The following is a 115,341-nucleotide window of genomic DNA, read 5'->3' as shown; positions in this document are numbered from 1 at the left end:
TTCAGCAGCTGAGCTGAGCTGGGCAAGAGTGACGGACGCAGTGGGTTTTGACCGCCCCATGTCATGGTCATTGAAGCAGCGGAGTTACTGCTCGTAGCAGTACCGGACTTGACTTGCCCCCCTGCTGCGGCGTTTTTTGACTTGAATACGGATCTCTTGTCACCCAGTAGGATCAGGAATTCAGGATCCAGAAAGTGAATTCATTGGAGTGGTTACTGGTTGCAGCAGTAGTAGGTAAAAACCGCAGCAGGTTCCACACTGACGAACGAAGGAAGAACGATCCGTCCCTGTCTGAACGAACAAAACATTAGTTTCTAGCGGCGGCCGGCGGGTTACGGAGCCAAATCCGGCCACATGTGTAATTCCCAAAAGAAATCGAAGCCCTACGAATGCCCATGGTCCATGTCCATCCAGGGCGTGCGCGAGATGGACGGATCGATCGATCCTCTCCACGGGACTGGACAGGACTGGAGCGGAACTGTTCCTGTCGACGAACAGCTGAGGACGGAACGGAACGGAAGCATCCGCCGGCACCACCACCTGGCGGCTGGCGAGCGGCGAGACCGATCGACCGCCGTCGCCATCGCGTACGCGTACGCGTACGCGAAGACGTCGACCCCGGCCGTAGCGGTTGCGCCAGATACGGTACGAGGAGGACCCGGGCGTCTGCGTCGGCGTCGGCGACGGCTCCAGTCCTGCGCCTCTCGTTGTCCGGCGGCAGGCAGGCACCGAAGGATCCACCGCCGCTTGCGCGTGATGGGGATGGCTCGAGCCGGGGAATGGAATCTGGTTGAACACATCTTATTTTATTTTATTTTATTTTATTTTTGTATGTGTGATCGATCGAAATAATATTGAGAGAAAAAGAAAGCAAATATGAAATATGCAACCCGTGTGGTGGTGGAGGTGGTGGATGGAGATACGATGCCACGTGGGGCTCCCCCGCCCTCTGCGACTGTCAGTCAGGCTTGCGGTTCCTTGTGTCATGCTATTTCTAGCATGTGTCAGGAATCGTTGACTTGACCAGGTTTTTCCCCCGTTGAACGAAAGGCTTTGAACAAGTTATTTTTATTTCAAACAAAAATATAAAACAGCACCTTGCCTATCGAGTGGTCGTACAGTACGTCCGGCATTGTTTTTGTACGTCGCCATCTCGGTGAAAGTTTCCAGTCGACGGCGACGTCGCTGCTCGTCCTGCTGCGCAGGCTCCAGTCGCGCCGCGTCGGCAGACGAGAAAGAAAAAAAAAGTTGCCAGCCGGTAGCGTCGGCGCGCGGCTGCGGCCCGGCCGACGCGCGGGGGCGCGCACGGGCACGCCCCATGCACCCGTGCGCGCGGGCGGTTTGTGCAGGAAGCAACAGCCGCGGCTCACGCGTCCCGCGCTGTCGACAAGCGGCGGCGGTGGTGACGGCAGCGGCGCACGTTCCCGCTTGCCTGAAACAGTCGCCCAAGCAGGTTGCCGTTTCGAGGTGGGAATCTCATCTCCTCCCCGCACGGCGCTGGGGCCTGGTGCTGGTGCCGGGCGAGCTTCATTTCAGATGGGGAAGGAAACGCCGCGAGCCAACTCGGCACGCCGGCACGCCGCGGCATGAACGGTTGAACCCGCGGAATGCTCTGTGTGGCGATCTGCGCACGGGGCCGACAATGATGGCTCCGGCGCCGACGATCTCCGGTGCGCAGCTGCAGCAGAGGAGATCGCTGCCGCGAGTCGAACATCGATCGGCCTACAGGCAGCCCTCGCGCCGACGGAGGGGTGTGGGATTTTGCCATGCCAGTGAGTCAGGGTACGGCCGTCTCGCCGAGCGCCCCGGCCGGCCGGCCCCATCCTCCGGCGGCGCGGCCGTGGCGCCCACCACGACATCGACCGGCACGGCGTGGGGGCCGGCCGTGGCGACGGGGACCAGCCTGCGCCCTGCCTACTGGCGCGGTACGCAGGGGCGCGGCCAGGTCGATCAGGTCCGTCCAAGCAACATGTGGCGACTGGCAATGGCAACCGTGGCCGGCCGGGACGCTCGCTCTTCCGCGAGCCTGATCGATCCGTCGCCGGATGGTGCGTGTACGCATGTACGGCGAGCGGTGGACGGGCGGCGTGCCGTGAGGAAGCGTCGGCGTCGGGGCGGACGGACAGAGGTTGGTCGTGGACGGACGGGGGCTGGCTGACGTGTGCGTTTGACTGGATGATCCGGCTCTCGGGGTCGGTCGTCTTGGGGTGTTTATGAGCTCGAGCTGGAGGACTGATGAAGGTGAGGGGCGTCGGGCAAGCGTTTTTTTGTTGTTTTCAGCGCAGCAACGTCCATGACTCCATGAGTGGAAGACTGGAAGTGAATGTCGTCTAGGATCATACTAGGTCGGCAGTATATAAGTTTCTGTGTACTGGCAACGGCGCCGACGGGGACGGATCGTCGTCGTGAGACATGGTACCGTATACCTGACATCACCTCACCTGTTTCAAAAACATCTCTTACGTCACCTCATCGTGCGCTTAAGAGAGTAGTGAGCTCCGCCGTCATACAGCGACATTAATTAGTACGGGGACTAAAAACTTATTTCACATCGAATATTCGGACGTTAATTAGTAGGACTAAACATGACTTAATTATAAAACTAATTATATAGATGGAGGTTAATTCACGATACGAATCTATTAAGCCTAATTAATCCATCATTAGCACATGTTTACTGTAGCACCATGTTGTCAAATCATTGACTAATTAGGCTTAGTAGATTCGTCTTGCAAATTAGTCTCCATCTCAGCAATTGGTTTTATAATTAGTCTATATTTAATACTCCTAATTAATATCCAAACATTTGATGTGACATGAATTTTAGAATGTCCTAGAGAACCAAATACCCCTAAGTTGTGCTCTGCCCAATCTAAAATATTATGTTTGTTCGATTTTTAAGGCTAGTATAATTGTTCGATTTTTAATTTTAAACCTAAACTACAAAATCGGACATCACGCGCTACCCCAACCGCTTGGTTCTACATTGGTATCGTCTAATAGGCGGTCTCATATATTAACACGTAATCTTCAAACGACACAACAAACAACCCTTAAGTTATCTTTAGAACTATATAACTCCTTAATTTGTGCATATGAAAAAAAGAAATATTGAATTGCATGACGATAACAACTCGTACAATGTTTGTTGAGTTGTCTCGTAGTCCTAAAATTTAGCTCAGTTGAGTTTCGCAAATAACAACCCCTTTCTCTCTCCTCCACATCATCAAAAATCCTACGTGGTATTGTATGAGACGACCTATGAGACCGCTAACGTCTAGAAATGTACTTTCTCTAATGATGGTTTTGAAGGTTGCATTCTAGGGTAATATATATTGTCCTTTTTCTCTATCTAAACAAACATCCTGTAACCAACCATTAGTGCTCATGCACAAGAGCGCGGTCGGTCGTGGCGTTGCCGACTGCGTTCACTTGCAACCACCCATGAGGGCTACCTTCTTTCCTCTATGGCATCAAACAATCGAGCACTATTAAATCCCTCATGGGCCCACCCGCCAGCGCCTATACGCTTTCCTAAGGCCCCGTTTGGATGATGGGAGATTTTATTTGGATAACTAGAGGTTTTGAGAATCCAAAATCTGACCGGCTTCCAAACAGGACAGATTTTGCCTTAAATTTTATGAAGCCAGATTATGAATTCTCAGAATTCCGAATTCCGGAGCGGACTAGCTTCCACAAAATCCAGATTCTCATAATCTGATTTTGCATCCAAACGGGCCTAAATATCGCAAGCGTTGCCTCGATCCATGCCTGGATAGCTCGCGCTCTCCGCTGCGCAACAGTGAAAGGGTTCGCGCCATGACGCGGCGCGCGCGTGCGGGCGGGCGGGCGCGCCGCTGCTGCCCCGATCGGCTCGCCCGCCGCCGCCCCCACACGGATCGGAGCTCCGGCGCAGAGATTGGAGCAGAGGCGCAGGAGGACCATGGGCCATGGCCCCCTCCCCTCCTCCGTCCTCATCATCATCCCCGCGCTCTGCTCTGGGACCCCTCGCCCATGGATGGTCCACCACTGTGGTGTGTACCACGCGCCGGGGAAAGGACGGCGGCTTTTAGTGCGCCCCCGCGAGCCCGAGGGTCAAACGCGTCGCCTCTTTTCCCCTCACCCCGCGTCGGCAATGGTGAAAGAGGGATGGATGGCCGCTGGACCTCACCTTGATGGGCGGTTGCTTCTTGCCCTAGGCCTCGGAGACCCCAGACACGGCCTTGGGATTAGGATTAATACACAAGTAGTGGGACAGGTACTGCTGCTACCAGCAGTGGAAATTGGAGTTGGAGTGGAGTGCGGCCATGGCCAACCAACCGCTCAGAAACGGTAGGTGCCCTAGGAACTGCGAGCTTTTCTTTTGGGCATCCCTGATCTCCCCTGCCTGGCAGCCAGCCGGTGAGGATTCACACCGTCCTTGGCAAGTTCTTGCCGCCCCCTGCTCTACTGTCAGATTCCCATTGACATCTTCACAAACAGACTCCCTCCCAGTTTTCAGAGATACAAGTTATGGCTGACAGAAATGTTTATGCATGGAGCTCTTTTATTTTTGTCGTCCATGGATACAACTATACAAGTTATGTCCTAGTCACCTAGCACAAAAATGAAACTGAAGGATGGCACCCTGATTCCATCCGCATTCCGCAACCTCATCCACATCCACAATGCCGGTCTGAAAACGATCCAGCTGCGACGGGAATGAAAATGAACCACCGGCGATCGACGAGCTCTAAAGCTGCTTTTGGCATTATTCTAAGCCACAGCATGTGCCGTGAGGACCCCAAAACAGAGAAGGGTCCGCCCGCGCGTGTGGGGCTCGCCGCTTCCAAGTCTCTGATCACCAGCACAAAAAACAAAGGCATTGTTTTTTTTATATGTATAAGTATATATAATTGTATGTGCATTTAGATCAGAAGAGGCGAAAGCGGTGCAAACCAGGCCCTAGAAACCCCAAAAGAATGCATATCAAGTACCAAAGCAGGGTGCTTGTTTATTTGTACTATCTGTATTTTAACTTTGCATCCCTTGTTCCCAAGCAGCTATCTCTTTGAAGTTTGAAGTTTCCAGTCACCCTTTTCTTTTCTTTTTTTTTTTCTATAATATCACCATCCTCCAGTGCTCCTCTTCTGTGCATTGCAATTTGCAAGCCTGCTTTCCTTTTGTGTCTAGCTTTTTTGGAGCCGGCGATGGAAAGAAAACGAAGGGCTGGCCGGCTGTGCGCGTCCATGGCAAAGATTGCAAGTTTTCAATTCGCCAGGGTATGATGGTTCGAAGGAAAAAAAAAAAGGAATTCGTCAGGCCCACGTACTACCCTTGGGAGAAAGGGAATGATAGTGCCAGTATTTGCTACAGCTAGGGTTCTTTCTGGTCACTAGAGCCATAGTGGTGGTAGTGATGGCTGTCAACTCCATCACAGGAAAAAGCCCCTTCCTTCTCGATTCTTGCTTATCTCTAAGCTTCATATCTCCAGATTTCTTCCTTACCAGTGAAGCCAATATCTCACCCATAGAGTTTTTTTTTAAAAAAATTGATTGAGCTCTTTTTAACCGGTAGTACTAGTGCATCAATAGCGATGACTCACTGGTAGCTAACATGTAAACATATGTCTTTATTTTGGATAAATTACCATGTTTATTTTCTAACAGATACGGAGTATATATGTGTATCCGTTACTACGAAAGCTTCACCTACTCCATGAATCGTGAGGTTTTTTATCCACGTGACACTATATTGCCATCGTACCTAACAGATAGTTTTAGGTCAATGCTACCTTAGATCATTTCTATCCCACTTTTCTTCTTTTGACATCTAAACTACTCCAGTTCATTTGACTGAGTTTTGGTTCGTATACCCATGACACGAAATTTGCATTCCTATCCCTTATCCTTCCATGAACGCGTCAGTACATCACATGGAAGGGAACGGAAGGTGGTCGGAACGGAAGCAGTGGAGTAGTTTAAAGCTTTGGCAATGGCATGCATGGCTTTTTGCGACGCTAGATCCTAGGGCTTTCTTCTCTGAGGGTTTGTCCAATTGTACCTTTCTCAGCTTTAACTCACATCACTCCATGGAACTGTGTGTGTGATGGTGGCTCCTCCTCCTCACCCTTTCTCTCTCCTTCCCTTTCCATCCTCTCTCTCTCCTCAGTCTCTTCTCCCCAGTCGCGTCAAAGAAACAGTACGATTGTTCCTGATGTGACCGGTGACCATAGGGGCTGTACAATTGTCACCTATTGGATCTGAGCAAAAAACAATAAATGGATACCAACTAATCCCCCCAAAGGTGGCACTGTTCACATAACCTTCCATCAACAGACAATCCAAGCAGAATTCTGTTGTTATGAAACCAAACAAGTGCTCAAGGTCTCAGTAGCACCCTGCATAAACGAAATCAAGTGTAAAGGGAAAAAAAAAGGAAAAAGAAAAAGGATACTAGCTCTATTGCATGCATCTCGATGATTGGGCACTGCTGCAGCAGCATGAGGCTTCTTTTTGATCCTCCTAGGAATCTCCCGAAATGATGTGCAAGCAATGTCCTCCTGGTACTGGTAGCTGCTGTAGCTTTTTTATATTTGCAACTGTGTTGCCCCGACCATGCACAGGCCCCGGTTGCAGTAAACAGACTGCAGTGACTGTGAAAAGGGCATGAGTGAGTGATGCTTCTTCATCACTCCTCAGTACTCAGTAGTACTGTGTATCTTCCATGACTTTACACGGCCTGGGAGCGTTTATTTGTTACGGTGTGATTGGTTCCACTTATTAAAGTTTAGTCCCTATCATATCGTAGGAGGATTAAATATGAGTTAATTATAAAATTAATTGTACAGATGGAGGCTAATTCGCAAGACAAATCTATTAAGCCTAATTAGTTTATAACCTGACCACCGTCAGCATCAAATATCAATGAGCCTGACTTGCTGGATGCAGAGGCCCAGCTGCCAACTGGACACGTCCAGCTTTCTCTCTCTACCGACTGTATTTACAACAGGAGAGCTACCGTCCAATTTCTGCAAAATTCTTGTGAAATGTCTTGTTTGAAATTTGAAAACATGGCCTAAAGCCCTTTTTGGAACAAACGTATTAGACATAAGGAAATTTGAAGGATTCTGATGCTAGGAAAGTTTTCTACATGCCACTTTGAAACCAAAGGATTTCATTTGCATCCTATGATATTGTTTGGGATGCAGGAATCCATGAGATTTTAGAGAAAAAAAATGACATGAAGGTTGGAACTTACAAAACTTTTCTTTGTGCCTACTATATTTCTCTTTGAACTCTCGTGTGTTTTCCTTGTTCTATCCAAAGTCTCCATTGGGAGCCCTTTTTTCTCTGCTTTTCTTGACGGATTGCAAGTTCTACGACCCTGCTTTTTTCAACTCCTAGGTTTTAAAGATGTTCTAAGTACCATGACAAGCAATGTTTTAACCTGGAGAAATTAGGCATACTGTCTGTAAATTTAGAAAGCAACTGAATCGAATCAAGTACGCACACAACACGCAACATCACAGAGTTTCAGGAAAAAGATTCGGCACATGATCCCGTGATCAAACCCAATAGCATCCAAAGACGCCTCTTTCCGACCGATCTTGTCAAAGATGGAATAGTCGGGGTGCTCAAGAAATTAACGTTGTACAGGACTGGTGTCGATGCATGCATACATACCACACATACACACATGCAGTGGCAACAAAAACAGTGTTCATGAAGGGAACCCTTCACCCGCACCAGTCCTCCTCCTGATCCATGGGTGGGCCCCCGTGGCAAAGGGGCCGGGCCCACCAGCGCTGTCGTTGGGGGCAATCAAATCCTAGATGTGAGAGCAGCAGGGGGCGGAGGAGTGCATCATGCATGTGGTGGTGGAAAAAAAGCATGACATGACCATTTTTCAGTGATGGGAAAATGAGCTGAAAAGGAGAGGGAGGAACAGTGTTCAAAAGGAGTCAAGAAAGGCATCCAATGATCCCAAGATGGCGTTGCTATTTCTCCCCCGTCAATTTATAGCGGAAGGATAACCTTTTTCCCCAAATGCGACTGAACAAAATAAACAAAGATAACATTGTGAGATTAGGTATCATGATTTGGGGGTATAAAGCATGGGGGCAGTAGCCTGAAATAGCTACTCTAACTAGCAGACTATTTGTTTAATTAGGCCTAGGTGGTCTCGATGGCACTTGCATCCATCATTACCAAATTCAGCATGAGATGCAACCACTTTATGTCAATGCTTGTTTGCTCTTAACACAAAAGCAGCATCCATCAAGTTCCTTTGTTTTTTCTCGATCCCTAAAACAAATATGGTGAGGTGCCAACACTGATTTTCTCTCTCCAAACGCATGGCATTTGGATCGGAGCAAAGCAATTGATACACAAACATCGGAGAGTGACATGACCACATGCAGTGTTAAGCAGATAAGAAAAATGTAACAATGCACTAAGATCGTTACCAAGATTCATCCCACCTGATTGTGGAAAAGCTCTGGAATATACAGCCACATGCTTGCACACTTGCAGCACGGGAAGCTTCACTTCACTTCACTTCACTTCACCTGTCTGAATAGAGAAGTTCAGATCTGGTCAACAAAACAAATAGCCCAGCCAGCACCTCAAATTCTCTCTCTGAAAGAGCAGCTGGCTCCATCATCATTGCAAGCTACAAAACAAACATGTGCATGGGCCATTGGCCAATAAACGCTTTAGCCAATAATCAATCCAGCAGCAAGCACATTTACATGCATTGCATGTTCCTGTCCCTGAACAGTAATCCCAGTCCCATTCCAGGTTAGGCTCAACAACAATCATTTGTTATATCCTTATGTGGCTAATCAGCCACAGTGCTTGCATCCAGGACAGAGTGCCACTTAATGAGATACCTAATCCTCTGAAAGCAACAAAAGTGGGTCAAACGGGTTGATCAAATATGCATACTATATTGCAGTGCAGGACATTCCGAAACAACAGCTTGTGGAGCACTGCTCCACACCCTTGCAATGGAACCCTAATTCTCAGGCATGAACAGTGCAGGGGTCTCCCAACTAATCATGGTGTAATCTGAGGTGACACCACAGCTTAATTCTATTATATTACATATCACAAAAAGGCTAACCTCGATTTGGACCACTCTGTCTCAGGAATGGAATTAAGCTGATAACAACAACCACATGAAGGACACCCCAAAATAAAATAAACAAATAAAAGCAGCAAATGCAAAAGCAAGCATAGATTAGCCAGCATTTGCATGACAGGGACAGTGCCCTAATACCATAAACCAGGTGGGCCCGGGCCATAGCTTGGTGGTGATAAACACCAGGGCACAGGTGCATCATACAAGCTGCAGGAATGCCCCTGTTTTGGAGTGGTCTAGAGACAGTGATGATGATTAGGAGGGAATCAGTGCCCCCCATGGGGGGTATTAAGTATGGGAGAGCCTCATGCCGATAAAAGAGCTAGCAAATTAAAAGCTAGCTAGCCCTGCATGGCATGGGCATGCAGACGCGAGAGGCAATCGCCCCATGCCACTGTCTGCCTGCTTCCTGACGCCACTCCAGGAGGCAAACACGCAGCCTGTCCAAAGCCAAAGCTTATTCTATGTTGCATCCCTGCACGCTCGGCTCAGATCAGTGCAGTGGCCAGCCTCGTTCTCCAAATTAAGTACACTCAGGCGTTGGCAATGGTTTCATCCATTGTCTAATGGAGAGAACTTAACAGTAATTGAAACCAGATGTTTCTGACAGATAGGAAGGGATGAACGACAACTCACAGGGAGATCGGACATGCAGGTGTTGTTGGCGTTCTTATCCTTGGGTAGGAGGAGTAGTGTCTATCATGAGTTCATGACCTAGCAAGCACTAGCGTAAACCGATCGCCACCACCAGCGAGTTGGACATGTGATTAGAAGTAGCAGAGCGATCGTAATGGAGCGTTTGAAGGTGATCACTGATCAGAGAGGCGAAATCGGATCGTCTGACCTGACGGATTTGTCAAAGCGGGAAATGGCCAATTAGAGCAAAGGAAGCAAGTCAAGCGTGCGCATCTGATGGTAAAAGGGGCAGGAGATCCAAGGCCGTATCCGCTGATGGACAAGCACGCGATCGAGCGAGCGCATTACACCCATGACCCGTCGTCGATCCAGGAGTCAAAAGGGCGTTGAAAAGATGGCGGCGGCGATCACCTTTTCTCTCTCTCTCTCTCTCGTCGCGATTCTCTGAATAATCTTTCTTGCCAAACATCTCACCGGCATCGATCGATCGACCTGCATACCCTGATCGAGCGACACACGACGACACGAGGCGACAGTTCACGGGCGGCTATGCATGTGGCCTACGTTTCTCGCCGGCAATTCCACGGCGGGTCCGCTCGGTTTCTCACCATGTGTCCCCGTCGTGTCCCCGTGCGCGGCCAGCGGCGGCGCCACCGTACCGGCCGGCAGCAGCCGGCGTGCGAGTGAGCAAGCATGGCCCAGGCGCATGTCGGCTTCAGCCTGGCCCGCTTGCCCTTGGCCTCTGACCCCCCGTGTGAAGTGTGTTCTTAGCTGCTGCAGGATTGAAACCCATCTTGCTCGTGCATGGCGGCAGCATGTGGCATTGTCCCTGCGCACACACGCTGCGTTCACATATCCTCGTGGATCATGTTCCAGCAACGCCGCTCTCTGCATCTCTGAAACGAAAGGTGAACGAAAAGATGGATTGCCAAGATTCTCACCTCGTGCTGGTACATGCCCTAACACGAGCATGGATCGATCACGACCGGACAGCAAGAACTGAACAGCGGGCAAGGAAACAAAACAAGCACTCGAGCCCGCCCGGCCGGCCGGCCGGCAATGGCTGACGACGACGCAGCATCGGCAGCTTGACCACCACCGTACCTAACACACACGAGGAAGGATCACCAGCGAGCTGAGGCTTGGCCGCTGGCAGACAAGCGGCCACGCAGGCGCTTAGAAAAAAGAAGAAAAAACCACTTGAAACCCCAAAGCGAGTGGAGGACTGGAGGGAATGCTCGAGGAAATCCGGACACATGCCCGGATCCCGGGCAGGGCCCCGCTGTCCATTGCTTAACACCTCAGCAGTGTCAGCTTGCAACCATGCAGAGCTACACAGACAGCAGGCCAAAAGGGCTTTCTTTTCTCATTCATTCTGCCCAAGAACCAGGCATTGATCAGGACATCTTTTCTCCCATCTCCTTTTTTCCTATATATCCTGTTCTTTGCCCTACCGACTGGCTGATTATTTATTTCATTATGTGCTGTGTGATTGCGTGTGCCCCATGCCATGAATACACAATGGCCATGGCATGCATGGACGCATCTTGTTGTTGCCACTGCCGGTGGTGCTTCAAACTGCAGGCTGGACCCGGGAGATGATCCTGTTCGCACTGTTCATCTTCAGCTCGCGATGCTCTGGGCTGGGCTCTGAGTGAGAGCTCTGACTGTCATCAGCTCGATGCTGCACTGCAATGCCATGGACACATGTGCAGAAACAGTGCAGCCGAGACTGTTGCTCCATAAAGATGGAGATGCACTGGGGTTAAGTACTTGAGTTCGCGAACGGAGGCAGCAGGCATGGACGCGGCAGGCTAGGAAGCGTGCGCACAGCGGGGGGCATGGAGCCATGGCCCATGGACATGTCTGGCGCTCTGGGCCGGTCGCCGCCGTGTCGTGTGCGCCCATGCGGTCGAGCTGAAGAACTGCGGGAGTGGTCGATCGATGAGATGGTGGCAGTGTCATCAGCTAGCTACCTGCTCGCCAGGTTCAGCCAAAGATTCCCTTCAGATTCGGGTGAGTGGGTTTAATGTCCTGGATAGGTCAAAGCTGCAAGCCTGCAATGCAGGTGCGAAGGGATACCTCCCAGCTACTCCATCTCCATCCGTGGCGGCATGGCGCCAGCTTATGCTCGACGTGTCGACCACCTCTTAGCCATGCTGTTCCATGGCCATGGCATTTTTTGGCTCGGAAATTTGCTTGCTGTAGACACAAAAGTTGTGCAGGCCAGTATCGGCCGAAATTTTTGACGGCTTCATCTAGCTGACGGCTGGATCGACCAGAACACCGAACCGATTTTGTTACCATGATTTAGACGTCTGTCATGAAGCCGTTGGTGATTTGCGTCGCGAACGAACGAGCCCAAGCCCGCTTCACCGCTTTCATGAATCTCAGGCCCAGAAATACATGTGGGCTTTTCGCATATTTGGCCCAATCTAAACGCGCCAATTTTGACGACTGCCTTTCTTTGTGCTTGACGGCGTGTATTGAGGAAAAACCAGCCCAACAGATCTTTACAGCGTAATAAATCAGCCCAATAGAGAATCCAAATCCGTTCCAAAGGATTACGGCCCAGTAAACCATTGGCATGGCCCATTCTTCACCTGATGTCACGTAGCATAAATCGGTGCATACAAAATTATGAATGAACAAGGCATTCAATTATCTATGTGAATGCAAAGTTTAATTATAAACTTCTATCAAAAAAAATTTAAGTATAAAAAAATTATAAAAAGAGAAAAAAAAAGAGGTGCAATTGTTCGAGCCACAAACCTATAACTATTTATGTGTTGATTTCTCCTTTTATTTTTCTTTGCACATAGATGATTTGTATGATTTATGCATCTATACTTTAGCTGGATTTTTTTCGCACATCGTTTAGGTGCTACTCTCTCGATTTGCACATGGTTCCATGGTTTTCAGCATAGCCTACTAACCATTAAATATTGCATGTTTCATCTTGGTCTTGCCAATGCATGAATTTTACAAAGTTCACATGACCCAGGCCTTACAACTCTGGTTCACCTTTACACATACACCACTAAAGAAGATAAAGCTACAAACTTCACGAAGGCATCTTGCCCCAAAAAGCCTTAAAAGGCAAAAGGTGCCGTTTGGATCTCTCACTTCCTGCGGTCATTTGGACGACCTATCGCTTTCTTACTACTTCCATCTTGAACCAAATGGCAATACTAACCTCACCAGATTGCGTCACAACACAAAGGCATGACCAATATTTGGAGGAAAGGTGAAGGTAACACGAAACCATCACAAAGTTTTATATCCTTGCATTGTCTTGCATGAATTCTTCGATAACTGCCAACTCCAACTGTATGACGACGAGCCGCTCCCATTTTGTTCTGCCAGAGCCGCCTATCCTTTTATGATGAGTGTGTGTGTAGAAAGAGGGAAATAAAGGGAGAAAGGTGTGATTTGGTCTCATGTACATGTGTGTAAAGCTGAGGTCTTGCTTCTTTTAAAGCCTGGAAAGCTTTGCAATTTGCAGGCATTGTTTGGTCTAGTCCGGTCTGTTCACCCCTCTGCTCTGAACATTGCCGTTGGACGGTGGTCCACATGTATGCTTGCAATGGTGGTATCAGAAGCTCAAAAGCCATGGTGTTCCATTCCTCTGCCACTATTGTATGCTCCTAATTCGTGGTGCATCATCATGAGCTTGTCTCTCAAAGCTGCATAACCCGCATGTCGATTTGTTCGACATGTTCTCCAAGGATCACTAATAACCTACTACTACTACTACAAAAGCTAAATCCCAATTCGATCGGCAGGCATATTCAGTGTCTCACCTGGATATCGATGCACCTGAAATTTCAAATGAAAAAAAAAATCACCTTTTAGTTAGTTTACTCCTCCATTGGCTTCATGACGCCCCCACAAATTGCAGCGCTTATCGGTGATCATGGCGCTTTGCGTAGATTGCTCTCCTGCTCATGATCTTTACGCTTCTTTTCAGAATTGGCTTTTGCGTCTTCAGAACTTGCCCGGGGCAAACAATAAAGCCCCAGCGGCTGCGGCGCTGCTCCTCCTTTGCTCGCAGAAATGTTGGCGCCGCGAGCTTTTGCCGCCGGCGCGGGGGACAGCGGCGAATCATGCGCATCACCGCGGCTCCCGCCCCGATCGCTTCGTGCTGCGTCTTTGCATGGCCTGCCCGCGCCTTGTGGGACACTGAATCATTCGGATCCTTCCGCCTGTCTGCTGCCTCGAATCGATCTCGAGCTCACGCCCAGCGAGGAGCTGCCTGGCAGAGCTACGCCGGCCGCCATTGTTCTTGCTGCAACCTTACCTACCTGAATCTGAAAGAATCAAGCATTTCTACCAGATCAGTATTTTATTTCATTTTAACTGGTTTTTTTTTATGCTTTTTTAGATGATACAAGTATGGCAAAGCTCATCTGATAGAGGAAGGGAACTAATCTCAAAGCCAAATCGGAGGTGGTGTTAGTACAAGCGGGAACATCATTTTTTTTCACTCTGAAAAGTCATTTTGTTCCCAAGAAAAAAAAGAAGAATCTGAAAAGTGCACCATGCGTATGGAGTCAAGCTCGACATTTGACTTGGATTCATGATAGCCAATGAATGGAGAGACATACCTGATCTGCATGCTCTGCATTTGTGACTGACTGACTGATCATAGGAAGAATAAGGGGTCCAGCAGCAAAAAAAAGATGTCCTTTTGACATGGAAAGAGCTCAGTTTTATGCCAGAAATAAGATGATACACTTGCATGCCTACTTTGCATATTTTCTGATGCAGATAGCTGTTAGATAGATGCTGGGCTGCAGAATTTTATGATCTCCATAGATCACACAGATGGGCACAGTTGGATGTGGATCTTGGAATGCTTCTCTGGGCAGTAAACTAAACATCCATGTGATTGTGGCCAAGATTTTGTTGGAGTTGTTAAACATGAAAGATGTATAGTGGCATCTGCAGTCACAACTTGCAGTTCACTTTTAGTACCCTAGCTTACAGCTTTAAGCACACTCCACATGATTTGCAGCCTGATCATGAGCTGCTCCTGAGTTGTAGTGCCTCCAAGTTGCTAATGTTGTTTAAACTCGAGGCTTACATTGTGAGGTTGATGTTTGGTCTAAAAAAAAGTATTTCCTTGATCCTAGTTAGCCACTTTGATCTGTCCCTGCCTGGTAGCTTTTCCATGAACACTGGATTGGTCCTGGACTGTTAAGCTTTCTAATGGGTAATTATTTGATACCACACTTAAAATTCTAATCCTAGTGATCACATAGTTGAGTGCAACAATCCAAAGCACCAAAATTAAAAAAACAATAAAAAACAAAAAGGAAACAAAAGGGTTAGTAGCGTGAAGTGGAAAAGCAGTGTGTATTTTTTTTCTTAATATGAGAAGAGTGAGGAGTTGGAAGAATGAGGCCATGGATCAACCACCATGATGCTGTGTCTGCAAAGAGGGTGGCACAACACAATCATCCCATATCACATGCCTCCTCCCCTCCAAAAAGGCATTACCAATCAATCCATTGGTTACTCCCCCTGTTGCATACATCATTCATTCATCTAACTATCCTATCCCATACCACATCAACAGCTAAGCAACAGAAAACTAAGCCTGTCAATTTACCTGATAGCCACACAGTGTTGTAACAACTCTAAAGCCTGTATGAACGGTGTTATATATACTGAATCAGCAGCAGCTTCTTCATGTGCTAGGATTAGCAAGCTGTTGCGTATGATTGTGGTGAGTTGAGTGCTTAATCATGAAGGCTTGCAAAAGTTTTTAATGACCGGCAACATTTGGCCATGTTTAATTTACATCTATAAACCATTGGGAAATACTGATACTTCACCAGAGGCAAAAACACTAGTTTCAGAATCAGTTTAACTTAATTCTAAACAGCAAAATTAGTTGGAGATCGATCTGCAATAATCTGCAATTTGATAGATGCCAACAGTACTTGTTCGTACTGTTTCTGTACCTGCAAGCAGCGATACAGTCTGAATGAGCTAGTATATATACACATGCATCCGACGAGCCAAAAGCATCAAGCTTTCCCTGCCTGGCCTCGATCACCTTTGTATAAAGATCACCATCTCTCCTCTCACAGCAAGACGCACAAAGCTCTCACGCATAAGCCAGAGGCATCAGCGAGAGAGGATGGACGAGTCGTGGAGGTGCACGATGGGCTCGGTGTTGCCGCGGCAGCGGTCGTCGGAGCAGCAGCACGCCGGCGGCGGCGGACACCAGAGCCTGGCGCCGGACGACTTCCGGGACGTCTACGGCGGGCCGCCGCGCACCGTGCTCCTCCGCAGCTTCGGTGGCGAGGCGGCCGACTACCACTCCCCGACGGGCCACCACCAGTACATGAACTACGGCGGCGCCGAGGCCTTCTGCCGCCGGCCGTACGCCGACGGGCGCGCGGCGGCCGTGCCCACGGAGCAGGGCTTCTTTGACGACATCTTCGGCGCCCGTCGTCACACGAGGTCGAGGTCGAGGTCCAAGTCGAAGTCGTCGTCGGCGGTCAGCTCCGACGAGTTCCCCGCTGGCTTCTGCCGGCCGGTGGCCACCGGCAGCCGCGCCGACGCCACGTTCTCCTCGTTCACTTCTAGGCTCAGGTAGGAGCTCATCGACTGACAGTCGTGCCTACCTAGAGAAGCACGTGAAAAATGCGTCATGTGCATATGCATTGTGATCACTGGCGCTAACATGATCTTGTCGTTTTTTGACAGGCCGGTGACGATCCCTTCGCGGCGGTACGACTCGTCGCCGCCGTCCTCGACGTCGACGATAGGGGAGTACCAGAGCAGCTTCACGTGCTCGACGGCCGCGTACCCGGCGGCTCGATACTACTACGGCGACGCCAAGGCCGCCGGCAGATCGTCGAACCACAGCAGAGGCGGCGACGGCTCGGCGGCGGCGCACCGCCGGCGGCACCAGCGCGGGAGCAGCAACTTCTGCTGCTTCACGTCGAACCCGGAGACCAGCAGCAACGCGCCCAGCTTCCGGCAGACGCGCGGCGCGCGGTCGCCGGCGGCCGAGACCACCATCACCGACTACTCAGGCGCCGACTACGGGTACTACTACTCGCCGCCGTCGGCCACGTCGTCGTCGCTCTTCACCAACCCGCTGGCGAGGACGCCGCGGAGGCTGGAGGAGGTGGTGATGGAGGTGAGGGAGCGGGCGCCGCTGCTGATGGACGACGGCGACGACATCGACAGCGTCGGCGCCGCCGCGGTGGACGAGGCGATCGCATGGGCCAAAGAGAGGTTCTGGAGCCAAGCCAGGTAATTGGACGGTCAGGATCGAATCCTCAAGATGATCAGGATCTCAAAAACGTCCAATTCGTTGATGGCCCGTCAATCCATGCCGTCCATGGTGTGCCGATGTAGAAATCACGCAACATTCTAGGAGATCAGTGACCATGATCAAAATGTTTTGTAATGCTTCATTCATTATGGAAGATTGAATACATTCATTCAGCTTGCACACTACATCAAACAAACATAAGATGCCAGAATGTGCAAGCAATCGCTCCTAGCGGGTGGATTTCCCTCCGTTACTCTTTTAAGGAAAAAAAAAAAGAGAAATCAAAATTTGCAGAGGTAATGGTTAACAGATCCTAGTGTGGTACTGTCTGAGGCTTGACAGGAGTCAACAATCCATTCTTCTCGTATATTGGGTCCAGTGCTCCCAATTATGTGTCTACATAATATCTGGTGACCATTGCAATCAGTGATATACATATTTTGCTGCCACTTGCAGCAAAAAGCACTATAGCTCTGAGAAATGCAGGTCCTAAACTTTCAGCAATGTTACACAAAACTTGGGCTGTGAAAAGAATGCAATGAACCAAAGTATACAAAATCTTCCAAGTGGAATACTAGGCCTGTGGCCAGGTTCAGCTTTCTGTTCACCTTGTGAATGCCAAGACACCTTTGCTATTTTGTCCTGGTGATGACTCTCTCTGTTATATCAATAAGAGCGCGCCTCGAAGTCAGAACATCCTCGTCGTCGCTGTCTGGGAGGGCTTCTACAGCTTTGATTGCACGGTTAGCGTGTTCCCGTGCTAGCTCTTTCGTCCTTTCAATTCCACGGCTCTTCTGGAGATAGTCAAGGGCCTGCAATTTGCACAAATGTAGACCATTAAGTTTACAACTTCTCCGTCCTTGTTTATTGTCGGATTACAGAGTACAGGCGCTTTAAGTGTGCAGGGATGTGATGTAAAATGCAACAATCAATTGCTCAGATGTGACTATGATTATCAATAACATCCGGAGAAGGCAACAATTGGAGCTTGAAGTCTGTAATGAGCTATATGGTCCTCAGTATCATCCTAAACTAGTCAAGTTGGTATGAACACCTGTTACCCACTACGAATCAAGATTGCATAGCACACCTAAATTGTAAACCATGGAAATACAGTTTTATTTTCTCAAATGCTGCAGGAGAGTTGCATGCCATTTCATGAAATAGTTTTATCTTTATTATTTAACTTGTATAAGTGAGTATTCTTCATTATCAGCTTGGTCTGCATGCAAATATCATCGTAAGAAATGTATACATGTGCATTGAATATTACGCCCTAATGTTTGTCTGTACCGTTATAGGTAAATGAACAATGCAGCTAGCCTGTTCTCAAACTAATACAATTACTCACAAGTTCAACATTTGCAGGATCCTCGAAGCCGCTGTCAACAACTTCATGTAGTTGAGGGAATTCCTCCATTGCATATAGAATTGGGGCCGTAATGATTCCCTGCATCATGAATACCATCACTTGATAGAAAACATAAACATGATAATGAATGAGAGAATCACTATGCATGTGGTCCATGTTAAATATCACAGTTGTAACTTAGTGTTGAAACAACAACTCTTGCTTAACCATTACATGTAATTTCAGTAGCTTTACCACAAAGACATACACCATTATTCAAGGCTCACCATATCCTTCTTATGCAGTATAACAATAATTATCTCTACTCAGTTCTGAATGTGAAATTGGCATGTCTAAGAAAATACAGTCACCAAATATTCTTGCCCTACCAAAAGCAATAATCCTGTTGACATCCAAATTCTGGTATTTCCTGCTAGAGGTCTGTCATGTGTGGCATGTCCAGAGATAGCAGCATAAAAAGTTTCAGCAAAATGGATCATGTAGGGTAGAATGCAGCGTATACCAAAAATCCACTAATAAAGCATTATAAACAATAACACCAGACAGCAAAAGCTTCTATAAATTTCCCTTATCCAAAATATTACGACACATAATATGACTACGTAAAAGATAAATGAATAATCCTATTTCAGAAGATAGAAAGGGGGAACGTTATCATTGCAGAGGAAACCAAATATAACAAGAACTGGGAGCAGTTGCTATTACATGGCGAATATCAGATAATGAACCCTTCCCAAGGGATGCAGAGGTGCCAGTGAAATCTAGAACATCATCAATCAACTGGAACGCTAAACCCTGCATGGATTTCAAATTAGCTAAGCTGCTGATATTTTCAGAATTAGCTTAGAAGGAAATTATTTCAGGAAAAAATGAAGGGAAATGTAAAATGTTACAAACCAAGTTTCGTCCATATTCGTATGCAAGCATCGAGACCTCAGCAGTGTGCCCTGCAAGAATAGCAACAGCCTTGCAGCTATTTGATATCAGTGATGCTGTTTTGTAGTACGTCTTCTGCAAGTAGTATTCCATGCTGCAAATATTTTGGAATCCATGCCACAACTAATTAGCAAAGACCAAAGATCGAACAGAGAATATAAAGTAAATAAGCAATTGAACATTTCAAGAATTTCACTCCACAACTGTTTGAACTTTGAATACAGTATATATTACATCTGACAAGAGCAACTAAGTGCATGGTAGAGAGAAAAATATTAAACCTTCGTCGTTGCTCTCTGCTTGTTGAGATCTGCATAGTTTCACCGGTAACTAGATGTTCTACAGCAGTTGCCATTAGGGATACCACCTGCACAAAGATGATAGACCGGTTGGTATTATAGACAGCATGCAAGAAAAGAGCAAAGTGACCACTGCAGTCACAAGGGTTAAGCTAAGCACGGTAATGCTGTTATGGATACCAAAGAGGGCAAGGAATTGCAACTTAAGATCAGCAATAATGAGAGTTATAGACATGCGAATGAATGGGTCAAAGGACTAAACATCCATGGTAGCAAGCAGCAACTGATCCATGGTAGCAAGCAGCAACTGATACAATGAGTCACATGAACTTTGCATAACACCTATCTTGAGATTGCTAAAACCAAATGAATGAAACCATGTATTTACCTCTGTATTCCCAAGTGCTGCAAGTGCCACACATGCTCTAGACAGGAGGAAGTCACCTGCCAGTACAGAAAGCTGCAGGCAAAACAAGTGAGGAATACTGATGTCACATATCTCAAATGTTGAAGATTCTACATTTTAGAAGTAGAGTAACACAAAGGAAGCAGTTCCAAGAACAAATATCAATTTTGCTACCCTGTAAGGCTGTAACATCAGAACAGTGCTTGTGGTACCAGCTAATTGAGGACACAATACCAGCTATTTTAATACTTTTTATTCCTCAAATGTCCAAGTCCGACATAATTCATATTGATCTGAAATAAAATGAAAAAGTCTTTTTTTGTCTGGACCCTGGAGCAATGGCAGGTTAAGCTTACATAGGTTTGCACTCTGAACTATGAACTATTTTAGTGACTTGTAGTTCTCAGTGCAGAGATAAGCTTGAGATTCACTAAATATACTACATATGTGATTACTAAGAAGAACAAATTACAATACCTTGTTCCCCATAACAAGATTCAACGAACTGACACCACGCCTAGTATCAGCATCATCTAGAACATCATCATGCAGAAGGCTTGCGACCTGCGATAGGTAACAGATTGAGAAATAAAAGAAATATAGCAAATGTGTCTGCTCTGAAGGATAGCTATAACACTATACTAACATGAATCATCTCTGTTATCTCTGCAATGTTCAGATGGGGTGTGCGGAGTTTATCTGCTAACATACTGAGAACTCCGCCTTCTGTTGATTCTGATAGGGGGAATCTGAGAGCTGATGCCATCAGCAACAAAACCTGCCAATACAGATGCAACATTAAAAACAACAAAGATTAATGAAATGATATTGTAGCCATGGTTCAAGAAATGCAGAAATTAAGATGTTACCGTAGGTCGGAATTTTTTCCCTTCAGCTCCCACCTTGAAAAAGTATTCAGCTGCTGATGCCAGTTTGGGGACCTACAAATGAAAAATTAGTGCTCACTCTTAAGCAAGTTTGGGATGGCAGAAAAAGACAATTTTGGTGATCACTAGATCAATGAAGCATCAAATCATCCTGCTATTACAGCTCGGAGATATACAAAAATAAGTTTCTACGAGCAGGACCAATTTGTTACTGACCTCAGCAGCCACCATGGATCGTAACCTATCTGCAACAAGTGATAGATCATCGGCGACTAATTCAAATGGATCTCTGTGTTCCTGAGAGGTTGAGCAAGTTTAGACTCTTCAGACTATCTTATAATCAAGAAATAAGAAGCATATTATGTTTTGCGGTAATAGCTTTCCCATGCACAACACAAAAAAGGCTGAGTGATGATGATACATGATAGAACTATTTTATTGTTTATTCCTGGAAATATAAAGCAAAAGTGACCAGAATGCTACCGACCACAAGCTGTAAGAATAACAAAATGCAAAACATTTGACACCTACTGAAGCAAAACGAGGAGCAGCCAAGCTAGCATGATATCATGTGGAATTAGAATATGTTTCGTGGTGGCCCAGCAAGCCCAGTATTTGTGTCCTTGTTTGGTTGGTAGACATGTTTTGGTTATGATACTAATCCGTGCATTTTTTGAAGTCCAATCATTACTGAGCAAATATTTGACAAAAAACAGTGTCTTATCCATTGACTTGACAGAGAAAAAGGTACTCACAGATCATTCGGACTCAACAAGGCACACAAAACAAATATTTGGGGGCAATAAGGTGGTTTCAAGTACCTGAGCCCTTGAATCCCCGTCCTGGCGAACCTGGTACTGAGCATCATGTAGCCATCTGGAGCTCATGAAAGCAGCTCCTCTGTAACCCACCACCTACTAAACCATACCAAAGGCACAGAGCTTGTCAGTATGGCATAAAAGGCAAATCCTTCGAAAGGTACAGCAACATACGGCACCTAATCAACCGGTTTTATTGTTACAAGAAAACAGACCAGACGGTCAGCTAGTACTATCCATGCTGATGAACAGAAACTAATCAGCTTAGCAAAAACCGATCAGTGCGAGTTGGTACGAATGAGATCACAAGCACTCCGCAACTTCTCGTGGGGGCGCCGCGTGGGTCGGCATAAACACAAACACATCGCGGGCAGTGGCAACTCAGCCGCCACCAGGCACCCCCGCGCCGACACAACCGAACAGGTAAAGGATTGGGAGGGGGAGTGGACCTTGCTCCGAATCTGGGAGGCGAGGGGCAGGTGCTGCCGCCCGAGGAGGGCGGCGCCCGCGCCGGACGAGGTCGTCAGGAGCCTCTGCGCCTGGGCCGCGCAGCCGGCACCGGTCCCGGCGGCCAGCGCGGCAGCGCGGCGCGCGAGAGCCCACCGCCAGGACATGCTCCCCTGTGTTCTCTCGCTCGCTCCCGAGATCGGGGGGAGGGAGGGAGGGAGATGAGCTTGGAGAAAAAGTCAGAGACGGAAAGCAAAGGGAAGGGAAGGCGGCGGCGGCGGGCTCTCGGTCTGGTTCGTTTGGGGGGTGTTGGAGAACGGAGGCGGCACCCGGGGCGCGGAGGGCGGTCGCGTGGATGCGCCCCTTCCGCCACGTCTGGCCGTGGAACGCACGCGCGTTGGCCGATGGATGGGGGTGTTTGGTTTTAGACGGCTCAGTTTTTGGCTATTTTGATTTGACTTTGTTGTGCGTGGAGAGCTGTTATGGCAGTATATTTTTATTTAGGCATGTTAAACTTCTTTTTGTTAAAATATGCTAACTTTAGGTGCAAAGTGAACGAAAAGTGCAAACCATTGAGCCCTTCTAATATAGTTTTGAGATAATTGAGCCCTTCTAATATCTTTTTGATATAATTGAGCCCTTCTATATTAGAAGTAGACTAACACAAACATGGGCATATATTTTTTTTGTTCAAAAAGCAAACTTAAACCCTTTATGTTTAACATCATTTTATGGCATGTGAATAAATCGTAGTGCAGAACTTAAAATGTCGAATATACATGAGGGAACACGCACGCACGTAAGTATGAACCAGTGGGGAAAGAATGTAATTAGAAGGAATGGTTCGTCGAAATTGGATATGTCATATGCGTTCGGATTGAAATCAGCGTAATGCAAAACGCTTGGAACTTGGTTGCACCCGGTGGACCAGGTCTACGCGGAGATCCTTGGAGGGGTGGGTCTTGTTGCCAGATCCTGGGCCACTCAAATAGAAATTGTCACTTTTCCCCCAACGGAGAAGATCAATCACACAACCAAGTGGTGGGTTCAGTTTCCTGTCGTCAATAATTTAGCTTAAAAGCCCGATAATCTAAATATGGGCTGGCCTAGCCCATATTAAATTATCGGGAGCTATCAGTCCGCGCAAAGCCCAACAATAATTTGGAACGGGCGGATGGGAGATGTGGGCCAAATGATCACCGAAAGCGGGCCGATCTCGTCCCAAATTAGACCCGCGAAGTCCCCTGGCCCCCAATCCCACGGCCCGCGTCGCGAAACATCGAGAGGTTGAACCCGACCGAGCCGCGCACGTGAGCTTCACGCGCGCCAGGCGTCGTTTCCACGAGTCCATCGCCCATCGACACCCAACCATCACTCCGAGCCCGACGGCCGGCACGCGCCGGTGCCTGTGATTGTTTCCGGCGGCCGCCGCCTCCCGACGGCCGGAGTCCACACAGCTGCACGGCTCGCACCTTCTCATCAGCATCATTATCCGCTTCGCCTGACCACGACGTCGCCCGGCGGATCGGACGCCGTGCGCGGCAGGGCACGCGCGATGCAAGCCGACGTGCGGCGTCTTTTCACCCGCGACGGCGACGCCGCCCTCCGCCAGCCATCACACTGTTGTAACTGCGACCAAGCCATCACGCCCGTCAGGGTCTCGACGCCGAGCACGACCGGAAAGCCACACGCATTGATTCGCGTACGTTCATCAGCAGCAGAGAGACAGATGCGCACGGCACGGCGGCAGCGCGCTGACACCTGACAGGCGTAGCTCGGCGAGCGGTGCCCTGGTGGACGCGGCACCTGCGAAAGGTACTCGCCGGCCGGCCGGACGCGCCGGCCCTTCCGCAACCGACTCCGGCCTTTGCTTGTCAGCGAGCACCACCGTTAAAAAACTCACCTTCCATCCACCACTTTTATCCCGGTTTAAATTTAGTCCGGTTCATTTACCAGGAATAAAACTCAGCCATTGGCGGGGCTCACCAAATCCCTCTAGACCACTGACCTTTACAACCGGGACTGAAGGCTCAAGGTTGAAATACCAACCAGTTGGAATTACCAACCGGGACTAAAGTGAGACCGTCCCTTATCTCGGTTGGTGTTTCCAACCGGGACAAAAGGGTCCCTACCCTCATTTTCCGTGCGCCCCCCTCCACCTCCTCTCTCTCACGCGCGTTACGTTATCTCCTTGTCTTCCGCCGGCCTCCCACTCTCACGTGCCAAAGTCCTTATCTCTCTACGCGCCCTCCCCCTCCCACACTCCTACCACCGCCCCTTCCCCTCCCTCCCGGCGCCGCCGCCGCCACCCCCCTCCCCCCAGTGCCGCCCCCCTCCCCTCCCTACTCCCGCCGTTGCCCCCTCCCCCTCCCTCCCTCTCCTGGCGCCGCCGCCGCCCCCTCCTCCCCCTCCCTCTCGGTGCCACCGCCCCCTCCCCCTCTGCTGCCCTCCCCTTCCCCCTCTGCTCGCCCCTCACTAGCAGTGAGGAGCGGCAGCGGGGCGAGGTGCAGGGTAGCGCAATAAGAGATGAGTCAGCTGGTGAGGTGCGGCGGCGGCGAGCTCGGTGGCCAAGACGAAGTCAGTGTTGTTGTGGTGTTTGAGTTCTTGCTTTGGCTTTGTATCTTTTTTTAGGCGGCGGCGGGAGAGGGAGGGAGGTGGCCAAGAGGAAGTCAGTGAGTTCTTGCAGTCAGTGTTGCTTTGGTGTTTGAGTTCTTACTGTGGCGGCGCCCGCCGGCCGGCTGGCCAGCGGCAGGGTGAGCAGGTCTTTTTTTTATTTTTTTGAAACGCTTTAGTCCCGGTTGGTAAAGGGTCTTTAGTCCCGAATCTTCACTCAGGATTAAAGACCCCCTTTTGTCTCGAACAGTTTATCCCAGATGATTTTTCGGTAGATTTAGCCACTACCAACCGGGATAAAAGACGAGTTTTCTACCCGTGCACCCACTATATTTATCTCGATCCTTACTGGCCAGCAGAGTGCTGTCATCGTATAACTCTGATAGATCCGACTGCTGCAAACCACCGCCACGTATTAATCGTCTCCCGAGAATGCCCTCGGCGATGCCGTCTCCTGCGGCGGAGTCGCCGGCCGGGCGTTCTCGGGAGCGCGCGCGGCTATAAAACGCCCGGCAGGTTGCTCCACTGTTGGCATGGCAGCCAGCAAGCTAATCTACTTACTAGCATGCATTGGTTTGTGTCCCATAGCTGTAGCCTGTAGAGTTCACTCGCTACGACGATCGGAGTCAGTCATCAGTCAAGCAGGATGGCGAGCGTCCAGAGGGCGTCGTTCTTGCTCCAGGTCGTCCGGACCTCGTCGCGCTCGCGCTCGCGCAAGCGCGAGGAAGCAGGCGCCTTCTCCGCCGTCGCGCCGTGGCGGCATCCCGTCTACGGCGGCGGCGGCAGGTTCCAGCCGCCGCGGCCGGCCAAGCTGCTGGACACCATCGTCGAGGAGGACAGCTCCAGCGTCGTCAGCAGCATGGCGGCGCACGACGCCGGCGGCGGCGGCGGGTACTTCCTGCAGGGCGGGGCTTCCTCTTCGTCATCATCAAGCTCGGTTCCTAAGGCCTTCCGCTTCGCCTCGGCGGCGGCCGGCGGCGGCGCGCAGCAGAGCCGTTGAGGTGATTTGATCTTGGGAATATATGTCCTTGATCCCACATATATATGAAGTCATGTTGTGTCCTTCGCCATAATATATGTATGCGATGCTCTTCGTATATTGTTATCGAAGGGTTTCCCATGAGTTCTTCGTGTATTGTTCAACTAATAAAAATCTTTATGGTCGCGTATGTACTTGTAACATTGTCACAACTCTAATGATATATGTGATGTACTCTAATTACTAAAAATCAGCAGATAGGAGCGACAATTGACTGAAATGAAAATTTATAAGCTCCTTGGACACCGCATAGCCGTGAACATGCCTCAATTTTTTGTTGATTCACCGGAAGGTTATCGTTAATTAGTTCATGCACCTTGAGAAAATACTAACTATATATATAGTCCATGTACAAAGTAAATGAATCAAGTGTGAAAATATGTGCAAATGTGGCGTTGGATCTGGTATCAGAAAACAAAATCCGACAGATACGGATTATCCAATAATTAGAAATGGATTATTACACAAGTCATATAATAGGATTTTCCAACTATATGTATTAGTCCTCAAGATTTGGAGGCTTAGCTTTAATTTGCAAATGTTACTTGTTCGCTTTTTATGTAGTTGTGAGTTTCCCCCTTTTCTAGAGAGGACTTAGGTGTGCTTTGGGTACAGTGTTACATTCGCCTTGAATTTATTAGCTATAAGTTTGTAATATGCGAATTGTATTTTAAATTATCAGCTAGCTTAACGAACCATGAATATGAGTATTTGTTGGCCATGTTAGTACCACTTTAGTATTCCAAACTTCCTGCTGGACACGTTCGCCAAAGATTGTAACCTTGCTGCTATATCAATATAAGCTCTTGTGACTTGCCCTAAAAAGTTTGTAAAATACCGATCAGCTCAAATCCTATATATAAGTGTATATTTTCTGACTACCTATATCTGCATCTGATCTGACTCGAAACCCTTCCAACATGCAAAATAATTTGCATCCATATCCGCATCTATGTAATATTCACCCCAACGCAAATCCGACTAAAGAATGCGGATTAAGATATAAATGAAAGTTGAAAACTCTAACGCGTGGAATGGTATCACTTGGGCCATCTTTATTTCTTGCCCGCCTATTTCTTCCATTTGCTCCCTCGCAGGCGACCGGACCCGTGGTGTTATTCTGCTTATCCTTTTTAGATCCGTTGGATATATTCTTTATTTACGCTTGTAACTTAAAATTTTTAAGTTTTCGCGAACCCTTGGCTAACCGATAGATGGTAGCCAATTGGGTAGTAGCTTGAATTTGTTCCCCACGTTTTGGAAGTTGTTACTTCAAATTTCACATGTTTAGGTTACTAAGATTCAGATTTTGAGTTGATATATTTTTTTAAAAAAAATGCAAGTTATCGTGTGATCTTACGATCAAATTAACCTAGCTAGCGGCGGGTTTGATGTAATCATCTTGATAATTTAGGCTTTCGGCTTGGGTCCTCCTAGGTTATGCATATTTAGCGAAACTGATTGAGGTGGTCAAATTGTATGCCCATGCATGTACAATGGTTTTAAAGTCATAGCGCTATACCCAGCAGGCCAGCAGCCACAATCTGAGTCTGATCTGAGAGATTCCACGCTCTCTTCTCTTCCACAAGATCCCGCACTGTTTCTTCCACATGAACAATGGCGGAGCCATGAACTAGACAACGAGTAGTAGAAGGCAGTTCGAACATTTAGTACCCATGCAAAAGTGAAACAACTTCTGATCAATCGTTGCAATTGTTACACAGGGACAACACGAAACCAACTGACGAGAAGCTCGTGAAGCCATCTAATTAATTGAGCTGACACATGCATGCACAACGCGATTAGTTGGATGAGGAGGTGGAGGAGGAGCTCTCGAGGCGCCGGCGGCGGCGATTTGCGGCAGACGACGTCGCCTTGTTCTTCCGGCCTTCCAGGAAGCACTCGAGCGACCTCTTCAACGACGGTATCCCTGCGGCGGCGCTGCCGTCCCCGCTGATCTTGGCTTCCTCCTCCACCGCCCTCTTCGCCATGGAGATGATCGTCCTCGCCTGCTCCTCGGTGGCCTCGACGCCACGGCGGCCGCCCACTACCGCCGCCGCAGCGCCGCTGCCGCTCTGCACGCCCTGCTTCGTCATGGTCGATCGGTGGTGGCTGATCTCTGCCTAGTTTCTCGATCTGATGGTCTCTCTTCTCCTCTCTCTCCGGACAGGGTTAGATTCGAGCGGCTAGAGAAAGAGAAGCAAGGAATGCGAAGATGATGTGAGACGAAGAGGATAGCCGGCGCGGCGTGCTTTTAAACCCGGCGGCTAGCTCCTGCTTGGGCAGGCACGCACGTGTGTGTTTTGCTCCCGCACGTGCGCGGCATGGCGCCTCGTTTTGCTGCGTGTTGTTTGTTGTGCGAGTTGCCGAGTTCCCTTCCGTTTTTGTATGGTTAGTTGGTTACAGCACTTACCAGTTCAGGGAAGTCGCGTCGCTGTCAGCCTGTCAGCAGCTAGCGCATGTGCGAAAAAAGGAATTCAAGGTCGTGCGAGGTGGTCTGCTGCCGTTTAACTCGTTTGGCGCTGTATGGCAGATATTAGAATGTACTTAGTCCATGAGTCAACAATCATTCTTAAAATTAAGCTATTTCAAAAACGAAAATCTTACACTGCTGGGGAATGCGCCTTCAGTACCGGATCCAAACCCCTCTTTAGTACCGGTTGTGCAACCGGTATTGCTATTTCGGTACTAAAGGAGGACCTTTAGTACGGGTCAAATAACCGGTACTAAAGGCACCCCTTTAGTACCGGTTGTTTATACCACTGCTCCAGCTTCCAAAAGCACCTGCTTCTCCAAGAATCACAATCACAAATTCCTTGCGCGCATACGTATTTCACCAGAATTAAAAAAATTCACAATCACATGAATCACAGTAAGAATCATAATCACATATTTCACAAGAATCACAGCACGAATCTCAAGAATACATTTCACAAGAATTACAGAAAGAATTAAAATCACAGAGTTCACACGAGAGCTTTGTCTGCGCCATCGGGTCTCCCAGTATGCCTCCTCACCCACTTGCCAGCAAGCGCCGCCGGGCCTCCTCACCCGCAACCTGCGGTGGTCGGCAGCCAGCGTCCCTGAGGGCCGGCCAGGAAGGCCCCCTGCGCCCGCGGTGGCCAGCGGCCCGCGCGTCGGCGGTGGCCAAGGTGGCCCCCTGCGCCCTGGCCGGCGGCCCGCGCACCGGTGGCGGTCGGGGGAGGGGGGCGGCGCTGCGCCCGCGGCGGCCGAGGAGGCCTCCTGCGCTTGCGGCAGTGAGAGAGGAGAGGGAGGAGAGAGGAGGCTGTGTGGAGGGAGGAGTGGCCGGTGGGGAGAGGAGGGTGGGGAGATAAGGCCGGTGGTGTGGGTGGGGAGATAAAAGGATAAGGTTGAGTGGGTGGGGGAGATAAGGGAGAGAGAGGGGAGTTGGTGAGAGCTTCCTCCACCCGGTACTAAAGGCCCTTAGTACCGGTTGGATTGGGTGGAGGCTCCTCGTCGACTAGCCGTTAGATCTGGTACTAATGCTCACATTAGTATAGGGTTAAATCCAACCGGTACTAAGACTGAGGACGAATGCTCAGTTTTCTAATAGTGTTAAAATTAAGGGACGCAGGCTATGCATCTGGACACGTAGTTGTCCATGTATATAACTAGATTTTTTTATATTTCAGGACATAGGTAGTATGATATTAACATGATTTTTTTTTCGCCAACTAATATTCCAAATATACTTAGCGCTAGGAAAAATACTCATCTTTTATCAAAATTTTAATAAAAATATTAGGGTAATAGTGCAATAGATCTCTCATCAAATTAATTGTGTCTTTCGAAGGACTATCGAGAACTTAATCCACGAGCGTGTTAGATTTATCGTCCTTTTATTTTCTTGCGCACACCTCAACTTACCATTTAAACTTTCTGCTCTCTTGTATGCGACCACTATTATTGATGATTTTGTTGCTCATTTTGACTCAATTTATTAGGTACTTTTCCTTTATTTTGCATTTATTTTTACTTCTAAGCTTTAGATTCAAAACCCATTGCTTGGCTCAAATTTATTTGGTCTCCCCTTTATTTTTGGTATTTGGTACTTCAATGTTTGCACATTTTAATTAAAGAGCTTTACAATTGAGTTTGATATTTTTGGTTGAGAGCTAGATCCAACTTCAAAGGTGGCATATTTGAATTGCGAGCAACTTAGTTGGTTTCGATCTGCTTTTGAGTTGATTTTTTTTAAATACAAAGTTCATCGTAACCTTTACAAAGTTCATATAATCATCTTGATAATTTGGGTTTTTAGCTCAGGTTCTCCTAGGTTGTGCATATATGCACAGAGAATGATAAACGTGGTCAATTTGTGTGCCCATGTGTAATAGTTTTAAATCAATAGCAACCCACCAGGCACAACGAGAGATTCCACCTCTCTTCTCTTCCACAAAGATCCCACACTATTTTTTTTCTACATGAACAATGTCGGAGCCATGAACAAGACGAGTAGAAGGGTAGGTGCTTTCCCTGATTTGTCACAGCTTTTCTGCAAGTCTCATCGCGTTGACCTTACACACCCACACCCACACCCAAGAACTCTTATCGACGGAGTCGTTTGCCACCTCGATGTGGACTCGTGACAACCTAATTAGGTTTAACGATTCTAGCGGTAATCATGCTCACTCTACGCAAAATTAGATCTTTTCTAGATGCCCCATTAATCACTCTTGACACGTGTCATGATCCATATGAGTGTCCAACCTGTACCATGCTCACTGAGTAATTTCTCTAGACCGTCGACACATCACAACCTGATTAGGTTTAGCGATTCAGATGGTAAGAATGTTCGCTTTGTGCAAATTAGATCTTTTCTAGGTACCCCATTAATCACTCTTGACATGTGCCACGACCCGCATGAGCGTCCAGCCTATACTACGCCCACTGAGTAATTTCTCTGGACCGTCGACTCATCACAACCTGATTAGGTTTAGCAATTCTAGCGGTAAGCGTGTTCGCTCTGTGCAAATTATACCTCATTAATCACTCTTGACACGTGTCACGATCCACTTAAGCGTCCAACCACACGCTTACTGAGTAATTTCTCTGGTCCTAATTGAAGCCAAACATCTTAAAGTTAGATGGCTCAAAATTGGGATTGTCTATCCAGTACCCGAGTGCTTCTTGGGTACCCAGCACCCGAATTTTGTGGCCGTAAGATGGGGCATCCTATGGCTGTGTCATTGTCTTCAACCTTCGTCCGTGGAGCCTGCTTTTACTTCTTCCGAGATCCTAGTCCACCGTAGTTGTTATTGTTGCCTCCCCCATCCCAACACCGTCCACCCGACGTCCTCCACCTCCCGACACAGTGGCACCACCTCATTACCGCGTGCTCGCCACCTGTAGCCGCTGCATCTCTAGACCAGAAACCCCACCTTCAATGGAGAGCCGCCGGAGTTGAAGATGCTGGAGAGCGCCAATCCTATGCGAATAAAAAAAAAAGTATGTCGAGAGGAAGAGATGGAGATGCTGGAGAGCTCCAATACTATGCCAATAAAAAAATAAATATGGCGAGAGAAGAACACTTGTAATGTAATTTAGCAATTCCTCAATACTACAACTGTTACAGAAACACACGAAACGAACAGACGAGAAGCGACAAGCGAGCCATCTATCCTATCCAGCTAATCAAGCTGCCAAATGCACAGCGCATTGATTTGCAACTACTCCGGAGTCTGGCCATCTATCAGTTAGACGACGAGGAGGAGGCGGCGGGGGAGCTTTCGAGGCGGCGGCGACTTGCGGCAGACGACGTCGCCTTGTTGTTACGGCCTTCCAGGAAGCACTGGAGCGACCTCTTCAACGACGGCTCCCCGGCGGCGGCGGCGCCGTCACCTCGGATCTTGGCCTTGGTCGCCGCCTCCTCCACCGCCCTCCTGGCCATGCAGATGATCGCCCTCGCCTGCTCCTCGATAGTGTCCTCGACGCCATGGCTGCCCGCTGCTGCCTTCTCCGCCATCGGCGCGCCGAAGGCCGCCGCCGCCGCAGCGCCGCTCTGCTTCGTCATGGTCGGTTGATCGTTCGGTGGCGGCTGATCTCTGTCTCTCGCTAGCTTCTCTGATGGCCTCTCTTGTTCTCTCCGGGACACGATTAGGAATCTCAGAGATAAGAGAGAGAACCAAAGGAATGTGAAATGGCCACGGGAGGCGATGGGGAGACTGGCGTGCTGTGCTTATAAACCCGCCAGCTCCTGCTTGGGCAGGGTTGGCGCGCACGTGCGTTTTGCTCGCACACGTGCGCTCATGGCCTCGTTTTGCGGCACGTGCGTTTATGTTTGTCGTGCTCGCCTCGTTTCTGTGGATGGTTAATTACCGGACTAACCACACTGAACAGTTCGGGAAAGTCGCGTCGCTGCCAGCTCCGGACACCACATGCTAACCTGGGAAAAGAGTGGCCGTATCAAGTATGAACATGAGGAGCCCGTGCTGAGAAAGATGTGTGTGCATCACACTCGATCAGTGGTGTTTTTCTTAAGGATCAATCGGATTAGATTTAGTGACTGCATCGAGGCATCGACCAAACGTGTATTTGGACGCGAGCAGCACGATTATTGTAGCAAAAGGGTGCGCGCGCGCGCGCTAAAAAGGAATTAAAATCGTGCGAGATATCATTTGTCTTCTTTTTTTTGCGAACAAGATATTAAAAATACACTTAGCTAGAAACGCTAGTTCATTTTCCAACATTTTTTATAGACGGAAATACCTTCCACCAAAAAACGGAGATGCCAGTGCAATATGGCCTCTCGTCAAATTGATCATGTCTTTTAAAGGAAATATATAGATATATCTAACTTATGCGCACTTACTTTATCACACAGGTGTAGCAAAAGGATGTGTGCGTGCAAAGATTTCGATCTTTGTTGCTTTGGAGGCTCTTGCTTGGCTCGAAATTCTTTTGATCTCCCACCTATTTGGAATTCAGCAACTCAAGGTCGGCATATTCGAATTAGAAACCTTCGAAGTTTGATCTAGTATTTTTGGTTAAGCATCTGATACGACCTGTCAATATAAAACTTAATTTCTATGGCGTGATCTAAATAATATAGGCCCTTAACTTAGTCCTCCTAGGGCGACATGTGCAAGAATGTTTGTTCCTAGACTATTGATCGAGGATAGGCATGAATCTACCCATTGATCAAAATTAGAACAGTCTGACTTAAAGTAAACCAAAATATCTTTTATATTTTAGTGGACCAAAATATCCTTTCACTAGTCTATCAACCCGTACTCCCGCACGAGCTAATAATTTTAAGAGGTATTGTATTAGAAAGTTATTTTAAAATTAGACTCCAAGCTTATAATTAAAATTGTTTACCTATGTCTATTCTACACAATATGTGTACTTACCGTTTTTCACTTGTGATTGACTTTTTAATTAGTAGTTACTCTATACTTTTTTTCATTCACATTCATACTTTCTTCTTTTTTTCATCGCACCCCTAAACATTATATTTAACATGAAAATTAATATTTTTTATCACTTCCTCTCATACATGTATAAATGGTCTACATGGTGACACCCATCATGCATATATACCTTAACTTATTATCTTTATATTAATAATGACATAAATAGGTATTTAGATATTCATGTATAATGAACATACAAGACATACATGGGTGAGTTAGATAGAAATTTAAAAGGATATTTTAAGTTATTTTTTATAATGACATGTATGGTTAATTTATATGGAGATATGGAGCTTACTTTCCATTATTTTATAATGGCAAAGTGAGTAATTTAGATATAGATTTAGGGGTTTACTTCAGAATATTTTCATCATGATAACGGTAGGTAATTTTTTAGAAACATAATAGATCAATGTCCATGATTATTAGAGTCTACGTGATTGCTACCGAGATATTTCTGATTTTTGTAAGAATTTATTGGATTTGTTTTTGTTTCGAGCATTAATGCATTATTGCTTTTCCCCGCCAGCTTATCCCCTACCCGAAATGGCAGGTGCGGCGCTGGGCAGAATCAAACAATCAACAGATTCGCAACCAGCTGTGCTCGGCTCGTGCTGAAATCTGGCACCAGGAGTAGGCCTGTTTTCCATGTGCGTGTGGATGTGACGGAGATTCCTCAAGCAGCAGGAGTTCGGCACAACGGAGGTCGGTAGATTCAGAGCAATGGTAGAGTAGGAGCACAAGGCTTTAGTTCCGTGCCGACCGCGCCAAACCTCATCACCCATCAGGCAAAACGCTGTATGTGCAGTTGTGCACACCTTTCCTTTTTTTTAAAAAAAAAAAGATATGCGTGCGCATGACTAATGTGAGCCGATTGACATCATACGGTCATACCCAGTTAACCAAAAATGATTCGGACATGCAGGACGTCTTGATCGATCGGTACTTCGATAGATGAACGAGTGTAGAGGGCTAGTCTGGACAAGCATGTATAGATGCATTTCCAGTTGGTGCAATACTTCATTTAGCGAAAAAAAAAACCCCGGAAAAGTTTCCACGGCCATTTGATAAATTGCGACAGATCACTGGAATAATATAATACATACTACATACAAGAGATCCCTACATACAAAGATAGGTTGTTGCAGGGAGTGTACCCTCTACACAAACAACTTTAGTGGAGTGCTACCCTTTGTAACATTGTGTAGGCTGGAGAAGTAAAGATGGTTTGCGTCTACCCTAAAGTCAATTATGGATCTAGTGCCAACCAGTGCTCAGCGTGTTAGTTCGATGCAGTCAGATTGAGGGTCAAGGGCCATCACCAGCTGAATATCTTGATAATTCTTATTCCTGAATGTCAGCTTTATGTATTGTTCTTGAAAGACAAAACTGTGTTTTATTATGTGCAGACTACACTGTCGACAGTAGTTTGCTGGTAATGACCTGCATAGAGTTTCAAGGAAATTCAGCGCTTATTATTGTCAGACAAAAAGAATCTACAGTAGTTTGCTAAAGCCAAAATATCACAGACCTCACTAAGAATTTAGCTAGCCTGTATAATTAGTTACACTCATGCTTGACTCGTAGGTTCGTGTCCTGGGTCGTAATGTGTCCATTTCCTATCTCTATTCTGTAAGTCCATGTGGCTTTCAATCTACTCGGGGACATCCTACTGGACAGCCAAAGGCGGCAGCGTTTGGTTACTACAATCTTAACTTTTAGTTGCTCCAGATAAAACAGCCAATGCGATCTGACCTACATTGAAAACAGTGGGGCAGTTAATTTCACGGGTGTAGAGATATTGAGATGAACACAGGACTAGTTCTACAAGGCATTGAAACATAACAATGTGAATTGAATGAACATAAGTATGGTGTAAGAAATATACAATAAGAAGCATGAAAAAAGGGCCCCTGTAGTTCAAAAAAGAAAAGAAAATAGAGAGAAGGAACTCTTAACGCACCTTATGTTTATAGCATGAAGCTTATGATTTTTCTTTTGGTGGACTTATTGCTGCCAGAAGTACATGATGACTTAACCAGTTGTGGAGGGCTTTATTCTATTTCGTTGCATGCTCCCCCTTCGAAGGAGAGGAGTTTCTATTGAGAACACTAGCAAGCTACCATCCTTGGTTCCTGCTAGGATGCACTCCTCAGGGGTCACAGCTAGAGAAGTTATTGTCTTCCCAGCTCCATCATACCTCCAAACAGTATCAAGAGAATGCATAGAACGTAGCACTATGTGTCCCTTCTCGCCAGCGCAAGCAATGAACTCACCACAACAACTAAGTTCCATGCAATTGAGACGTCCACTAGTTGCTGAAGAAGCAATATGTCTTCCATTGATGGAGTACATGTGCAAGGAGAGGTCATTCTCAGAATACAATACCACTCTCCCATGCTGTGATGCAACCAATTTCGACAAACCAACACCAGAAGGATGCTGAATCGACCGAACGTATCTCCCTTCACGCAGTGTATGAAAAATACAAGTCCCATCTTTTGAACCACTAATTACAATGTCCAGTTCTGTGCTAACAAATAAGCATGTTATGATGTCATCATGACCACATAAGATATGAACAGGCCTTTCCACTATAACATGTTCCTTTTCTGAAAGTTCAAAATTGGCAGTCCTCAATTTCTTATCAATTGGTCTTCCTCGAAATGCATGCCAGATCATAACAGTTGTGTCATAACCACCAGTTGCAACCACGTTTCCATCAGATGAAACTGAAGCATAGAAGTTTGCTTTGTGTCATGTTATTGACAAAAGAGGGAAAATACGACAGATACTTTTATAGGATGAAGCAATATGGAATATGGAGGACCATTCACATTATTTCAAATGCAGGAGTCATACTGAAGACGGAAAGAGAGCAGCCTAGCTACCTTACCCAGGAAACTTAGCTAAAATCTAGTAGCTTAATTCAGGAAACTTTGGAAGAAAATGGATAAACATAAACACACTAAATGTCTACTGTACCTGCAACACAGCCAACGACATCCTTATGTTGCCTGATGCTCTGCATAATTCTTCCATCACTAAGAGAAATTATTTGGAAACTGTTCTCCCAGTTTCCACATAAAATCAAATAATTGTCACCATTATTTTGCATTGTTGCTAAGCAATGTCTTCCAAACTCAACGTTTTCAGCAAGGAAAGTGCCAATTTTACGAGGAGAGATAACATCTGAACTGATTCCAAAGAAATGTTCCTACAAAAAAAAGAACAACTGCAATAAACAAAAGTTACTGGGATACCAATGTTTTTAACGTCCAGTAGTGCCTTAAGTCAGGAAGAACCTGTGGTCCAGAATAGGTGAAATTTCCACCTGACTGCAGCTGTGTTGTCAAACACTGCTTTACTGACAATATGAGCCCCTCATTCATCAACACAACTGTATTCTCCAACAAACCTATGAATAGTACAGCACACATGTGGCTGATTGTCCTAGAAACACTCGAAGTCAATATTATCGACTGTGGCGCAAAATACAGCGGATGAGCAATTGGGATGGGAGGTCCTCTTCTTGGATGTTTCATCCGGAAGATCTGGATTGGTGTCTGTCCAAAATTCGCTATCTGATCCTCAATAGCAGATTTCTGCAACATGTCATCCATATTTTCCAGATCAACTGCACCTTCATATGTCACATAGTAAAATATGTTTGCTGCCTATCCAAAATATATGTATGAGTTAGGTAATACTCTGTTGGTAGTGTTTCAAGGATGCTGGAAATGGCAACACAGTTTCACCTCAACAGCTGGCTGTCCACGCTGCTTGTAACCAAATATGAGGTCAATCCAGTGATGGAGATTAGAGCTCACATATTCACTTTCAAGGGCTTCTCTGTTGATGTGGATGAATTCGTCAGGTGAACCCTACAATTTTGTATCGATTAATCATAGAAGGAAGTACCATATTATTAGATGGTATAAGGAATGCACTGTGTATGTGAAAGCTAACACATCATCAACTTTCAAAATTGACAATGTGGGCTGACATAATTATATGCAGAAGTTGTTCTTTGCAACATTAAAACTTATGAGGATTGAATTTGCAAACTGAAGATGGTCATATTCAGAATACAAATAAAGCATTATCTCAACTTAGCCTGGGATGTCTTGCATGAGGAAATCTCTTTTGTAGTGAGAAAGCTAGATATATTAGGCTGTTTAATTCTAAAATTCCATATAACTGAGAGCAATGCAGGTTTTTCACCATAGATTTGCAGAGCCAAACTAACTTTCATTAGAATAGCAACAGAACTATCCTGACCTGGTGCACAAGGAATTCATCCTCAAGAAAAGTATGACAAATATAATGAACACGTAAAGAACTATTACCTTCGCCCATGGAGGGAGAGCAACATTGCCTATAGGTTCACCATCCTGCTTAACACCAAGATGATATGAATTTGAATTTTCAAGAAACTCAGGCATGTAAAAGAATTCTGGAATAAGCTCTTTGACATCACTTGTACTTGATAAGCTATTTCTGTAGGCGCTATCAATGCTGTGGAACAGACGATCAGCATGGTCAAACTTGCCACCCTGCACAAGTGTCAGACAGGCATAATGGTAAAATGCTATGACAAGACCACGCTTTTTTGAACTGTGGTGAAATACGACAAGAGAAGTTCTGTATTAGCAGGTCATGATTCATGAATAATGTTTTGATAACAGGAGGAAATGCGTTCAATTTTCAAGGAAGCGTGATAAATATTCCATGATAAGCAAAGTGGGAACCTGAAAGCTTAGATGCAGAGTTGTAAATGGCTCGAGCCTAAGCATGTAATGCAGAACAATTCCCATGCTAGAGTAGTGAGATCCGTAATAAAAACTGCATGGAGAAAAACCATGGTTGTTGGTGCAATAATAAACTCAAACAACAAGGAGAACAATGAGAAATGAATGAAATTAAACTCGTTATGGTCCAACCTTGGTATATCAGGATCACAGAAACTAAGATATCTATCTTCGAAAACCTGCCCAATAAGAAGTTATGATAAGGGGATGATTACAGCCTACAAATACAAATAAGTACTCAACAGTAACACACCTTGAAGCGGTTTTCATCCAAAGCACCAACTGGTTTCGAAAGATCCCTAAAAGTTGATGACTTATTGAAATCAAGCTTTTCTGATGTGTAATCAGCCAATACCCATGGGAATATAGGATACTGAGTTAAGTCGTTGTAAGATCTTCCAGCAAGGGTGTTTAAAATCACAAGGTACTCAAAGTTACTGATCTCCCTCCTTTTCCATATTTCCCTGGCATTCTCAGCCATTTCAAGAGCAACTCGCCTGTCGACAAATGAAATGATACTATTTTTGTCTTTGATACTTCCTTTAGGGAACAAAGCTTCATTCCTGAGAGAAACCAACAGAGTCCCAGCATTTTTAGTATCCTTTTGGGAGGAAAAGTTTAAAAATATAGGTGCACTTGAATCATCAAAGAAGATCTCCATTGCAGTATATTGTAGTAGGTAGCGTGTCCAATGAACTCCTTTTATCTGTAGCATGTATGGAAGGAGATCAAGGGAGTGAGCAAATGAGAGGAAAGAACAGAGGAGAGAGGTACCTTGGTTATGTTCCACCTTCTGTGACGTTTAATCTTGTTAGATTGGTTTTGCATCAACACACCATTGGTTTCAATCATACCATCTCGGCATCCATCAAGTCTGTCCACTCCTCCCAGCTCGTTCTTGCAATCTGAATCTTTTTTATCTTTAAATTTGCTGAAAACAGATGATCCTCCAGTTCCTTCAACCAAAAATTCAAAAGAAAAATGCATAACAGTTCGTGTGATATCTAAGTATCCTGCTAATTTTCGCTTTGGGGTTACAAGAACACAACGAACTGAACATAGCACCTGCAAAATGGACAATAAAAAAAAATTCAACGAATGCTCTGTACCTTCAGCTGAATTTATATGGAAGTTTTTTCTTTACCTTTGTATAATCATTATCTCCATTAGTAGATGATGGCTCTTTCTTATCGTGTACAGTAGAGTGATAATCAGAGGAATCTGCTGCATTATTCTGGTTTTGGCTCTCTAAAGGATTACTCTGTGAAGATTCACTCGCATCACTAGTGTCTTCAGATGGTTCATAGCCACTGTCCTCTGTGATTCCACGCACTCCTTTAAGAAGGAACCGCTTCATTTTCTCAGGAATTTTGGCACTAATGTATGGTTGGTCAGCTGAAGGACATGTACTTTCATTCCTTGACTGTGAAGGTTGGCATAGACGTTCATCAAATTTGTAATTACGCTTGAGCTTAAACCGCCGTCGCCATCTATCTTCTGTCTTGTCAAGTTTCCAGTGAGTCACAACATCATTTGGAAAAGGGTTAGCAGACCATGGTCCTCTCTCATCCATCAGAGCACGGGAAATATGTATCCACTTATCCTGGTAAGGAAAGCAAATAGTTACTGGATGACAAATTTTGTCCTAAACAAGCATTTGCCTTTGTTGAATCTAAGAAAGACTCAGTTACCGTGATCATTTGCTGATCCTCACGGAAAGCAAGTTGAGAAGCTGCTTTTCTACCATCATCTGCTGAAAGGGCGGCAGTGACAGTAAAATGTATCTCATCTTCAATGGCCTGCACTAACCGTGTCTCCTTTCTGGAACTTTCATTAAGCTTGAACTGAAGTTCCTGCACCTGCTTTAAGCGATCAGCCTGAACAGCCTTCATGTGCTTAACCTCATCAGCAGCCTGAAAAGCAATAAAGCTGACCATCTGTTACAAGGGAGGAGGGGGGGGGGGGGGGGGGGGGGGGGGGGGGGGGGGGGGGGGGGCAGTCAGCAGAATCGATCAAATATAAAAAAGATGAAACATGTCCTCTCGAAGTGATGAAGAGTCATTCTGTACATGTACATGCTAACAAATAATTCCAGAAAAAGCCAAAAGAAGGCAAAGAAACAAACCGCGGCAAAAATGCGATCCTTCTGTATAAAGCTAAGAATGAATCCAGTCTCTTTGTTCTTGTTGACTTCCATAGAATCATCTCTACCTAAGATATTAGTAACCAACATGGACTTTCCATATATGATAGTTTCAAGAATCAAGTGCGAACAAACATGGAAACGTGCGCCATCATCAAGCTGTCCATATTGAGATCTTACGATTAATAAAGACCTGTATAAAAGAAAGAATAAGGGGAATGCTTTATACACATTCAGGGGGACAACTCAGAGTATCAAACATACCAGATCAAAAAGTGCAGCTTATTTTTGCTTTGGTCATCTTCTGAAATAAGAAGAATTGGAAGCAATGACATGAACTGCAGGACACACTTGGATGCATTTTCTGATCCAGCTTTGCAGAGGTACAGAATCACAAGGTGGAAGAAAACTCTTGGAATTATCTCCTCCCTTGACATTATAGTTTTCTCAGTGAATCTATTCGTTTTTACACCTAATGCAGTACCGATACCTTCAGATACAACAACAGCAGCCTTTTCAGGAGTAGGGACATTCACAGACTCCATCAACCCCAAAGATGCAACATCAACATTTGGATCTTTTTGCAGCAATTTGCTTGGTCCTTTTCTGTTCAAATTACATATAATACTCCACACCTTGTCAAAGAAGCTCCACCAATCATCACTGACTTTTTTTCCATCAGAAAATCTGCAAGCCGTCCAAAGCAAACTGGGAATTAACACATTTATTAAGGCCGATGCCAGTGCCCAACTACTTTGAGTTTGCGAACTTCACAGAATTCAAACAAATGGAAGGATACAGAAAAGATGTATGTTCATTTGAAGAAGAATAGGTCATCTAGATCCTGGAAAGCAAAATTGCACTCGCTGAACCTTAACACATTGGGTTAGCTTCATTTTCTGTGTTGATGTTGAATGTTCATTTTCTGTGTTGCATACCGAGTATCGTTTCTGAATTCTGATATAATAGTTTCATTTCCAACCGTTTCGATTCTACCCAAACAAAAACTTGATATTTCTAATCATTTTCACCTCTACATTGCATTTCTCACGTAATAGTTGATTTAAAAAATATGGTAAATTCCCGACGGATCGAGTATCGTAGCCGATAACGTGATTTCATTTCCGATCGTTTCCAATTGTTTTCATCCCTAACCATATGCATTTATGCTAATGCAGTACATTGTAGTTGTGTCTGTTGATTAAAATGTACGTCTTATACGTTTAGAGAAAAACTGTACGTCCTGATCCTACAAGGGCAACAACAAACAAATGCTATGCTATCGTACTGAGGCTAGTGAATGCAAGGACAGAATCGTTAATCTGTCACCGGAGTGTTTTATCTTGCAAGCTGTGACTAATGACAATGAATGTTGTTGAAAAGCCTCATCTGAAATGAGTTTTCACCACCTTTCATGGGTTGTGATCATAATGACAAACTGAATGGGTACCGTAGTATCATTTATATATACCGCTGTCCAAATAAACAAGGGCGGTGGTCTTAAGCTTTGTACCATAAAACACCACGAGCCACTACTATCATCTGGCAAAAGTTTGTACAGACTAGTAGACAACATAGTTGGTTTTGAAGTGGTGTATTGACCAGAAAAGGTGCGGGCAATAGCTCCAGCACTATAGACATTAGATTAGAATCCATTTCTAAGGTAGCTATTACAAAATAGGTTAGAATGCATGTTTCAACTGTTACCTTGTATATTGACCATTGCTCTCAGTATTTAAAATATCATTTACGATTGACTTAATATCTTCTTTCCACATGTTATCATGTGAAGATTCTTCTGAAAGATTGGAAGATGGAAACTGCGGAAGAAAAGAACAGATATTGCTCATGTGTGTTAAATATGCCTTTTTGTGTTCAATACAAGTATGTTTAGAATCATACCAAGAGCTTAATTCCCATTTGATTGACAAGCAACTCCTGTATAAGGTTCAAAAAATATAATACATTATCACAGCAAGGCTGAAAAAGGAAAATATTATCTTTCACAGATTTCTGAAGAAGGCTCCCCGCGATATCATCAAGTATGTCCCTCAGCAAATCAAAACTTGATAGCTGTCCCTGCATAGTCATGAATCTCAATATCATCATTCATACAAAATAGTGTACGCTGCCAAGCTGGTCATATAAATTAAATAAAGAAAGGATGAGACAAACACCCAACCTGGTCAAGTTTTAAAAGGAAAAAATTAGCAGTGTCGTCAAGCTGATGCCAGCCACCTCTAACAGAGCGCAGGTAGTACGAAAGGACCAAAGAATACAAGTTCCTCACAAGGCTTATTTCATCTGTATCCCCATCATCAAGCTCACCTTTAGAAACTGATTTGTAGTCCTTAAATACATCAAGCTTAGTTGATGATTCAAGCCAAGAGTTCCAACTGTGCTCCTGATAAAATCATTCTGGTATCAACACCTAGTAAGTAACAAGTACAGACCCAAGAAAATAATACGTACCATTAAGGCCTCAATGTTTGAAGGGTTTGAATCCAGCAAACCAAGAAGGTCATTTAAGATTCTTCTGCGTGCTGATGAATCTTGACAAGAATGCATGTATCTAAAGATGCAGACCAAAATCTGAGGAAGGGAAAAGGGTGCCGAGCTTGAAAGATTGCAATTTTTATCCCTTGATGGATCAGACTGAGAATTTTCCTGGAGGACCTATACAGAGAAAACAACATATCACATCTACAACTAATACTCAAAAGATTGGTGAAATAAAATTAAAGATAAATAGCAATATGACATGAAGTTGGTACAATAACCTGTTGTGGAGTGGTTCCACCAAGAACACTGAAAAGAGCTGCACATAAATTATCCGATAGCGGAAATTTGAATAGCCTTTCAGATATTGCATAGAAGAACAATTGAGGTGCAGCTGTTATTTCTTTTGTGAGGTTTTCAGAGATGGATCTAGACTGCACTAAGGGTAAGGGAAATAATTTCATCCCTTTCTTCTCAGAAGGAATCCCAGCCAAGAGCTTTCCAAGGAGCTGAAGCCCCAACAAACGGACTGGCTCAAATTCCCTAAAGAACGAACTAGTGTTAGACATACCAAAAAGTAACTACCTACATTAAATACATATGATTCATGAAGAAGTTGTGTGTTCTCAAATCATGTTTTACTCTGATAACAATATGCAAAATCTAGAGGCATAATTCATAAAATATGAAGCGAAACAGACAGCCCTAAACATAGATATGAATCTCTAATTTACAATACTCCCTCTGTCCCAAATTACTATTCGTTTTGGCTTTTCTAGATACATAGCTTTTGATGTCTAGGTGCATATCAAAAGCTATGTATCTAGAAAAGCCAAAACGAATAGTAATTTGGGACGGAGGGAGTAGAAAGCACATGAGGAATATGGGAACAGGATTAAGTGGTTTAATTAAGTACACGATGCTAAACCATCTCCCTTAGTTCTTTCTCCCTTCTTTCTGGAGACCTGTCTCCTATTGCTGACTCTTGTTCAACCAATGACCTAAGGTCATTACAACTTCAGGATTTTTTCCTTTGCTTTAGCTTGATAAGGACAAACAAAAGGACACTCATTATATAAATGAGTCAAAGAGAATAAGAACTTGTTGAAATTAATGCATTGTCTTGCGGGGTTGTCAAGCAGGTCACAATTTACACTAGCCAGCAACTTAATTCCAAACAGCATAGTAGAAATTGGCTCTTGGTTGAGAGAATTAAGAATATATTACCTCTTAAGAAGATTAATGAAAATGCAACAACCACCAAGGCAATTTACATTCTCCACAAAGGATGATAAAATTGAGCCCTGTGAAAGAGCAGGGATGATCGTGTCCAGCATATCCCTTATACATGCTATGTCTTGACTCCTCTCAAAAAACGCTACGAGCGCTCTTATGTCATCTGGAGAACTTTTTAGCCTGTGAACCAACATATCTATTATGAATAGAAAATTCTTATAGGTTGCTACGAAATTCTATGAAAATGTAATATTATGCGTGGAAAAAAAGAGTACTACTTTGAGATATCTATCATCTATAGAAGAGATCAAAACAAAAGGATACTACTTCGAGATATATATCATCTATGGAATGGAAAAGACTTGGTAGGACGTGAAAGTGCTTACTTTAAGCTCATTTCTGCTAAACTTAAAAAGAGAAGACGAAGCTTGCGAATTTCAACTATCTTAGGTCTCTCCCCGATAACTTCTTTGGTAACTGGATGCAGCAAAGGCTTGGAAGCAGCAACATGCCTAGAATCAGCCTTTTCCCAGTAATATCGGCACACAATATCAATAATCCAAGTAAGTTGACATAGAAGTGGTAAAAGCCTCCCGTCTGTTTCAAAATATTTTATCACAAACATATAGAGATCTCTTTGCACTTCATAGCTTGCATATACCCATATTTGTGGATTTAAATAAATTTGTGAGATAGCATCTTTCAGGAGAATTTTTGACATGCCTGAATATGCAGAAAAAGTATTAGTAATGCACATCTTATTGCATGAGAAGGGGAGAGGGAGAGGGAGAGGGGGAGGGAGGGGGATTACCACAGTTCCTCAGAATGTCGAACATATACTTTAGTGCGGAAAGAGTTTTGGTGGTTAAGAGTTGTGGTGTAGCTGATTGAAGCAAGAAGCCTAGAATAGATAACCCAGAAAGAAGATACATCTGTTGTTGATTCGATACATTTCCATCCAGAACAGTTGCGACTAGCTCAATGACCTCAGCTGCCAATTTGTCATTGCCAACAGGTGTATGGCAAGATTGCACAACATCAATTGCAGCATCAAAAAACTGTGTGAAGAGTGGGAAAAATACAGAGACACCACCAACACAGTAAATGATGTCCTGAGGCAAGTGCCGCGAGCATAACTTTGTTCCCCCCATAATTGCTGCTTCAAATGTACTTTTGTCTGCATTGTCGAGTGCTGATGACACACTGAACAAACTCCGGCCATCACTAGCCTAGGGAGAAGGGGGATTTTATTAGTAAATCCGAGGACATTGGCTCTTGATATTAACACTCAAGGGTTCAAAATTTGATGAGGCTTGCACCCAGCCTCTAAAGAGGACAGACTACAGACAAATATAGCAACTCGCTTGGGTTTATATGATATGGAAACACACTTAAAAACTCATGGGTAGCTAACCCCATCACTAGGACTACAGAGATGGGCCACCTTTACTTGGGCCAGAGTGTTAGAACTATGAAATAAGTTATAAGTGAAGAGAATTTGAACCTGTGCATTGAAACCAAAAATTATCTTTGATGAAAGGCCATCTCTTGCATCAAGAATTCCCCTGTAGAGTGAATCATCACCATGGAAAGAGTACATGTAACTAGGTCCGAGAAAATAAATGCCCTTTACTTGCTCCGAAGAAAGGGCATCAGAAAACACATAGACTGGCCCCATTTGACCTGTAAAGGCAAAAGTTTTTTCGAAACCAATTGATATAGGCTCTTCACCAACAGGCTTCAATTCTGTACCAATGGTGCAGTGCGTCATTGCTTCATTGACTTTTGCATACCTTAAAATACCAAGGACAGGTTTCAGCGTCACAACTCACAAGCTACAGATAGTGTTAAACAAAAACTGAAGTATGCATGAAGCACAGATAATTTCTTAAATGCAAGGAAGTCTAGCAAAACAAGAACCTGGTACTTTAGTTGCTAGTCTTCAGGATGTATCCTATGTACCAATGTTGATCGTTGCCTTTTCTCCTTTTTTTAACAATGGTAGTAAAAGTATTGTTATTAAATAAGTATTGATGCTGTCACCAATATGTACAATAACCCGTATTCCCACTTAACTTGCACAGTGATGCATCAGTAAATTTATTGAAGACAATGTTATGCAAATGGCTTTGATGACGAACCAGACATTACTTCCATGTAGCCAATTCAAATTGCTCTAGAAGGTCTAAAAGTTCGATTGCACATGCACATGCCATAAAACAAGTTAAAAACACTCATTTGGTAATGGATATAGTAATTATAGTATTAAGAATGGAGCATTACCTTACGAAAAATTTCAGTTGATGAACAAAATATCAAATAGTTCTAGGATTTTTAATATGTAATTATGTAATTATGAGAAATGAAGTCTAATGAAAAATAGTAGGATTATGGTCCTTCAACGTTGGTGCAGCTGTATTGTGCTGCACACTGCTGAATACAATCTTGATACATTAATTTGCTAAAGAACCATTTTGTGCAAGTGGTTTGCCAGAACTACATAGGCCCAGAAGGCTAGAACTAATTCGCACACTATATGTATGATAAGAGAAGAATTTTCAGTCAACCATTATTATTTTTTTGCCAACACTCTCACAGTGCAACTGGTCAGCCGAACACACCAGAGAAGTGGTTGCTAGCCTGGGTTCGAGTCGCAGCACAATCTTCTCAAGACAAAAATCAGGGCGACGTATCTCCACCTGGTCGAGTTTTTTTAAACATTTTTGGCATTGTCAATGCAGAAGAATTTTCTCACCCGCACTTCTCGGATGATACTAGCTCCCCATCTACATAACACCTCAGCTGGCTTCCTCCAGAGAAAGCCCTCCCAATTGTATGAGTAACAGAAAGGAATTTCCATTCCTTTGGTGGGAGCTTGAGTGGTAACAACACACACTGATGTTTTTGATTGATAGACTGCCAACAGGGAAAGACCAGAGTTTAGCATGGGATCATTATTCCTGCGAAAGTTGCAAATTCAAGTTGTACAGAGTAAGATATTGACAGCTCCTATGGGAAAAACAAACATGAAGTACATTGTATTCTAGAGAGTCGACAATCCAGATTAGGAAAAAAAAGGTTTCTAAACCCAGCTGTATTGCGCATCCACAAATTAGAATATAGCTAGAAAATTGTTTGAAAATGTCTTTAAATATTTAGTTGTAACATATAAACATTGTTTGAAACTATAAGAAATAGTTGAAATTTCTTTGGAAAGGAATCAGGATAACTGCATCATGAGTCAAATGCTTATTACGCTCACATAAAAATCATGTAACAGTACAAATGGACCCATGTTGGCATATTGCCTACATTATCTGTGTGTCTTCAAAAGATGGTTCCATTGAAATAAAGCTATTTCTTCAAACTATTTTTTTCAATAAGGTTCTTCAAACTACTTACGAACTAGTATGTTTCTGCTGAGCTTTATCATGTCAACTTTCATGTATTTGTGAAGCAAGCTGGAAGTTGATAGATGACAGAACATGGTCTCAGGTAATAGGAAAAGTGGTTGGAGCCATGTGTCCCCAGTTGAGACATGAGTTTTAAATAAATATAAAAAAAGGTGTACCCAATGTGAAAGCTCCTTCATAAGGTAGGGTCTGGGGAAGGGAATTCCTAGACATCCTTACCCTTGCAAAATTCCTTTAAAATTCTGCAAGAGGCTAGTTCTAATCTAAGAACTCCAGGCCACAAGTGGAGAGTCTCTACCATTGCACCAAGTCTGCCCTTCTGCTAAATAAATATATGTAGAGAAAAACGGTTCATGAAAAGATGATATCCCCTGGCTTTGTCTTAAGAAGGGGAGAACTCTAGCTGGCCAGGAAACTCGCTGAAACCAGTACTCAGTGAGGTACCCACATTTTGCAAGCACCCAGAAAAGATGAAACAAAATGGCTAGCCAGGGCTTGATGAGACAGCTCAAAATTGTACCGGCGCTGGCAGAGTTTGGGATGGCTCTCGTCCTCCCGCCCCCTCCCCTCCCCGACGCCCATCCCTTCACCTGCCCCACGCCGGCATCCACTCCAGCCCCGGCGGCCACCCTCAAGGCCGTGGTTCCCCCTTGCCCGGGCAACCCCTCTTCCTCGGCGTCGTTTTTCTCTCCTCCCTCATCTTCCCCTCCGTTTCTTCCCCGGGGAACGGCGGGGCGCTCTAAAGGCCAGCGATGGCGTGATGACTCTCCACTATTGGCTGACTCCAGCGACGCCCTATCTCCTCTCCCACGGCGCTCCATCTCCTTCAAGGAAGCGGTGCTGAAGGGCGTGGACTCGACCTTGCAGGCCCCATGCACCGCTCGCCGGGAGTCCTCGGTCGCTGTTTCGCAGGGGGCGCCTGGGGGCGGCCCGCCGCGGATTGTTCTACGCCCAGAAGATCGCTCGGGGATGGTGGACCTCAGAGCCCCGGACAGGGACGGGTGGTGGTCCGTTGAGGGACGCCGCCGGCGCCGCGAGCGGTGGAGGCAGGCGCGCCCGGTGCGGCGGCCAATCCCCACGGACCTCTGGGGGAGATGTTTTAACTGCTTCTCCCCTCGTCACCGTGCGGCCGATTGTCGGTCCCCCCCCCCCCCCCCCCCCCCCCCCCGCCCCGCGCTGCTTCCACTGTCGTGCCGTGGGGTACCTCTCCTACGCTTGCCCTAGCCGGAAGCCTACTCCGCAGCTGGAGGCTCCTCCCCTGCGAAGGATGCTGGTTTGGCGCCGCAGGTCCTCGGCCCCCCCGCCTGCGTCAACGGAGGGGGCTGGGAGCCAGATCAACGTGACCAGCGATGTCAACGGAAAGGGTAGGCGGTGGCAGAGGGTTCGCAGGCGTCGCTCGGCGGGCGGCGCTTCTGGTGTCGAGTCGGAACCCGCACCTGATGAGGATCATGAAGCCCCCGCTTCCTCCCTCGGCTCGAGTGACGAGGACTCCCCTGCGGTTACAACCGTTTGTCACTCCGGTGCTACGTCTCCATGTCATGCGCTGGACACGCTTCCTACATACGTCGGCGGCGTCCCTGTCTACGGCGGTCGAGGTCCAAGTTCGCGGAATCCCGGCGCATGCGTGGGAGCTGGCAACGGCGGAGCAACTCCTCGGAGATTTCTGCTGGATCAGCGGTGTCCACCCTGACACTGCTTGCCAACGTGATGTCTTCCGCGTTGCTGCCTGGTGCTCCAGCCTGTCACAAGTCCCCACGGCGATGGAACTCCAAATCATTGAGCCGTTCTTGGCCGCCGACGGTGATCGCCCTGTGAGACGCACCCTGTCCTACCCCATCAACATCTCCGTGGCCCCATTTGGGCAGCCGGAGTTAGCGGATGACCCACCTCCGACGCCTCCGGCTGATGACGGGCATGGCCGCCGGCGACGGCGACGGCGACGGCGGCGGCGGCTCCTCGTGCCCCAGCGCATGCTCGGTTGGGCCCACAGCCTCCGGCGGGCGGACACGTGGCTGCTGCTCCCAACCCTTCAGCTTCTGCCTTGTGCTGCCCCCCGGGCATTGATGGATTGGCCGTCCCTGAGGCCAGTGAGGCGCATGAAGGTCCACGGGGAGTTGAAGGTCTCGCCGTCGAAGCCGCCTTGGGTACCTGTGACATTGATCGCCCGGAGGCTTCTCCGTTTCCCGATGGTGGAATTTCGGTTACTGCGCCCCAAGAGCCCGTGGAGGCGTCCGCGCCCGAGGAAGCGTCTGCACCCGAGGAGGCGGTGCCCGCCGCGGACTTTGCGGAGCGGACGCCCTCGACGGTGGTTCTCTCTATGGGCTTCGACAGGCCACAGTTGTGTATTTCTGTTGGACCCTCACCTGGGCTGGTTGATGGGCCGGCTACTGCCACTTCTGGGCCTGACACAGTGGAGTCCTTCCCCATGCATTCTCCTTGGAATGCTTCCGAGATATGGATGTTAACCCATCTTCTGGACAGCCTGGGACGGATCAGGTGGCCATCCTTGCCCACGCCGGCGGCGGGACTGTTCTGGAGGACCTCATGTCACTTGCGCCGCCTGGGCTGGTTCGCCTCGAGGGACCGGAGGTCACCACTGCTGCTGCTGGACTGCCACCGGAGGACGGGCCCGTCGCTCAGGTCATGGCGGGCGGAGGCGCGGCTCTGGAGGTGCCTTCCATGGCGGCCTCCCCTCAACATCTGCTCCTGGAAGGTGATGGTGCCTCCCCCGGTCGTCAGACGGGGCTGGTACCGAGTTTCCCGCTGGTGTACTCCAGGAAGCGTTTCCGTCCAAGAGCTTCTCCGCCTGCATTGGATGCACCTCCGTCCCCCGAGTCACCCTAGGCCGCTCTGCTGCGCAAACTCGACAAGGTTAGCAAGCCCATTGATGCTCTGCTCCCTTAACCTTTGATTCAGAAACGGAGGGTGAAGAAGCCACCACCTGGGTCCTTGCCGCGCCGCAGCAGAAGAGTGGCTGGAGCTCAACATTGTTCCCCTGTGCCGGTGATCAGTTTAGCACAGAGGAAGGTGATGCGGAGCCTTGGTTTTGGTCTGCAAGAGAAGATTGATGTTGCTGCCCAAGACGAATATGGCAAGCTCTATGGACAGCTACTCTCTAAATCTCATGTCTCGGCTCTTGCAGGAATCTTCGGCTGGACAGTGGAGGAGGGGGAGCAGGCACGCTCTGCTGACATGCTTGCCTCCCTCTAGATTGTTTGCTTGGTCGCCTCCTTTTGTTTCTGAAGATGAATCCTTCCTCAATCTTGATTTGGAATGCGCGGGGATTCAATAAAAAAGATCGGCGCAACTCAGTCAGAGATGTCATACTCTCGAGCAATGCTGAAATAGTTTGCCTTCAAGAGACTAAGGTTGAGTCTATGAATCAGCGCTTGTTTCTCTCAGTTTTTGGCTCGTCCTTTGATAAATATGTTGCTTTACCGGCTAATGGAACTAGGGGCGGGGTTCTGATTGCCTGGAAGAGCAACACCTGCCAAGCCATCGCTACTCGGGTTGACACATATTCGGTCTCTGTTCTGTTCTCTGAACAGGAAGGCCGTAACTGGTGGTTCACAGGAGTATATGGCCCTCAAGAAGATGAAGAGAAGTTGCTGTTCTTGCAGGAGCTTAGAAACATCCGGGGCCTGTGCAATGGCCCATGGTTGGTTGCAGGCGATTTCAATCTAATTTACCAAGCAGCAGACAAGAACAATGCTAGTCTGGACAGAGCCATGATGGGTAGATTTCAACGCTTTTTGGATGACTCTGAGGTCAAAGAAATACCGCTTTTAGGACATAAATACACCTGGTAGAATAAACGGCAGTCGCCCACCCTTGTAAGGCTTGATCGAGCGTTCTGCTGCTCAGAATGGGAGGATATTTTCTCGGATTCAGTCCTGCAAAGTGCTGCTTCGGGAGTGTCTGATCATTGCCCCCTAGTCCTTGGGCTAAAGATTAAAACAGCCGGCAAGCGACGATTTCACTTTGAGAGCTTCTGGACCAAGGTTCCGGGTTTCTTGGAAGCAGGGCAGCAGAATTGGGAGGCTCCTGTGCAATCTAATTGCGCAGTTGAGCGCCTCTTTCTTAAGCTGCAGCGCCTTAGTAGAGGTCTCCAAAAGTGGGGTCAAAGGAAAGTGGGGAACATCAAGTTGCAGCTGGAAATGGCCAAGGAGATTATTCATCGGCTTGAGATTGCAAGGGACTCTCGTGAGCTCTCTACAAGTGAGGAATGGCTGCGCAAGAAGCTCAAGCTTCCCTGCCTTGGTCTGGCCTCTTTTGAGCGAACCATTGCCCGGCTGCGTTCAAGAATCCTTTACCTCCGTGAAGGTGATGCAAACACCGCCTTTTTCCACCCGCAGGCTCGATTCAGAAAGAAGAAGAATTTTATTGCCAAGTTACAAGTTGGCGACCGGCTGGCTACTTCCCAGGAAGACAAGCAAGAAGCAGTCCTGGACTTTTATGATAAATTGCTTGGTACAGCAGAGGATCGGAATTTTTCAATTGATCTTGATGAGATTGGCTTACAGCCTAGGGATCTCTCTCCTCTTGACGACCCTTTCACTGAGGATGAAATCTGGGCAACCATTAGGGATTTGCCCCTTGATAAAGCGCCGGGACCAGATGGTTTTACTGGAGTATTATCAAAGGGGATTTGCTGGCCGCATTTCATGCTATCCATCAAGGTCATGTGTTCAAATTTAGACTGCTTAATTCTTCATTCATCACACTTCTCCCCAGAAAGATGGATGCTCTGCATGTCAAGGATTATCGGCCTATCAGCTTGATTCACAGTTTTGCCAAATTAGTAACAAAAGTTCTAGCCAACCGGCTTGCCCCTCTACTGCCTTCAATGGTTTCCACCAATCAGAGCGCCTTTGTCAGGGGAAGAAATATCCATGACAACTCCCTGTTTGTCCAACAAATGGTGAAATCCTTGCACATGAAGAAAGAGGCTCATATTCTCCTCAAGCTGGATATTTCTAAAGCATTCAACTCGGTTTCATGGTCCTTTCTCCTGGAGGTTATGAGGCAGTTGGGTTTTGGACAGAGATGGCGGGACATGTTAAGTCTAATCTTGTCGACCTCATCCCCTCGTGTGTTAGTGAATGGGGAGCCAGGGGAATCTATTCTTCATAGTCGAGGTCTTCGTCAGGGTGATCCACTCTCTCCCATGCTCTTCATACTGGTCATGGACGTCCTAAATTCTCTCATGGAGTACGCAGCTAGAGAGATTGCTTCAGCCACTTGCTGTTCAGCAAGCTCGGCATCGGCTGATGATGCTGTGAGTTTCCTAAGGCCCGGGAGGACTGATCTGCAGGTAATCAGAAGCATCCTTGACCTGTTTGGACACGCTTCCGGCCTCCACACTAATTTGGTGAAAAATTCTGTTTCTCCCGTACACTGTTCAGAGGAAGAGATGCTTATCACTGCTGAAATCTTGTCATGTGCAGTAAAGGAATTCCCATGCACGTATCTTGGTTTGCCTCTTCCTATTCATAAGCCCACCAAAGAAGTGCTCTTGCCCTTGATTGACAAAGTGGCTAATCATTTGCCCGGTTGGAAGGCATCTCTGATGAACAGAGCAGGTCGGTTGGTAATGGTTAGGATGGTTTTATCCACCACTCCCATTTATTCCTTGATAGCTCTTGATTTGCCAAAGTGGGTGCTTAAAGCCATTGACAAGAGGAGAAGAGGTTTCCTTTGGAAAGGTTAGGAACAAGCCAATGGTGGTAACTGCTTAGTGTCCTGGGAAAGAGTCCAGTGGCCCCTGTAATATGGAGGATTGGGGATTCATAATCTGGAAACTCTTGGTTGGGCACTGCGTATCCGATGGTTGTGGGCTCCAAAAACTGATCCTTCTCGGCCTTGGGCTGGATTCCAAATTCAAGTTCCTCATAATGCCCAAGCCCTGTTTAAGGTAGCAGTCGACCATATTGTGGGCAATGGTGTTTCCACTCTTTTATGGAAAGATAGGTGGGTTAATGGTCACACTATCGAGGAGTTGGCTCCCATCATGTTCAAGGCCATCCCCAAAAGGGCAATTAGAAGACGGACAGTAGCCCAAGCTCTTGTTAATCAAAGCTGGGTGGCGACATCAAAGGCGCACTTACTGTTCAGGTTTTATTGGAATATCTCCAGATTTGGGACCATGTTGAGGGAGTTGTCCTACAGCAAGATGTTCAGATCAGCTCAGATGGAAACACACACAGAATGGTGTATACAGCAGCAAGTCGGCCTATGCTGCCTTCTTTGTTGGAACCATTAAATTTGCTCCCTAGAGGAGAATTTAGAAGAGTCGGGCACCCCTTCGTTGCAAATTCTTCATTTGGTTAGCCATCAACAATAGATGTTGGACAACAGACCATCTTGCCAAACGAGGATTGCCTCACCCTGAGGTCTGTCCTTTTTGTGATCAAGAGGAGGAAACCATTCAGCATCTGTTAGTTGGCTGTGTATTTACAAGGCAGATTTGGACCTTGATCCTCCAACCCTACAACTGACAGCCCTGATACCCTCACCTTCTGAGGCTCGTTTTTCTTTTTGGTGGAGGCATTGCGCTCAATACCTAAGGAGATAAGGAAAGGGCTTAACTCACTAATTATCCTGGTTTCCTGGGAAGTTTGGAAACACAGGAATTCATGTGTTTTTGAGAATGCTAGGCCAAGCACCTCTTTGCTGCTCCAGACAGTGGCAGATGAGTGTAGCGTTTGGGGCATGGCTGGGGCAACAACTTCAGGAACTCCTAGTGAGGTCGCTGGCCCCACCAGCCTAGGTCAAGGGGTTTTTGGTCGAGGTCATGCTTGTTGTTGTGGTGCGTCTGTAAACTTCGCTGTGTAGGTGTGTGGGGGTGTGTTTCAGTGCTCGGGTTTTGGTCCATAACCGGACTCGTTGTACTCTCTTTTCTCTTTTAATGAAATGACCCGCAGCTCTCCTGCGTTGTTCGAGAAAAAAAATGGCTGGCCAAGCAATAGTAGTGTCATATTTGAAGGTTTATAGATTTGTACTCACTAACAAATATGTAAGCTCAGATGGCATTCTCCCTATCATCCATGGTAAAGGTGCTGGGTTCGAGCCCTGTCACCCCATGTTTTTGCGAATTATACAAGCAGCTATGAGTTGGAAGCTTAATCACCAATTTCTGTCAAAACCCGTCTGATTCAAACCAGTTTAATTAAAGAAATCCAATAGTGAGGTGCGGCGCCTCACAGGCTAGGGGTCCAGTTTGTTTAGGTCAAGTTGCTGGGCCAGGTAAAGTATGATAACACTGGTAAAGATGATGGTTTCTGATAGTTTATAGGCAAAGAAGCTAAAATACTATCTATACACTAGTTAATTAACAGCACAAAATCCTTGTAGCAAAAAGTAAACGTACAGATTCAATAAACTATTTATAAACTTTTTCAAGAACTTGATTTGATTCAAAATGGGGAAGAAAATCGCTATTACCTCATATACTAAAGCACTTCTGTTAAGAACTGCTGAGCACCCTTTTCCGTCTTCTGTGGAAAAGGAGAAAAGGCCCATCATACCATTGTCTGGGAAGTTTTCAACCCTTAGCCAGCAAGAAAAAGATAGACCTCTATTGTAAGGCCATAGAAAGGGTGATTTTATTTCTATACCCTGTCCAGGAAAATTGAAAGAATGCCAGTCAGCCAACAAATCACATATACGGAATTATGGAAGTGTGTAAGATATCAAAGGAACCCATGGAGTACACAAAAAGAAGGATTTATTGGCAGAACATCAGTATCAAAAGCCTTCAAAGGTTCGTATTGTTTTTCTCGAATACGCAGGAGAGTTGCGTATCATTTCATTAAATAAGAAAAGAACAAGTTCAAAACCATAACAACTTTTAGGGGTCCTTCAACAGAAGAAATCTATACTATTATACCTACTACCAAGGAACTTGCAAAGAGTAACAAAAGGAAAATATGAGATAAAAGGAAAAAGGTAATACTTTCTAAGAAGAGAATATGGATATGGACCTACAAGTTTGGGGCATACTCCATTAACACCAGAACAACTTTAATATAAAAGAACCATTAGCATTGAATAACTGCCCAAATTTGACAGAATAATTCAGTATTTCACACTCAATTCAGTGGCAATTCAGGATTTGTAACTTGGTAGCTCAATGATGTGGGGTTCAGGGGCAACACGTCAGTGAGACCAAGTCACAAATCCTGAACTACCGCTGAACTGAGTGTCCTGTCCTGAATTGCTCCAATTTTGTTTATGCAGGCACCATAATAATCTTCTAAGGTACCAATATATTGGTACTTAAACTATGAATCACAATAGATGAAATTTAAAATTGCAAAACAAATAGGGCAAGACGCACAGAATCATGGCCACTGAACTCAAAGAAAGCTTCTGGACCCTTTTCCTTGAGCATGTGACTCAGACTTGTCAAAAGCAAAGAGGTGTGCTTCTGTTTTGCACCAATCTTCTCACAACGCAAGAGGGCAAAGATTTTCCGAATGTCCTTGCCACATATACTGTGTGCACCAAGTATCTGTATTATTTCTGCAATTTCAATAACTGTATCATCCTTTTCCTCGATTGAAAACCAATCAAGTAGAAAACTTAGCAATCCGGCTCGGAAACAAGAGGTTCTATTTGTAATGGATTGCTTGAGCAACTGCTGCAAGATCACAAGCCCATAGTGCTGAAGTGATGTGCTGCTCTGCCAATTAGAAATTGGTTGATGTCAAAAAAAACATGTAAATGGAAATTATCAGAGATGTATTATCATCTGCGTGTGTGAAAGAGAGGACCTTCCGTAAAATATTCAGAAGTAATACAACAGCGTCTTCATTCTGAAGAAATAAATTGGCGAAACATTACATTAGTTAAGAAAAAATTAAAGAACGAAGCATGCCATAATTCAATGAACCCATAATCCATAATGGTGTGTTAAGTTTTCCAAAGATTTAATAACTACTAACCTTTATAGTCGTTTTCTCATTTAACTCGAACTTGCAATCAACCAGCATGTTAAGCAATGCATCCAAGAATCTCTCACTTGGTGACCATTTGTAGAAATCCAGTATCAAGCTCTGTAAGGTTTGATAACCTGCACCAACTAGCAATCTAAAGGCACCCTACAAAACAAACCAAGATTTTTATCAACACGCAGACAGAGTTATTGCATGAGCCAAATGTGCCACTATGATTACCTTGGATGCATCATTTCCTTTAAGTAATAAAGTTAATGTCTCAAGGACATTAAGGACAAGCTGCTCAGCAGTCACCTCATTGAAATTTCCATTCAACAAAGAGACAATATGTAGAAAGCACCCTCCATCACGAAACAGATTTTGATAGTACTGAGCAAAATGAAGTGTAGAAGTACATTTGTTAACACATTATGTATTACTAGTAGGAGGCAAAAACTATTGTCATTCTAATTATTATATACAAGGCCATATATGGAAACCTACCATGTGATCCATCATTATGATCTCCCTCATGCTGACCAGAAGATCAATTAACAACTCTGAGTCGACCTTTTCTTTTTCATTTGCTCGTGCAAAGTTCTCTAAATATTTGGAGCATAACTGCAACTTTGCTGTATGATCTTGCGCAGACGATGAAGGCAACTGGTTACAGGGAACCATGTTTTAGCTCCCAAAATTAATAACAAGACTGAGGGAGAATTTAGGTAAACATAATCTTTGTTAGAACAGAAGGTAAACATAACCTTACCCTAAATAAGGCAAGAACTTGCTCCAGCACATGCTTTCGAAGGTTTTGTTCTTGGAACAAGTCAAATAAACACTCAATACATTCAGCATTCTGTAAAACAAGAATTCTTCCATCTATCGATATAGTGACATATTCCGTAAAGAGGCTCAAAGCTAACTCTGTACATATAAGAGCTTTCTCAGCTCTGTCTTCAATACTTTTAAACTGGGAACTATCTTCAGTGATCATGACATTGGAACAAAGAAAATTGCTAAAGTTCCGTAGTTCTTGAGCCTGATGGCAAGCAGCCTTAAGGACTCTTGTAATCACATCCAATGATTCAAATGAAGCTAAAGTTTGTTCGGTGGCGAGTTGTAGAATTACACGGAAGCATTTGAGAAGAGCGCTGACTGTCGAAGGATCAGAAATGCAATATTCAAGTGCATCCAGCAGTGCCGAGCATTCTGGCTACAATGAAAAAAAAAAGAAAATAAAGCAGAAGAGTTTCATAAGGAGATTCAGGACAAAAGACTGGTGATTAGACAATGAGCCTACAATATTATATTATACAAGACAAAAGATTTTACCGTGTTATATGTGTTTTCATTGAGTGTTGCAGCAAATTCCAAGAAGGAAATAGCTTCCACTTGAAGAATGTTAACATCGGTACAATACAAACTTTCAGAATCAATAGATATTCGACTACTGTTAATATCACCATTTTGAACATCTGTAACAATATCAAAATGGGTGTCTTCTACAGCTGAACCAAAGTAGAAAAAATTCCCTGAGAATATCAGGTCCCATACACCTTCCTCTCGAAAAGCTGGGAGTAGAGCTGGTGTTGAAATAAGAACCCTTTTGAACATACGAATCATGTAGTATTGAAGGGTCTTTGCAAAAATCCTGCAGAATGAACTCAGGAAATGATCATAAAAGTACACTAGTAGCTGCTATCTGGTAACCTACTAATCTATTGCACAGAAAGCAGTTGCAGTTCAAAAGATTAATAGTCACCTGATAAATATAACTAATTAATATGTTGGAGTTGACATTGATTGAAAGACTGACCATTGCATTTTGAATATTTCAACAAAGAGTTGTGATGGGAAAATGCATTAAATCCAAAAAAACATATCTTCTGTTTGGTGAAACAAAGCATCTTAATAGCACCGAACAAAGCAATGACACACGATAGTTAACTATTCTGGATAAAAGGGAGATTCATGAGTACACTAAAAACTCACTTTATGTGGTTCGGTAGCTCAGATTTGGTACAGGCCTTGATACATAGAAAGACGGTCATAAGAATCCTAATGATCCATCTCACAGATTGCTCCAGGTATGCCGATGGGATAGATACTGCAATTTGGCTGACAGCTATTTCATCGGAACAGTATTCAATATCCTTCGAAGGACAAATAAAAGAACAAAGGGCATTGCTCAACTTTACAGAGTAGTCATTCCATTCAGTTATATCAAGAAAACAAATTGGACCAGAGACAGAATCTAGTGCATGTGAAGCCTTGGTGTTATCCTTTTGCTGATGGAACTTCTGAATCATAAATGCCGGCCAGCAAATGCAGTTTGCGAATTTGTGTACCCATCCATTTTCGCATAGAAATTGCAAATTGTTGACATTGCCAAATCTAAATAGAAGTCAAGGACCCAATAGGGGGGAATACATTATCAGTATAATATATGTACATCCAATGCATTATTAAAATTTTCAAAATTCATTGTAAGCGAGAGTTAATTAGCTTAGAACATTATACCTCCTATGATATGACGAAGACTTTTACCTAAACTACGTATTAGCAGAGAGTATTGATATTCTGGAAGTTGCAAAGCATATGCTAAGTACCACATAAAAGTAGTTTAAACCAAAGGATACACTGCCTCACTTAGAATTTGCAAATACTGTATCTGGAGCAGAAGTATTTCACACCTATAAGAGCACAGAAATATCAGAACATAAAATTGGCAATACAAACAAGTATGTAAAACCTATCACGTTAAATAAAGTTGAAAAATAACTCCATAAAGATTATGATTGTCATACTGACTGTGGCCTTTTTATTAGAAAAAAGAGGTAAAATGTCATTACAAAATTAACACATTACAATACAGTTAGCTTGCAAAGATGTCCAAAGTTTAGAAAAACAATTGGAGGGTTAGACTCCTCTGTAACTAAGTAAATACTAACCTAAACAGTAAGACCAATGTAAAAAGACTCGGACAGTGGGGAAAGACCGCCCCACGATATTGCACTGAGAAGAAGAAGCTCTTACTTAACTGAACCAGACAAGGCCCCAACCCCCAGCTTCATTCCTATAGGTGTTGTGGGCAGGGAACGATTAGCTTTATTGATCTAGAGTTCAAGGGAAACAATGGCAGGGATTAATCCTAGTTCGCCCTCCGGAGAGGCTATGAACTCTGATGACTCAATCTCTGCTTAACTAACAATTTTTTTTTCTTGGACACGCAGGAGAGCTGCGTATCATTGTATTAATAGGAGAAGAACGAGTCATACAGAGACCCAAACACACACACACTAGAACCTGAAGATCCTAATCACCTTTTACAGGATAAAGACGACCGCTAGAAAAAACCACAACCGAGGCCTAAACAACCCCTCTGGCAGCAGGTAGGGGGAGGCCCTTGGCTCCTGCCATGCCCCACAGCTGGGCTTCGTCTTTGGCTAGAGTCAACGCCGTACCAACCTTGGGGGAAGCCCCATTAAAAACACAGTCATTGCGATGTCTCCAAATAGTCCAGGCTCCAAAAATGATAAGAGAGTTCAAGCCTTTACGCACAGCGCCGTCCACAACATTAACCACTTTCGCCCACCAGTCATCCAGAATTACATCAGTTGGCTGCGGAGCAAGGGCGGAGAGACCTGCACATTGCAGGATAGAATACCAGAACTGTCTAGCAAAAACACACCCGATGAGATGTTGGATATTCTCATCTTCTTGGTCGCATAACGGGCATCGAGCTGGATGTGGAAGACGACGCCTAGCCAGCCGATCTGTCATCCAACAGCCATTGTGAGCCACTAGCCACATGAAGAAGCGATATTTCCGAGGGGCCCATGATTTCCATATTCATGGATATGGCCCAAATAGGATGGCTCCCTGAAATTGAGCATCCTAGGCAGATTTAGCTGTGTATTGTCCAGATGAAGATAATCTCCAGATATGTTTATCTGGAATTCCCTGATGAAGCTCCACAGCAGTAAGAGTATCCCACAACTCAAGATATTCCATCAAAGCTTCAATGGATATTTCACCCTGAACATCCTCCAGCCAGTACTCGTTGTCAAGGGCCTCCCTAACAGTACGTCTGTTTGCTCTTCTCTTCGGCACCAAATCATAAATCCGAGGTGCAAGACCCTGGATACTCTTTCCAGCCAACCATTTATCTTTCCAGAATAACGTATTAGATCCATCCCCAATTTCAGTGAACGAGGCCATCGAGAGGAGGCATTCAACCTCCTTGCTAACCTGAAGCAGCAAGCTAGCCCAAGGTCTATGAGGCTCAGATTTTTTAAGCCATGGCCATCTTGCTCTTAGAGCAAAACCTAGTGTTTTCAAATCAGAGATTCCCAGCCCCCCAAGCTCCCGAGAGCGACACACTTTAGGCCAAGCAATGAGACAGTACCTTAACTAACAAAATAACTCAGCCGGCTTATATAACACGGGCTGCTAACAAAACACTAACAACCAGGATTGGATAACATCCATCCCATCTATCGCTAAACTTCTGCCGCATATCTAAACTGACCACACGCCTTAAGCTTCAGGGGCTGTTGGCGCCTTCTTGTTACGCCACCTGTAGGTGCACCCAACAAACGCATCCACAACATAGGGCTGCACCATTACCTGGACTAGCAACCACTGCCACTACCCTGTAGGCCCACAGGTCGGCACCCTGCCACTATTTTTTGGGTTTCCAGCGAGGGGGCTTTTTTTTGTGCCAGCAGGGTTGAACCCTGGCCAGCAGCTCCCTCACCTGGGGAGCTAACAGTTACGCTATCAAAGCATTTGCAACAGTAAGACCAATGTATGAAAGAGAGAAACTATATAAGCAGTATCAAAAGAGTGTTGTTCAAATTTTCATCCATTCTGCACCATATTAGATAGAATTGTGCGAATAAAATCAAAGATCAATCTAATGTTGTGAAACTGAAATTTCAAAATAGGAATGTTACATTGAAAATTCAAATGAAGTTATGAGCCACACCTCAAATTTGGGTACCAAATTCCAATTTAATACTATCAGACTTTCAACATTTGGGTATAAAATTTGAATTTCATACTATTAGATTTAACTTCAAAGTATATATCGAAAACGATTTTTTGCCCAATATAGAATATCATGAGTAAATAATAAATCTTTACCTTACAGCACATTTGCAATTCTACGCATAAGAAAAAAGAAGAGGGTAAAAAGTAATAAAAAGCAATCAATGACACTGAAACATGCACCTTTCATTTCTTGAGATGGATGAGTGCTTCAAAACTGAAAATATACTAGCAGGAAGTCCTAGTCCATCCAATAGAATTTCCAGCCCACCAATGCTTCTGAGATGATTCTGAGCACGAGTGCCAGAAACAGTTGATTGCAAGGTGCACAAAGTGAGAAAATGAAGTGAGAGATCTTTCCACTGCTCTTTCAAATTCAGCCTTTGAATGACACGTAAGAGTTCTGCAGTACCATTCAGATACTTATAAGATAATAAAAAAGGTACGAATTCAATAATAGCACACATGATTTTAATAAAAAAGAATGGGCAATATGATGGCATGATTAATTACACAACCCCTTGATCAGTACTTTTAATACTATTTAGGATGGAGATTAAATAAAAAGGAACAAAGAATAGTCTTGATTTTACTAGACCCATAGTGAATCTTTTTCAGTAAACAGGATGATATGACAACTATAGCATCAACACAATATACCCAAGAAATGAGGGTTACAGTGATGATTTAAAACAAATACTCAGAACCATATATAAGTCCAAAAGAATGCTAAAAGATAACTTTACCTACTAACCAATTGACACCACTGGCTTCCATCACAAGAACAATTGCCTTCTGCTGCCAATGTCGAACTGTATCAGAAATGGTGCTATCTGGAGAACTAGAAGTAACTGCAGCCAAATGGCTTTCTGATGGGGTATGCTTAGTGGTCTCGTTAATACGGGGCACCCTTGCAACGGTTATTTCCAATTTCATGAAGTTTGAAATTATTGTGATTATGAATACAAGTATATTTAGCATCAGCGTAGTATTTCCCACTCCTTTATCTGAAGATTGGTCATCTGCAGCCAGCAAACTGTTCAAGTTTCTGAGCTGAGCAACTGCAGCTGAATATGCCAAACAAGGAAGTTAATGAGATATAATCCATTAAAGAAAAGACTCACGGACGTTTAGAGTGATGAGAAGCTATTTATAATGATGTATACTTTACTGAACATCAATTAGGTATATACAATGATGTCATGAGCCTTACAGCTTAAATCCCAACAAAAATAAAACAAAAGAAAACCAAACTCATGGTGGATTTAAAACATAGAGTCTGGGCCTCCGAGGAGGTCGTGGCAAAGTTGCTCTCAAGTGTATAAATTGGTGAAGAAAACCAGCTTGATGTTCTAAGAGTGTACTTGGCAGGGCTTAGGCTTAGTCAACTGCTCAAAGTGATAGCAAATATATGATGCATCTAATCGATATGACTGGTAAGCTCATGCATCCCTGGGTCATTGGCAATTTGTATTGCACCAACATGAGCAAATAACCACCAAATACAGACCGACCTTGAAATGATAGTAGCAACTAGCAAACGCTTGTAGTTGTAGCTCTGGTGCAGTCAATATCTTAAACCTAGATCCAATGAGAAAAGTGTCAACAAAATATAGTGGCCAGGATCGATGATCAATAAGGCCACTCCCTCAGGTGGCATCTGACAAATCTTGAAGCTAAAGCGGGGAAGCATAAAGTAGGCCTCAAGATGAAATTCCTCTCATAAACCTTAGTTACCAAAGTGAGCATACCGAACTAAGGTAAGAGCATTGAAAACTGGCTGAGCACATGACCAACATGAGCAAATACTAGGCGTGGTGATACTGAGTTTATGAATCCTCAAGTGAACTGCCATCAGCGGAACGAAGTTGCAGATGTAGCTCCATCGGTGTTATGGTGTAGCAGTAGTATGAGCATCAGTACATCCCATTAAGTAGTGAGATTGAGAATGTACATATGAAGAGAGAGAGAGAGAGAGAGAGAGAGAGAGAGAGAGAGAGAGAGAAATGAGCTAACCATCGACTCTAAAGGTAACCTGAATCCCCAGAAGAAACTAACAGGTCCTAATTCCTAAATGATCTCACATACCGAAGAAGCTGAGTTACCATGGGAGATGTGTGAATAAATAGTGCTGGATCATGACCACTGAGAGAGAATCCAGCACAAAGACATCCTATTGATGGCTAAGAAAACGAAAGATTAACATAATAGTTAAATACCAAGAAATGTTTGGTACCATCAAATTTAAGGCCTATGTCTTCTATTAGTCTAAAGGTTGGAGTAACAAAAACAGAAATTGCTTCTTATCTTTGACGCCATCATGAAAAGGACAGGAACAAGAATCCAGTACCCATAGAGTTCTTAGAATGGGTGATCAGCACCTGACGGAACTCCTACCTTTCAGTAGAGAAGTAATCTTCTGCACACCACCATAGTAGCTAAATACTCTACAGTTGTGCAAGGAGCGAGTCAGAATTGCCAAGCACTCCAGAACTTTTAGTATTTGTGTGCTTAATCCCAGGTTTATTGGTTGCTCTGAATGATGGTTCGTAGGAGATTCCAGACTGTTTCCACCTAATAATGCAATAACAAGAACAAATATGATTTAAATTATAAGAAGAGCTGTCAAAAACAAAATCCATGTAATGACAAAACCAACAATAGTTTGTTTCTCATTCACAAGTGAGCATTCGCCAGATTTGTTCATTCAGAAATAACCTTAGTGCCCTTTTGGCTTTTGTACGAAGTCTCATTGATTAATTCTCAACTGGCTTCTCAAGACAATATTAACTACATGAAAAGCATATTTTCATAGCAATAAAAGCAAAAGGCTTATTATAATGAACTAAATTACACAATGCAACACCAACACACCACAGAACAGCTGAAAAAGTTGCCTCTCCCCCATCCCAACCTCCCCCCCCCCCCCCCCCCACCCCCACCCCCGGTGCATTGACTGAACAAGATAGAACAAAGGTGCACAACAAATGGAGCAAACGTATAGCATTTCCAGCAGTATCCTTGGACTACCTCCTCCTAATTCAGCTACTTTATACTTTAAAGGCATATGACAAAGAATAAGTAAACTTAGTTCTACTTCTCCCATCAGGCAAAGCTCTACTAATTGTTAGACCGAAAGTTCCTTTGTGTTTTGTTTCTCAGCTTTCAGATTATGTCTATTAAGGCCTGCTGGACAGAAAAAGAAGGAAAATTTGGGTTAAGGGCATTCAACTTTTGTGGCGTTTGCTGCGGGGTGGGGCATCCTGAAAACATGGTTTCCCTCCTGGACACAGCAGTACTGCCCAACTTTCAGTTGGATGGGCATTAAATTAATGTATCCAACTCAGGTGTTTGTAGCCCTTAACCTTATGGTAACAATTCAGGCATAAGGGGTAATTTATTCATTTTTCACTAGACTTCTCACAACTCCATGAGCAGTATATATTACTCCAAACTTTCAGCGTCTACAGTGTCCACTAGCAAATTGGCATGACTTTGCAGAGTCCGCTTCCACAAAAACATATTTTCAGGGAATCCCACAGCGAATTTGACAAATATTTGACATTAAGAAGCCAAATTTGTGGTTTTGTGGTTTAGCGCTTCAGGACACTACTGTGCCCATTTATTTATTTATATATATGCAATAAAATATCACAGTATTAGATTCCCCTTCTGTATTTCCCTCAAAAAAGAGAGGCCAAATTTTTCCAAGAAGAACATTCTACCCATGCTCAAGAAAATATTGGAGGTGTTTCATGAACATAGAATAGAAGGCAGGAAACTTACCACATACAAAGTTGAATTCACAAACATCAAAATTATGAATTTGAAATAACAAAGAAGATTGAAGGTATATTACACAATATATAGAAAGCCACTTACTTTCAACAATAGTTGAGGCAATTACAGAAATCTCCTGAATCAGAATAAGAATGACCTCAGAAGGATGCCCGCAACAGCATCCTACAGCTGTTTCGTTGGATCCTAATTCTTGACCAACCAATTGCTCGATTGGGCGTGGTCCCCAATCTCTGAATGTCTCTACAAATTGTAAGATAAAAATTTGAAGGGATTTCTCCTTTTCGACCTGTAAGAACAAAAGATGTAATACAACATATGCCATGAAAAAGGTGTAATGCATCATAGCTATATAAACTTAATATGTTATTTACAATGAAGCAGATGCTGGGTTATTGCCTTTAAGGCATCTTGACGAAGTAGTATTACCAAGCATAAGCAAACTTTGTTGCGCTGGGTCATTGAACAGACAAACTATCTTAAAAAGTCATATGCTAAGTTTGTCTGTTCATACAATTTACGTGCCTGGCATCTCCTAAATTATGCTTGGATGGCACAATACTAAGTCATACCATGGACAAGATCGCACGGAACGGAACATTAAGATACATATCTAGTCCTCTCTTCCTCTTACATTACATCAAAGAATGAAAACATCTAGCAGATTTTTAGACTGGAAATATGTGACTAATTTAATATCCTAATTGTAAACAGAAAGAAACTACCAGGCTTCCAGAGATGTACCTTATCACATGCATTCTCATACTTCTTCCAAAGTACACTTAGGACTCCCTCCTCTGGACTATCACTGAAACCAGATAACAGATAATGAGGAGAAACATCACGCAATCAAACCAAGCACCAAGAAAAAGGTCAAAAGATCCAGTGGCAGATTTATTATAGAAACAAAATCATCATAAAACCAAAAAGAATATCTCCAATTCATTTAGTCCACCAATAATATGATCAAATCCCAGATGTTATACTTGTGCCTAGCTAACCAGAACAATTTGCTTATTGGCAAGGATTAATGTGACCTTCGATGTGATGTCATTCCATATACCCATCTTAGTCATCAGATAAGAAGAAGAGTTGAAACCAAGCGGTCCACACAACCATACAGTGTTTTGTGTTATTTGGCAAGTAGACTCATGGGCCAGCTTAGTAGCTTACCTTGAAGCTAGGCTTGGTTTAATTTTATAGAATCACGACTTCACATCAGTATTTGCTCATGACAAACAGGTTTTTGCTACCATCAAGGATGAAGAGTGAACCTCGGTTGCCGCAGAGGACAGCAAGCTTTAGGAGTCCATACCAAAAAAATGACCTTACTACCGAAAAATTAAGTAATCAATCTGGTTAGGCATTACGGTCAACTGAGATGGTGATGTACTTTTCACATTTTGCTCAATATCAGTTGTACATGAACTTCACTTATGTTTCTTTCCTTCTGCTATCCACTAAGAAGAACAACAATACTTCTCCAAGACGGGTTGCAGTATAAATAGTTTGTATAACCATTCTGTACGAACGGGAGCAGTGGACTGTTTTCCGGATAAATGACACGCAAAAGCATGTTAACCAAACCGGAATAACTGATTGGACAGTCAAGAGCCCATATATAAATTAAAAGGAGCCACTTGAAACAAAGCCCCTGTGGTGGCCACTACTGCTCTATTCGAACCACTAGCGGTGAGTTTCACAGAACACAAGTACACAACACAACATTCTCCAACAGTAAACAAGTATCTATCACAACATACAGCTGCAGTTGCGATGACAACGGGGAGAGAGCGAACAATCGTGTCCGGAATCCGAAAGCACGGGCGCGCGACGAGCATCGGGGATTACGGCACGGGCGCTACCGGAGCCACACGGTCCTCGCGCCACACAAACTAGTCGCATCTCGTTTGGGAGTGGCGAACGCGTATGAGTGTTTGCGATCGTTCAGACGCGCATACCTGAAGACGACGCGGGGAGTCGGCGCGTCGTCGAGGCCGGCGGCGGGCGCGGGCACCGAGCCAGCGTCGCCACCCGGCGCGGCGGGAGGGGGCGCCTTGCGGAGGAGATCGGCGACGCCCCGCACGATGTTCATCGCCTCCGACCCTGGCCTAGCAGGGCATCGTCACCACCGCCTCGCCGATCGCGAAGAGGAAACCTATGCGATCCGAATCGGACCCGAAATGCGGCCTCAGATTTGAGCGAGGGCAGGGGAACGCGATCGCGCTTGCGGGAGATTCGCGAGAGGAATGAGGAACTCTGTGTGCGATTGCGCGCACGCGCGCGTCGAGCTCGCCTATGTTTAGAGCGCGGCGCGAAATGGGGGGAGAGGCTTGCGATTTGCGGGGGAGAGAGGAAGAAGTTTAGGGTGCGCTTTGCAAAATGATCCAACGAATCCGACCGTTAACTATTTCGAAACCGTTCGCTTCTCCAGCGAGTTTGTGCCTTCTCAGACTCTACGCTACACGGCTACGAAGGCGTATTCTTCGTGTACGTATTGTTCATTTTCAGCTCTTCTTCAGATTTTTGGCACGGATTCCTGTGAGGCCACCATCTTCTTCTTCAAAATGATGAGAAATCTGAATGTTTAGAAAATTTCAGGTAACTATGAATAAATTATATATCATTCGATCGATAATGTCAGTAAGGAAGCGAGAACGCTTCCCGTACAATAAACTCACCGCAAAATGTTTTAACTACAATTGCTAAAATAATATGAGTGGACAACGCCAGAGTGGAACTCTGCTCAGCAATCTGAGCATTCCAATATATCTCTACCCTCATCAACTGATTCCCGCAAGTTTCAGTCACCCCTTCGTGACATGAACACCGGGCCTTTCGGTTCAGAGCTTCAGATTCAGAGAGGCCTGGTCCGGCGGCCGGAAGCCCGGCCGCAGAGCAGCGCGTTCTTCGGGATGGGGTTCTCGTCCCGCCACGAGTTCGCCGGCGAGTAGACGCGGAGGTAGAACTGCTGGCCGAGGTACTGCCTGGCCCAGCTCTCCGACCTCACGTTCCACATCCCAACGTTGTCCAGCGGCATGTAGATGGCTGTCCATGACTGAGGGTACACCTGAAAAGAACAGACAATGAAAGAGAACGAACTGATGATGTTGCTCATTCATCAGAACAACTTTGGACAAGTGCAACTTGTTGTAAAAGAAGTGAACTGATGATGTTGGTCAGTCATCAGAACAACTTTGCAGATGTGTTTCTTGAATTCTTGTAATATGAGTACGTCAAGGTGAACTGCAGCGAGCAGCTGTGTTAATGATACCTGCAAGGTGTACCGAGCAATGGCGTCTCTAAGGTTGTAACCCTGACGGCTCGCCGGTGTCCACTGTCCTCCATCCATCCTGTTCAACCAGAAATGAACTGCCATTCTTCAGTAACCGATTCACGAGTTGCATGAACACAACCCATGATTCGCAACAACTGAATTAGAAAACCCACCCGACGACCCAGAACGCGTAACCGTCAATGTGCCATGACTGCACAAAGTTCTCAGCGTTCTCAAAGATGACCTCAACATATTCCCGCATGTTGGCCGCCATGACAGATGTCTGGAGGTAGGCACCGCCACCGGTTGGGTTGTCGGGCATGCTGCCCAGCGTGAACACACCCGAGATGTTGTAGAAATCGGCAACCTTGAGAGGAGTGTCAGCCGGGATGAAGGAGACACTGTTGACTGCATATCTCAACTTGCCGTTGATGGTTGCCCGCGAGTTGGCGAGTCTGATTGTTCTTGTGGTGTTGACAAGACCGTAGTGGTAAGAACCTTGAGGGTTTGGCCTCGGTCCACTCGCTGTCAGATTCCACCTGTTCAGAGGTAGGAAACAAAAGATATCAAAGAGTCAGGGAAGATGAAATGCTTGCGTCTCGCTCTTTCTGGGAATGTTTTTAGGTATAATATCCAAAACAAAGCTGTTCGAGCAAGCTGAGATAATATTTGAGAGAACCATGATGCGCTTACCGAATTGATCTAGCCTGGTTGAGAGAAAAATCGATCTCAGTTGTAGGCGCTGGGGGAGGCGGTACTGTGGCAGCCCCATTTGCATTGCTGTAGTGGAGGATGGCATTTGTTGTGAGCACAGGGGTGGTAAAACGTGTCGAGACAATTATGGAGTAGTCTGCAGGTGGCTGATCAGCAGTAACAAGGAACGAGTAGGATTGGCCCAGATGGATATCAATTGATGTGAATGTGCTCTGCATGGAGTGAGATCCCTCCACCTCAACCAGGAGCATGGAATGGCCTTGAATCCTAATATTCACTGATGTTGCAATGCCCACATTCGATACCCGAAAACGATATGTTTTCCCTGGCAAGATTGCATCAGCCAAGTTTAGCATGACTCTGTCCACATAAAGATGAACAATATTTTGTTCTTGCTTACTCAATGAGTTTACCTTGGTCTACTGTAAATCTATTGCCATTCCAGCCTTGGCCATTAATAAGAAGCCCATCAGGGAATGGCAGGTCATTTCCACTGTCTAAAATGCCTTTCAAGTCCTGCAGGAAATGACAATTTCAGTTTAGTGGTGTGCCAAAGTGAGCAGTAAGATGCAATCCATGATAGTACGTTAGAATATAAACATACAGTGTGATTGAGTTTGAACCAGTCACCGGCCAATATGGTGAAATCACCGGCAGGGGGGTCAAATGGAACTGGGATCCTCGGTCTGCTAAGAACCCTGATGCCACCATACCCACCAGCTGCCTTGTGGAATAAAAGGGAAGGGAAGTAGTAGTAGCTCCCAATTTGGTCCTTGAATTGCATGTTGTAAGTGAAATTGCCACCCGGAGGGATCGGGCAGTTGGTACCAGATACGCCATCTTGCCATGAGCTCCTCCTCTGCTGAATTCCTTGCCTACAATAAACAAACCATAAAAGAAGAACAGTTTATGTAAACGTTATCTCTCTTTTCCATGGCCCAAATCTTCATACCCAAAATCAGCATCGGTCAATGATGTCACACAACAGTTCACAATCAGGTAGCCATGACCAATGAGATTGATGCATTGAGCATTCAATACAGTCGGTCCATAGGTAATATGAACACTGTGTACAGGTTTCTTGCTACGCAAATGACTGACACAATATGGTAAACCGAAGTGACTCTTGCCACTCTCTTGAGGCAAAAGAAGCCGTGGATCACGCTAATCTGCACATGCTCATTGCTAAACGACTTTAGGCCCCACTGATCTGTGCAAGCATTAGTTGTACATCAGTACAGTACATGTACATGTGCTCTTTTCATCATGGATCTGGAAGGAAAGCGAAAGCACGAGTAAAGGGAGGGAGGGGAAATACTAATAAATAAAAAGGGTAAAGATCGAGTGGATATTATTAACGCGTATAAGATTCCTCTAGCTACTATGGCAAAGGGCGCAGTGGAATTTTATCCTCAACCAGCTCACTCTCCACGAGATGACATACAGTAGCAACAAAACAAGCTCTGCAAGGCACCTACCAGACCAAGATTCACAGCTGAGACTACTGTATTGAAGGAAGTTTTTTACTGTTAGCTTGGGCTTCGAAGTCCTGGCTAGTTCAGTCAAGTGCCAATGTTTTGGCGCCCCATTTTTTTTCTGAAACGAGACAGACAATTCCACTCCCAGCACCAATGTAGCATGTGTGAAGAAAATGGCATTCAGAGCTCCAAAAGAAAATGGCATTTACCCCGGGAGTATCAGAAACCAACAGTTCGGTCAGTGAGAAACAAAGCAGGAAAGGGACACACATCAAGATTCGCAGCATGATCTGGATGACGCCATCGCATCCACGAATCTAGAGCATCAACCAACTCACGCTCGGAAAACGAGCCGACCAGTTCCAATCCATGACTAAAAAACGCGATATTCAGAGAGAGACATGCCAAGCCTGAACAGGCAAGTTAGGTGGCGGGACAGTAAAGGAAAACAGAGTAGCAGTAGTAACAGAGGAAAAAACTACCGGCAGTAGTAGATTACCATGAGAGGAGGAAGGGGACGGGCAGGTTGTTGAAGACATTGACGATGATGTTGTCGTTGGTGACGGCGTCGATCTGCGGCCCGGGGAACTGGCCGTTGATCAATATCCCCTGCATCACGCAGCAGCAAATGCAGCTGAATCACTCGTCTCTTCACGCGGAACAAGAGTATGAACAAGAAGAACCAAGAAGACCCGGCACAAACAACGCACGGTGCGCGTACCTCCTGCTTGACGCCGAGCGGGTAGATGTCGCCGAAGGTGATGTTCCAGGTGTAGAACCTGTAGGGGTCGTCGGCGCGCGCCGGGAGGAGGAGCGAGGCGGCGAGGAGGAGGGCGGCGGCGGCGAGGAGAGCGGGCGACGAGGGGCGGGCCTCCATTCTCCCCATCTCACGCGGGCGCGCGCGACAGGATGCTAGTGGTACGTACGGTGGCACACTAGCAGACTGACAGTGAGTCCTCACTCTATCGCCTCTGAACCTTATTAGCTGGAGGACACGAGCGGCGGCAGGGGTCAAACAGTGTCAGCGAAGGAGGGAACGAGCGAGGAAGGGGGGGTCGATCTGGAGAGGGGTAGAAGAGAATATAAATGAGGTGCAGGTCTTGGCCAGAGCCCCTGCCTGCGGTGACGGTGATTGGTGAGAGGCCAAGGGAGGGTGTGCAATTGTGTAGTGTAGCCGCGTGTGTATTCGGCAGGGTTGATGGATTCGAAGCGCATGCCATGGCGCTCGTGATCTCGGGCGGGGGCGACGGAGGTGGGGTAGTGGCATGAGCTGTACGCGGGCGCGTGGCCGCGTGGGGGAGACGACGCGGGATGTTTCGGCAGCGCCGGCGCCAGGCTTGAAATCCTACGCGTACGCGCGGCTTGGTTCTTGTTCCAGCCTAATAGCTATCATATCACGTTGTTTAGTGCTCCCGTAGACCCGAATTTCAAGTGTTTCGAGCTTCATACACACGGCGAGCAACATGCACGGTAAAACCTACCAAGATTCTAGATTACTCTAGGGGTGCAAATCTATGACACTTTAGAGCATCTCCAATGCTATAAGACCAGTCTTAGTATGAGTTTCATGAAGAGTTTTATGAGCATTAATTTCTATGCCACATCACAAATTTTACTGACTTGGTAAGATATTTATGAGGAGAGAGAAAGAGAAGTTTCATCGTATATGAGAGGAGTTTTATCCCCGTGACACTTAACAAGCACAGTTACATAGTTTCCAATCTTGATAACTGTGCACTGAGATTGGCCTAAGTTAGCCGATAGCTCATAGTTCACATGGTTCTATGTACAAGGCAACTTTGAAGAACGTATTGTGAGAGAGAGTTACATCGAAAAAGTGAGCAAGACTACTTTACTCCATGCTAGTCTCATACTTATTGCACTGTTCAATTAGTAAAAAATTGATTTAGCTAGCTATAAGCCAGACCATTGGAGATGCCCTAGTATCCATCGCTACTTTTTCTAGTTTATATAATAAACTAATTATATTGGCTTTAAGATATCCGTCATCGCTTCTCCTTGGCCCAACTAGCTAGCTAGATGGCTAAGGTATTCACATCCCTTGTTTAATTCAATCTATTTATTGATGACCTTAAGGATATCTGCAGCTCCTCTTTGTTCAATTGAAAAGATGTTTGGATACTAGGTGCTACACTTTAGCAGTGTCACATCGAATATTCAGATGCTAATTAGAAGGATTAAATATGAGCTAATTATAAAACTAATTGTAGAACCCTGTGCTAATTCGCGAGACGAATCTATTAAGCCTAATTAATCCATCATTAGCAAATGGTTACTGTAGCACCACATTGTCAAATCAGGGACTAATTAGGCTTAATAGATTCGTCTCGCAAATTAGAGTCCATCTGTGCAATTAGTTTTATAATTAGCCTATGTTTAATACTTCTAATTAGCATCCAAACATCCGATATGACAGGTGCTAAACTTTAGCAGGGTGTATCCAAACACCCCCTAATTGATGGCCATAAGAACTAAGATATCCATCACATTGTTCAGTTAATTGATGATCCTTACCTGCTCCTATCATGTGCATCCTATCACACTCTCCAAAGATATCATATACTTAAGCACATTGACATGGTATCCAATGTGTCACTTTATCAACAAATATCTATATATGTTAGATCACGTTAAACAAAAAGGAGACATATATTATGAGAGTGTATCTCTAGTGCAGACAATCTCGTATTCATCTTTTTCTAGATTTTTAATATTGTACCATGCAAATTTAATATCATTGGATTCATATTTGAAAAGCGCTTTCTTCCTATACGTAGCATCAATTATGTGGCCATGAACATTATAGTATATATGATATTAACATTTTTTTAATCACCTGGCACGGTCTTTCCTCTCTCTTCTTTAAATTGCCATGCCACCAAAAAAAATTCATGTGTCACACTCATTTATTTTAACAAACGAGCATAAGATTGTGTCTATTTCATTGATATAGAAGGAAAAGTACAAATCCGGTTAGCCGGAGGTGGACAAGCTACAAGCTATTCTCGCGCTAAATTCGCTAGGTCTTTAGCCCTGCCTGCCAAGCAGAGGCCTCATTCTTGATTTTTTTCCATTACAGTGACCGCACCGGATTCATGGTGGCCGAAGACTCTTGAGTTCCTCTCTTACCGGATCTCCCAGCTGAACACTGTTAAACTTCGCATTCCCTACGTTGCACTCATTTAATGTACACGATACAATACATTGGGCGTATTCTAAATTTCTAACAACATCCTACGTGCACTTGATAAACCGATGACTTAGAGTTTGTTTGGTACTCTCTTCTGATTTTGATTGACTGTAGTGTAAGAAAAGGTATGAAAATGATTCTTTAGGTTAAATTTAAAGCGTGAAGTGATATTGAGGGGAAAGTGAATTGGAAGAAACTATTTTTTTTCACCTTAAATAGTTCGTTCACAGAATCACTTAACGAAATCAGTCTCCTCACAGCTCCGCCAAACAAGGTCTACAACATACAGTGTCCCTCTTTATTTCAATCCAGTAGTTTTTTCAAAGTTTCAGGACGGGATACCTGGTGTCATCAATTTGGCAACTTGCAACCCGCGGCTGCCTGCCCTACGAATGCTTTGGAAAACGTCGTCGCCGGGGCAAAACGCTAGAGCGCGAGGACGACAACCGTCGTGCGGCGCAGGAGCTGAGGACGCACCCGACGCGACACCCGCGACGCGGTCAGCGACAGAATCAAAAATCCATCGCGAATCCAACCCCACGACCACGAGATCGGGAACCCACCCTCAACCCCGAGTACTTGCATCACACACTTCACAAATAGCGCTAGATCTCATCAGAAACCAAAACCAAAGCTTTTCCAAACCTGATGCCGTGCACGGCGCACCGCACGCGCACAGATCCGCCGCCGCATGTGGGCGGTGCTCTGCTCCCCCGCGCACGCATATGCCTCTGGGATCAACCGCTAACCCCACGGCCCATCCGGCATTAGCTCGAATCAGCTGCTGCCTAACAGTGAACCCACGTGGACATGGGCACATGACGCCGCCGCCGCCGTGCACGGTGCACCGTCGTCGACTCTGCCGTGTGCTCAGCCGCCGGCGAATGGCGAGAATCGAAGGCTCAGACCTGCCTCGTGGTAGCCTCGTGCGTTCCGATACCTCGCTTCGCTTGTGCGTGGGGGACATGCGTCGTGGGCTCGTGGCATGCTGTACGCTTTGCTGCGATTGGGTTCTCGGACCGTCCGGGAGCAGTCGCCTGTTCCACCGGAGATGACTTCCTGTGTTGGTTTTGGATGCTTGTGGACTCTGGAGCGAGCGACCGACGCGGCTAGGACCAGACCAGGACTACGAGCCGGTTGCACCGACAAAAATGGTGGAGCATCCTTCACCGACAGGGGGTTCAAGCGGTTTGGTGCGGCGCTTTGATGGCGCTCCCAGGCAGCCTTGTGGCCCTTGGGCAAAAGCGCACAAGTCTTCAGAGTGGCATCAGCAAGAACAGTGCGACTGAATGAAGCCGTGTCAGCCACACTGTAGCATTCGTGGCAGCCGATCTTGGCAAATTTCCTCCCTTTTCCTATTTTTTAGCGAACATTTCCCGTAGCATAGGGCCATAAAGCTCCATAAATTCCCTGGGGGGCCTTTGCTTTTGTAACTCTGTGGAATTTAGGCCCATAAATTCCAAAAGTTTGGTGGCTCAGGTGGTGGGCTTAGAATGCCGTTCCCATATCCTGCCTGAATTACCTGCAAGATCAAGCCGAAATCCTTCCTGAATTCCATCCAGCCCAATATGTCCTGGGCCAGCCCTCCCTACCTTCTCAAGGCCCACTGCTTCTAGGTTTTCTCCGTTTCTACGCTCGCGAGGTTTCTTCCCTCCAGTCGCCGCCACGGAGAACTATAAATCAACGCAAAGCCCTGCCCTCTAATCATCAATTAGGGTTCACCCGCCGCCGCCGCCGCCGCCGCCGCCTCCGTCTCCGCCTCGAAGCAGCACTCGCCTATCGTCGGCGACGGAGTGTGCAGTGTGCTTGACTGCTCGTATCTTTTTTTTCTCTCTCGCTCTTTCTCGTAGTTGTTTTGCGATCTGCAGCTTTTTTCTGTTTTCCTCTCTTGTTTGATTGATGGGCGGGGGCACGAACACCTCTCCGTGCGGCGCCGCCCTCGCGAAGAGGGGATAGATCGACGCGTCAAGAAATCGTTTCAGTTGCCATGGCTCCAGTAGGCAATATGATTGTTGCTTGACCACAGTTTCGTCCCCCTCTCTTTTACCCCCCTGATTTTCCCCCCTTTGATTGATATCGCTTGCGATTTGTGGATCTAGATCGGTTTCTGCACGGTGCTAACCCCGGGCTTGTCGGATTACTACCCTTGAAGAAGTAGGCCCCAATGCCTGTGCCAGATCCACCATGCCATTCAGTGTTGCAGGCCATGACAAATCTTGTGATTGGTCTGTGTCAAAGCAATGGATACAGATGCTTCAAAACATCTCATCATGCTCTTTTCCCCTTTTGTTTTTGCTGCTGCGTTTGATTGATGGCAGTGATTTGACATTACCCGCGCTTCTGATCTAAACCGTGAAGCAAAGGGAAAAATAATGGTTGAATTTCTTAATATGAGCCATTTATGACTCGACGCATTCTCTTATTGTATTTTGAATCTCCATAATCTTCCAAAACGTGTGATTTGTTTGGCAGTGATGATACAACCATTCAGCTTAAAACGCCAGTTCTGCTTCTGAGAATTCGTGATAGATAGAGCTGATTCAAATCTGAGCCTTTCTCGCACTATTTTTATTATAATCATTGATTTTTACCTAAATCAAGAAGCATCTCATTGGCCGCTGATGAAATCGCCCAATGTTTTGGAGGCTGCAATCGGCTTCAAGTTCCTGCCTAGCAGGAAGAACCTACTTGGAGCCGCTGCACTCATATGACAACACCGGGCTAATCTGAGGTCATCGATGTTTATATCAATTTGTTTTACTTAAGTTTAAGCTGCTGTCCAAACTAAGTCGTCATGAAACTGTGCCGAGTTTAACTATCCTAGCGCAAGTGTTTTCTGAGTTGCGCGGAGGCTGAAAAACTCGGAGAGCATGTGTTGTCATCAGCTTCGTCTCTTATTACCGTGAGATGGGAGTTAAATAACAGCACGAGATCCGCTGTTCATTGCGCTGACCAGTATCTAGAGAGTGTTTTTGGAAAACCATCAGATATAACAAGAATAGAAAAATGATAACAAAACGCCCGCACCCAACTGATCACAGGCCCTCCATGAGGTTGAACGGATAAAAGTTGAAACTCAAGCTTATTTTTTAAAATTTTATTGGTAATAGATTACCATTGTAACTACCTACGTAGTTCAAAGTTTGACTGGACATCTAAAATGTGAAATTTGAACGTTTATATCCTTAATAGTTGTGGTAACTGATTTAGGATTTTTAGATTTAGTAATTTAGAACCCTAATGATTATGAACTTCGCCCTCACGAATTCACGGTTGCTACATGACAATTGTCATTTGTAATTTTAAAGTCATTTGTAATTTTTAAATTTCGTTTGCCATAACGCTATATTATCCCAAATCATTCTAAATTTAAACAAAGTAAAGTAATGGTTCGATAGTTGAACCTAAAGGCCTACGCAGGGTTAACAAAGTGGAACGTAAATGCATTATGGAGGATTAACAAATATCATTGTAGCCGTTTGGTTCAATTTGGATGTAACCGTGCACGCAATCGATCGGATACCGGCTTTTGAATTCCTCCCCGGCTGTGCTTCTGAGTCATCGTCATACGAAAAGATACAATAAGGCAAGTTACCCCCAACTCCCAATTACCCCCAACTCCCAACTTTAACACTATGCAAAAAGAAGATTTCCTATCACATCAAACTTGCGGTACATGCATGGAGTACTAAACGTAAACGAAATTAAAAACTAATTGCACAGTTTTGTTGTACTTTGCGAGACGAATCTTTTGAGCCTAATTAGTTAATATTTGGACAATAATTCACAAATACAAACGAAATGCTACAGTATGCTACAGTGCTAGCACAGTAATTTTGCATCTCCCAATTTGACCAACTAAACAAGGCCTAAGATTGATGTGGGATGTGGCTTATATGAGACGAGGCATAACAACATAATAGTAAATATAGTGGTACTCATCTTAGACCGCCGGATCCTTTGCTCACATGCAGATATAAATGTGTTCTTGCATAATTACTGCGATATCTAACTTGTCATTGCTATTTTTAGCCTTTGTTCAAAACAACGAGCATCCACATAATAGCTATAGCAGTCACATTTGCTTATAGGCCGGCAAATAGGGCCTTATGTTTATTGTTATTTTGCTTCAAAACTCCATTCATTTTGCTCTCTTTTACAAACTCATAAAGGACGGCCTCCTAAAATCACGTCAAAATTTGTGGTGATCGAATAAATCTCTTTTGGATTTAAATTAAATTTTTAGAGTTTACTGTTTTTTGTAATTTATTTTTTTGAAAGGAATTTTTTGGTAAACTATTTGAACTTGTAGTATCGTTTTGATTAAAAAACGTGGAAAGCATATCAGTTCATGATAATTTGAAAACCAACAAAAATATATAGATTTGGCTAGTCTGCTGGAGTGTACTGAAATTAGGAGATGAAATTTGGCCAGGCTGCTAGATATGCTGTAAAGGCAGTTTTGAGAGGCAGGGGAAGATTTCCTTCAAGCGGAGGGCAGTGATGAGCTGACGGCAAGGGCTCCACGACCGGTGACAAGTGAACGAGAAGAGCGTGGGGAGGACGTGAGAGAGGATGTGTAACACCCAGTGTTATTAAAAGTCTAAGAAGGTTATTAAGAGGTTGATGATGAAATTTGGGTTAAAAGAAAAGTATTATGAGCCAAGTGCGAATTTGAGCCAAATTTGAATCAAACATGAAATCATAAGCTGAAAGTGTTTGGAACTCAGTGGAATCAAGCTTGGGATCAATTCAAGTCATAAGCATCTCAAATGCAAAGTCAAAGTTGTTGACTTGGGCAAACAATTCACAATATGAAAATTTCCGGTCTGAAAACAGTGCTAAGTACTTAACTTCGAGCTTAATTTCTGAGAAGTTTTTCATTGCAACTTTAGATCTTGAAGGACCCTAAGTGATATTAGATAAACAGACAATCATTTGGATATGTTGTTGGACAGTAAAGAAAAAGAATTGAAATTTTAATCAGAGCTCAAAGTTTGGAAGTTGGACTGTTTTGGGGGTGATCACTGACAGACTGAATGGCAGTTGCCATTGAACTCTGAAAACAGTGATGAGTGGCCTACTTTGGATCAAGTTTTTGAAGATTTCTACATGTAGATATTGAACAAGATCATTAAAAATGGGATTTATAATATATGGTTACCAAATGAAAGTAGCTCTTGGACAAGGAAAAGTCTGTTTGAATATTTAAATTGGAGTTCAAAAATTGAAGTTTGCACTGTTTCAACTCTGACTGTTAAACTGATGGACAAGTTCAAGAGGTTCAGTAAGAGCTCTTGTTTTGCACTAAAGTTCAGAAATTTTTATCTCCAAATCCTTTGATCGTTGGAAAAAAAGTGCTATCTATCACTTGTAGCTGTTTATACCAGCTCCAACTTTGGTTTTAGGCTCATGGCGAGTTGAAGCTTGGTTTGGACGAATTTAATCAAAGAAGAGGTTAGTTTTCTATGCACATTTGAAGTCTGCAGCCCGGCAGCATCAGCAGCTTGTCGGCTTGGTCACCGACGTGCCTCCGCTATCGCTTAAACTTGAACGCCAAGCAGTGTTCGTTTGACCGCCGTTGCCCCGCCGCCTCTCCTTGCTTTGCGCAACCAGAGAATGCTCCAGCACAACACGTTGCAAGCAGCTGCTGTCACCGGTCACCGACGTCGCGCTCGCCTGTATATGCCTACTGGCCTTGTTTTTCTTTGTTCCGCATCTTTGAGCATAGCTCGCCGGCCGTAGCTCATCAGCTTCCCCATCTCGTCGTTGCTCTGTGCCGCTGGCCAGTCTCTCTCTTTTGCTCGCGCGTCTGCCTTTGTCAAGTACGCTGCTCTGGCCATGTGCGTGAGCCTCGCTCCATCCCTACCTTTTCTTGCTGTCCATGGCCTCGCCACCACCTCGTAAGCAGCCCCAGCACGAACAGCTCAGGCACACTGTTGGCACCGTCGTCTGTGCACTGGCACAAGTTTTGAGCAGAGTCGCAACTCTGCCTTGCTTCCTTTTGCCCGTGCATGAACAGAGCAGAACTCAAGCCGCCCATGAAATTCGTGAGTTGAGATCCACCGCCGGCCGATTCCTTCACCACAGCTCCAAATCCACTCCGCAGTCCACCGAGACCTCCAACACCGGCAAGGCCATCCTGGACGCCATCCTCGTCGCGTCCGTCCGCCGCCTCTATTTTGCCAAGCCGCCACCGATGAGCACCACTGTAAGCATCCCCTGAGGGTCTAGTTGTGTCACGCATGAGCCGTACGTGTCGCTTTTTGCCGAGGAGTCGCCGTAGTCGAGCCGCACGCCGCCGCTAACCCTAGCGCCGCTTGCTCCACCGCCGATCACCGCCGTTCGTCGCCGCCGCTAGCTTAACCACCCCAACAACACCACCCGTAGGTGGGCGTAGTCGAGGCAAGTCCAGCCATGTAGTTGTCGTCGCCGGAGACCCCGCCGATGGCGAGCTTTCCGCTGTAACTGCCCGTGCACCCTCGGTCAAGGTCGGGGTGTGACCTGGTTAACCGGACCCGTGAGGGTAGGACGGGGTGAGTGAGAGTAGGTTTTTCAGGGGGTTTGAGGATAAATTGATTTAGGGTGTTTTAGAAATTAGATTTAAATTCAGTCTTCATCTTTAATTCACTATAATTTGTAGGAGTGTTCAAAAATAGGGAAAACACTTTTTTTAGGTTTGTTTTATTTTCCTTTATGCATTAAAAATTCTTAAACCCTTGGAAAAGATAACAAAAATTAGGTATTTATTTAGTACCTTTATTTAAGGTATTTAGATAAATACTTAACCTTTATAAAATGTATAAAATTTTGAATAATGTTTTATTATTCACAAATGCTTATTAATCCATATGAATTAGGTTTTGAGATTAGAAGTTATTTATAATGCTTTTCTAAATCAAAGAAAAGGCTTAAGTTAGGTTAGTTAAGAAAATAATTTGTGGGTTAATCTTTTATGGGTAGTTTAGTGTTGACTTGCAACTTTATCTTGAAGATGAAGATAAGTTGTATAGTCAGTGTTTCAAAAGGTTTTGCATACCCTAACTGTGACTTGCATCATATCGTAGAACCTGAAGTTCCTGAAGTGGATTTCGTGAAATTATTTGAAGATCGTCAGGAGTTCGAGAAGGGTGTTGAAGTTGCTCCTTTTATTGAAGGGTTTTTCCAAAGGAACTAACATTTTTTGACCCCAGGCAAGCCCCCAGAGCATCTACACCTATTATTTTCAGAGATTTATATTCACATGTCCAAATTATTGGTTATTTCTCTTTTTATACATTAAGTCTAGGAGTTGATTGAAACCTTACTTTTATGCACAATCAAACCTTCTTGTAGGACATCTTTGCCACCTATTCAAAAAAATTAGTAATGTCCCATGCTTAGCAAAGCATAGTTATGCTATCCTTATCCTTTCTGAGTACCTCTGGTGCTCAGCAACCTAAGGCAATATTGTTCATACATGTTTATATCAAGGAAATGGCCTGTTTTGAAAATAGTGGATGAAAGCTTGGATGGAATCAAGAAAGGAGTCTTGAGTTCCGTAGTTTCATCTATTCTGTTAAATTGGTTAAGGCCCATTCGTTATCTTAACTTTGGATCAAGTGATATTATCTGGTTGCTCACTACCATTGGTAACCAGCAAGCTCGGTAGGTTAGTTGGCTCTTTGATTGGAAATATCCTTACTCGTGCTTGGCGTGAGGAAGAAAGGCAGGGACGTAGTCTGAAACTCACATGGAGATCAGGCTAGACGCGGGGTCCCATGTGGGGGCGCATCCTGGGTAATTATGTTTCTGATATTTGGGTATGACTAATCGAAAGGTCGTTATGTGCAACCCGCGAAGTTGTGCATGGCTGGTGATTAGGTATCTCCTGCAGGATATAAATCGGTCCGGATCGCCGCAATTCTCGATTATGAATGCACTTGATCATAGCTTAAGCATCGTAGAGTAATCAAGTTGAATATAATGTTTTCCTTGAATTAATATTGTTGTATGATGTTTAGTTCCACTTGATTGAGCAAAATATTTTATTCACCTAGACTGGTGAGGTAAGAACTAATTATGGTTAAAATAATAAAACTAAGGGTCCACAAGTAGTAAGCTTTTCGCAAAATGTTGATTCGACCAGTACACTAAAAAGGAATCATACTCCTTGAAACTTTATTTTAATCTATCTATACTGGTTAGACGGGTCAGTCTTGCTGAGTACCTTCGTACTCAGGGGATCCTCTATTGTTGTTTTCAGTCGTGTAGCAGCAGTCTACCGAAGAGGAAGGCCCGAAGAACTAGGATATTTTACGGGTTTCGTAATACCCTAGTGTTGAACCTAGTTGTTTAATTACTTTACTTTCTGAACTTGTTTTAAGTTTGAAACTCTTAGAATGGTTTAACTTGCACTCTAAGTTTGTTTCAATCTATGTAATCATTTGTACCTTCAGTATTTATGTAAAAATGTAATATTTGTTGATGCTTTCCTTTCGTGGAAATGATGGCTAAGATTCAAGTTGTATGTGGATGATTCGGGTTGTCTCGAGGATACTCGACGAACTACTGGATTTAAACTGTTTTAAGTGTGTTATGAATAATTACTGTTTTGATAGTGATTAGGCGCACTTAAGTCAGTTTAAGTTGGACGGTTTTTTCATAGGACATGACTAGAGATGGTGTGAATCAGAAAAAGTGGGATGACCTGCCCGCTCGTTTTTGCCGGACAGGCTTGTCGCGCATCTTTAGATCTATCCCTTGTCGCTTTCAACCAAACACTATCATATCTAGGATCAACCCATCCCGTCTCGTTTTAACCTTGGAACCAAACCCATGCTTAGAGATCATGCGTTTGGCTTTGGCAGGGTTGCCCTGAGCTCCAGGTTCACCGTAGCACATTAGAGATCCTGTGTTTGGCATGGTTTCACTGAGCTCCAGGTTCACCTGTTACTGTAGCAGGGAGCGGCCGGTAAAGCCAAATTTTTGAGCTTCAACGGCTCCACGCTAGTAGCACTACAGTAGCGGAGCCGGGGCACACCGAAGCCGTGATAAAATAGGCCGGGTCTGTTTGAAGCTTAGAAGTCTAGAACAGAGCAGGTCCAAGAATAGGCTCATTACAAAAACAATGCGTACACTGTTCTCGCAAAAAGCAAATACACGTTCTACATTTCCGGTTTTCTTTCCATCCAAATTATGCGTTCCAGCTGTGCTCGTCAATGGACAGTGGTAGCAATGACATGAACTGCTGCATCTCCAGGCCGAACTCGTCGTCGGTGACGGCCGACGACGGCCCCGGCGAAGGGGCCGTCGAGCCGCCGCAGGCGCTGAACCAGTCCCCCGGGATGAAGCCCGGGGCGACGCCGAACATGTCGGAGATCCCCGCCTCGCTCGGTGTCCTCCTCTTCGCCGGCTTGAAGTCCTCTGAAACGCATCGGTTTCCCAATGCAACAACATGTGAGACGATGATGATCGCGTTTGCACCGTACGTGTTGTGTGCTCGTCCTAATCTACATTTTATAGCAGACGATCGGCGTCAGTTTCTTCGTTGATCCTGATTTGCGCTATCGTTTTTTCTTGGGGAAGAGAAGGAAAGAAAAAAGCTGAGCGAGAACTGACCGTAGGTGAAGTTCCATTTCGCGCCATGGTGCATGTCCTCTCCGGGCAAGCAGTGCGAGGTCTCGTCGCTGTCGCTCCCGGCGCCGGCGCCGTGGACGGGCAGCCTGCAGGAGCCGGGCTCGCGGTACGTGAGCGCGGGCATGGAGTTGACCTTGACCATGGTCGGGATGTGCCGCGGTAGGTGGTCGTCGCCGAGCAGCAGAGATTCCAGCAGCCCGGCGCCGCCGCCGCTGCTCGAGGTGTCGAATTGGTTCGAAGGGAGCTCGTGCGCTCTGGTGGGCAACGGCGGCAGGCCCGAGGAGACGAAGCCACCGTGGCCGAGCGCCGCGCCGTTGTCCTGGTGGTGGTGGAACACCGGCTGCGGCGACTGCTGGCTGCTGGCAAGGTGGAACACCGGCATCCCCTGCATCTGGTTCAGGAGGGGGTAGCTCTGGTTGATCAGCGGCGAGTGGGACGCCGTGGCGGAGCCCGAGGGCGACGGCACGGCGGGAGGCAGCGCGAACGGGTTGTTGGCGTCGTAGAGGAGCGGCGGCGGGAGGCCGGAGTTGGCGTTGCCGTCGGCGTCGGCGAACGGGTTGATGTTCTGCGCGCGCAGCAACGCGATCTCCCGCTCGATGTCCGGCGGGTAGAGCGGCAGCCCCGCGCGCTGCCGGCGCTTGAGGCGCGTATTCCAGTAGTTCTTGATCTCGTTGTCCGTCCTCCCGGGCAGCTGCGAGAAGCCAAAAAAAAAGATCATGAAGTTTTCGTGTCTTGATCGATCAAACACGAACAATTACAATCAAAAGATAATATTTTTTTGAACATTACCAACAAAGATAAGATTTTGCAAGAACATTTGTGGCGGGGACTTACGTGCGACGAGATGCGGGCCCACTTGTTGCCGATGAGGCCGTGGAGGCGGAGGATCTGGCGCTCCTCCTCGGGGGAGAAGGGGCCCTTGCGGAGGTTTGGGCGGAGGTGGTTGGCCCACCGGAGCCGGCAGCTCTTGCCGCAGCGCTGCAGCCCGGTCTCCCGGCGCACGGCGTTCCAGTTGCCCTCCCCGTGCCGCCGCACGTGGTCGACCAGCAGCTTGTCCTCCGCCTGCGTCCACGGCCCCTTCTTCAGCACGCCGCCGCCGCATCCTTCCACCCCGCCGCCGCCGCTCCTCGCCATCGTTCCGTCCGCCAGCTTATTCACCTCGGCCTCTCGACCCCCCGCTTTACTGTGTCAATAGCGTGACGTGGCCTTCTATCCTCCCCTCTCGGCCCCGGGAGCAGGGCAGAGAGAGCGAGAAGACGGCGATCAGTTTATCCGGCGAATGGTGGCCCAGCCGGCCGGGGAGATCGAGAGCTCCTCCCGTACGCAAAAATTGTTCTGCACCTAGACCGACCAATTAGCTCAGGCTCCCAATTGCGCGGGGACCGGAGGAACAAAGCAAGCAGCAGCAGCAGCCATGCAACCACGCGCAACGGCGGGCTGCTAGCTGGAACGGGACGGGGCGGCGGTGGGGGTGGTCGGCGACGACGGCCTTCCGCCCCTGGCGCGGAGGGAGGGAAAGACGAAGTGGGGAGAGGCGGAGGAGGAAGCCGTGGTAATGGCGGCAGGGGCCCGGGGTGCAGATAGAGGTGGTGATGAGGTGGGTGGTGCAGCTCCCGGATCGCTCCCGCCAAATGCTCGCCGCCGCGCGCGCGCGCGCCCTATTTGCGCGCCGCGTATTCCTGCGGACTTGCGGTTACCGACGCGCGTGCATGGCATTTGCGTGCATGGCTTTTGTTTCCTAAGTTTAGGCGCCTGCTTGGCATTGGCATTTTTATCGTCGAGATCGCAGGAGGTGCATTTCTGGCCGGAGTCGTGTCCGGCTATGTAGCTAACGTACTAGCTCACTCTCTTTAGACACCTTCTAGATACCATATCACTTGCATGAGTATAAAATGGCGTCTTGCATGGCCGAGAATCTTTAAACGATCCCTAGATAATTGAGGAACCGTTATGGTAGTGAGTTTTAAGATTGATGTGAGAGGTGATCATGTTTCTTAAATTAGCTAGAGCTACAAAGTACATACATGTCAAAGGTAGCCTCAAGGTATGGGTGAGACAAAAGGAATAGCAACACATGTGCAAGTGCGATCTGTCATTATAGATCGACTAACAATGGTTCAAAGTGATGACCAATATATTGAATTTTGTTGTGCATGGTTATTGCAACTCATGGGAATGCACCCCAAGTAGGGTCCAGGGAGGGCACATGCCCCACCTCCCCAACTTATGTTTTGATCTTCTTGTGGACTTGAGCAATGATTGCGAAGCTATAGTCTTAAAAAAATTTAATAACATATACTATCCAAAATAAGCCTGCATTAACGGAACAATGCTGCAACAATAGAAATGGTTAGACGAAATCCATCAACAAATCGTGTTCATTTTATATGCATGAACAAAAGTGGGAGATGAGTCATGGTGGGGAGTTTAAGTTTGATGAGAGGTGATAAAAACAAGTCGACCTTTTCAATCTTTACTTTAGCATTATCTCAATAGTCCACATATATATTATGTAAACATAATAAGGCAGTCAAGATGGTCGGAGCCGGTCAGGGAGTGGAGACTGGAGACAACATGAGAGATAGAATAGTGGATGGTTTGTGAATTGATGTCATAAACTCTTGTAGTGGTTAGCTAAGGTCGAGAGTGTAGACTGTATATTTGTACGTATCTATGTCGGCAGAACAGGGAACTAGCTCTCCGAAGAAATTGGCTCTGTATCGCGTATGCCGGACATACCACCAGAGGTTAGAGCCCTCATCTTATCTTGTTGACCGATGCAAAATGTATTTGGACTTTGTTTTTGGGAGGAATTAAGTATATTTGTACTTTTTTAAAAATGTATTTGGACTATTAGTTGCACACCTGATGTCCAAGGCACGCAATAACTACTGCCAAATTGTTTAGTCCAAAATCACACTGCCGAAATCAACCGGAACTTTTAAAATGCTGCAGAAAATAAAACACTAGCGATGTGTCGTGTCATTGTTCAACACGAAGGTTCGATAGGCAGCTACCGGAGCCGGCCAGACCAAACATATGTTCGGAGAGCAATGCTGATTCGACAACCTCCAAATCGTTGATCCAGCGCACCCACACGCGTCCCTGAACGAACGAGGGCGAGGAGACGAGGAGCACCCAAGCGCGGGGACGCGCGCACGGACTCGGCATCCCGTCCCATCCACCGCCGCCCGCCGGTGCGCGCGAACAGTGTGAAAGCGGTGGGTGCCTGGGTGGAACCGTGGAAGGCCCACCAGACGCGGGTGGGGGGGGGGGGGGGGGGGGGGGGGGGGGGGAGGAACACGGGGAGGTTCATTTTTGTCCCACGCGGCAAGTTCCTGTTGGCCCCGTGCCGGGTGCTCCACAAGTTTCCCTTGCGCCTGCTTCCCGGTGCGTCGCGCCGCCACGGCACGGCACGGCAACTGCAAGCCCCCAACGCGGCGGAGGAAGGCGGCGCCGGCAGCCCGGCACGGGCGTAGCGGCGGCGCAAGGGGAAGCGATCGAGCACCGCCCGCCCGCCCACCCGCCCTACCCGGCTCGTGAAACTTAAATAATCCTACGGTCTACGGAACGGCCTGGCTTTCTGTTCCGCTACAGACGCCGTCCGAATTCAGAATCCGACGCGCCCTCCACCGACCGTCCAACAGAAAGCTCCTAGCTCCAGCAGCAGTGCAGCACCACTGCACCAGCAAGCGAGCGAGGGAGCCTTCCATTAATTTACTCGCGGCAGGGCAGCCGAGCTGTACACTGTGCCCTCTGCAGCGTCGGTGGCCGCCTCCCGCCCGCGCACATGGGTCTCATGGGGGGAGGGTGGACTGTGGCGCGCCCGGTGATTAAAGAATCCAGGACATGGCTTCCCCGCCCCGCCGCCTCCAACTCCCTCTGGACGTCCTCCTGCTGCGGGAGCTGAGACTCAGAGGAGGAGGACGACGAGTAGGCGGTGGTGGTCGCTGCTGGCGGCAGTGCTGCGGCGGCGGCGGCCATGAGTTGGAGGAAGGGAGGCGGCGCGGATGGCGTGGCTAGGAGGTGGGTGCTGCTGCTCTGCGTCGGGAGCTTCTGCCTCGGCCTGCTCTTCACCAACAGGTAACCAATCAATCAATCCGGTGCCCGATGGGATGTTCAGATTCGAGTACATTGGCGGCTCGTTCTGCATAGTCCCGAGTATTCGTAGGATGGATGCGGGTGAGATCCGTGGTCTTCTGGTGAGCTCGCTTCTGCATTTTGGGGGGAGCGGATGTAGGTTGACTTGACTGAACATCTGAACCAAACTAGTTATCTCCACTCGTGAGCAGGGCTTTATTTCCCTGAATTCATCGAGAGTGTTGATAAATGTCTGAATTGGGGGTGCTCCTCGTGGCTTCAAGCATTCATACTTTGTGAGCGTCGTTATGTTGGCTTCAAGCATTCACCAGATGACTTGGATTTTGCAACTGAATTGTTCGGTGCCAACGCGTGCAGCAGAGGTGGAATTAGGCTAGCTACCATATTTTTTTAATTAAAAAGCTCTTAGGTATTGTGAATTGTATTTTTACGCTTGGGATTCGCTAGGTCATAACAGTTCTTTGTCACTTAGACACCTTTTGCCTCAATCCGATCATATTAATCGGCCTGATTTCACTCTGGTTGCAGCATGTGCATTCTTCTATGAGTTTTTTTTTAATTTATTTCACCAAAGGTATGCGCTACTTGATTGTGATTTTTTTTCTCTCTCCAGGATGTGGACATTGCCTGAAGCAAGTGAGGTAGCTATACCAAATGAAAGAAGAGGGAAAGAGTCTGAGCTTATGGCTGGAGACTGTAGTATACAAAAAGTAATTTAGTCTATTGACTCATTTAATTCTTTTCAACATCTAAATATAACCTGGTGCCTCTTAAGTATTGAATATTATCATGTGCCCGATTGATCTTGATGCAAATTTATGCCCTTGCGTTACCAGGTTCAAGGAAAACACGATTACAGGGATATGTTACATATCTCAGATACTCACCATGATGCCCAGTATGTGATGACCATACATGCCTTCTCTCTCTCTGATTTGATTCAGGGAAGCTTCAAGGAAATTGTTTCTAATTGCAGTTGAACTGGCTTCTTGCAGGACTTTAGGTAAGACAATAGCAAACCTGGAGACAGAACTCTCTGCTGCAAGAACTCTACAAGATTCTTTTCTCAACGGATCTCCAGTGTCCGAAGAGTACAAGGCTTCTGAGTCTACCGGTAGGCGCAAATACCTTATGGTGATAGGCATCAATACTGCTTTTAGCAGCCGCAAGAGAAGGGATTCTATCCGCAACACTTGGATGCCTCAAGGTTTTTTTCACAATGATTTCCCCTAAGCGCCTCATTGATAATATAAAATATTGATGGTGAAGTAATTCTTAAAACCAGGAGAAATGAGGAAAAAGCTGGAGGAAGAGAAGGGGATCATAATTCGTTTTGTTATTGGTCACAGGTGTGCTACATCTCTCCTTTTTCTGTATAGGTTCCGTTGAATTTGCTCCATTAACTTGCATAGACTGCTAACTGCATGCATTTCACACGCTTTCGCTAGCATATGAAAATTTGTCTCACATCACCATAATTGATAGTGGCGACCCCTATCATGCACTGCAGATATACCACTGTAGTATGAAGAAATCTGTTTTTATCACACACTGTTCCTTACAAAAAACTCTTTATTTGAATCATAAGATCCTTTTCTACCTATTTTCCAAGTGACTTAGCTTTGTTAGCATTTGATCTCATAAAGCTTCTAGCATATCAATGTATGCCAATGTTAAACTTTGTAGATATCAGCAAGATCTAACTAACTCTAAGTTGGGAAGAAGTCCTCTTACTTTTTGTGTTGTTAGCCTAAAATCTTGGACAATCTTGTTTTTCTTTATTTCACTCAAACACATATTTTCCTTTTTAGTTTACTGACAGCTCCAAGCAAGTGATGATTGGGTATGCTTTCTTTCAGTGCTATTTCAGGTGGAATCGTCGACAGAGCTATTCAAGCAGAGGATAAGAAACATGGGGATTTCATGAGGCTTGTAAGATTTCACTTTATCTGGTTCAATTACTGCTACTTGCTGCTGCCCCATTGCCTTCTAGATCCACATGTAGTTTTGAAGTCATTATTACTTCCTATTTGTCTTTTTGCTCTAATTTTAGTCATTTGCACTTGAATTGTAGGATCATGTTGAAGGATACCTTGAACTTTCAGGCAAAACAAGAACATACTTTGCGACAGCTGTTGCTTTATGGGATGCTAACTTCTATGTGAAGGTTGACGACGATGTCCATGTTAATATAGGTATTAACCTTTGGCCCAGTGCCTTTTACTATTCTTAAGGTTTGGGGCAGTATGACCGTAATTGTGTTACTGTCAGTTGGTCCCAAGGTTCATTTGAGGCCATTAGTGTTGTCCTTTTTCTTCTTGAAAGTATTTCCTTTGATTGGATACTAACAAGTATTTCTAAGGTACCAAGTACTTGTTTACTGGTCTGAACTTTAAGTTTGATGTTGTCTAATCTGTTAATTCCAAGGACCAAAGAAAAGTTCGTCAAGTGTTAGACTGTTAGCATATCGAAGGCTCATGCTCCCACTAATTGTCCTTTTATGTTCAGCAACATTCTATTCCTAACATAAAAAAATTTATGTTTGCAGCGACGCTTGGAAATATCTTATCCAAACATATTTCGAAGCCCAGGGTATACATTGGATGCATGAAGTCTGGCCCTGTCTTATCTGACAAGTAAGTAAAAGAAAATAGTCTCATTAGTTTGTTACCTTGTCTACATGCTTTATATGCTAGCAGTTACATGAGATTGCTGCTGTCCAGGGATGTCAGGTACTACGAACCTGAGCACTGGAAATTTGGTGAAGTGGGTAACAAATATTTTCGACATGCCACTGGTCAATTGTATGCTATTTCAAAAGACTTGGCAACCTACATATCAATAAACAAGTGAGATACTACCTAACCTAGTTTTCCAGAAAGATAGCACCACTTTATCCTGTTTCGTGCCAGTTTGTACTAACCTCGTCTCTGCTAATTCAATAATGGCAGGCATGTTTTGCACAAGTACATCAACGAGGATGTTTCTTTGGGAGCTTGGTTGATAGGGTTAGATGTTGAGCATATTGATGACCGCAGACTATGCTGCGGCACTCCACCTGGTGAGTTTCTGTTACTTTGTTATCAGAATGAGTTCAGATTGACAGTCTGATTTACTTGAGTATTTATATGGTACTTGCTCAAAAGCTACGGCTGAAGTTGCTACGAAAAGTTACAATATCCTTTCTCATGCCAAATTTTCATCATGAATTGCTTTTTTTTTATCACAGATTGCGAATGGAAAGCTCAGGCAGGGAACACCTGTGCAGCCTCGTTCGATTGGAAGTGCAGTGGTATCTGCAACTCTGTGCAGAACATCTGGGGGGTCCATACGAGGTGTTCAGAAGGTGAAAAGGCGCTGTTGACTGCTTCTTTCTAATCAGAGCGAGTGATTTGAGATCTACAGGGTTCATCAACAAGGCTGGAAGGTGCTCTGTTGTGTACTTAGATCGAGCGCATTGTACAAAATTTCTCTGATTCATTTTGTAGGCCTGTAACTAGCTAGACACAGTTTACGATTGGGCAACACTGCTGGAGCAGACCGGGATTTTACTCAGCGTCTGCTGGTGCCAATCGAGGACTCGAGGGGGTGTAGAGCTGATCGATTCTTTTGACATCCCATTTTTGTATCGACCTGATAAAGAAAGAGCTACTACTCTACATATTGCAGAATAATGGTTCCATGCTATTCATTCAATTGCATCCTATTAAAAAAACCCCGCTTAAAAGAAATATATTATATTCGAGCATTTCTCCCTGTCCTTTACACACTTTTCTTCTCATCCCTTTATACTCTTCAAATTTCGAAATGCGCTGAGCGCCGTGTAGCCAAGCCCAAAAGAAATGTCCACAATTTTGATCTGAACGTCCCATTTTTGGATTGCAATGAATCATTTCAGTATTTTTTTTTATAAAAAGTACAACAAGTAGGCGTCCTCGAACTGGGCCCCAAAAAACAACAACTCGACTAGCATTTCGGCAAGATCGGATCGGCCTAGAGCCTCTCTCTCCTGGCCCGCCACGCACAAAGTTTTGAGTCAACACTTACCAATCTCCAGTCCATGCCTTCCTTGGCGGCTTGGCGCGTACGCCTCTGCCTCCCTCCCATTTTCCAATCGCCCCCCGAATCCCCGATTCGTCACCCCCCTTCCCGCCCGGCCTCGTTTTCGTTTCCCTCCACCCATCCTCCCGCTCGCCACCATAAATCCCTTCTCCCTCCTCACCACCAATCAAATCCGCGCTCAATTCCAAATCTCCCTCCCACCCTTTCCAATCCCCCGCCACCGCCCTCCCGATCCACTCCTCCCTCCACGCGCCCCCACCGCGCCACCTGCCCGCCCACCCATGGACCGCCGCCTCCGGTCCCCGTCGCGCCGCCCCGCGGCCCCGCGCGCGGACGAGCGCCAGCGCGGCGGCCTCAGCCTCAGCCCGCACCGGTTCCTCCGCCCGGGCGCCCTCGCGCGGCTCCGCGACTCCAAGGTCCTGGCCCGCTCCCTCCGCTGCGCCGCGCGGGCGCCCCTCCCGCCGCCGTCCTCCTCCTCGCTTCCCCTGTCGCCCGCGCCGGCCTCAGCCGGGGACGGTGTCCCGTGCTTCCTGGGCCCCGCGGCGCGGGGGATGCGGTACCCGCTGCGGAAGAAGCTCGCCGCGGCGCGGGGCGTGGTGTTCCTGCCCCCGCCGGAGGCCGCGGAGGCGTTCGTGGACGCGTTCGCGGCGGCGCCGTCATCGGACCTCGTCGCCGCGCACTGAGGGCTGGTTGCTGCTCGGTGTGCTCGTGGCTTTGTGTAGGCTGTTAGATGATGTGTAGATGGATCGGGTTGTTGTGTTTCTAGCTTCTTTTAAGAATTTGGACTAGTATAATCTAATCTTAAGATCTGATGCTCCGGTGTGTACAATACAGTACAACTTAGCAATTTTTCGTCTGTGCATTGATTTCGTTCTTAGCAGCGATTCACAGAAATCACATGAAGTCGAATTGCGTCATTCATATTCAACAAATTGAGAGAGGCAATTTACACGAAACGTTTCATTCAGATTCAACAAACCTCGTCTCAACAGGATCACAAATCTGGCCAGATTCTACAAAGTTCGTATTACCAGGATCACAAATCTGGCTCGGCGATTCACTCATGACCTGATCAGGCACACTTTACCTGCATTTTGGTTTATTAACATCTTCGTACATGATAAACGCCACTGCTACTTGCTAGTACAAAGCTGTGTTCTGCCTATCTTTACACTTATAAGATTGAACATCATTCCTCTCCACATCTCTCTTTTTCAACAAAACTGTTGAGATACATACAACACCAAAAACAAGCGAAGCAAAGCAAAGTTTGGTATCAGCTCTTGCGCAAATTCCTGCTTGCTTGAGAAGCAAGTGCGATCGACCTGGCGTCGATATCATTCATCATGTAGTCCCTTTCAGCGCGGCGCCGCTGCTGTCTTTCTCGCTTGGCTCTTTTGGGCGCCAGCCTTGCTTCCCTCTCCACATAGGCGAGCCGAAACCTCTCTGCTATCGGTATTTCAGGTGGATCATTAGGATTTGATGGAGCAACAGGTCTTCGAGGGGCAGCAGAAACTGCCCATGTTTTGGGATCAACATCCTCAACTATGGAATGGTCTAGTGGTACGCTTGCCAGTGCTTCAACTGGGACTTTCGACCCAGAGAGGTCATAAAGTGATGGCTGTGGGTTTATCGTAACCCGAGGGCATTCAGCAGCTAGAGTTTCCTTTGAGTTATCATCTATCTTGGGCTGCAAGGGGAAAAGATTAATCATGAGATACGTATTAGTGAATGATGAAGGCACAGCGAATCATTGCTAGAGAAGTGAACATGCAAGCATACCCAAACAAGCCATCTTAAAGACTCTGCACCGCCTCCAATATCTAATGTGTCAAGTTCCTCCCACGAGTCCTCTTCAAGAGTATTCAGTTTGGGTTTCAAGAGATTCAAGCACCTCCTTGCAGTGAATTCACTTCTTGGACAGCCTCTGCAACCATGGGGTTCAAGCTCTTTTTAATATCCCACTAATCAAACTACGCATAGTCAACAATGGTCATTAAATCTGCCAGCTATTCATTAGCAGGAATGCAAACTAAAATAGACTTGTGCCAACATGATCAAATATAAACCAGATTTTAACCATAAATATTGACAACTCATATAAGATGAGTTAGTTATCTATGAAGAACCACCTAATTTTCTGCCTCAGGCATGCATGCATATATTCAGTTTCAGCAACCATCAATCATTGCGGTCTTACCATAATAGATAAATCAAGAATGCTGATATTGGACAAGTAGTATTTCTTAGAGGTGACTAACCTAGCACATACAGGCTACAGGACTGAAGTGAATTCAATCTCCACCATGTCAATAACAGGCATGGATAACACCACAATGTTCACATAGTTATTCAGAAAGAAATTGGAGGCAAAATCATGAAAGAACATATTTGAGATTGATTGACCCTAAGGTTATGCATGCAATTTGTTGGAAGTCATACCCACATCTCAATATCTCCAAGGATAGGCAATGGCTTACAATCTTGGAAACACCAGCATTAGTAATTTTTTCACAGCGACTGCATGAGAAAGATGTCATAAATAAGATATAGTTTCTTGAACTTCTAGCAAGTAACAGCTGACAAGACACAAACCCTTACCTAATATCAACTGCCCGTAGATTACTACAAACATTTGCTACAGTAGCCAAACCAACATCAGTTACATCAGATCCAGATATATCTAGGATTTCCCAGGAGCTTTCAGCAAGAGCAGTCAAAACTTCATCATTCAGGAGCCTTCTTCTCCTTGCAATAGACAGAATTGCCAACTGTTTCATACAATAAACTCAAAATCAATATAACATGCATAAGTACCAGTAGATATCACATGTCAGCACATGAACTAAATCAACAGAAATTGTTTTACAATTACTGGACCTGACCACTTCAAAAACCCTAATGCACATAGATGCATATCTTAGGTCAAAAACCTTTTGTTCTAACAGTTTCTTCCTGACTAGTGGTCATATTGACATCCTGTCTGGATTGTGTAAGTGTTTATCAGGTTAATGAGCATCGTGTATTGTATTACATGCTATTTACATAATGAAGTTTCAAATCCAACAGCAAGCAAAGAAAGATAATGTAGATTCTCACTTCTTGCTGTTGTTTAATACCCTTATACCCTTATATTTGAGCTTCAAAGCAAGAGTAACAACTTACAAGCCAACTGGAAGAAAGAACATCCCGTAAATTAAATTAATAGCGTTGCGAGCCATCAGATCAACTACAAGAACATGTATTTTCTTTTTGTCAGTCAATGAACACCACCATGTCAATAAATTGGGCTACAATCACAAACTAAAAGGTGAACTCTATCTAACTCAAGATTTAGAATTAACATTTTATTCTGGCAACAAGGCAAGGATGCATCAACTGAAAACCTAACAAAAGCCAGGGATGAATGTGAGTACCTTTATATGGGGTGGAAAGAAGGCAGCAAATTCAGAAATATCAGCGATGATATCCTCAAGATGCTGACCAAGTGTGCCAAGACACAGGCTCACCAATTTCCGAGGTTTAGCCTTCTTTGAGAAAGAATCTGAAAAGTGATGAATTGCACATTAATATTTGGAGATAAAGCTTCAAACATGCATTTACAGGGAGTCAGGGACAATTGGAAACCGATAGGAAGAAATATTAAATTATTTTGATCTGTACAACACTTGATGAAGTTATTTTGATGAGTTTGTTAACACAAACTGAATGAGGCTTCATTCCCTGTTCAATACAAATTAACTGTTGTGTGTAATCTTCTTGGCAGTATATCAGAACAAATATCCATTAACAACTGGAATACATGTCACTTACTGAAAGTTAAGTGTCTCCCGAGATACAATTAACAGAATGATAAAAGTGAAGCACACAACACCAATTCTGCAAACTAAAGCCAATCAATAGCTCCAGGGATAATATTTCCACCACTGCTTTTATCATCCTAGAAGGTTCTCAATTCTTTCTTTACATCTTTCGTTTTTTCAGGAGATACCCCACTAAATCAACCACGGCAACTCTAAGCAGGCCCGCGTGACCAACACTGTCAGCTGACTACTCTTAAATGTTAGCTACCCAGCATAAGAGATTTGATAGCTCGAATCAGGAAGAATCAGGAGCTTACAGAAGGAGGGCGATGGTAGGAAGCTCTTGGGCTTGGGGTTCTGGCGCGGCGTGACACGGACATCGCTGAGCGACGCCGCCAGCTCGGCGACCACCGATTTCCCCTTGTCCATCCAGCCCCCGAGGGGTCAGATCGAGGGCAGCCGCCGGGTCCCCGAGGCGGGCGCGGGAGCGTACGGGGCTGCGAGCCGCGGCAGCAAGGTGGGCGCGGGCGAAGATGGCGGCGGCGCGCGAGCCGGTTGGGATCGGGGGTAGCAGGGATGGAATCGGGAGGTCGGCGACGGCGAGAGCGCGGTCGGGTAAGACAGCCGCGAAGTGGCTAGGGGGCAACGGAACAGTCGTGCACGGCCGGCCGCCGGAACGGGAGAGGCCGTCAATTTCCGTCGGTTCACTTATTTTTTATTTTGTTTTATTTTTGCTAGACCTCGGGCTACCTAAGTTCCATGCTATGTGGACAAAATTCGGCCTTTCCATCCATGAAAGTTGAACATTCAATTCCAGGCGTGAATTTTCACCTTTGAATTTAAAAACTTTTAAAATTGATTTTTTATATTATTCATCTGATTCTAGACGAGTTAACTTTATTCTTACTAAAACTTTTTCATACGTGTCAATACGTTAACCAAAAAGGTTCTCCCCACTTTGCCAAGATCATAAAACAACTTCACCGTATAAGATCCCAAACACATTACAGCATCGGGTAATGATTTTACAGTCACAATTGAAATGAGAAGACGGTACGGCAAACAAGTTTACAAGATTAGCTAATGAAAAATACTGACTGCTTACAGTGAAAGAGTGTGGTTGATGATGATTAGCAGCTCGAAATTAGGAGGGCAAGAAAGAAAGAGACCGTAACCTTTTGCAGCGCCACGTCCCCACAGGCAAAAGGCAGCGGCCCCACCTGTCGGCGACAGCCAAGTAACCCCGCCCGCCCCTCCACCTCCTCTCCCACCGCGGCGTGCGCGGACCGTACCCTCCGGCGCACCGCTCCTCCATCTCCATCTTTCCATCGCATCGCGCCCCCCAAATCCGACCGCCCCGCCCCCATTCCCACCGATCGAATCCCCGGATCGGCGGACCCGGCGGCGGCGATGAGCGTGGTCGGGTTCGACGTCGGCAACGACACCCTGGTGGCGGCGGCGGCGCGGCAGCGGGGCATCGACGTGCTCCTCAACGCCGAGTCCAAGCGCGAGTCCCCCGCCGCCGTCGCCTTCTCCCACAACGCGCGCCTCATCGGCTCCCACGCGGCCTCCGCCTCCGCCTCCCACGCCCCCTTCTCCAGCGTCAAGCGCCTCATCCTCGGCGCCACCGGCCGGGACCCGGCCTCCTCGATCCTCCGCGACATCCCGCGCCTCCCCTTCCCCGTCTCCTCCTCCGCCGCCGATGGCGGCGCGGTCGTCCACGCCGACCACATCGGCCGACACATCCCGCTCTCCCCGACCCACCTCCTCTCCATGCTGCTCGCCTACCTCAAGCAGCTCGCCGAGGCCGACCTCGGCGGCGCGCCCGTCGCCGACTGCGTGATCTCCGTGCCCTGTTACTTCACGCAGGCGCAGCGCCACGCCTACCTCGACGCCGCCGCCGTAGCGGGGCTCAGGCCGCTCCGCCTCATGCACGACCTCGCCGCCACCGCGCTAGGCTACGGCCTCTACCGCTCCGACCTCGGCAGCGCCGGGGGCCCCAGCCACGTCGCGTTCGTGGACGTCGGGCAATGCGACACGCAGGTTGCGGTGGTGGCCTTTGACGCGTCGGGGATGAGGGTGCTGTCGCACGGATTCGACGCTGACCTGGGGGGCAGGGACTTCGACGAGGTGCTGTTCGAGCATTTTGCAGAGGAGTTCAGGGACAGGTATAAGATTGATGTAGTGGGGAATGTGAAGGCCAGTATGAGGTTAAGGGCAGCGTGCGAGAAGGCGAAGAAGGTTCTGAGCGCGAATGCGGAGGCTGTGGTGAACATTGAGTGCTTGATGGAGGAGAAGGATGTCAGGGGGGTGATCAGGAGGGAGGAATTCGAGAAGCTATGTGCTAGACTGCTGGAGAGGATTGTGGAACCTTGCAAGAGGGCGGTGGCAGTTTCAGGGATTGGATTGGAGAGGCTACATTCTGTGGAACTTGTTGGGTCAGGTTCTCGGGTACCTTCCATTGCCAAGGTGCTTGCGGGATTCTTTAGAAGGGAAACTAGTCGTACTCTCAATGCTAGCGAATGTGTGGCTCGGGGGTGTGCGTTGCAGTGTGCAATGCTTAGTCCTACATTCCGGGTTCGGGAATATGAGGTATGATTGCACTTTATCTTGTAAGCTATATCTGGTATTTGAAGCAGGTGAGACTGTGTTGTATAGTGAGATTGCCACATTCATTGTATTTTAGGTGCAAGATGCTATCCCTGCTTCGATAGGATGTTGCACGAGTGAAGGCCCAATTTCAACATTGTCAAGTAATGCATTGTTCCGGAGAGGCCTTCCCTTTCCCAGTGTTAAGACCATTACTCTACAGAAGAACAGCAGTTTTAATTTGGACGCATATTATGTGGATGAGAATGAATTGCCTCCTGGTACCACAACAAGGATCGGTAGTTTTCAGGTATGCTGTTAGCTCATTGATTTATAAAAGATGATCATACTATAGTTTATTTGCTCCAATGTCTGTTCTGTTATATTCTTCCATGATCAATATTGTTTTATCTCTGTATCAACACTGTCGCGAGACAGGGATACTTCATTTCATCACCAATGTTTCCATATAAATGTTTATGAGATACCTCCTTTCTGCTGGCCAGCCATCTAATGGATGCTCTCTTATTATTTTATAGCTTATAGATCTTCTGCTGAGGGCTTGAGGGCCTTGTGGCCACTTAGTTTTGCTTGGTAGGTCAATAAATTAAACTTCTAGAGTGATCAAATAACTGTGAATATTAATGCATTTCTTGCCTCTTCACAAATGTATGTCTTCAAGTTAGTGTGCATATCACCAATTGTAATTTGAGCATTTTGTTATAAAAACACGACAATTGGAACTGTAGGGTTTCTAGAGAATGTGTTGTCTGGGAAGGTAATCTTGCCACTCCATTCTGTAAGAGCCAGTGTGTGTTAGCAGCAGGAGTGTTGTGATGTGCGACAAGAATGAGTGTGATAATGTATTCAATATAAGTGTTGTGGAAACTGGCCTGTTGCCAGATGGCTAGTGCTGCGGGTGTACGACCACTGACCAGCTCACCAGGGTACAGACTCTGTGTTGGTGTTCACTAATTGTAGGAGTACACACATGCATGTGCGTTCAGTGGGAAAGCGCGTATCCCTTGTGGGGCCTTTCGTGTTAAGTGTGTGTTTTCATACTTCAATGTGCTCTAAAAAAGAAGTGTTGTACTCTGTCAAAATCTCTTTCACTCTGAATTCTGGGTCTGGGTTTTCAGGCCATTTTTTGCTTATGCTAACTCCACATAATTCTTGACGTCTTCTTTAAAACTCATTTTCTTCTCTTTGTTAGTGTTAATCATGTATGTCGTATGACTGGCCACAACCCCCTAGTGGTTCATTCAATGATGTTGCACTGTCCTACTGTTTGAATTATCTAAATCTTGATTTGTTACAATATTATTTATAATTCATTTAAGTTGTGTTGTTGCAGATTGGCCCATTCCAAGCAGACACTGAAGCTTCTAAAGTCAAAGTAAAAATTCGTTTGAATCTACATGGTCTCATTTCAGTTGAATCAGCTGCTGTAAGTGTTAATTTTCTAAGTCATCGCCAGCTTTTATTTATAACTTGCAGTAGATATATGCAAGTCCTAACTTTTTAAACTTCCTCAGTTGATAGATGATTATGAAAGGAATGCAACTTCTGCTGACCATATGGAGGTGGATTCCAGTGGTGATGACACGGTAATGGATTATTTTATCACATACTGAGCATAGATCTATGCGTGTTCCTTTAAATTACAACAATATGTTATCCTGTAGACTCTACCATCAGCAGCTGGCTTTCTTGTAACGTTGCCTGCAATAATCAGTAAATGTGGTGTAGTAACCAGCAAGTATGTAACATTTTGCTTGCAGTTTCCCTACCAATTGGGTTTACTATGCCACTTTAACTATTTAAGATGATAAATGTGCAATAACCTTATTAAATCTGTGTTTGAAGAAGGTATCTTATGATTAGTTATGTTGGGAAACTGAAAGTATTATGAAAAGTTCTGCCCGCAATTTTCTCTTGGGGAAATCGTTGTGTGAGTGGGTTGGCTTGCCAACCCTATTGCAACACTCTCCCTTCTGCAGAAGAGGCCCCTCCACCTTTATCGAGGCTTGGGTCTGGATATGTTGCGATGATACATAACATAATTATAACTTTAACATGTCATTATATGCAGGGTCACAAGTCAAGAAATGAAAGGTCTATCCAACGGCAGGATCTGCCAATCGCTGAGTACATTTATGGTGCAATGAGCAAGCAGGAATTGCTGGAAGCTCAAGAGCAAGAGCAACAACTGGCTTATCAGGATAAACTTATGGAACGAACAAAAGACAGGAAGAATGCATTAGAATCTTATGTATACGACACCCGTAATAAGGTAGTGATCTGTAACCTTTCTAATTTTTTTTCCCATACCTAAAGTTTGTTGGCTTATAAGTTTTTTTCTAGCTTTCTGAGAGGTACCGGAGCTTTGCTACTGATTCAGAAAGGGAAGAAATATCAGTTAACCTACAACAGACTGAAGAATGGCTTTACGAAGAAGGTGATGATGAGACAGAAGCAGTTTACTGTAGCAAACTTGAGGAACTGAAAAAGGTAAAATGAAATTCTTGTTGATCTTTCTGTCTGGATGCATTGGGCCCATTTATATCTTTTGTATTTAAATATATTTTCTTGTTCTTTCCTATGTAGTCTTTTGTGGTTTTCTCAGTCACGTCCTGTTTTGAATGTCCCATCAACTGTGCATCTTTGTACAGTCTGTGTTGTTCTGTGACCTGTAATGGTATTTCCCATGCTATACATTGCTATAAGATGGTCTGATCTGCTTGCATCCATGAAGGTTATCACTATTTCTTGTGCAAAGGTTATTGTTGCATGGAATTATTCTATGTTTCTTTATGTATATCATGTTGTTAGTAGATTACAGAAAAAGAAAGGGCATACACTTGTGCTATTCTTGCAGTGATTCGTGCCCTAGAGAAATTGGCAGCTCAATTGTGAAATTTCATGCCCCCAAGTTTGCATGAAAGAAGAAGAGTAAGCAGTAGGTTTATACTATATTATATGGTAAAACGTTGAAGGCAGATAGGATCATTTCTTCCAGAAAAGTGATAAACCTTATTTGGTACTGCAGTTTTGTTTTTTTAGTAATCAGTAATCAAACATGTCCAGAACTAGTCTAAATAGCAATTCTATTCAATACCAAGTCCTGGTAGAGCAACTGCTTCTGAGCTTTAAACTTTTTTTCCTTGCGCCTCTCCATGGAACTTTTGCTTATGTCTATGTTTATATTTAAAGCTTGTAGATCCTATTGAAAATCGTTGTAAAGACGACGAAGTGAGAGCTGAAGCCATGAGGGAGCTTTTGAAGTGCATTGTTGATCACAGGACGGCTGCCAAGTCACTATCTACACTTGAAAGAGATGCTGTAAGTTGTTTATGATTCAGCTTTTATCTAGGTTAACATAACTATCTATGTGTGGTCTACTGTTCTATTCTAATTTCAGCAAAGTGATGATATGTAAGACAACATAGGATGATAACCTTATTTTGCATCAACCCTTCAATATGGTAGATGTACAGCGGAAACCATTTATGACCTCACAATATGTTGAATATATGGAATTCATTCTTCTTTGCTGAATTACAGCACCGAGCTTTTAAAACGCTCCTAGATTACTGAATAAAATATTCAGGGCTTGGTTCTTAACAACGATTCAGTTTAAATACTATTGTGCTGTGGCTAACTTGTGTTTCTAATGATGGCTTCTCTGTTACTATCAGGTTGACAACGAATGCAATAAAGCTGAGCAGTGGCTAAGAGAGGGGTTGCAACTTCAAGAAACCTTGCCCAAGAATGTGGACCCTGTACTTTGGTCATATCAAATCAAGAGAAAGGAGGAAGAGCTGGATATGTATGTGTCCTTCCTCCCTAAGGCCACTTAACAGTTGTCTGAGCTCTTTGGCAAAATTATTTATTTCATTTCAGATTGCCTAAGATGCTTTGCCTGATTCCATTTGTAGGTTCTGTCAAAACATATCAAGGCACAAGGCTTCTCCAGCAAGGACGGATGGCAGCAGGGGTTCAGATCACATGGCTACACCAGATAGAGATTAGATATTCATGAGGTTTCTTGACTGTACGACCACGATTGTCTTACAATTTGTAGCAATATGTGAATGAATGAGTTTCTGCTAACACCGTCATCTAATTGACCCTGTACCACACTGGGCCCACCGTCATCTTCTTGGTTCTTGAGGTCCAGGGTGCAGTTTTCACTTGAGAGCCTACTAATCACAATTATTGATACCTGTGAATTCTTTTCCTGTACTCGGAGCAAGGTTAGGTTGTTGTCTGCTTCAGTTTGTGATGAATGAACAGAAGCCAAAGAAAATTGTATGCAATAGGTCTCATAAGGACAGTGTTTTCTTTCCCCCGCTTAGCATGTTTATTGTTGTTGATCCAAGAAACTTTCCCTGCATAGTTTTTCTTTCTTTTTTTAAAGAGCTTGTACGGTGTACATTGATCATAGTTCCTTCATTTGAAATTTGAATTTTGTATGGGTGGTTCCTTTTCAGTGGTGGTGATCTTGTATTCTTGTATAGTGTACATTGATCATATTTCCTTTTACTATTAGGAGCTAGGATGGCTTGAACCTATGACAACTATGAGGTGATCTGTACCCACGACTTGTTGCAAAAGTTCCCGTAGAACTACTCTGATTCAGCACTCTCCTCTGCTCCAGTAGTTTCCATGGTAGGTCATCGATGATCACTCTGCTCTCATTCAACACTCCGCTCTTCTTCAGTACCCAACCTTATGCGCGTGGAGACAAGCGACTGCCAACTGATCCATTAGAACATCAGCTCCGTGACAATCCCCATCCATTGGATATCCTGCCACCTCCTATTCTCAACCAAAAGTATAAAATGAGAGCGTTCAAACTCGCCTTGTATATCAACTAAGCTTTTTTTTTTTGTGTAAAATGTGATCATTCAAACCATGATGGCTGCCTTTAATCTCCTTAGCTTTTGCGGCAGCAATTCTGAGTTCATCACTCCACCACTTGCCCACATCAAGCCCTGCGGCCGGAACAGTAACCATATCCACTCACCCATTTTCTCCCAAACCTCGTTTTGCTTATGGACGTTGTAGGCACAAGTGTACAGCCGGTTCCTGTTCTTCATCTGGATTTCCGCGGCATCATGTCTGCCCCACCTTCAAATATCCTGACACCTACCATGCCGAACCATTGACTATTGAGCATGGCGATGTGAGCTAAAGTTTCTCCAACTTTCTTTTGTGGTTGATGGATCATCGTGGTCTGAAACCAAATGTATTACTAGCAGTTTGCTGGTGACGAGTAGAAGAAGGCGGGTGTGAGGGAACATCAGAACTTGGATTCCGCGAATGTTATGCGAATGCTGGCATGCATCCTCTCCAAAGACTCTTCTTATAAAAGGGTGTGGGATTAAATGGCGGAAGAGAAGATAGCTAGAGCAGTAATGACTAATGAAAACGCTTCAAGCACCAACTCTTGAATGGTTGCAGATAATGCTAGGTGCTAGGAGTTAGTTAGTTCATAATATGCAGATCAAACATGAGCACAAGATAGCAGGACAGAGTAGCAAAGGTAAGATGGACAAGGGAGGACGTGCGCCACTACGCCAGTCGACATGCACAGACAACAACCTGCTGACAGGAAGATCACATGCATACTCTTAATTTTCCCCTTCGAACAAAACACGTTTGGGTCTTAAAATTTGTATCGTGAGATGCATATGCTGATATGCTGGCTCTTCGCTGCCGTTCATCATGATATATAGGACGCAAGGAGAACATCAGAAATGATAAACAGTAGAGGGTAATTAAGCAGTAGATGTCACACAGAGGACTGACTAAAGTAGGCATGTGACTAAAGATGTGATAGAATTAATCATTCGTATCTCATAACACAATTACGAATAACTGGTCAATATACAATATTTACACAGCCAAGCGAGAGAGCGTGGTCACTGAACAAAAGAGCAAATAAAAACACTATTGCAGTGCAGAGCACCAAATCACCTCTATGTTAAACACTATTGAGAATGGAAGTTACGACATAGCTGCAAGCTTAAGATGAACAAGGTTTGCATTCATCAGCTACACATGTTTAGATCTACTAGACAAGATCTGCAAGGTATGGTAATGAAAATGCGCAAGGAGCGAAACTGAAAGTGAAAAGACAACACGTGGTAATGATGTTCAAACATAGGTGTGCAGAGTGCTTTTACAAACCTTTGCATATCCCTTTCTCTATTTTTTTTTTGTAGTCCGTTTATCGTGTTATGAAACTACACACATAAGCAGCGGATGACTAGATGAGAGCCTCCCAGCTTCGATTCAATAGTCCTCTTGTAACCTCTATGAGGAAATGGGAGAAGATGAAACTTCAAACCGAGTTTCACCACTTAAAACGATGGGACTGATTGAATAGTTTGGTGTACATCCAGATTTTTAGCTCCCTAACTTTACTCTTAGTCTCGTTTTTCCTGCTCCTTGGCTTTCCACTGTTGTGCAAGGCTAGCCCAATAACAACTCATTCTTCCTCTTCTTCCCTATGCTTGATGGACGGAGGTTGCCAGCAGCGCCGTGCCCACCTCTTTCTGAATCGCCTGACCAGCCTGTGGCCTAGGGGTTGGAGCTCACGGAGGAGGCCTGACGTTCTCTCTGCTGGCGTTCTGTGGGGCGGCTGTCCTTCTTGACGTTACTGGAAGCTCTGCCCGTAGTTTTTTTTAATCATTTTTAATCTAAAATTTTAAAAACAGTCTAGGGCAAACTAAAATTCCAAGAAGTAGCCCTTTTGATCTCACCACGCCGTTTGGCGTGACTAAAACCGAGCCACGCCAAAGCATGTGGAGCGACCGGCGCTCCATGCTTTGGCGCGACTCAGTCGCGCCAGGCAGCGTAGCGCGACTCAGCCCATTACACAGCAGGCCCGCCGGCTCTTCCTTTCTTCCTCCTCATTTCCTCCCTTCCCCTCCCAGCCCTAACCCGAGCTCTCTCCCTCCCATGGCGCCGCCCCCACTCCTCCCCCTCTAGATCCACTCCATCTCTCACCCGATTCGAGGGGGAAACGAAGGGAAATTGCTCCGGAAAGGTAACTCCCCCACTCTAATCAATTAGTTTTTCTCGATTCTGTTGTTTTAGTTGGATTTGAGGTGGTTAGGTTTTGTGTATGATTTGAGTTGCATAGGTGGATTGAGTACGAATCGGCTATGATTAGGTGTGCTGTATCGTGCAAGTGGTCGATGTTAACCCCTTCCTATCATGTAATTTCTCTTGTATGGTAGGATTTCGAAGTGTTAATTGTGGGTAAATTATTTTTTGAAAATTTTTCAATAATGCTTCCAAGATATAGTTTTTGTATATATTTGGTAACGTAGAAGTCGTAAGGAAATAGATGAAGGTTCATGTAATCAATTTAATTTGGTGGTTGTGTATAGATGGATCGTTTAATTCATTTTTTCTCGGGTGGCACGGTTGATGATAATGGAGAGTTTGCAAGAATGAGGCAACAAGTAGCAAGATTTGATACTCCTCCAATATTTGATGATATAATAGGCCGAGTTAATTCTTTGTTCAAAGTTGAAAATGAGGAAGAGGATTTAAAAGATTCGTGGAAGGTTTGATGTTGGTGATAAAAGATCTTACTATATGATGATTGATTTTGAAGTGGTCCAACTCTCAGAGTCTAGGTTGCCTGATGGTCCAATTCTCTCTCCATCCCCTAGCTACAAATTACTAGCTGTGGATCAGTAGACAAGTGAGGAGGAAAAGAAGGTTGTTCATGCATGCGCATGATGCAAAGCAGGACACGCTAGGGACCAGGTTATCTGTATGAGGCATCTGGCTGATGCATGATGTCCTCGAAATTCAAGCGAGATTGGTACCATGAGGATTGAAAACACAATTCCCTACTTCAATACCCGGGTTCTCCTCCTCTCCCCATGTAAAGAAGTTATTGAAGAGTACTCAAGACACAGATAGAGCAAATGAATCCTTTTGATTTATGCAACATTTCACCGCAAGCATAGAACTTAGCTTGTCTGAAATCGACTAAAATCCGATGTCAACACGAAAGCCTCGAGTAGGGAGACTTCAAGCAAAGGAGGCGTTGGGCGGGGAGGTTTAGCGGACGCACGTGGATCTTTTGTGACTAATGATGAGGCTTGCTCTAGCGGCAGGTGGATCTTCGGCAGGGGAGATTGATGCCCAATAGAAGAGGGCAAGCGTGATCAGGGAGCCAAGGATAATGTGGCGGTGAGGCTGAATGGCTGATAGATGAGGTGGGAGAGGGTTTGGGGTGCTGGTGGTGTCTTGGGACCTTGGGTTTGAGCTCAGCCTAAAAACACATTGCGGGACACTACCACGCGCCACACCTCGGCGATCCTTGGTGCGATAGAAGCTAGGGTGTCCTCCACCTCTGACAGGCTCAAGTCCGCTAGCCAAGACATCAACAACCTTGGTGCCCCTGACAGGCTTGTGGGAGCAATGACAATGTGGTAGAGGTGGGCGGCGCTAGGCTTGGGGCGCGGTGTGGCTCAATGGCGCTCGGCTGCTCGGGTGGATGTAAGAGAGAGGAGGCACGGAAAAGCTAGGTGGGCCTGACGTACGCACAGTCAGTATGCCACGCAGTCAGTTTAATGCGAGCAACAATGATTTGAATCTCATGTGAGCCTATTTGCAAGTTTGGGGATCTAATAATGTGCATTTGGGAGTTTGGGAGCTGGATGGTTCTCCATGCCAATCTTGTGAATCGGCGGTGCACTTTACATTTAATATTACTGATGCATGTTCTATGTCTTAGCTATGTGAATTCAAAGATATCGAATGTAGCCTTTTTCTTATCTGGGAATAAAGTCTCTTACGTGTTATACCTACTAACATACAATCTTTAATTAGGCACCAGCGGATTGAACTACAGTTGTTCTCCTTGAAGCAAAGGAAAACGAAGTATCCCCTAATTGTCCATGACTGTAAAGGGAAAATAAACGACCTGGCGGATAAAGCTACGCCGCAATCCTAACGAACACTCGAACCCGCCCACCCTACAAATAGACCAACACAGCTATTGCCCCCGCCCCCGGTCTCTCTCTTTCGCTAGCTCCGCTCGGGTTTTAGCTGGCCGCTTCCATCCCCCAAAACTTCTCTTGGCTCTAGCCTGTCCGACCGTCCGTTTCATCGTCCACCCCGGCCGGTGAGTCCTCACGGCAGGTTCGTTCTCCAAGGTGTTCCTCGCGCCAAGCTAGGTAATTAGCTTCTTCCCGGATGAATCTGCCTCGGCGATCAGGACATGGATGTTGTTTCTCCGGTTCGATCGTTAGGTTCCTGGGTGTAGATCGGTAGATTTTGGCGTGGAATAATACTCGCTCTGCTAACTTAGTGTTCTTTGTATCGATCTAGTGCTCGCTTGATTTACTTCTTGTTAGATTCGGTGCAGTGCACACGTGTTTTTCCTTTTCTCCAGCTGCACGATGCTGGGGTTTGCGTCGTCCCTATGAGAACAGGTTTCACGACAAGTTCGTTAGGACTTCGATTATCAAGTACAGTATGTGTTAGGTTTTAGATCCGGTCATGGCACGGTCGAATTTATTTGGTCAGTATAAAAAGAGAGAGAGAAAAAATATGGCAAAGTTCAACCAGAAATTTTGACACGGGAGCTAGCAGATGGTTTCTATGTCTTGATCTATGCACTCGTGCAAGTCGTAGACAACTGAACTCTCTAATGATCTGATAGAGCACATCACAACGTGGACACGTTGCATGTACCGCATGCATGCTTTCTCTTTTTCGTTTTCTTGTTGGGAAAAAGGAAGCGACTGTAGGTTCCCTCGTGCAGTGAGGGAGAGCTCGGTCTTGAATTGGACTATGGTGTCTGTTCGGAAGCTAATGGTATTTTTGTGTCTCAAATGTCAAAAGCAGTTACACACCCCTTGAACAGGCCAAGGATGATGGGCATGCATCGACAGAACACGCAGGCAACGGGCCAAATATCCCACCGACGGCTTCTTTGTTCCCCCGCCTCAGCCAACAGCAATAGAAGAGTACGTGAAGGACGTAGGAAACTATTTTTTATTATCCCTGATTCTCGTATTCGAGTTGAGTTTTTTGTTGGCCAAGAAGTTCTGAGCTGAACTTGAAAAATATTACTAGTATCTACAGATGATTTCACTTGATCGGTGTATGAATTGTCACATGTTTTTTATACTTGATTGGTATGGGAAAACTATGGTCAGACCAAGTTGTAGTACTTGTTCTCTCCTCCATTCTGATTAATGAATGAACTCAATTATTTTCGAGGCAAATGCTAGCTATGTAAGAAAAATCAAAATGTCATTCGTTCGGACTGGTACTAACATAGCATCCAACTGCCTTTGAATTGCCATGTTTAATTTCACAAATCACAGTTGAGCATACTACAGTCAAAGGCGCACAACTCATTCTCAGACGAACGCATGCTACATTTGTGGGTGCTCAGCTTTGTGATCCTGCGCGGAGAACATGGCCACCGCTGCAGATTTCCGTGTCCTGATACTCCCGATGCGTCCCATGGCAGCAAACTAACAGAGAATATAATGACTTTATCACTGCGAGAAGAATGGACGGTCTCCAATATTTTTTTTTAGCGACTGTGCCTTATCATGTTTTTCATTAAGAGGAGAAACAAATTACAACCTAAGCTGAACCATACAGGGGATGATTCAGTGATCACACTATACTATTATACGTTACATGGTTGGCGACCTGACTAGAGCTCAGGATTTGGAGCAGTTCCGACAATGACCCGCTCGATACCAATCGTTGCCCTCGTCTAACAATCATGAGTGAAAAAAAATGAAAGTAAAAGGACCAATGGGTCAATGTGGAACATCCGATTTTTTTTAAAAAAAATTCATTGATATGTTCACCAATATTCTGAGTGATGTTTTTCATTTGCAACAAGCTAATTCATGTGCTTGGGAGAAATGCATAAATAAAATTTGTGGAATGTCCTCCGGCAAAAAATGATTAGTGCATGATGTGAATGAAGTGATATTTTTTTTTCAAAAAAAATTACGGTGTTTAATCTTGGTTTCAAAAGCATCTTACAGTGTTCCTTTTGAAGCCTCCACATGAAGCCACGTAGGAATCCTAAGTGGACACTCTGAAAAATGAGAGAAACCCTAGAAATTCTCTTAAAAAAGCAACTCATCTAGCCATCAATATGGTAATCATCATAGCCATTGTATTTATTATGTTTTATAAAAAAGTCACCCACCTATGCCAATGAAAATATCCTAAAATAACCCTATAAATTTATATCTAAATTACCCACCTCTACCATTATATAAAATAAACTAAATTAACCCCCTCATATTCATCTAAATTACTCACCTCTACCATTATACAAAACAAATTAAAGTAACCTCTAATCTTCATCTAAATTACCAACTTATGCCATTCTAATTTTTTTTTAAAATAACCTCTTAGATTTGCATCTAAAATTTCACACCACTAACATTATAAAAATAATTTAAAGTAACCACTTAAATTTGCATTTAAATTACCCACATATGCCATTATTAAAAATAACATGAGATAACGCTAAATTTGAATCCAAATCACATTCACTAAAAATAAACCCCCAAGGTACACTAATATATAATTCTAAATTATTTATTTCTTATATTCTTTGTATAGAAAATAATAATGAAGAATATACGCATGTTGTGTGTCACAAATTACCCACATATACTATTATTAAAACTAATATGAGGTAACCCTAAATTTGAATCTGAATCACCTTCACTAAAAATATACCTCCAAGGTACACAAATATAATATTTTAAATTATCTATTTCTTATATTATTGGTATAGAAAATAATCATTAAGGATATAACATGATGTGTGTTTGTATCGAGGAAGTGATGGGAATATAGATTTCAATGTAAAATATAGCTCAAACTTAGAGTCGATTAAATAAATTCAAGCGCATATCTAAGATGCAAAGTGAAAAAATAATATCAATGTGGATGAAAATTTTATAGAGTAATTGTTAACTAAAGTCACCATTTATTGTGTTAGAATGTTTAACAAATGAGAGAGAGCTAAAAAAAATTGGTTGTTAGTTGTGTACTCACAGTTTTTTCAATTGGAGAATCCGCATTAATTCTCACAAGATGCGCTAGGAACAAAAATAAATCCTAGAAATTATTAAAAAAAATCATATATATCCAGGCATCTATCATGTAGAGTCTTATGATTATTATAATCATAAACATTGGTCTACTATGTTTTCTAAAAAATTACACACCATTACCTGTATCTAAATTACTAACTCTGCCATTATAAAAAAATAATGAAAAGTAACGTCCATAATCTTCATATAAATTACCCACACATGTCCTTATAAAAAATTAACTCAAAATATCCTTCTAAATTTGTATTTAAATTACCTAGGTATGTCTTGCATGTTCATTATACATAAATATCTAAATACCTATTTATGTCATTATTAATATAACAATAATATGCTAAGGTATATATGCATGAAGGGTGTTATCATGTAGACCATTTATACATGTATGAGCGGAAGCGATAGAAAATACTGATTTTCATGTTGAACACTATATATGGAGGTACGGTGAAAAGTGAAAAAATATGAATGTGAATGAAAAAATGTATAGAGTAACTACTAATTAAAAGTCAATCACAAGTGGACAAAGATAAGTACATATTGTGTAGAATATAAAATAAATGAGAGATGTAGGTAAACAATTTTAATTAGTAGCTAGGAGTCTAATTTTGAAATAACTTTCTAATACAACACCTCTTAAAATTATTAGCCCTAGCACCGCACGGGTTGATAGACTAGTAACTTAAATTGTGGTACCAGTGAAAAAAAAGTGAGAACATTTTACAAAACTAGTGTGTTCCATGGTCCATTATTCATGATGTTGAGGACATCGACACAGTCAAAGTAGACTAGTACTACTCCGCGTTACTATTTTACCTGACAAAAGGAGTTAAAACTCCTTACCTCACTTCCGCTATCCTAACACGGAATGGGACTACGGCCCGGTACACAGGTCCAAAATCGACGGTTCCAATGATGCAGCGACTTTGGATGTCCTGGTGACTCCCTTGCCCAGCTAACAGTTTGATGGGCATGCTAACCAAAGGAAAGAGGAAACTGAATCCTTAACACGGTGACTGATAGATCATCTATGCATTCTCTGAATTAAATATGTTGTATATATAGCTTTGCTTATGACCATGGGAAGAGGAGTGACCGATTCATGTGGATCAATCAAGTTCTGCAGTACGATTGGTGTCATGAGGTATAAGGAGATAGTTGAGGAACTAAACGAGCGAGTAAAGGCACAACTATGCATGATCCACTGAACAACACTTAACCACAGCATGGAGACTTAGCAATAATGGAAAGCTTATAATTTCACTGCATACTTGAAGTAATGTTTGAACTGGAACAGAAAGGGGATGCAACAAAACGGCCGCGCCATGGCAAGGCTTGCACTCAATTGGCTGTTTTGATCCGGGTAAGAAGAAAAACTCAGTGCCTGAGTCACACTCACACATGAAGTATTGCAAGAGTCGTGTCATGAGAGTGAACATGGATCAGCTGTAAGCCTCCAACTCCAAGCGATCATTGCAATTGCTCCTTGGATTGTCCTGGTGCCTCCCTTGCCTAACACTACGCATGATAATGTCTCTAACAAAACAAGATGTAATAAAATAGAAATAGGAACCTAATCCTCATGTCATCAGCGACTGATCGATACAGCAACAGAGATCAAGATCCATGAACAGCAGCTTTTCTTGTGGTCGTGAAAATGAGGATGGAGCTAGGAGGGCTCGGCTTCTCTCGAGAGCACTACTTCTATAGCTAGGCCCTTTGTTGATGCAGTTTCAAAGGAATACAAGCGTTCTATTCAAAACACAAAGGCTCTCTTCAAGAAGGAAATGCTCTTAGTTGCCCTAAGAGCACAACTCACGCGTGCTCTAATTATTGATCAATGGATAGAAATTGTTATGTAAAAGCAATGATCTTTTTTGTTTCCTTCTTTGTTTCTTACACTTTGTGCAAACTTTGTATCTCATTTGCTTATTTATAATATAAAACCAGTAGGGGGCAGCCCCTCCTGTTCCATAAAAAAGACATATGGAGGTGAAGAGGAGGAATATAATATATAATCGATCGAGAAGGCATGGACGACAGGACAGGACGGTGAAAGGCTGGGACCCTTAGCCTGTGTAGACGTGCAAATTGGTGACTTAGGGTTAGGTCTATCCACGGGGGAGGCTCCCTTGTTCCGGCATGGCCGATATGCTTCCACATGTTAAGAACTGCCCTTGCGCCCTGGGATATCCCGGTGCCTCCCTTGCCCACAACCAACGACTTGATAACAAATGCACGTGGTAACAAAAGCACGGAGGAATAAATCTCCACCTGGAGCGATGATAATATCATCACCCGAATCTGCACAGGGTTTGCTTGTGATCATAGGATGGGAGGAGGAGGGAGAAGATGACTGTAAAATCGAGATGACGACCTTGCTTGTTGAGGATTGAGCTTTAAAGAAATTAATCAGAGCTACAACTCAACGATCCATCGCCTCTCTTATGTTACCATGGTAGTCAATGGGCTGGAGCATAGCAGCCATGCCAGAACAACCCTTCAGTCTTGAGCCAGGACGTAGTCTCTGCCTCCACACCACGGCCGCTCTTGCGCCTTGGGATATCCCGATACCTCCCTTGGCCAACCAACGACTTGAGAAATGTGCCTGGTAACAGAAGCGCAGAGGAATCTGCAGGTTTGATTGTGATCATTTTTTTTAGGGCCGGTTTGATTGTGATCATGGGATGGGAGGAAGGGAGAAACAAGATATGCACAGCACGAGAGGTAGTGAACAGTATACCTGTAAAAGAAAGAGTAAATTTCCTGAATGCCATCGAAATTTATATGGATCCCTGAATGCCATCGAAATTCTCTTCACTGCTACTAGATAAAATTTCACATCCCTTGGTTCAATAGCTGTTAAATCTCTCCCACTGACTCGTAGGGTCACTGCCGTTTGATTTGAGTACCAAACTTGCCCCTCCTCCGATGACAGAACGGGCCCACATCTCATCTCTGCAGCAGCCTGAGTCCCTCCAAAATCCTCCCAAATCGAACTGCTGGAACTGGAGTCTGCGGCACCTCGACGAGTGCGCGGGGGTTGAGGACGGAGGACGAGCACGCGGACGGAGCGGCCGGGACCAGCACGCGCGCATGGATGACGGGGCCCGCTACCCGCGGGGAGGACGTGACGGAGAAGACGAAGCCGGCGAACTCCGGCCGCCGGCCCACCACGATCCACTGCTTGGTCTTGACGTCGAACACCCTTCCCGTCGAGGGCGCCCGTGACCACCACCTTCTCGCCGCCGCCGACGTAGACGGCGCACGCCGTGTCGGCCTTGAGCCCCGGCGGGTACGGCCCGACCTCGCGCCACCCGCGGCGGGTGCCCATCCACTCCATCATGGCGTTCCCCTCGATGCTGTTGAAATAATGGGCCTAGCCCATTAGTAATTTCAGAATTTCAATTAAATCTCAAAGGTCCATGTGGGCAAGAGGTGGAGTGCAAATCTTTAGTCCCACATTGCTAGTGGAGGGGAGGGATGACCAACTTAAATATGGAAGTTGTCTCCACTCCTCCAAGCTATGTGTGTGGGAGGGAAGAAAAGCTCCACACGCGTGCGCGAGGCGAGGCGAGGGGGGCGGCTTCCTTTTGCCGTTTTATTTTTTGGTTACTTGGTCATTAAGTCAGCGAGATATATGGAATCCTAACCGGTTTAGATCACGATCGCGACGTGATAATCGTGGGCTCTCCTATATATGCGACCTATCGGCCTCTACCAGAAACAGATCTATTCGAGCTAGGGTTTTTGCCTCCTCTCGCTGCTGCGCCACCACCGTAGTCTACTCCATCCCGATTGTCGGCGTGCACCGGCGATTGGGAGAGCAGGTCTCCGGAACCGTCGTCTTCAGCGATCCTGCACCGGGAGAGGGCGAATAAGGTTTTTGGGAAGCGCTTTGCGCGACTGCTCGATCGCTTCCTCCACTTCGTCAAGTTCTTCGTCGACTCCTTCACCACGGCTCGTCTACCTCTTCGTTGCTCGGGCCTCACTCGTCGTCGCGAACAACGTCAGGCCGCTGATCGTCGTCGCCTGCTATATCCGGTAGTCGTCCAGGAGCCGGTTTTTATCAAGAAAGAAACGTACGTTCTCTTAACTCACATTATGTCTTCCATACTAGCTATTATGATCTGTTGCAGTCTGATAGCACTGGATAGTATGGTAGAATGTCTGATTCTATTTGCAATGATAGACTTGTCTAGATCTTGCGTAGACATGTCTAGTTTAATCTGCTGCTTGTTCATCATATTCATGATTTATTTCTGGATTAAGTTAAAACTAAAAGTGCTTATATATCCAACATATGCACCACACGCGGCCCCGGAACACGACGTGCGCGGCCGACGGCGGCGCCCGGACGCGCTCCAGCCTCCTCCAGGAGTGCGCGGCGGGGTTGAACCACTCGGCATCGCGCGCGGCGGAGGCGAGGGCCGGCGCGGGTGGAGCCAAGCTCCAGCTCCGGAGGCGTGGGCGGAGGGCGGCACAGGCGCGGGGGAGCCTGTCCTGGGGGCGGCGCGGCCACGGCCACCGGCCAGGGAGACCGTCTGAGGCCGGCACAGGCGAGCTCGCGGCCACGGCCTCCTCGCGGGGAAGTCTGTCCTGCGGGCGGCGCGGGCGAGCCCACGTCCACGGCCGCCGGCCGGGGAGCCCATCCCGGTGGCAGCGCAGGCGAGCCTGCGGGGCGGCGCGGGGCAGGAACGAGGAGGGAGGCGGAGATGGGGACAGCCGGGAGAATCTGGAGGAAGACAATGGGAGGGGCATAATCGTCTTGTCCATTGAAGATAACAGCAACAGCTAGGGGGACGGAAATGGCAGTGAAGGGAAAGGAAAATTGATGCGGTGGCAAACGGAGGGAACCGAAGAATTTTAATAATAATAATAAAAAGATAGTATAATTTTTAATGATATTGAGGGAATTCTCTCGAGCATGATTGAGACAGGCAGCCGAATGCAAAGGATGGCAGGTAAGGTAATTTTCATTTTTCATTTGTGCGGTGAATAAAGGCCTCCCGATTGTATCTTGTATGCATCAACTCGTACGGCTGGGATGAAATAGAATATGGTTAGCATCTACCCATTTTTGCGCTGTTACCTGCCTAGCCCATGGTGGTAGTAAACAAATAACCATTTGCATGAGCAAGGAGACACCAA

At 45.4% G+C, this 115,341-nt stretch overlaps 9 protein-coding genes, 2 long non-coding RNA genes and 6 other non-coding genes across 18 annotated transcripts; 11 read left to right on the top strand and 6 right to left on the bottom strand.

The window, feature by feature from the left end:
- The first annotated feature begins 15,487 nt into the window (after positions 1-15,487).
- LOC117853082 (uncharacterized) lies at positions 15,488-17,280 on the top strand. Its single transcript, XM_034735448.2, has 2 exons — positions 15,488-16,365; positions 16,480-17,280. The coding sequence occupies exons 1-2, from the start codon at positions 15,908-15,910 to the stop codon at positions 17,036-17,038; spliced, it is 1,017 nt and encodes a 338-aa protein (XP_034591339.1). The 5' UTR covers positions 15,488-15,907; the 3' UTR covers positions 17,039-17,280.
- Positions 17,281-17,397: 117 nt separating this feature from the next.
- On the bottom strand, positions 17,398-22,573 carry LOC117853081 (solanesyl-diphosphate synthase 1, mitochondrial). Of its 2 annotated transcripts, none has more exons than XM_034735446.2 (12): positions 22,224-22,573; positions 21,778-21,870; positions 21,173-21,253; positions 20,939-21,010; positions 20,716-20,847; positions 20,547-20,633; positions 20,052-20,123; positions 19,646-19,731; positions 19,326-19,458; positions 19,134-19,223; positions 18,408-18,506; positions 17,398-17,868 (listed from the first exon to the last, which is right to left on the bottom strand). In XM_034735446.2, exons 1-12 carry the CDS (start codon positions 22,386-22,388, stop codon positions 17,689-17,691), a joined length of 1,290 nt encoding a protein of 429 aa, XP_034591337.1. In that variant the 5' UTR covers positions 22,389-22,573; the 3' UTR covers positions 17,398-17,688. The 2 variants fall into 2 exon arrangements, with proteins under 2 accessions (XP_034591337.1, XP_034591338.1); XM_034735447.2 differs by having other exon boundaries at positions 21,778-21,873; positions 22,224-22,252.
- A 12,641-nt stretch (positions 22,574-35,214) lies between these two features.
- LOC117852001 (BEACH domain-containing protein B) lies at positions 35,215-67,674 on the bottom strand. Its single transcript, XM_072293330.1, has 39 exons — positions 67,162-67,674; positions 65,945-66,008; positions 65,285-65,489; positions 63,800-63,976; positions 62,149-62,469; positions 61,586-61,805; positions 58,990-59,043; positions 58,343-58,744; positions 57,683-58,001; positions 57,117-57,563; positions 56,852-57,010; positions 56,588-56,737; positions 56,357-56,512; positions 56,186-56,227; positions 55,750-56,094; positions 54,855-55,028; positions 46,754-46,914; positions 45,503-45,791; positions 44,810-45,227; positions 44,385-44,721; positions 43,990-44,178; positions 43,044-43,305; positions 42,736-42,939; positions 42,446-42,667; positions 42,166-42,342; positions 41,971-42,083; positions 40,528-40,971; positions 40,246-40,456; positions 39,812-40,033; positions 39,265-39,723; positions 38,895-39,185; positions 38,374-38,826; positions 38,253-38,299; positions 38,061-38,154; positions 37,659-37,865; positions 37,068-37,193; positions 36,615-36,986; positions 36,295-36,526; positions 35,215-36,041 (listed from the first exon to the last, which is right to left on the bottom strand). Exons 1-39 carry the CDS (start codon positions 67,293-67,295, stop codon positions 35,344-35,346), a joined length of 9,597 nt encoding a protein of 3,198 aa, XP_072149431.1. The 5' UTR covers positions 67,296-67,674; the 3' UTR covers positions 35,215-35,343.
- LOC140222530 (uncharacterized) lies at positions 48,597-54,505 on the top strand. The gene is made up of 2 exons (XR_011898090.1): positions 48,597-50,282; positions 50,554-54,505. It is a non-coding gene; the product is annotated as an uncharacterized lncRNA (long non-coding RNA).
- Positions 67,675-67,802: 128 nt separating the features above from the next.
- On the bottom strand, positions 67,803-71,796 carry LOC117852002 (L-ascorbate oxidase homolog). The gene is made up of 8 exons (XM_034733919.2): positions 71,391-71,796; positions 71,169-71,278; positions 69,796-70,066; positions 69,605-69,707; positions 69,171-69,516; positions 68,651-69,016; positions 68,475-68,553; positions 67,803-68,270 (listed from the first exon to the last, which is right to left on the bottom strand). The coding sequence occupies exons 1-8, from the start codon at positions 71,553-71,555 to the stop codon at positions 68,058-68,060; spliced, it is 1,653 nt and encodes a 550-aa protein (XP_034589810.1). The 5' UTR covers positions 71,556-71,796; the 3' UTR covers positions 67,803-68,057.
- A 3,980-nt stretch (positions 71,797-75,776) lies between these two features.
- Positions 75,777-75,906, top strand: LOC117854318 (small nucleolar RNA snoR111). The gene has a single exon (XR_004640247.1). It is a non-coding gene; the product is annotated as a small nucleolar RNA snoR111 (small nucleolar RNA).
- Positions 75,907-75,987: 81 nt separating this feature from the next.
- On the top strand, positions 75,988-76,132 carry LOC117854327 (small nucleolar RNA snoR134). Its single transcript, XR_004640256.1, has one exon. It is a non-coding gene; the product is annotated as a small nucleolar RNA snoR134 (small nucleolar RNA).
- A 60-nt stretch (positions 76,133-76,192) lies between these two features.
- Positions 76,193-76,278, top strand: LOC117854324 (small nucleolar RNA U36a). The gene has a single exon (XR_004640253.1). It is a non-coding gene; the product is annotated as a small nucleolar RNA U36a (small nucleolar RNA).
- Positions 76,279-76,343: 65 nt separating this feature from the next.
- Positions 76,344-76,437, top strand: LOC117854347 (small nucleolar RNA Z223). Its single transcript, XR_004640275.1, has one exon. It is a non-coding gene; the product is annotated as a small nucleolar RNA Z223 (small nucleolar RNA).
- Positions 76,438-76,494: 57 nt separating this feature from the next.
- LOC117854355 (small nucleolar RNA Z278) lies at positions 76,495-76,613 on the top strand. The gene has a single exon (XR_004640282.1). It is a non-coding gene; the product is annotated as a small nucleolar RNA Z278 (small nucleolar RNA).
- Positions 76,614-76,711: 98 nt separating this feature from the next.
- On the top strand, positions 76,712-76,815 carry LOC117854313 (small nucleolar RNA snoR97). Its single transcript, XR_004640242.1, has one exon. It is a non-coding gene; the product is annotated as a small nucleolar RNA snoR97 (small nucleolar RNA).
- Positions 76,816-82,657: 5,842 nt separating this feature from the next.
- Positions 82,658-85,333, bottom strand: LOC117852836 (uncharacterized). The gene is made up of 3 exons (XM_034735116.2): positions 84,333-85,333; positions 83,481-84,189; positions 82,658-83,285 (listed from the first exon to the last, which is right to left on the bottom strand). The coding sequence occupies exons 1-3, from the start codon at positions 84,630-84,632 to the stop codon at positions 83,056-83,058; spliced, it is 1,239 nt and encodes a 412-aa protein (XP_034591007.1). The 5' UTR covers positions 84,633-85,333; the 3' UTR covers positions 82,658-83,055.
- Positions 85,334-87,098: 1,765 nt separating this feature from the next.
- LOC117852838 (probable beta-1,3-galactosyltransferase 2) lies at positions 87,099-91,290 on the top strand. The gene is made up of 11 exons (XM_034735118.2): positions 87,099-87,581; positions 88,213-88,309; positions 88,436-88,497; positions 88,595-88,806; positions 88,885-88,948; positions 89,459-89,531; positions 89,674-89,794; positions 90,148-90,235; positions 90,323-90,448; positions 90,551-90,660; positions 90,829-91,290. Exons 1-11 carry the CDS (start codon positions 87,481-87,483, stop codon positions 90,975-90,977), a joined length of 1,203 nt encoding a protein of 400 aa, XP_034591009.1. The 5' UTR covers positions 87,099-87,480; the 3' UTR covers positions 90,978-91,290.
- A 124-nt stretch (positions 91,291-91,414) lies between these two features.
- Positions 91,415-92,473, top strand: LOC117852840 (uncharacterized). The gene has a single exon (XM_034735121.2). The coding sequence runs from the start codon at positions 91,943-91,945 to the stop codon at positions 92,342-92,344; it is 402 nt and encodes a 133-aa protein (XP_034591012.1). The 5' UTR covers positions 91,415-91,942; the 3' UTR covers positions 92,345-92,473.
- Positions 92,474-92,606: 133 nt separating this feature from the next.
- On the bottom strand, positions 92,607-96,135 carry LOC117852839 (uncharacterized). The gene is made up of 6 exons (XM_034735119.2): positions 95,782-96,135; positions 95,078-95,205; positions 94,263-94,432; positions 94,104-94,181; positions 93,444-93,588; positions 92,607-93,351 (listed from the first exon to the last, which is right to left on the bottom strand). Exons 1-6 carry the CDS (start codon positions 95,891-95,893, stop codon positions 92,938-92,940), a joined length of 1,047 nt encoding a protein of 348 aa, XP_034591010.1. The 5' UTR covers positions 95,894-96,135; the 3' UTR covers positions 92,607-92,937.
- Positions 96,136-96,753: 618 nt separating this feature from the next.
- Positions 96,754-102,545, top strand: LOC117853069 (heat shock 70 kDa protein 16). The gene is made up of 9 exons (XM_034735434.2): positions 96,754-98,056; positions 98,151-98,363; positions 99,408-99,500; positions 99,589-99,660; positions 100,146-100,346; positions 100,418-100,564; positions 101,267-101,395; positions 101,752-101,882; positions 101,992-102,545. The coding sequence occupies exons 1-9, from the start codon at positions 96,875-96,877 to the stop codon at positions 102,083-102,085; spliced, it is 2,262 nt and encodes a 753-aa protein (XP_034591325.1). The 5' UTR covers positions 96,754-96,874; the 3' UTR covers positions 102,086-102,545.
- Positions 102,546-112,434: 9,889 nt separating this feature from the next.
- Positions 112,435-113,538, bottom strand: LOC117853726 (uncharacterized). The gene is made up of 2 exons (XR_011897956.1): positions 112,934-113,538; positions 112,435-112,822 (listed from the first exon to the last, which is right to left on the bottom strand). It is a non-coding gene; the product is annotated as an uncharacterized lncRNA (long non-coding RNA).
- Between the last annotated feature and the right edge of the window lie 1,803 nt (positions 113,539-115,341).

This window comes from Setaria viridis, chromosome 4, assembly GCF_005286985.2.
Source record: "Setaria viridis chromosome 4, Setaria_viridis_v4.0, whole genome shotgun sequence".
NCBI classification, from domain to species: domain Eukaryota; kingdom Viridiplantae; phylum Streptophyta; class Magnoliopsida; order Poales; family Poaceae; genus Setaria; species Setaria viridis.
Note: the sequence above shows the minus strand (reverse complement) of the source record. Positions and strands in the feature narration are given on the sequence as shown.

Bases quoted from the DNA above. Each gene is read 5' to 3' on its own strand.
- LOC117852838 (XM_034735118.2), top strand. From the start codon at position 87,481: ATGAGTTGGAGGAAGGGAGGCGGCGCGGATGGCGTGGCTAGGAGGTGG. The intron at 88,310-88,435 runs GTAATTTAGTCT...TTGCGTTACCAG, and splicing joins GAGACTGTAGTATACAAAAA to GTTCAAGGAAAACACGATTA. The intron at 90,661-90,828 runs GTGAGTTTCTGT...TTTTTATCACAG, and splicing joins ATGCTGCGGCACTCCACCTG to ATTGCGAATGGAAAGCTCAG.
- LOC117853081 (XM_034735446.2), bottom strand. From the start codon at position 22,388: ATGTCCTGGCGGTGGGCTCTCGCGCGCCGCGCTGCCGCGCTGGCCGCC. The intron at 21,254-21,777 runs GTACTTGAAACC...TCAACCTCTCAG, and splicing joins ACGGGGATTCAAGGGCTCAG to GAACACAGAGATCCATTTGA. The intron at 19,732-20,051 runs GTAAATACATGG...ATCTTTGTGCAG, and splicing joins CAGCACTTGGGAATACAGAG to GTGGTATCCCTAATGGCAAC.
- LOC117852839 (XM_034735119.2), bottom strand. From the start codon at position 95,893: ATGGACAAGGGGAAATCGGTGGTCGCCGAGCTGGCGGCGTCGCTCAGC. The intron at 95,206-95,781 runs GTAAGCTCCTGA...ATCACTTTTCAG, and splicing joins CCTACCATCGCCCTCCTTCT to ATTCTTTCTCAAAGAAGGCT. The intron at 94,182-94,262 runs GTAAGGGTTTGT...TTTCTCATGCAG, and splicing joins CTACGGGCAGTTGATATTAG to TCGCTGTGAAAAAATTACTA.
- LOC117852002 (XM_034733919.2), bottom strand. From the start codon at position 71,555: ATGGGGAGAATGGAGGCCCGCCCCTCGTCGCCCGCTCTCCTCGCCGCC. The intron at 69,708-69,795 runs GTATGTTTATAT...CATTTCCTGCAG, and splicing joins GGTTCAAACTCAATCACACT to GACTTGAAAGGCATTTTAGA. The intron at 68,271-68,474 runs GTATCATTAACA...TGTTCTTTTCAG, and splicing joins TTGCTCGGTACACCTTGCAG to GTGTACCCTCAGTCATGGAC.
- LOC117852001 (XM_072293330.1), bottom strand. From the start codon at position 67,295: ATGAACATCGTGCGGGGCGTCGCCGATCTCCTCCGCAAGGCGCCCCCT. The intron at 45,792-46,753 runs GTGAGAAAATTC...TGGTATTTTAAG, and splicing joins GTATCATCCGAGAAGTGCGG to GTATGCAAAAGTCAATGAAG. The intron at 36,042-36,294 runs GTACAGTAGACA...TCTATGCTTCAG, and splicing joins TGTCGTTGGCTGTGTTGCAG to TTTCATCTGATGGAAACGTG.
- LOC117853069 (XM_034735434.2), top strand. From the start codon at position 96,875: ATGAGCGTGGTCGGGTTCGACGTCGGCAACGACACCCTGGTGGCGGCG. The intron at 98,057-98,150 runs GTATGATTGCAC...ATTGTATTTTAG, and splicing joins TCCGGGTTCGGGAATATGAG to GTGCAAGATGCTATCCCTGC. The intron at 101,396-101,751 runs GTAAGTTGTTTA...TGTTACTATCAG, and splicing joins CTACACTTGAAAGAGATGCT to GTTGACAACGAATGCAATAA.
- LOC117852840 (XM_034735121.2), top strand. From the start codon at position 91,943: ATGGACCGCCGCCTCCGGTCCCCGTCGCGCCGCCCCGCGGCCCCGCGC.
- LOC117853082 (XM_034735448.2), top strand. From the start codon at position 15,908: ATGGACGAGTCGTGGAGGTGCACGATGGGCTCGGTGTTGCCGCGGCAG. The intron at 16,366-16,479 runs GTAGGAGCTCAT...GTTTTTTGACAG, and splicing joins TCGTTCACTTCTAGGCTCAG to GCCGGTGACGATCCCTTCGC.
- LOC117852836 (XM_034735116.2), bottom strand. From the start codon at position 84,632: ATGGCGAGGAGCGGCGGCGGCGGGGTGGAAGGATGCGGCGGCGGCGTG. The intron at 84,190-84,332 runs GTAAGTCCCCGC...GGCTTCTCGCAG, and splicing joins GGGCCCGCATCTCGTCGCAC to CTGCCCGGGAGGACGGACAA. The intron at 83,286-83,480 runs GTCAGTTCTCGC...GATGCGTTTCAG, and splicing joins GAAATGGAACTTCACCTACG to AGGACTTCAAGCCGGCGAAG.